The 144179-nt window shown below is 36.1% G+C and overlaps 2 protein-coding genes across 2 annotated transcripts; one reads left to right on the top strand and one right to left on the bottom strand.

The window, feature by feature from the left end:
- The first annotated feature begins 27109 nt into the window (after window positions 1-27109).
- Window positions 27110-86914, top strand: LOC140153126 (putative FERM domain-containing protein FRMD8P1). Its single transcript, XM_072175767.1, has 14 exons — window positions 27110-27233; window positions 29453-29621; window positions 45263-45430; window positions 57570-57671; window positions 64385-64443; window positions 70965-71128; window positions 74750-74941; window positions 78904-79030; window positions 80198-80353; window positions 81559-81662; window positions 81934-82005; window positions 84953-84978; window positions 85630-85719; window positions 86776-86914. The coding sequence occupies exons 1-14, from the start codon at window positions 27141-27143 to the stop codon at window positions 86835-86837; spliced, it is 1584 nt and encodes a 527-aa protein (XP_072031868.1). The 5' UTR covers window positions 27110-27140; the 3' UTR covers window positions 86838-86914.
- Window positions 86915-98251: 11337 nt separating this feature from the next.
- LOC140152198 (uncharacterized) lies at window positions 98252-139719 on the bottom strand. Its single transcript, XM_072174496.1, has 28 exons — window positions 134490-139719; window positions 129873-129986; window positions 128371-128547; window positions 127382-127552; window positions 126157-126310; window positions 125622-125724; window positions 124887-125028; window positions 123562-123636; window positions 122855-123025; window positions 121740-121940; window positions 120426-120596; window positions 119606-119878; window positions 117141-117351; window positions 115999-116150; window positions 114526-114758; window positions 113730-113942; window positions 112847-112973; window positions 111252-111359; window positions 110539-110687; window positions 108447-108629; window positions 107514-107601; window positions 106822-107073; window positions 105525-105681; window positions 104079-104261; window positions 103141-103304; window positions 100158-100415; window positions 99686-99724; window positions 98252-98808 (listed from the first exon to the last, which is right to left on the bottom strand). Exons 1-28 carry the CDS (start codon window positions 138694-138696, stop codon window positions 98267-98269), a joined length of 9018 nt encoding a protein of 3005 aa, XP_072030597.1. The 5' UTR covers window positions 138697-139719; the 3' UTR covers window positions 98252-98266.
- Between the last annotated feature and the right edge of the window lie 4460 nt (window positions 139720-144179).

The raw sequence follows: 144179 nt of genomic DNA, 5'->3' as shown, positions 1-144179 counted from the left end.
CTTGGCCATATGTATGGAATTTCTTTCTTGTTGGAGTTTTGTTGTCTTTATTCCTTTGATGGCAGCCACATGCAACCAAAGACACTCTTTATCTAAATTGCCTAAATAAACCAGCTTTACAAAGCTTGTTTACCAACTGATTGATACCTTGTTTCATGTCACTGACTCGCACAAAGTGAACAACTTCACCTGTTGATGATTTCACTGTACCACACTCATAATCAAATTTCCTTAAGTTCTTTCTGTACTTTGTCAACACTGCCGAAAACGTCTCAGCCAATCTCAGCATGAAACACTCATTTCAAAACCCTCTACATGCGTAATGTCATGTTTGCACACAGTGGCAATGCAGTTTTTCCATCAAACTGGCCTGCAATTTTGAGGCCGGCTTCCTCTGTTGCAGCAGCGGCATAGCTTACCCTGTCCCGTTGTATATTATTTACATGTTGCTGATGCAAACCAATGTTTTCCTGATGGCATGATGTTGATTTTGGTGTTGAGTCTGATGACACTAACTTCTCAATTTTTTCAATGATGTGTGGTAAGCTTTTCTACATCTGGTATCTCATTATCATGAGAATGTGTAATCGTACGCCTTGTTGTCACGATGGAAATAGTCATGGTCAGGATTACTTTTTCGATTTTACTGTCTAAAATGCATGCAAATGAAAGATCCCTATTCTTCCTATACCTTTGAGACACAATGTTCTTACACTGTTGACATACATGTAAATCTCCAGATCTATCTTCAGCAGCAGGACCAAAACAACACTTTGAAGCCTTTTTCTTATGTCGTGCCTTTTCTCCATGTTGAGAGTTGTGCCTTCAATTCTTTACCATGAATGCCATGGTATCCAATGTGACAGAATCCAATCTCTCATTTCTGCATTACCCTCTTGTCTCTCTTCTTGTGACATACCTTTACCATCTGATGACTCATGTCACCTTACAACAGTCCTAACAAATTGAAAAAGTCTGCCATAGCAAATGAAAGCGGCTTTTCAGCATCACCCAGTGATTGTTTACGGTAACTGTACAAGGCTGCTTTAGTCAAATCACTCTCAATGTCCAATAATGCTTCCAGAAATCTTTTAAAGCTTACGCCTGTGATTTCATCATTTCCCAGATGTTTTGCGATACGTTTGAGAACATGGTTGTGGTCTTCCCTCTCATGGTGAATTTCTCCAGTGACCGGGTCTACGGCTGGCATGTAAAAGAAATCATTTAAGTTAATCCCATCTTTCACATATAAATGAAAAAATATATGTGGCCAGTACAGCCTCATCATTTCTTCCTCACTCTCTGGGATGTTTTGCCTCCATGTAAGAGAGGTGTAGCCTGTTGGCACCAGGTCATTGCGTACTACTTGCAAAGCATCTCCCCAGTCCATTGTTTTCTGAAGTGAGTGCAACTTGTTTATTACATCTACTGGCACACTGGTAGGCTTTTCTGTTGTGGGGGCTCCATCATCCATCTCTACAAAACACAATTCACTGCAATATGTAGGTAAAGGCACTTTATCAAGTGTTGGTTATTGTACAATAAATGCAACAACAATGCAGGTTATGATTCTGGGATTTTATTTAACCTAGTACACAGAATGAAAACGGCATTTCGTGATCCACAGCCTCGTCCCTCACTTTTCTCAAAAATAATTATTATGTCACTGGAAACCTCTGGCTACATAATGTGTATAAAACAAACAAACCTGTTAAGACAGTAGGCGTGAAGCTTGCATGCGTTGTCATATACAACCACCTTAGGCGCTTTTTTGAATCTGGTTTTGATGATGTCAAAGGGAACTTCTGGTGATTCATACTTCTTCATCACCTCAAACCCATAACAAACCATGTGTCTACAGTAGAGGGTGAATACACCAGGAGACAAGGTTGGATGACCTCTGGCAAATTTTTTGCAGGTTTGTGTTCGACATTCAGTGGTCTCCACTTTTCCCATGGCATAGCTTGCTTTCCTGCATACAATGATGAGAAGATATATCGATTTGAATTCACTTTTTAGCTGACATTTAAAATAAATAATTTCAAATACTTTGAAACAATTTTTCACAAAGGCTAACAAAAGTTGATGTTGAGTTTCCTGTCACCTAATTATTTTTTTGCCCAAAGATTGGGTGACTCTTTTGCAGAATGAAAACTGTTTTTGATCAAATGCATAGAAAGTTACTGCTGTATCAACAGTTATAGTTGGGCAGAAATGAATCCTTTGGAACAGAAAATAATTACCTCATATTTGTCTTGGCCTCTTGTCTCTCATCTTGGGACAGTGGTCTAAATTAACAGTTGGTTTGTTGTGAAAACATCTCCCGTCGTTGTCCTATTCATTGCCAGTGTTCACCAGGTAACGTGCGAGACCCAACTTCCTGAGATTTTCATCATCCAAGTCAATTCCTACTTTAAAGAAGTCATGCGGAGAGTCTATGAAAGTACTCTTTACACCTTCCTTGTCATACACTACTATTTTCCAATTTATGGAATGCACACCCTTGAATTGTTCTTTTACCATCTAATGCCTCATGCCACCTTGCAACAGTCCTCACAAGTTTCTCTTCTGCTGTGACACCAGGTCATTGCACACTTCTCTCAAAGAAATATCTCTCCAGTCCATACCATTGGTCTGTTCTATTTTTGTTACGTACAATGTTCGGATTAATTTTTTGCTGCCAAATTTTCCACTTTGTCCACATGTCTTCTTTATACTGAGTGTAACAAGCTGTCATATTTTATAGCACATGTTAGGCAAATCATAGTCCAACTCTTCACCCATAATATTTTTCATTTTGTGCTTCTCACAAGGTGATACCAGCAGCCTCACATTGCGTATTTCGCATTGAAACATAGTTTCCTCATGGTCGTGTTTCTTGGGAACGTTCTTACCACTTGCTGAGGATACCTGCAATATTCAAACATTCAGTTAAGAATTCAGTATCTTCTTCAAAGTTGTAGCAAGCACTTTAGTATCCAGCTGCAGTTCCTGCTACTGTTTCTTTCGTTTCTCATACTGATTCCTCAGTTCTTCGAGGTGGCCATACAGAAGGTTGTAATCCCTGCCCATTCCTCCTTAACACTTTCCTGTAGTGTATGTCTGAGGTCTGTTGCATCCAATTTAATCCAGAAGTGCCCTTCACTGTGTGAATCCTTTAACTGTTTATATAATAAGAGACAAGAAGAAAATGTCAAGATATTTTGAAAGGGGTATTTTTTAATTCTAACATATATGCCTATAAAACAGGTCGATTTCTTCTTCTGTGTGTTGCCCTTCAACATCGGCAAAATCCAAACTCTTTTTATGCCTCATTTTTGTTGCTGTCAGGAGCTTTGGATACTGAAATCCTTTGATTGATCTAACAAGATGCTCAATGTCTCTGTGTATCCTGTAACTGTTCTATAATAAGAGACAAGAAGAAAATGTCAAGATATTTTGAAAGCGGTATTTTTTAATTCTAACATATATGCCTATAAAACAGGTCAATTTCTCTTTCTGTATGTTGCCCTTCAACATCAGCAAAATCCGAACTCTTTTTATGCCTCATTTTTGTTGCTGTCAGGAGCTGAAGATGCTCAATGTCTTTTGAGCCCTGAGCGAATCCCTCTCCACCCGTACCTGTCACAAAAAGGTAGGGATTTTCATGCCTGACACCAGCATGATAAATTGTTTAATTTTTGTAACCCTAAAATTAGGCCCAACCCTTCAACTTTTTTTTTTTTCCTTTCTTTCTTTTTTTTTTTTTTTTTTTTGCCAAAAAATAAGAAAATTAAAATAAATAAAAATAAATAAGTTTTAAAACAAAATAAGAAAGAAAGTTCCAAAGCCTTTATGAAACGAAATTTACAGCTTAAAGAGTAAAAATAAAAAAATAAAAACCTACCGTCCCTAATTTTTTTATGTTACGCCAATCAAACAATTTTTTTTAGGCCTAAGCTAATTCTACTACTCTGCTGTCGTCCTTCAAGAAAAAATAATAATGTTTCCTTCTATGTACTCCTCTCTCTCTCTCTCTCTCTCTCTCTAATGCTGATGTTAACACAGGCTTTGCTTTTGCGCTTACTACGTACGACTCTCCTTCGCTTCCTCTTCGCCCGTCTCCACCCTATATACTGTCCTGGCCTAACCCAGTTGTTGACACTTCCCTTATACAAATGGCCATTGTTCCAAAAGATGATATGATCATTGCAGTCGCTTGTATTGGCTAGGGCTCCTCTTGTCGGTTTATACATTTTATACACTCCTTGTTTCCCTTTCGATTTCATGCACCGGTTTGATGGGGGGTTGCAGGAGGTGGTCCATGGGGAGCAGGGAGATCACTTGTTGTTTCATCCATGGTGTTAACAATATGGGAACTAAATATGAAATAGCAAAATAGGTCTCAAAAGGCTGCTAACAATTTAACAATAAAAAACATACAATAACTTTTTTTTAATTTGAATCAGATAAGTAACCATCTCTGACCTGATCTGTTAGTTAATAATGAAATGGAATTTAAATGACAAATCACATTGTGACACATAATTTAAAACATTGATATACATAATGTCAAAATTGTCTTAGTAACTTTAAGTGACAAATTTTCTGAAAATTTCAAAACTTTTGGCTAAAGTAAGACAAAATTGGCTATTTTCATAATTAAACTGAATACAGCAGCAGTGATTGAAATTAGTATCATATGCTGCCTATACTTCCATAAGAAAATCATAATGCCGTTACCTTCATCAGACTCCAGCTCCCCGGGGTCTTGATATGCCACAAAGCACATATACAACCTCAGCACTGGTACAACCTCCCCAACCCTTATCACAATTGCATTCCTGGGATCTGGTGTCTCTTTTACCACATCCTACTTCCTCCTTCTTTTTGAGGTGTGGAAGTATAAGGCATGTTGTAGAGAAGTTTTCACCTAAATAAATAATTCATTTTGAGAGGCAGTTCCAAGTTTGAAGCCCCTTGGTTGATACCATCCACTCCATGTGACCTATTCAAGTATTGACAACTGATACAACGTATTAGTAGTTAACTCATTTAAGATTAGAATTGGTGCGTAAAAGCAAAGCGACTTGCCAAATCCTGAAAAAAGGAAAACAATAGCAACATCATTACAATTAACACCAGTGACACCACAAATAAAATCATTCGTGTAAAAACAGTATTAACTTGTAAGTTGTAAACAATTTCCTAAACACTCAATTGCAGCAAGCATAAGTTAGTTGACATCAACAGGCATTTGATTTGATGGGTTGTGTTCAGGAATTATGAAATGTTTGAGGTTGACATTGGTGATTAGGAATGAAACATGTTTATAAAGGTGTTACAATTTAGTGTTTAGAAACATGTAGGAAGTCTAAACAATGTTTTGACAGTGTACAACATGATTTCAGCCATTTTGGTTTCCCTTACCATAAATGAAGGATACCAATGTATCAAATGATCCCTGAAACCCACATCATCTGTTTTGAACTCCCAGTCGTCTTTCTTGATACTTAGTTGACCTTCCCGCTCACATCTACAGAATTTATACTGAATGTTGAACCTTCGTTGTTGGCCCAAAGTTGGGTATATTAAGAAAGAGAGTGGTTTTTGAAAATTTTCTCGAAAAAATATTAGGAAAATGTGTATCATTAGATTCATTTCGAGTCTCTAATTGTCATCAAATTTAGTTTAAACTCAGTTAGTTTTTCGGAATCCTAACTCCAAATTCCAAAACCAAAGTTGAGAACCCCAGGAGTTATTGAAATGGTACAACAATGAGCATACGCTCGTTTACTCTTCACATTACTATAGTCAATACCCCGACGACATCATTTTCATTCAATATGTAGTGTATGATTGCTTCCTGATGGGGTTTTAACTGAAAATCAAAATCATAACGTTTACAAACTTCACCAAAACCAGAATGAACAGAATCTTCAGCAAAACCAGAATGAACAGAATCTATGGTGAAAACAGACGCCATGTGCTGTTTATCAAGGAGGTTTGAAAGAATGTACAAATAACCTGTAGGCAATACCCCGACAACATCATTTTCATTCATATGTGGTGTATGATTACAATTGCTGATGGGGTTTTAACTGAAAATCAAAATCATAACGTTTACAAACTTCAGCAAAACCAGAATGAACAGAATCTATGGTGAAAACGAACGCCATGGTGCCGTTTATCAAGGAGGTTTGAAAGAATGTAAAAATAACCTGTAGGCAATATCCCGACGACAGCATTTTCATTGAATATGTGGTGTATGATTACTTCCTGATGGGGTTTTAACTGAAAATCAAAATCATAACGTTTACAAACTTCAGCAAAACCAGAATGAACAGAATCTATGGTGAAAACGGACGCCATGGTGCTGTTTATCAAGGAGGTTTGAAAGAATGTACAAATAACCTGTAGGCAATACCCCGACGACATCATTTTCATTGAATATGTGGTGTATGATTACTTCCTGATGGGGTTATAACTGAAAATCAAAATCATAACGTTTACAAACTTCAGCAAAACCAGAATGAACAGAATCTATGGTGAAAACGGACGCCATGGTGCTGTTTATCAAGGAGGTTTGAAAGAATGTACAAATAACCTGTAGGCAATACCCTGACGACATCATTTTCATTCAATATGTGGTGTATGATTACTTCCTGATGGGGTTTTAACTGAAAATCTAAATCATAACATTTACAAACTTCAGCAAAACCAGAATGAACAGAATATATGGTGAAAACGAACGCCATGGTGCCGTTTATCAAGGAGGTTTGAAAGAATGTAAAAATAACCTGTAGGCAATACCCCGACGACATCATTTTCATTGAATATGTGGTGTATGATTACTTCCTGATGGGGTTTTAACTGAAAATCAAAATCATAACGTTTACAAACTTCAGCAAAACCAGAATGAACAGAATCTGGTGAAAACGAACGCCATGGTGCCGTTTATCAAGGAGGTTTGAAAGAATGTAAAAATAACCTGTAGGCAATACCCCGACGCATTATTTTCATTCTATATGTGGTATATAATTACTTCCTGATGGGAGTTTTAACTGAAAATCAAACTTATAACGTTTACAAACTTCAGCAAAACCAGAATGAACAGAATCTACGGTGAAAACAGATGTCATGGTGCTGTTTATCAAGGAGGTTTAAATAAAAAGAAAATGGAGAGAACCCTATTGCGTATTACGTAACACAATGATCCTTTGATGCGGATTTCATTTGGCAAAAATCTATTTATACAACGGTATACAAAATCAGATTCTTCATCCATCTCATTTGAGCTCTTTAAGAAAGTCTTTGGTAACATCAACTTGGTATTTGTATCTCCTGATATAGTTTTCTCAGTACCACAAACAAACTCTCATCTCCAGTTGATATTTGGATGCTGACAAAATGGCGTTGTTTTTTATTTGTAGCGTCCATATGTAATGTTGCGTTGGGCTTTTCATGAAGGCATTTGCCACTTGTTTCTTGGAGAGGATATTGGCCTCTTTAGCCATCAATGTGACCAGTGTTTCTTTAGGCAATCCTCCATACTCAACTCCTGCTAGATTTTTCTAACACGCAACTTATAAGAGAAGTTACATGCTTTGTTCCAACATTTCTGGACAAAAAATCATAAACAACTAATCTAATTGCATTGCCATCTGCAAATGTTGTCACACTGGGGCGATTTAAAATCTCTTCTAACTGACACTTCTTTCACTGTTCTGGGAAACTTTATGTAATCGTTTTGTAAGCGGCACAGGAGTGGAATAACGGAATGCTTACACCATGAGGCTCAGCTCCATTATCATCAAGATAAGATCCCTTTCCGTAGAAGCAAAGTGCTATGAAGAATTGCAGGCTAGGCAGTAAACCATGATTCCGATTCGTAGGATGTTGCAAATCGTCTTTCAGAAGGTCGATGATCTTGATACATGCCAGTCGTGTGAAGCGATATTTCTGGTACATTTCATGATCATTCCATTTATCCAGAGGATGCGATCTATCTCTAAATATTCTCTCCTGTCGTAGAACTCGTTGATTTATAACAACATGCAGCTGATTAGCCAAAAAAATTTGCCATAAGTGATAAAATTTAAGCTTAACAGCTTAACAAATGTCTATGGATACTCTCTCGCTTCGATTCTTACCAAGAATTTGCAGCTGATTTATAGCCAATCTCAGCTAAATTAAATTAAGCAGCCACATTTTTATTTTTTTATTTTTTTGGTTCTGCCTCTGATGCAAATCCCAAGTTAGAGGGACATTGCCATCCATGCCCACTTGTTGCCACAACTGTTAATACTAACCATGAGCATAACTAATTTCAAAAAGTATGACCTGTAAAACATTACCGTAACCACTCGGGTATAAGCCCACCCTCCTAGATGGGTGATTTTACTTCCAAAATTGGGGGGATGTCTGCGCATTAACATGTACCTTCTTTGACTGACCTTCTATGTCACCTGCACGGTGTTGAGATAGCTCTAGTGCTCTGGCTTTCTCAATTACCTCCGATAAGGTATGATCCTTTTCTAATAGGCTCTGGCGAAACATGCCTGACTTACAGCCTACAGTTATCTGGGTATGGATTTCTCTGTCAGTATCATGAAAGTCACACTTAGCTGCTTGTTGCCTAAGGCGTGAACAGAACTCATCTATCGTCTCATGTGATTCCTGCATAAGCTTTCTGAACAAAATTGTCTCAAAATCTGCATTGACTTTAGGCGTGAAATGAGCTGTCAATTTTTCAACTGCTTTTTATAGTCTTTATCTTCCCCTGTTTCTGTGAGGGTGTCAAATTCATCTTGCATATCTTGACCACCATAAAACAATAGCAGAGCTTGTTTTCTTGTACTGTCAGTAATGTTAAACCCAACCATCGCACTTTCAAAACGCTTTAGCCACTTCGCCCAGCGAGTACCTCTCGTCGCTAAGTCTGTGTGCACCTCAAAATTCGGAACAGTTGGCATTGCCATCATTGCTTCTGCCATGCTTGCTCAACTTCCGTGACCAATTTTATAACTTTACCACAATTCTTTGGTAAGCTTACGCGTCTGATGCGATGGACTAGGGCAGGGGTTCTCAATAGGCAACCCGCGGGCCACATCCGGCCCACCAAGCACTGCCAAGTGGCTCTTGACCATCCTCACAAAACAAAGGAAAAACAAAAGCAAAAGTATGTCTTTCAAGTGGTTGCGGCCTTCGGTGGCCCGCGATCAAAAATGTTTGAGAACCCCTGGACTAGGGTTTCCTTACTTTATCCTCGTCCCCAAAATGTTGCATCGGAGGCTTATTACTGCACAGAAAGAGTATCTTAACGCCGGTAGTTAAATCAGTTCACTTGTTTATTTACGTTATTGCGTCAACTACGAAGAGCATGATGGGAAGGTTGATTAACTACATGGTTGACATCCTATGAACACATTAAGGGCGCATAACACTATACTACAATAACCAGGGAAGGGCTAGTACTTCGAATTAAAAACATCTACTTTGTATGACATTCATGCCCAATATACCGGTAATTTCTATAATCTATATCAATGGTTATGTATTGAATGTCAATTTTTAACTGATTTTTTTTTTGTTCTTAATATTGAGAGCAAAGCATTTATTTGATTGCTGCTGGACTTATAGCCGAGTGCACCCTTGTTTCCAGAATGTTTTAAAAAATAGGGGATGGGCTTATACCTGTGTGGTTGCAGTAATTCCCACAAATAAAAAACTTACCAGCAAACAGCAAATATCTTAAAACGTTTATTTCAAATGTTTTAATAACATTTAAATGTTGGATTATATAAAGATCATGAATTTGTACGTTTTTAAAACGTTCTTGTAAAAATTAATATTTTGAGCAGACATTTTTGCAAAATATTTTGTCAACTGTTAGAATGTTTTACCTCACCTTCTCAAAAATGTTTTATGAATGTTATTAAAACGTTTTTATACCCTTTATATAACCAGACATTTAAACCTTTTTTGTAAAACATTGTGTGTTTGCTAGGTTATCAGCTTCACTCACTCATCACATGTTATTTTGCTGTAACCGACATGTATGTACAAGTGCATGTAATTAGTCACAATATCTGTACTCTTGATTTGATGAACTTATTTTATGTATTTATGTAATTTTATTGTGCAACTGTATTTATGTCATGTATGATTATGTGAATAAAATGCATTCAACAGCATAAACCTTTTGCATTGAACTGACTTTGTAATGTCTGACTAGTTTGTTTTCTTTAATGAGAAATAAAGGGATACATTTAGATGGCATTGCATACTTCGTCAGTGCTGAATGATGACAATGATTGCCCTGCAATGCTTCAGAGAGAGAGGGAGTTGCTATACCATTAAAATTAATTTTGTTGGTTTAATGCAATTAGGTCATAACTGCTACGTTACCACCATACACTTGCATTCAAGCAGCAAATAAATAGGGTTCAGAGCTCCAAACTTTTAAAGCCAAAAAGCAAAATACAGGCTGATCATACTATGCATGCTGATGATACCCTGCCTATGATTATAAGGTATCATAAATCGTGTTAGACTTGTGGGGTGAAAACAAGGGGGTAACTTAAGTTTGGTTTGGGTAGAGGTGTGCCACTGAATATTTAAAAGTGGACCCATCAATATACCAATTTTTCAAGAAATTTTGACCCATGGATATACCTAAAGTCAACATTTTTGGCCAAATTGAACACAAATGTTCTTTATCATGTTTATAGTTTTTTAATTTTTTCCCCAAATTTCTGGGAAATTTCAAAATTATTAGCTACAGTGAGTCAAAAATGGGATATTTTCAGGGCAGAGTCCCCCCTCGACATAAAAATGAAAGAGAAAAGTGCCTCGCTGACAAAAAATGAAAGATAAAAACAAAGGCCTGTTTCCCACCAATATTTGCCCCGATCATTGGCCAAAATTGTGTAAAATACACAATTTTTGCGCACTTGTTCACATTGTCCGAATAAACCCCTTTTTGAAGCTCAAATAATTCACATGTACTGTCTCTCCAAGAAAATATGTAGGGCACTAGAGGGGCATTAAGTACCATGTGGCATTAAGTAGTATAAGTACCACCTAATAAACAAGTAATTATGCATATAGGGAGTCCTGACTCCTGATCATTATTTTAAATATGCCTTGCAAGAGAGGTTTTTAATAGTTAAAGATCAGTGCTTATGTAACACTCATGTTAGTTGGTCATCGACCCAAACATCATCTTGTCAGTACACTCTGAACTTTTTAATATCTCGGACTAGATAAAATACATCATTTAACATCCTTTTTTTCCACATGAGGTATAGATCAACAAGTTTTGATAGTTTCATCTGAAAGAGGACACTAGCAAGCATATATCAAAGATTTATTTGTCTCATTAAATGATTTGAAGAGAAAAAATGTCATGTTGAAAGTGGACTTCCGACTAATGTCACCACTTTTGCTAGGCCTCTTAGTAAATTACAGATTGTGATGTGCTTGTTTAAAGATTGCAATAGGACCACAATTGTATGATAATTTGCTTATTAGTAGTGTAAAAATAGATAATTAACAGAAAATATACCGCTCATTCTACAAAATCCGGTGCCAATCCACTATAAAAATTGAAAAAATAAAAGTTGTTCAAAAAGATCTGCTTTTTGCGTTTTTTAAGAGTAAATGTATCACTACTTTCAGATGTAAAAAATTGCCAACACCACTTGCATATTTTTCTTTCAGGAAGTCATGATGTTTTTTTAACACTAAAACTCAATGTAATGTGAGCTACGTTACCGACTACAAAATGGGCTGGTTTTACTCAATCCAAGGTCATAAAAAGCAAACTAAAGATCACTTCAGTGAAATGTAAAACCGATTTCACCATTTCATAGAAGTTTTGAAGATGCGTAAATGAGTGTGTAACGTAGCTCACAGTAACGTAGTTCACGGGTTTTTAATGTGATTTGTGAACGTTAGAACGTTATGTCGGTTAATTCTAATATTAATGGGGTTCGACCACTGGTAGCTTTCACATATTATTAGGAAGTACATGTAATACAAGTGCATACAATAGAATTCTGGTAACGTAGCTCACCAATCTTAACATGGTCGGTCGAAATTTCAATGTTTACAACATTTCTATGCCAAAAATGCTACAGCATCACAATTTTTACTGTGATTTTTAAAAACCTATGAGTGTTTCCTTTCAAAAACCGCAAATTACATTGATACCTCTGTTTTACTTCTTTCCAATAACGTGTATTAAAAAGGGGTAACGTAGCTCACGGCGTTTTGGTGGAAAGTGCAATTCATTTTAGAATTACACAAAGACGTTTTAATCACTACAAAAAAAGTGATTATGGACCAAAGAATGGAAAAAAGGCTATTGGCACCGGATTTTGTAGAATGAGCGATACCCTATATGTAATTTTAAAGAAAATGTAAGCAATTTTATGATTTTAGCAATGGTGGTCCCTAATGCCCCCGAACTAAGTTTTCAGTGAAATAACGGTGATTTCCCATGTATAAATCGTTTGTTCAACAACAAGTTTTAAAATGTGTGCTTATTATGTCATAATGGGTTTGAAGTAAGTTAAATTACCCAACTATGACATTTTAGGGTAAAATACAGCCTGTCTCAAAAAAAATTGTGCAAGTGAAAAGCGCCCTCTTTGGCGATTAGAAAATACCGTTGTGACATGATGCTTACATCAACGTCAAGGGCACAGTCATAGCTCTCAAATACCGTTTGTTCTGTTCAATTTGCTCTTTTAATCTCGAGATATGTTTAGTTAAGAACGAAAGGGTAAAATCACAATTGTGCCACTTTTACTAGGAAATAGGGCTGTACATGTAAATCAATGATAGCTGATGTTGATGCGTCTAATGCACTCCCCCTCCGGGGATCGTGCATTAGACGCATCAACACCTGCGCGACTGCATTATGTTGTCTAATTTCATTAATTTGTCAAATTTCATGAACTTGTCAAAGTTCTTTACCCATAAGTGTGTAATATTTGTTTGTCTTTTAACATGTCTTGAATGACAAAAAGAACAGTATTTACCATGGTAAAATCATTGACATGCACATGTATTTAATCTTACAGCAGAATGTGAAATATTTATTTATCGTTTAATTTGTCGTAAGAGGAAAAAGAGAATCATTATACCTTTATCATGATAAAACATTAAAAACAATTTTGTATTGTTGTGTAATTGATGCATTCTTTTGATTTCACGAAGGAACTCTTGATAAACTTGATGCTATCATTGATTTAAATGTACAGTTCTCTTCCCTAGTAAAAGTGGCACAATTGTGATTTTACCCTTTCGTTGTTAAGTAAGCATATCTCGAGATTAAAACAAGCAAATTGAACAGACTAAACGGCATTTGAGAGCTAAGACTATGCCCTTGACGTCGATGTAAGCACAACGGTATTTTCTAATTGTCACAGAGGGCGCTTTTCGCTTGCACAATTTTTTTTGAGACAGGCTGTAAATAGCCATATAATGAAGTTAGAAGTAGTCTTAATGCCCTGCATGTACAATATGCTGCTGCACTCCAGAAGAAGCAGCAACTGGACACTAGTCAAAACCAACCAACAAAAATAACAAGAACCCTAAAACCAAGCCAGTAAAAGAAGCAAAAAGTGGACAATGAAGATGATCCTGACAAAATATATCCTAATTGTGGACTGGAGGACATTGGTCATGTTGGTTGTGTGGTTGACTCCAGTGCATGTTTTGTAAACTTTTCTGACATTTTGCATAATTATGGAGAAGGGGCTCAGAAAAGGACTGGAAAGACAAGAACTGCATTGTGTCAGTTGTTCCAAACATAAAATAAATACCATACTGATAAAAGACTGTTAAAAAGAAACTCTTAAGAACTATTAAAGGTTTCAAAATGGTCAACAAACATGGTACTAGTTGGTGGTACCTAATGCCCCACCATTCGGGCAATAAGAACCACTTGACGTCACTGTAAATATTAATAAAATGCATGGTATTTGAAAATGAACACATTTTTGGCAGTTTTTTTTCCTGTGGTACACAGCTGAATAACCATGATAACAGGTCTATCAAGTGAAACCATTACAGAAACAAGTATTAAATACAAGTCAAGATGAAAACTAAAAATGGTTGTAATGCTCCACTTTGCCCTGTATCCCACCAATAATACCAAGTCAAAATGATGTACTATGGATTTTTTTTAATGCTACTTGAGCAAGTACAAAATAATTAAAAAGTGATGAGGGAAATGGGCTAAAGTCCAAACAAAAAAAGTCTTATACCTAGTGGTCATGAAACAAAAGTGCTATTTGTCCTAAACCTAATTATGACCTTGATTCTAATCATTCAGGGTGATATTCTGAATTTTTGCTCAACAATTGAACCTTTTCCAAGATAGGCCTATTTGTTCCATGCTTTAAGCATTCACTGCAAGTTCTGTTTCCATCAATATTCTCAAAATGGCAAATCCTCCCAAATGACTTTATACTTTACTGGGTTGGGCATTCAAATATCAAAAAATGGCAATCAGTGGCATAGATTTCTTTTTGACATTGGGGGATAGAGTTGGAAAAAAATTCTTTATATTGAATCCATCCTTTTGGTGACAGAATAAGTTCGAATATTTTTGCCATATTGAAGCTGAACTGGTGAAATATGGTGCAAAAGTGAAATAAATGCGTGCGAAGAGCGAACGAATTCGCACTTTGGGGGCTAAAATGGCCAAATATGAGGTTAATTTGGTTAGAATCCCACATACAGATCGTCAACATTGGGGGATGATTGTATGGACCACCCCTGACAAAATATTGGGGATTTACCCAGCGGATCTAAGATATGGAAAACTTTGGTGCATCTGCTCAAGCCACTTTCAAAAGGTCTTTTTAACACAGGAAATTCGAGTAAAATTTTGACTTTTCTACCTATCTTCAACCACTACAGGAAAATGAAAAATGTTTTTAAATATCTTCGCTCGGTATTTAAAACTTTGCTATATCTACTTTCAAATGATATAAATTATAAATCCATTGAGTTTTGGGAAAAGGTGGCACTTTTTACTTAGAAAGTTGTACGTTTTTCAATTTTCAATGAGAAATGAGACATTTTTCTTTCTTTTTCAAGTTTTTTGAGCAAATTATTTGATAAATAATTTCAGAACATTTCATTGGAACATGCTAACATTTTTCTTCGCGTTGCAATAAACACTTGAGAGACTTATCTTTCTAATGATATAAAATTCATGTTTATTAGTGGACAGCAAATGGTGGCACTTTTTGATCTAAAATAATAATAAATATCACCAAAACTCATTTTTTTCGATGTGCACGGGGATTCCTAAAAATGGAAATCAATCAGCCATAACGAGTGAACAATGGGGAGCACAATGGGTTTTCCCATGCTTGCCTAATACAAGGCCGTGCAGTAAAAAATGTTGCTCTTCATGCTACCACTTTTCTGCTCATATTGTGGCCAAACTTTTTCATGCCTATGATGGCAATGTTTACACTAATTACTCCCCATTCCAGAAAAATACTGCACTAAATTTTTGGAATTAAAAAAATATTATCCTGTTTTGCCAAATGAAACATAACTATAACAATATTTGGTCAATTTGAGGTAAAATGGTCCAAAAACATGCAATTTTGCATGTTTTCTTACAATTGTAGTGACAAAATTGTAAGACTTGGCACAAGTCTAAGCATTCAAAATCTTGAGTAGAGGCCAAGAGTTAGCTTATAACTCTAATATCACATTTTATATTTACTAATTTGTAATGAAAAAGATTGAAAGTGTGTTTTCCAAATATTAGAATGCATTAACTTGAAATTAGTCTTTGTTCAAGTTTTTGGGCCTGATTGTCACAGAATACGAAAAAGGTCGAAAAGCACCATAAAAACGCATGTTTTTGGCCCTTATTTCAAAAATTGACCAAATATTAAAATTGGACTTTTATTGCCAGTTAGGACTACCTAAAGGATTAGGATTAAGCTATGTTTCATTTGGCAAAACTGGATAATATTTTTTGAATCCCAAAAAATTAGTTCTGTATTTTTCTGGAGAATTTTTGGTGAATTTGGACTAAAATAGACCTGAAGAGAGTGGCACACATTTTTGGTAAATTTTTGCGTACAATTTTGACTAAACTGAATTCCAGGCCCTGTCACTCCCAGGTAGGCCTACTAGTTTCATTCTGCACTGCTTCTGCTATCTTCAGTAGATAGCAATTGGTAGGCCTACAAATTCAATTTCTCATGAAATGAAACAAATATATTATAATAAATCTTTTAGTATATAATATTTGTTTTCCTATTTTTTTTTCAATTTTAGTGAAGAAAATATTTGGCTCTGCGACTCTTTAGTGATTGAAAGAGATCCTTTTCATCATCCAGCTACATTCTGGATAGCTAACTGATGATGAAATTTCTATTCTGTGAAATGAAGCTGAAACAGACCAGAACAGGTGCACAGCGACCTCTTTTGACTTAATTGATTGGATTGGCAGTGTTTTTTATGTTGAAAACAAAAACCTAAAGTAGTTGATGTGGTACAGTATTTACAACAAATCTCGGTAACTATTCACCTTAATTTACCCGCAATGATTTAAAAACAAATTTAACCCAGTCATGTAAGTAATTAATATTGCATTATTCGATAAGATGAAAAAGTATTTTATGTGTAGGAAAACAACATATTCAAAATCTAGTAACTCCGTGTAAACAAAACGAGATCCGCCTCACGCACGAATTATGATGATGATAACGCTAAAACAGGATTTTTATGAATCAGTTACATATGCTTGGACGTCATGAATGAACGTAAATTTAGCTAGAAATTCCCACGCACACAACTTATTACTCGGTGGAGTTGGACTGATTATCAATTTTGAGCTGAAAAACGTCAAAACGTATCATATCATTGCTTGCATTCTCATACAGATTACACTGGACCGGTAGTACTGCACACAGCACTGCACTGCAAGGACTGTCAATTCGGAATCACCCTTTTTCATCAAAGGCATTAAGCCTTGTTGTACTTGACTTTGGGATTTGAGCTGTGTCAAGGAGTCTTAAATTTGAACCCAAGTCAGTGCTGAAGTCCCAAGACCAGCCAGAGGTAAGTAGTGATCTTAATTCACCAATCGCATTCACAGGTTATATCTGGTTCCATACAGCAATACGCAGTATTGCTGTCTGGTAAGCAGGTACGAATTGAGACGTTGTGAATTGAGACGTCGGAGCCGGTCAAACACAGAGGACTAGCCTACATCCCGTATCCTACTATCACTCAAACAAGCAAATCTCTTCACGAATTCACTCACCTTGCGATCCTACATCATCAGTTGAAACAAACATCTAAGTTTCCAAAAACAACTTTGTCATTCCTCAAAACTACAAGTAACTTCATTAATAAAAATTGAAATCATACTATTACCCGTTATTGAAAATTTTGTTCGATTTATGTGAACCAAAAAGAACGCATGCGAGTCGAGTTCAGTTTACCAAAATGGTAGCTCCTGCCTCCTGGTCACCTCAGATATGACGTCAGTATCAAGCTGCTTATTAAACGGTGGATCGGATTGGTTGAAATCAACGCCACGTTTTTGACCTTACAGGGGTCAGAGATATGCATATTCATGTATGAAAACAGCGATGCGGATATAGTATCATCACCGAGAACTGATAATTGCGACATTTTCGATGTTTGTACCGGGGAATTTCAGACACGGAGACTCATGAGATTTCAAAAATTCGTCCAAAAGGTAACCAAAGGGTTGGGGATCGCATTTTAACTATCACTAAATGTTTCGGAATTGAGGTCGGCTAAAAAGTAGACAGTTTCGGGGACTGTAATTGGTGTAGATGTCACATTTTGAACAGTGAGCGATAAGTGACCAATTTCATGCTCAGCACAAGTGACTATCTTTACACAGGGTATTCACAGGTGTACATTTATCGTTTTGACCAAAAAATTGACAACAAATTTCGCGTTCCTCCTCACATCCACTCAAATCAAAGTTGTCGGCTTCATCCCTTTGTTTTCCCCTGTTTCTTTGATTCAAAACTATTTCCCTATTCCCTATTACGAATGGTTCAAGTAAAAAAAATGATTCCCTCCCCCTGAAGAAAAACAATTGGAAATCTTCCCTCTTCAAAACTCCCACTCACCCCGTCAAAAAGCTAGCTGTTGCCTTACTATAGGTATCCCAGGCAAACCTTAGTTAACACATTTGCTAGTCAGCGAAATTCGCCGAGACCGGGGCCCAAACACAATGCATATTTACATAGAAATTTGATTTTTTTTTTTTTTGAGAATAGGCCGGTGAAGGAAACCTACATAAATATGTTTTCTATACTTCACTTGACCCAAATATATGATTTTTATGGTGATAATCAAGTCGCACATGGAATTTTAGAGGATTTTGATAGCAGTTCCATTAAAAAAGCTGCTATCGCCATGAGACTAAGTTCTAGAAACACCCCTAAATGCCGTTTTGGAGAATTTTACTAGCTGAATCTTTTTGATGAAAGTCAATCTTTGACAAGATGTAACTTTGCTACGGAAAGTGCTATGAAAAAAAGGTTTTCAGTTTTGGCTTTGTTTACTCCAGAGCTTTAATTTGATATATAAAATGATGCAGTTTGATGGCAAATTTGAATTCACCTAGCATACCTACTTACTAGCTGTTGCCTACTAGCTGTTGGCAACTAGCTGTTGCCTTACGCAACAGCTAGTCGACATAAAAGAAACAGCTCAATTTAAAGATATAGGTCACCACGGTCGTCGGTCATCCCGGTAAGTTGCTAACATCTGGGTTATACATGTATGCGGCCGTTGACAACAAACAAAACGTAAATGCCGATGTTGTGTTGTTGTCTGGGTTTTGCGCCGCTGATGTGCTTTGTTTTCAGCGCCTCCTGACCAGAAGTGACGTAGCTCCGGGGTCACCTATAAAGCAAACTGGAAGCACCCCTCATCATCGTCTCGTATGACCGTCACATGTAACGGGGGTGAGAGCTTCTAACCAAACAGAATTTTCCTGCATGGCCCAATTTTGCCCAACTGAACCCACTGTCACACACAATGCAATACATTGTAGGTGTGCACAGTTGGGAAGTTAGAACCATCGTTAATTAATAAGCATTTTTCAAAAACATTCAGTGCATTTTGTCATTTACAACACTGACACTTCCAAGTTAGGTTCAAACAATCTTTGTTTGTTTTAGTTCTGTGGGGACAATCAGACCCAACAGTTGACCAGTAACAATTTTTTCTTTTAAATTTTTTTAAAAGTGCAAAGTTTGTCGTCATTGGAATACTGTGTGAGCCCAATCGCGATAACCCCCAGATTTTTCCCATATTATGCACTCAGTTCTGAATTATCGAAAAAACTTAATGTATGTTTTAACAATTTCTTATAATCTTGATTTGGAACATCAGATTTTAGGTTGCTAATTAAGCATGCAGGTAATTTTATTACTTGTGTAGGATTACCATAAAGGCCTGCAGTGTATAACCCAGAAGATACCGTGACAGTGCTACAACCTGTTATTCATAACAACATGGATGCTAGATATTGCTCTTGAAAGCTAACAAGAAATGGAAAAACCAGCTGGCATGCACTACCATCTCAATTTGCAATCGCATGCTTGCACACCAATGCATTGATAGTCTGCATCACACCACATGCTTGTGATCAAAACCGTCATCAAGATACATTTGTTCAAAATAAAATCTTGAAGCAACGCTAAAAGACTAAACAATAAAATATGTTATCCTTTTAACCTCATAATTTGCTGTGGATCCTATCCTAAAAATAATTTCTGTCATTAAATGAACTTTAACAATTGTCTTGCACCATATACATGTACAGTAAGCCAAAAAATTAATGTGTAGTTGTGTTCACCCCTGTATATCCTATAAGAAAAATGTGTCAAAATTAAAATAAGCAGCCGATGCCTGTATTCTTTAGCTCTGATTTAAGACCTCATTTGTTGAAATTGGTTGAAAATTAAAGAAACGGTGGTCTAAAACCCAATAAAGAAACAAAATCAAAAGTTGCACTTTTGTGTTCTACATGTACATTGTAATCAATGAAAACACGAACTCTGATTTTAACGTGTTAATCAATGGAAGCATGGCGCTGGTTCTCGTGTTCGTAAACGCATTGTGTGCAAATCAATAGGGCACGTGCAATGGAGCAAACTGCAACTTTTACATTGGCATCTTCCTTGGGTTTTTACCGTTTTACAATTTCAACAAATGAGGTCTTAACCCCTGCCCAATTTTGTGCCTATTTTTGCATTTTTCTCAAAAATTATAGCGCATGCGCATTGGTGACAAGTAAGATATGTATATTATAGGGGCAAGGACTACAACTACTGCACTGGAAATTTTATTTCAGCACAGACAACAGTTGTGGAGTTACAGTCAAAATGAGGGAAAACCAATTTTGATCAAATAAATCAATAACTACCGGTACTTGCCTTGAGTTGCTGAATTTTCAGTGCAGTAGTTGTAGTATTTGCCCCTATAATATCTTACCTGTAACCAATGCGCTATAATTTTTGAGAAAAATGCAAAAATAGGCACAAAATTGGCCAGGGGTGTAGTGCCCCCTTAAATTCAAGCTAAATGATGCAGCTGTTGGCTGCTTGTTCCAATTATGACAAATTTGTCTTTGTTTAGAATATATACAAGGGGTGAACATAACAGGTCCCTTAATTTTTTGGCTTACTGTATGTACATGTATGTACTACATACCGTACCACTAACACATTGTATCATGTTTTGTTTGATAATTAGATGGTTGTTTAGTGTGTGATTCAATTTTGATTTCAGAGGTCTGCTTAAAAATGGTTGAGCATCAAGAAAATACCCTAAAACAATTGTCTTTTCAGAATCCGAGAATCAATTTTTTCTAGTTTCTTGAAAATGAGTGAATCAAACTTGATACTCGTAAACTTTTTATCAGTGGCGTAACTAGGGTTGGTAGCACCCAGGGCAAGAAATTAAATTGGCGCCCCCACCCATTCTTGAAACAATTGCGCGCGGACTGCACAAAATTTTGGACAAATAAGGCCTACCACTAATTAATTTTGGTTACTAGAAGTTGAATATGTTACTGTCTTAAAATGTTCTTTCAATTAATTTTTTGTGCTGAAATGCGCGCGAAGCGTGCAAAAATTTTGACTTTCATCGCTTGGAGGGGCACAGAATCGATGCTAAATTGGTCAATTTGGCACCCCCTAAGGGTGGTGCCCGGGGCATGTTGCCCCCCTCTGCCCCTCATGCATTGAAAATGATCTATGCATTTAAAAAGAAAATGTTCTCAAAAAGTAACCAGATACATTTTGTACACATGTTTTCAAACATCACAACACAAAAAATAGAAATCACTTTCATCATGTTCATTATGTCATCATTAGGCAGCCTGTGTTGTTTTATATGGTAGTTTGATTGACATTTTTCATTAATTAATATTTTAGCGCAATCACCAAAGTGCTGCCTCAACATGCAATATGCACTGTTGTGTTTTTACATAATGTTGCACAGGGCTGGTTTGTAATATAATGTCCAAATTTGAATCCAACAGGTACATAAAACAAAAAATAATCTTTGGTATCTGCAATTATTCTACATGATCTGACAGAGTCATCTGGAACTCAAAGCTTCCATATAGTTGATATATGGCAGCATCACCAGGCCCATACAGAGGAAAGACTAATCATCTGAGGCCACCAGAACTCATGTCTCGATGGGATGCTCACGTACTCAATCAGGCTCATCAACGCGAACGTCAAAGACAGGCATGATTCAGCTCATCAAAATCATAACTGTTGCATACAGCATACATAATTATCAGTGTCCATATTGGAGAAGTGTCTGTTGGACAAGAAATAATTGGGATTATAAGAAACTGAATTAGTGTGCAACATGTAACCTACATGTACAATGTAAATGGTAATGTACAATATTAATGTACATATTTAATAAATTTATTAGTACATGTAGTAGCAGAGAAGTTCTGGTGATAATTTTATTTTCATATTTTCTTGGTTTGATTTCAGAACCACAAAACAATGCTAAATTGTTCAGGACTGTATCTTGAAAATGAATATCACTCGCTACTACAAAATGTATAAAATATCCCTTTGTTTATGCAGTGACTACTCCAGAGTCACTTTAGAGATGTTAAAAATTCCAAAATGGACACTGATACTATGTTTTATGTTTGCTTGGCTTTTTTTGCAATATTGGTCAGTTATTGGGTTTAATTACAAAATTATGCATGCTACTTATTCTTGGGACCCCTTGTTACACCTTTTACTGCGTTTAATACCTATTTTGCTTTGAACTATCTGTCAGTGACAATGAGTTTTCCTGCACCTGGCACTGCATGCAAATATTTTTCATTGAATGCATCTGGATGGTAGTATGTGGTACATAAAGTAGGTTCATGGTGTAAAAATTTTTTACAGAGTTGTGAAGAGAGAGAAGAAACATTTTATTGGTGTCCCAATTCAAGGTACTACTTATTAAGCTAAAGTAATTTTTTTTTTGTCATCCATATTATATATGTAAACAAACCCTGATCTAAATAATACTGTACTGTCACTACTGCAGTACTTCAGTTCAGTGACCTGGCCAGAACTTTATATTTGCGACAACGTGCCTGGTGATAGGCCTATGCCTAATAAGTGCATATTCTTATCAAGCTTTATATACTACGTGTAATAGTTTCCTGAACAGCATACTGGGCAATAAGGATGTGCATGAATCTAGACTGATGTGGATTTGATGAAGACTATACTCCTCAATCTTGAAGAGCACTTAAAGGTGAAACGTTACAACCGGCAATGATTTTTGATATAGTTTAAAAAGTTTAAACATGTATACACAAACAGCAACCAACACCCTCAACCCACACACCCCACACCCTACCTGCGCACCGGATGGATATACATATTGTAGGTGTAGAGTTGGCATTTTCACAGTAAGGGCCATTCGTGAGAGCAAAAAATTAAAATATGGATTCATTGGGTGAGAGCATGATTTCATTGGACATTGCAGATAGACGCAGAATGTTGTGTATCCCTATATTGCATTATGCCACAGAAGAGAAGATATCATCCACGTCCAACAATGCATTTCTTCCATGCAATTTTCTGCACTGATTTGCTAGTGCAGCATGGGTCGGCAGTGACAAAAAGTTCTTCAATGAGCAGAGCACATCTAGATCTTAAAAAATGTTTACTTAGAACTTGGACTATCAACCCATGTTTAGCCAGTCTATTCTCAATATGAAAACAAAGGGAACCTGTACAGAGGAGTGTCATTTTATGCACAGTGTTTTATGTAATGTGTCATATTGCAAAGGATTTTGGGAAGGGTGAGATATCTTCTCTGTATAGATGCACACTTAGGGAGACTTTGTCTCTTATTAAGCGTAATTGACATTGGCATCTGGTAATGAAACACTACTTTATCGAAACCCGTCCTCAATTTAAACATGGCTGAGAGGTAAAAGCAATATCAGTGAAACCAAAACTTGGATAGACTACCCACCAGTAGGCAATCAGCTTCTGGATACAATGGTATTGGTGAGGAAGGGGATATATTCCAATGCCTGAAAACTAGAACTATCTACATGTAACATGTGTCCACTTTCAGGGCATACAAAATGTATAGATTTGATCCCCCCATATTAACATGATCATGGTCACTGGGGGTCATTGTAATATCCCACTGACGAAAACTAGAACTATCTACATGTAACATGTGTCCACTTTCAGGGCATACAAAATGTATATAGATTTGATCCCCCGTATTAACAATGGTCATGGTCACTGGGGTTGTAATGTCCCACTGACGTATCATTCAATGTGATTTTAAGCATTTTTAGGATCATTTCCAACAATGTACCTTTAAAATTCATTCCTTTTCACCTTTAACAAGAGAGCGCATTTCTATATGACACATGATCCCAGTCTATGTATGTTTTAAGGCAGATGAAACTGGATTTACACTGTACAATGTAGTATGAATATCCCCATTTATATGCCATATCCCCTTCCTGTCTTATTGGTTTCCTTGGTGGCACAAACCAAAACAATATCATCTCAATTGGATGGTAACTGGTGCTATAGTCTATATCTACCTCCAGTCACTGGCACTAGCTTTGAAGTTCAGTGTGTTTCGCGTTAGCTTAGCGTTACTTGGTGCATGGACATCCTTTTATGCGTGCAATCAACATGTCGCATACACGCAAGAAACCACGCTCAGCCAACGCAGCACACGCTGAACTTCAAAGCTGGTGCCCGAGACTGAAGGTAGATAGACTAAAGCACCAGTTACTTTCCAATTGAGATGATATTGTTGTTGGTTTTGTTTGTTTTTTTGTTTTTTTGAGTAAGAAAATGTTTTTCCGCATTCAAGATACCAAAAAGTTGTTGTTAACATTGCAAAAAAATATTTAAAATAAACTATTTTTGCTTCTGCTTCTGATATGAATGCAATTCAGTTTTAATTCAATTCACCTTTATTTCAGTAATCAAAACCAGACAATGATTTGAAATTACTTGGTACTCTAGGTCAGTAAACCAGACAATATATAAATCAAAATAACAAAAGGATAAATTGAAATATAACAATATAGAAGGATTGTTCAAAGGGCAAAATGAGTATGATAAGGCTAGCATAATTTGACTATTTCCCTTCATCAAGACAACAATTCAACCAAAAGAAGGCTATCAGGCTAAGACAAAATAGGAATATGTGTCTTGTATAATACTCCAAATGCACTTCAAAACTTTTTATGTTCTTTGTCTAGACGTTTTATACTCAAATTATTTGATTTGACTCTCTTTCTCAGCTGAAGCACTTACAGAAAAATAGCGAGTGCTTAACGCATTACATTCGCCTTTAATATTCAAGTACCAATCCATTTTGAACATACTCATTTCTGAATTCAACCTTAAATGCTGAAAGAGCATCGATAATGAATCAGTGGTCATAATTTCTGCAAAGAAAGCATGGCTCTGTTTTATCAATGATACTAGAGGTACTTGAAGTACAATAACTATAAACTGTACAATCTTATCAGCCAACAATTGTCAATAGAGCTGAATGTAAGCTGAAGTGTTTCACAGGTAAACTGAAAATGGACCACCACAGAGCATTTTTATCAATTTGTAAACTCTTTGGTTTGTTATCAAGAGTCTTTGAGTATGAGTGACACTTTCAAGAAACCTGTAGATTTTTTTTGTCTCATCAGAATTGCCATTTTTCTCAATTTCTTTCAAATTCCTTAAGAAGTTGAAAAATTATGCATGATAGGTTATCAAATTTGTTGTTACAAGAGTATCAAGATGGAAGAGGGAACATCCCAGTAAAGGTATCCAAACATCCTAGAAATGGTACTACTAGGAAATCAGTTCTTTTATATCATCTTCTTCATGCCTTGTAATGGGGTCATTTTCACCATGAGAACCCTAAGGTATGGTCCCCTGAGCCTGTACTATTCGGAGGTTCTGGAAGATTTTGAATGGGGGGGGCAATAGTGCCTGGCGAAATTATTAGGGGGCCAATGGTACTTTTCTATAGCCTCCAAAATGATTGCCTCTCCCGTTATTCAGAAGTTTGAGGGCCCCACCACATTTGAAAACTTAGCTAAGCCACTGCTGATTATTACAAGGAATGACTAATCCAACAGATGTGTCTGTTAATCCGGTTTTAAGCAATTATTTGGTCAAGGCGTGGACAAGTGTTTACCGTATCTTTGCAAGGTGGATTTCACCTGTCCGAAATATCGTAGCAACTGCAACAAAGCTCTTAAAACAGGCTATGATTAAGAATGGTATCTTATGACAAATGTTTGCGTGTTGTGATATAACTTAGCTGGGAAAGGAAGTCTCTGGATTGGGTTAATTACCTTTTGTTAATGAACTGTTAGGTCAGTTTATGTGGTCATTAAGTCACAAGAGTCAACAGTAAAGGAATCGATACGGTCTTATGGTTTGCATGTACACGACAGTCAAGTGTGGACTAGATATAGAGTGAATAGAATTTGCTTCAAGCTTTTGGAATAATAAGGGACAGTTCCTTGAAGGATGACGAGAAAAATGAGAAGAATGAGTCAAAGTCGGATTAGAGCCATAAGAAGCAGGGTAAGACGTCAATGTTTTATCATTTTATAATATTTGGTTTTTTTACCAGTCGGTCTGATCGGACAAACGTATGGGTCCTGATGGGACCAGGCTCAAGCAAATTGCCCAAGCCAAGCATTGAAGTCCCGGGATTGAAGTATGATGGACTATGGAGAGAAAAGGAAGACACAAAATTGAAGAGTTCTCACTTTGTCAGCAATTGTCTTTTAGGGTGTAATTTCACTGTGGACATCACATAGTGTGTTTATATTGGCTGTATATGGAAAATTTATACTGCAATAACAATCGATTTTGCAGTACGCTTACACGCTTATATACGCTAAATATTATACCAGATAATCTGGCTCACTATAAACACGCTTACAGATGTAACATATTGAAGTGAACATTATGTTGTCATAGTTTTCTGTGTGAAATGTTCATTTGTTGTTCTAGGATAATTAAATTAATCAGCTATGTTCTTAACTTTTTTAATACAGATCTTTCCGAAAAAATTCAATACTAAAACAAATTTGAGTCATTGTATTTTTGGAAAATGTAAATGATCAAAATTAATAGCCTGATTTGATCAAACAAATTTGACCCACTTTGAAGCATGATAGACTTTTAATGGTGGCAATGATTTGCATCATATATATCGCAGATTAGAGCATATGTTCAACTACATGTAGTTGAGCATATGTTCAACTACATGTAGTTTTTACATACATTTGAACAACTGGTTTACAAATTTAGTTATTAGCTTGTACATGTTGAACCATACGGTACTACGACCGGTCAACCAATACATTTTATGCAATATTAGTTTTCCCCCTCGATGTGTATGTTGTAGGCTGTGTATAATAAATTAAATTTCCGTTCAAGTTGATGAAATTTCATGTTGTTATCCAGCATACATTAAGCAAGTTGATCGAACGCAAAAGTGAATGTGAATTTCTGGTGCTAGTATTAATAATAGTGGTGCGTTATGTCTGGGGAGAGGAGTTCTCGACGAAGGCAATGACAGATTCTGAGACGCCTGTACACAAAAGGATGCGACAGAAATCACGCCACGTCACATTTAACGCCGACTTATTCATTTATCCGATACCGGTAGGGATTTGTCCTGTCATCATTGTATAGGATTAAGCTTTTTGTACCACAGTATCATATGAGCATGTACGGTGCAGTGTGTCTATTATATATGTATCGGTACTCGTGACACTATGAGTCGTGTTCTTATATCACCAGCAGTGCATTTTGGCTATGTAACAACACAAATAACAGATGGGAGTAAAGCTGCAAATTTGGCTGACTGCATTTATTGATCATCACATGTTCTGTGTGTCTGTGGATTCAGCATTTGTAACAAATGTAATCGGATTTTTTTACCCCCTCCCTCCCTAACGAAAGGACTTTCGTTTATAGGGCTTCATCAAACTTTTGGGTTGTTCCCTTATAACATTGTAATGTAATGTACAACATGTATATTATAATTAAGGCAGGGGGGTACGTGTACACTGGACAGGCAAATATTGCTGAAAAACAGTCAGCGCCCCTCAATCAGACTTGTTGTCCCCCCCCCCTCCAATGATTCACACTTCGTTTGTGTATCTTGCATGTTTGTTCACAAATAAATCCATCACAACAATGCATGCATGAAGTTGTGAATGTAGGTATATAAATTTGATTTTCTCTCATTATTTTGCTCTGTCTATATTGTTTAATACTATTTTTTCCACAGTTTCAATGTCTTATCCCTGGGTCTTATCTTACTATGAGATTTTTACCCCGGGTTTTTACCGTACATGTATTGGAATAATCTTGAATTCAAATTGCATGTACACCATCCTACATGTAGGCATGGCATAAATTTTAAGGTACTTGTCTGCCCCTTTCTTACAAAATGTGATATGGTTTCTGTACGCTTTATTGGTGGATGAAAATGATCCCCGTGATGAATGAATGCATGACTGGTTTATAAAATGTTACCAGACATCACAAATGAGCTGTTAAGTCTCGCGAAGCAATAATTCAGTGGATGAACAACATCGCAAATTACTGTAACCATGAATAGATGATAATGAGTTGTATATCAAGGGTACTGTAACCATGTATTGATAATGAATTGTATGTATATCAAGGTGAAAGAAATGGCAGCATGTTTGTGATGTTTGGAAACTAATTTGTAAAAACTCAGTGGTGGAAAGTTGAATAAATACACCTGATCCATGAACTTTGTCTTTTTTAAAGACAATTCTTGTTTTTGTAATTTTAAATTCAGTGCATTGGTTTATCCACAGATCCTTTCCCATGATCCTCTCTCCAGGATCTGTGGTATATCCTTGAATAATTATGTTAAATTTAGGGAAAAAATGAATCAGGATTTGAAATCAACTATGTTTTCTTTTGATGCATCAAGTTAGTCTTTCAAGGGGCTGTGCAATAATTATGAGCCCTGGGGAGGGTAAAATTGGGGGGGCAAGAAATTTTTGGCGAGTCGAAGGGGGGGGCAAGCAATTTTGGCAAGCGATTTTTGTACGCATTCATGGGGCGCCTTTTAAATAAAACACGCTAAAAAGGCTTAGGAAAACGTTACGGAAACGCTTAAATATGTAAATTTTCCTGCTCGTGCAGTATATAGACCATTTAAGGTTTGGAAATTGGGATCCCAAAAATTTGGCATGTGTAAGGGGGGGCAAAGAATTTTTGGCGGGCCGAGAGGAGGGGCAAGCAATTTTTGGCGGGCCGAGAGGGGGGGGCAAGCAATTTTGGCCGGGCCGTTTGGAAATTTTACCCCCCTCCCACCCCCAACCCCCACAGGGGGGCTCATAATTATTGCACAGCCCCTAAAAAAATCATTTGCTTGATTTTGGCAAAACTTCAGGATTTGATATTGTCACTAAAACCACAGATAAAGAAACTTCCAGGATCTGTACTAAAATTCAATAGTTGATGACACCCAATGATTAAACACGGACTGTGAGCCTGTTTTCATTAATAAATTAAGGAAACAGTTTGATATGTAAATAGAATGCTTTGGTGATATAAACTGCACTCAAAAAGTGTACGATCACTTAAATCAAGAGCTGTTTCCTAAAGACACTAAAACTAAAAGCACTTGGTCAGTAGATCATAGTGGAAAATTTTGTTCTGCGTATGTTGATACACTTTTACAAATTTGAAAATGTAATTGAACATATATTCTGTTTCATGCCATCGTAGTCCTGGTTAGAGTATAGAGATACGGAATTACTCTCTTGGAAGTACTAACATCATTTCCTTCCTGTTTCTCTTCCTGCCTCATTCTATACTGTGTGTGGTAACAACAGATGGCATCGGCACAAATGGAAAATCATTCTCGCAATGACTATGTGCAACTACGACTGATTACTGGAAGAAGCAAAATGCATCCAGCGGCAGCTGTGGCGCCCTCACCACTTGGAACCCTACCAGGGATGCGAAGGCTTGGAAGTACTTCATCCAGTAGATCTTGTAAACGTAAGTGGAATATGTTTTATTTTAAATCTCCTAAAATTAGTAGGAGTCAAATAGGAAAAGTTGCCCATACCATGAAGAGTGAGCCCGGCACTACTTGAGTTACTCAGCAAACATAAAATGTTTAAATGTTGGGTTATGTAAAGGGTATAAAACGTTTTAATAACATTCAAATACATTTTTGAAAACTTGCTGCAAAAAATATTTTAACATAAGTTAAGTGTTGATAAAATGTTTCACAAAAACGCCTGCTAAAACACATTTTACAATAACATGAACATGTTTAAAACATTGTAGTGGTTTTTCATAACCTTGAATTGTAACCCAACATTTAAATGCTATTAAAAACGTCTTGACCAAAACCAAAAATATGTTTATAACACTTTTATAACATTTAAATTAATAAATTACAAAATATTGTGTTTCTCAATTCTTGATTTTAACTTTATATTTATTTTTTATGAAATAAATTTAAGAAAATAATTTGATATTATTTCTCACCACTTATGGAGAGTTATGAAATCAGATTTTGGGTTTAGTGTGATGTGAACTTGTATCACAGCTATTATCCTCTTATCAGGCGATCTTATTCCAAAATACCAACATCATAGGCAATTTATGATTGCGTAAAACACAAGATTATGGTCATGATGGTAGCATTCTCATCGTAATACCGGCTAGGATGAGGTAACTAATCTATTCCAAGAAGCAGTGGTATAAATGACACCAATGACGTCCACACACACTATGAAACCTTAGAACATAAGACTCAGCATCTGACTTGACGTGACACTCCTTATGTGACGGAATCTCCGTAGGGATAGTTATACTATAATACTCACTGTGCTTTAGGGCGTCTGAAGAGAATCATGTTATTGTGACTTCTCAATTGTTACAGTATAGACTAGGATTATTTGTACTTGTACAATAGCCTACATGCTAAATGAAAACTGGTATTTATCTGTGAAATAATCTGTAATTAATAGACCATATTTTGGTGAATCAACTTCATTTGAAGCATTTGCATGCAAATTGTTAAACCTACTTAAGGTGAAAGAATAGCTATTGCAATATTGCTGGGGTTTCCTTTTTTCAGTAATTGAAGTGATGTTAGCCCTGTGAGAATAAAAAGCTGATCTGTTACAATGATACTCTCAGTATCAGTATGTGCTGTATGTGCATTGATTTGCTATTACCAGGGAATTCTATTACATTATTTTTATAGTACTATCGCTTGTATTGGGCGATTGTTTTATTGTAAAAAATACGGATTGCACTTTGCCTATAATATTAAATTCAACCTCACTTTTTATTATAGTGATATTGTTTGGTTCATTGATCAGGACGTAATTGATTTCAATAAATGTTTTAAATGTTTAGGTTTGTTGTTTTAAGGTTTGTTGTTTTAGTTAAAAGGTTTGTTGCTTTAGTTATTTCAATATTTTGCAATGTTAACATCATAATAGAAAATCATAGATTTTATTTTTGATATTTATATTGAGGTTGTCCCATCTTTAAAAAACATGATACGGATGACATATTCAATGTGAAATATTGTTCATATGGGTATGCCACTCTGGGATGACACTGCATGCTGTTCATGAAAAGGCATACCATTGCACAGAAGAAGAAGAAAAGATCCACTCAAAACATCACACATTAATAACAGCAAAATAGTATTAACACTCATAACATGCTCCTCCGCAGTTTGTCAACATTAAAAATGTCTTCGTATCATAACAATAATAACAACATGACACTCAGCAAATTGGGTTCAAATGAGAGGAGGGCATATCCAATTTCGTACATTGCAATGATATGCAGTGGTAATGTAGAACTGTGCCTTCCAGTTGTATGCTCCTTCAGGAGTCATCCTGAGAGACACGCTGTTATTGCAGCTGCGTTCCTCAGATGTGTCACGTTTATCATTACTACGCTTGCACACCTAGTTAACGTTAAGGCAAAATGGATTTAGGGTATCTGACAGCGAGCTGGGATGGTTATTAGGTGGTACGTGTGTGTGATTATTGACAGTATAGTATGGTAGTACTAGTATAACTGGTAAAGAGCACACCAACTCAATAAGGTCTACTATAAGTATAAGTACCTGTATTATTCAAAGAGAGCATCACATTTTGATGCATCACATTCTCCACATCTGTTAAATTTTCAATACAATAAATTAAACCAGATCTTTAGCGATTTTACAATACAAATGTATTTAGGGCTCATATTGAAATTCCCTTACACAGGAAGGTGTGCGCCATCCTGCAGCTTTCCTGTGCTAGCCTTCTTTTGTTAATATCCTGGGCAGGGTGTATCACTGATGCATATAATCCATCCGTTTTATGACCAAGCTTTCCTGAGGCGCACGCTTAGCAAGGGGAATCCTGCCTTCTTTCTGTGTGAAAACGTGGTAGGGTATTTCAATATGAGACCTTAGTTCAATAGATGGTCAGACATGTAGGTTAACCTCATTCTTCCATCAGTGATTAGATTTACATATAGCACTTTTTTCCTCCAAGAGTTTTTGACTTGTAGCTCAAGAACCACAAAATAAAGATTGGAATTTTGTGGAACATCTTCTTTTACTATAAGATATGTTTCCATTTTTTTAAACAAAGATGATTAGAAATGAAGAAAAATACAGTAATTATGAAGCCTTCATTTAAATATTCCGTTGATTTTTAAGGGCACATTTTACTCGATTTGAAAGCAAATGCGTCAAAACAAAGCCTAGAGAAAATAGGAATTTGGGAACCCTCATTTTTAAGTTTGAAAGCTTATTTAAAATGAGTTGGAGTCCTGTCTTCTTGATAGTAAATTTTGAGATTTATATAATTCAAATTTCTCCATCTCTGATGAAAATCTCATTTATTGCCTATTTTCTGTTACATTACCCTGACTAAACAGACAAGTATGTGTACTTTGTTCTGCTATAACTACAACATAAAACATGGGTTTGCTTTAATAAGAGACAGTGGGCTGAACTCTGATATTTCACACATTCTCTATAAGTGCCATTTACAAAGTGATTTTCAAAGTAGAGTATGTTTTTGAAGTCAGGTACTCAGTCTTATGCAATCACAGGTATTCCGTTCCAATATTGGGCTATTCCACTTGAAATCCATACACCCCATACGGAAGACATTACCTGAATCTCCCACACAGGGAGTGTAGATTTCAAATGGAGTCACCCATTTGGGTAATCTCCTTTGGAATTCACACTCTGTATGTGGAAGACTGAGGTCATGTCTTCCATAGGGGGTGTGCGGATTTCAACTAGAATTGCCCAGGCATTACTACTTCAAACATGTCAAGATGAAGGCAGATCTAGTCGCTGTGTGAGCGATGCTCTCATGATCTATGCTTTTTAAAAGTAACTTTTCATTCACATTTTATTGAATGTTGCTCCTAGCTCATGCAGTAGTTTGAGTAACTGTTTTCTGATCAGGTGTGTTTTGGATTTTGGGATTAGGGTAGTATTTGAACATTATAATTGCAATATTTTAATATTTAGAGAAAGATGTTTTCTGAGGAAAATTAAACAAAAATGCGGATTACGATGAGCATCATATTAGATTATAGCAAAGACTGGCAGAAATTAGGTTATTTATATCCAATTTTGTGAAATTGAGAACAAGTAAACCCAACAGGTGTAACAGGCAGAAGGGGGACAGTAAGACAAAAATATTGAAATTTGTTTGTAAAATTGATTTTGTAATGAGCAGGGCCGTAGCAAGGTTGAAAAATATGGGGCGGCCATCACCAATGTGGGGCAGCCATCACCAATGTGGGGCGGCCAAATTACAAATAGATGCCCTAATTAAAATATAGATATAAAGAAAAACGTAACAAATTTCTCAAAGTGCAGCTGCCATGACATCCCCGGCCGCCCGCTTGCTACGGCCCTGGTAATGAGCTACATTGGCTTTGGTTCATGTTGCAAATCAAAAGAGAATTGCAAAATTGGAGCAATTTCAAGAACAAATTTTTCAGCATGATGCAGACAAGTTAATTTTGAGTACCATGCTCTTTGCATGCACTTTATCAAAAGCTCTATGCTGTAAGGAGATGTGCAAATTTGCAAATTTATTAGAAAGCATCATTTTTTAAAGCAGAATATTATTTTGTTTAAAACTGATATATCAGAAGTCTAAGTAATGATATCTAGACCATTATGTTCCTTTATTTTGGCAGTGCATGTGACCCAATTTGTTTTCTGTCAATTCAAGACATGATTGTGAATAAAATTCTATTGATTTTATAGGAAAACCATGCTTGTTCTCACATAACTTTTGCACAACCCAAAATTGTACGGTTCAATATACTTTGATTTACTTAACACTCTGCACGTTCCAAAAGGTTCATCCGAGTTCAAACTAACTTTCATATACATTATGCATTATTCTGAGAAAACATACTTGCAAATTTACCAAAAGTTTCAGTGTCAAATCTCTGGTGTAAAATGTGTGAGTATTGGAAAGGAAACTTGAGCTCTCAGAAGCTTCATGTTACCCCAGAGTGCTTCAATCTTGAAAATGGGATATTCCAGTTGATTTCCTTTCACCCCTATGGCAGACATGACCTTTAAACCTCTCACACACAGGGTGTAAATTTCAAATTGAGTCACCCATTCAGGCAACCCCATTTGAAATGTATGCTCCATGTGTGGAAGAAAGTTATGTCTGCCATAGGTGATGTATGATTTCAATTAGAATAGCCCATTTATTATATGCGATGTGATCAAGCAAAGTGAGCCGTTGTCGAGGAAAATGAAAATTCTGTTTTCAATTTCATTTCATGTGCCATTGTCACAAGTTTTAGTTTGTTGAAAACTCCATCATAATTGGACTTGCGGTTCCAGAGATATGGACATTTTAGTGTTGCTCAGTATAATAAAATACATAGGAATTTAAATACTATTATTGGCTGTATCTCAAAATAAATATTAGTGACAACCACTCATTTAGCTTGATCACGTCACATATATTCAATCTCTGAGAAGTGTACTACAGAACGACATTTGATACCATCATGTTAGCAGCATTCAGAGTTGATATACAAACATATCAATAAACATGATAAACAAAATGCATTGTCAAGTGCATTAACTCAGGATTAAATAGGGAATCACATTGTACCAGGCAGGATAAGGATTTATTGTACTCATTACACAATCAACATACAGTGCGCAAAAGAATTAAGGTACCAGTTATGTTCAGCCCTGCATGTCCTAAACAAAGACAAAAATATGTTAAAATTAACACAAGCATCCATTTACCTGTACTCTTTAGCTCTGATTTAAGACCTCAATTGTTGAAATTGGTTCAGAATTAAAGAAACAGTGATCTAAAACCTAAAAAAGAAACAAAATCAAAATTTGCACTATTGTGTTCTAATCAATGAAAGCCCGATGCTAGTTTTAACTTGCGTATCAATGGAAGCACAACGCTAGTTCTCTTGTTTGACAACGCTTTGTGTACAAATCAATAGAGTAAACTGCAACTTTTGAATTTGCATCTTCTTGGGTTTTTTGGATTGTCGTGTCTTTATTTCTTCAATGATTTCAAATATGCATGAGGTCTTAAATTCAAGCTAAAAGATGGTACCTGAATTCTTTTGCACACTGTATATCTTATTTGAGGCTGATTGGCTGTGCATCTAGACAAATGTATTATGTTGGTTGAATTTGTTATTTTGTAATTTCATTATTTAAAAGATATTTCTAAATTTATTTCTGTACAATATAATTCAAATAGTATTCGCTAGAATTTTCTCATATCATCAAGCTTACATGTATGAAGGAGAACAATTGTATTGCATGATCAACAATGCAAGCTATGTATGAAACAATGATCATTGTATGAGCAATAGAGCACCTGTACATGCTGCATACATGTAGTAGGGTTCACTTGTAGTTTCAGAACAATGACAATATCTAACCCATCGCATCAAAACAGCAGTTAATTGCCGGAAAACCACATTTAATTAAAGATGTAAAGAATAAGAAAATAATAAGGAAATTGTACTGAATTTGTCACATAACAATTAAAATCACGATTCTACATCTGTATGATGTCATTTTGAAACAAAAAAAGCAGTGCTTTAATTTGGCGAAGAGTACATATATGTAAGAAATACATTTGTGAAATTTTTTCCTCACAATGCATTTCTTCCCAGTATTGATCTGCTATTCAATGCAAAATGGGTCAAGGTGACAAAAAATACCTCAATTGCAAGATCTGGATCCCGGATCTGGATGAACTCTGTTAATTGAGGTATTTATTGTCAATATCGATACTGTTGACACTGAATAGCAGATAAGTGCAAGGAAGAAATGCATTATGGGAAGTACAAGATACCTTTTCTTGCAAATTAACCTAAACTGGTCCCAAAAAGTAACTTACCAGGTAAGAAATTCGTCTGTCAAGTTCAAACGACAAATCGTATTATACTGAATAGCATATGAGTGGAAGCGGTGTACATTTACTGCGGAGTTTGACACCTCATTTGTCGCCATAAACAGATCAAAACTTTTGAAGTTATGCTCATTTGAACAAGCCTACTATCAAATTTGAAAGTTGCAGATGATTGAATAAGGACAATTGTCATTGAACTTTGATCATTCTTCATCCTCACAAGAAGCAATAGGAAAGTTAGTCATGCAAAGAAGAAGAGGAGAGCACTGATTACACCTGTATACTGCCAACCATCTCAAGTGGTATGAGTGCAACTTTCATTCCAGTGGATAGGTTCGGTTAAATAAGCATAACTTCAAAAATACTCATCCGTTTGCAACAAATGAGGTGTAAATATTCGCGTCAATTAACACTGCTTCCACTCATATCCCATTTAGTGTAACACAATTTGTCGTTTGAATTTGACAGACAAATTTACCTGGTAAGTTTCTTTTTTGGAGCAGTTTACATGTAACTTCATGCTGCATTGCTTAAAATTGTGCTATTATGAGGACATGGTGGCTCAGTGGTTACGGCCTTGGACTCATAATCTGAGAGCTTGCTCGACGTGCATGGGTTCGAGTCCCCGTCCCACCATCATGTTGCGCCCTTGGGCAAGGCGCTTTACCTCGCTTGCCTCACCCCATCCAGGTGCAATGGGAAGCTGTTAGGGTTAGTCACAGTCGTTGTACTGATGAACCCTGCTCCATTTGTAGGCTGCAAGCGTGGTTCCAGCATAATCTAATGACGCGGAATAAATGTAAAGCGCTTTGAGGCTGTTTACGGCATAAAGCGCTATATAAATATCTACATTTATTTGGAAAAATAACTGTGTTATAAATGTTGGAACTGTGTGTGTTGTGAGTTAAAGTTTAATTCAAAATGGTTTAGAAAGTTACATTCAATGAAGACTACATTGTACAAAGTACTAAGTGATAAATTTGGTTGTTGCACAAGTTGTCATTGTTCATTGTTGTGACAATAACTTTGAAATCTTATTATTTGAAATTTTCATATCAAACCCACATGCACCTTTCAATTCTATGCAAATTGTACAGACCTGTTTAATGTTTGTGTGTTCACAATGAAAAGATGGTCACGTTCTATGTAAAGAAAACAAATATTATTCAGAATATTTTCTATTGGTAGTGTGACAAACAGCATCAAGGTGATTACTCAGCCACACCACAGGAACCACATGCAATTCACAACACCCTGCACCATCCAGGCCTCAACGTGGCCGGCTCAGGTGTGCAAATTCAATGGTCACTAGTGATACAATACCTGGCGAAATCAAATCAATTTTTCAAGAAATTTAATTTTGCAAACTTTGCTGTAGGTGTATTTTAAATGTTGATTGGAAAAAATGTCAAAATGTCACATCAGGGCCAGTAGTGTGTTGATTTGCAGTGATATTTGACTATAAAGGTCAGGCATGTTTAAATGCACCTCACATATATAAATTTGCAAAAAATATTTGATTTGAAAGTAAATCAATATGTTGTTGACATAGCCTATAGGGGTTTGGGAATGAAATCATCACCATTGCATTGTGGATAGGTTTCCAGGAGTTTACATTACCAATTAGATTCGTCATTGTCTGCACCAAGTTTGTTTAGCTTCTTAATTGTTTCTTTGAATGGTCTGTCCTTTTTCAATGACTGCCATTGGCTGGTTTAACATGTCAAACAATATAAGGGTATTGTCCGTCAAAATGCCAATCAAGAATTGTGCGGGTTTTGAATGTAAATATATGGTTAATGGTTCGGTCATACCTGGTTGGTGGGTCAATCTGTCTAGGGTCTGTGGTCAATCCTTCAACTTTACAAATTATAATGTGAACATTATTGATTCAATTAATTAATGATTGTTTCTGTAATTTGCCTAATATAAATTTAATAGTCTATTAAACTTACATTTTGTAAAAATAGTGCACCAAATGGCCTAAGTTGGGGTTTCATTTTGAACAAATTTCCCAATTCTGAGTTCTGACTTCCTCCTGCACCATGCAAGTGCACCATGGAGTACTGCACCAAAGTTCGCTTTATTTCAAAAAAATATGCGTCCATATATAATTCCTGGCTCAAGGCCAGAAGGAAAATGTATTCATTCCTGTAAATCAAGAATAGCAACTATTTGTCATTTATTGGCCAGGTTCAGTAGCGAAAAGGTTAGTTTTGTTGTTTTAACCACAAACCGAACTCTTGATTTTGTGTGACACAATCCTGCTCTTGCGTAAATTGAATTCATTAAATCTAAAATGTCACAATTCCTGTGATGTTGGACACAAATTTACCCAGCAAGCTATTTTGCATGTGCGGAGAGTGAAGTTTCGTGCGAATTCTTTTTTTCTTAGAAAAAAAGTCGCAATATGATCAATTATATTACCTTTTTCACATCAACAAGCCTGTGTACAGAGATGCCACTTTTAGGTTTTAGCCTGATTTCAGGTTTTTGTGAGTCCAAATTCCCGCATTTTTATTAATTTCAGCCCGTTTTGGGGCTTTTTAGCCTGCATTCACATGCTTCAGGTTTTTCTCACCAGTTGCAGGTTTTTTTGAGTGAAACTGAGTGGCATCTCTGCTGTGTAGTAATTTGTTTGGAGGGTGACGGACTGGGGTTTAAGGTATCCATCCGGGGTACCCATATGCTGATGTAGTGTAAGAATATGAGATATTTATGCACAACACAAAGGTCATTGTACATTACATACATGTATATCTAAACAGAGACTACAACAAAATCTATTCTGAAGTATTAGCAATATAGGTGGGAAGCCATCTCTTTATATACAGTATAAATCCATTCCTATTAGGCAAGACTCATCTAAAGCTACATCCAAAAGCGTTATAATAAATCACGGACAAATTCTGAGCAGGAAAATGCCTCCAAGCGAGATATTATTGGAAGCCGTGTCTCTACGGGCACAATCTCAAAATTTCATTTCAGTATCGTCGTCTGCTGTCTTTGTAACTGTTATGTCTATCGAAGAGTAGGAGTGCATGTTCCATGTAGTGTGAATTAAAATGGGCTATTCCAATTAAAATCCACACTTACACTGGAAGATTTTGGAAATATCTTTCCCAGAGGGAGAGTATGAATTTCAAGTGGAATTAACACATAGGCAGTTCCATTTGAATTTCATACACCCTCTGAGAAAGCTTCAACCTGAACCACTGAGGGAGGGTGAGTTACAAATGGAGCAGCTAATGTGTTCATTCCATTTGAAATATTTCCAAAATCTTCCACAGGGGGGGTGTAGATTTTAAATGGAATAGCCCGATGAACCCTCTCGCAAGGATTACGTTATGTTTGTGTGGGAGGATTTCATTCTAGTACTATTCAGACTTAAGATTTTATATAAAAACACAATGGTTTAGAGTGTGATTCTATGTTGATAAGCATTAATGAACATTAAAGGCATACTAAAGGATGCAAATTAATGTATTTTATTTATTTTATGAAAATGGTTAAAGGTAGAGTACTCTAAAACTTATCCCAACAGAAATTTAATGAGTTTTCATGGTTCTCAGTAAAGTGGCTCATAAAAAAACTTGTCCTTTGGTTAAAATATAAAAAGTTTGTTACATGTATAGATGGCCCAAAAACCTTAATACGAAATGCTTAATGCTTTTAAAAATTACTCTGTTCTTTTAAAAATCATTATGTATGGTAACATACATGTGTATACCTCAACTTACTGTCAAATCAGTGCAGAGTATGTTACATGGGAAAATTGATAGTGATGATTTTCATAGGATTTTTGTATTGCTTGTCATCATCATCGGCTGCCAGGCTCGTACGCAGGGAGGTGCAGGGGGTGCGACGCAACCCTCCCAGGCCCCCCATTTGGAAAAGTATACAAAAAGACCCAAAATTTTAGAATTTGCAAGCGTAGCGATAAAAAAAAAAGGGTTTTTTACGCTTTTTGGAAGAAAAAGTCCACATTTTGTCGCCCTCCCCCCTTGGAAAAAAGTCCACTTTTTCAAAATCAGCACCCCCGAAATGAAATCCTGCATACAGGCCTGTCGGCTGCCCATCATTAAGAATAGTATGAGAAATATATCTTTAAAAAATATTAAAATGCCATTTTTTCTTAAATAAAAAAAAGAAATGCTGCGAAATTGCTCCCAAAAATGAAATGTACACAGCCTGCAGGAAACCAATTTGTTATTAGCCTTTATTTTCTGATTCATATTGTCTACAAGTCTGTGGTGGTATTATGCTCTGTTTAGTAAGTATGCTAATAGGTGAAATTGGCATGTTTCAATCCATGCGTCAGTAAGATAAAGTCCCAACATAACGCTCACGTAAATCCACACGAGGGTGTTCCCATCACAAAATACGCAAATAAAAACGCACTTGGTGAAAGGTGATGTGCCCTACTGCGTGCATGCCATTTATATCACTCCACAATGTTGTGTCTTTACCTACCCGTATTACGTGCTGAACAAAATATAGGACAGGATAGATCCTGTGTATTTACTTCTAAAGATCTAGATAAATATTCATTATATTAAATATTAATTATAAAAATGAATATTAATTAGCAGGCAATCCATGTTAAGTTATCAAGCGCAAGTTACAAAGTATGATGTGCATGTCTCCTGCAGATGACAAAATTTTCCAAAAGGTCTTTGATTTATGCCTTGGGCTTCAATGCAATATTTCCTATGATGCAAAGATCTCATTATGCAAGGCAAGCTTAAGTTGATGAGGATGTTAGTATTGTAATGTATGTAGATCTAGAAGTTCGCCTTTAACTGAATCAGATGTCATAACATAGGTCATGCACACATAATCCTTGTCATGGAGTTGGAGAAACTACTTCAGTTCTGTTTTTCCGTGAACAAAGTCTTCTCAATAGTCCAGTCAAGTTGATGTTGATAACAAGCTAAAGGCAATGCTGGTTTCATTTTGCCATGGATTGAATAATAAAACACAAGATAGCATCAAAAATTTACATTAGCGGACGATAATTTCAGGGTGACTGTTAAGGATGATGTCCTAAGGGTAGTGGATGGATTTCATATCTAGCTGGTCTACCGTATTGTGTATAGAATGTTTTCTTTTATAAGCAGGATGATACGGACAAAGATTGTAATCCTGGGGGATTGGTGGGTATGGCTCCCCGCAAAACTGGAAATGGTATGGACATGGTATTGGTAAAAGGGGGTCTTTAGGAACTGTCAAAATCAAGGATCTTTCCTGGCTTTCTGGTTGAAAATCAAATGGGAGAAACCTCTCCACAGCATTAGTGCCAATCTATCTTGAAATACGGGGATAACCAGCCAAAACATTAAAAAGTGGCTGAAAAGAACAAAAAATCAGTCATTTTGTCAAAAGGTGAGGGGACATGTCCCCCCCCCCCTGGATTCAGACACCCATGATGCAAGGTATACATATAATTTAGAAATGTCATTCAAAGGAAGGTGATGTACATAGGCCTATAATTTTAGTTCTCTTATGCAGAACAGATATAACATAGAAGCAAATGTGTAGAATTCGTTTTGAAAAGCAAAGATACATTTTAGTAGTCAGAATTAGTTTCTTTTCTAAATAGAGTAGAATATTATTTAGACCATTCATAAGCCTCTACTGAAATGATTTAAGCTCAAGTTGACTTCTACTGTCATTGTACTGCACACAAGAGGAACAAGAATTTCAAAATTTTCAATCCTAAATATCTATAAACTAATAATGTTCTGGCTCGGTGAACCTTTTCACAAATTCTTATCAATGGCTCACGCTTCATGCACTTGAATGGATAGGTCCGTGTCACTTGGAATAGAACCAAAATTTAGCATTAGGATTTAAACCCAGGTGTGTTAACCCTTCACATACAGTCACGTTAGAAATCACATGGCCTGCTGGGATGTCGTGATCTCTTGCTCGAAAATTCCTAAATAATATGGAGATGCCTCGTGTGATGTTACACCTGGCTGTGGTTACCATGGTTACCTAAAGGGAAATGGAATTATGATATTATTTGATTTTTTTTTTAGGATTCCAACAAGGAACATGCTCAACTTTCAAAATTTGAAAACATTTTCAAGGAAATAATATAACCTCATAAGTATTAAATGGTACAATAAAGCTTTTTAAAAAAATATACAATTGTGTTCAAGTTTGACCCACAAAAAGGTGAGAATAACACAAAAAGTTTTATGGTTCAAACCAAGTTAGTCCCTTATAAAATTATATATTCAGGTAACAACATCTATATTTTCAAAAGTGTAGTATACGTGTAGCACAGAAATGGCTGGTACATCTTGTGACCTGAAAAGTTTGTCAGCATATATTGGCACGCGAGATTTTCTTTACCAATCGTCCTGATTTAGATAATGATATTGAATATGGGTGAACTTTGCTCTGGACTTACTTCAGTCGTGTACCATTTTGACACATATTTTTTTGCAATAATGATTTTTTTCCCCTCATACTTGAATAAACCTGTTGCATGTTATGTTCATGTTTTAGATTTGTTCCAGTGCCCAAAAATACTATCAAAAACTTTGGCAGTATCTCATTTTTGTGTGTGGAAACTTCACATGAAATTATAGAAGTGGCAAAAATTAAAATGCTTTAAAGAATTAGGTGGAATACTACCAGTATTATTATTAGTGATAGGCTGTGTAAGGGTGTAGTTGCAAACAGCTTAGGGTACCAGCTTATTTGATGTAGCTTGTTGTTCTGAGTAATTTGACACCAATTTCATTGAAATCGGCCAAAAATTGAGACAGTGCCGGCCCAATAACGACACACAAGGGGGGGGGGGGCAGATTTGTCCCTTATTTTCTAGTTTTAAGGGAATTTTATCACATTAAGGATTATGTAATGCATTTTTGGTATCTACTTACATAGTTTTAGGTCCAGGAAGGTCATTTATGCACTTTGTGTCAAATGAAATCTTTTAGTGTCCTTAAAATTAACGGTTTTGGGTAAAATTAGGCCGTGAGGGCGCTTTACCTTTAGCGACCCATTTCGAACCATTTTTGATTTTTAAGTTAATCATACTAGAGATAATCATCAATCATCCATATTCTGAAATTTTCAGCCATTTATCACATTTGGTGTGGCCGTGGCACTAATTTTTAATACAGGGGTACCCTGCCCATAGCAATATACAGGGGTCAATGAACTTTGTATCATATGTAAGTCAATGGAAGCGTCTCTACACATATTCAAATGGGTACCACGCACAAGTGAAATAAGGTTGAGAGTTCAAATTTGGACAGAAGATGTTATTTATCAGTAACTTTGATTTGGTAATTAGAAATGATAAAATTTTAGTAGGGGGGATACGTAACAGCTATTAGGCTGAACAGCGCCCTCACATCCTAAATTGGCTCTTAAACGTGCATCAAAACATACGATTTGTGTAAAAATTGCATAAATATATCCAGGGGAAAATGCCCATAATTGTCAAAATAGTGAAAAATAGGGGGTCCCAAGAAATCCCCCCTTATGCGTGTTTTTGGCGGCACTGTCTCATTTTTCAACCGATTTTTTTTAAAAGGTGTCAAAATGCTCAGGAGGATTAGCTGCTTCAATTCGGCTGGTACCCTAAGCTTTTTGAAACATCACCCTTTTTTTTGGCTGTACAGCCTATCACTATTATTATGATATTTTGTTTGTATGTACTTTGAACAGAGTAGTGGGCAAAAGTAAACAAAAGTAAATATTGTGTGTCAATACATTTGTGCAAGGTAAAGATCCATTATTAATCCCTGACATAAATCATATCATTTTCGAATTTAATATTGAACAAAATAACAGTTTTCACCCATATCAAACAAGTGCATTGGTTGATATTTAAACAGTGGCATTCAGTACATTTTTGGTAGGATAAAATCATAGAAAATAATAAATTTGCAGAATTTTGAATTTTAATGCTATCTTCTGAAGACAGAAACAATTTATAAATAAAATGTATTTCTATTCCGGTATATATTCAAAAGTCAGGTGAAAACTAATGGCACATTCACAATACTAATAATGATAATGCATGTCAGAATGTTACATATGAATTTTGTTGATAAAAAAAGATCTACTGTATTATGTGACATGATCTGGTCCATCTGGTTTCATTTTTGAAAATTCAGTTAACTGTTATTATTACATTATACATACAATAGGCTATCATTTACTGAAAATACCAAACATCTAGCATACTTGCTTCTAAAGTTATGAAGTTTTTTGATGTCTATTTTCTTATGTATTTTATTGTTTTTTACTCCATATTTGTACCTTTATTTGAGTTTCAAATTTGCCGCCTTTGGCCCCCATGGACCAGGTCGTGTCACATATTGTGATCAATAAGGTTTTAAAAATAAATGTTTCGAAAACCAATTGCTTTTTTTATTGTTATTATTTTGAACCTGCGGCACCTATCATTGTGACAGGAATAGTACAGCCATGTCAGCCATGATACTAGCTAGGAGTTTGTACAGGAACTGATAAGTGTTGGACATTTTATAATTAGTTTAGCTTGAGTGGCGAGCATACGTCCAAGATGGGTCAACAAGGACTGTCGGTCAGATCATGGTTAGATATGCCAGTCAGGTTGCATATATGTGGATGCGTGTTCACAATGATATGAAGCACTGGGCTATATCAGTTATTTACCAAAGAAACATTTGGTACATTAGTCAATAATAAATGTAAATACATGCATCATCATCATTATCTTCATCATCATCATCATCATAATCATCATCATTATCATCATTGATCTGCTACTACACATTTAATTTTAAAATGTATTCAAGGTTTATTTCAGGATAGCTAGCTGGTAAATTATTGATAGTGAAATTGATGTACATGTGAATGGATGGAATAACAGATTAGATACTGAAGGGGAAAACCAAGGACCGCCAAACACACAAAAATTAAAGACATTTTGGAGTAAAAATTGTAGTGTATCAAATGAAATAATGCATTTTAGCTTTCAGGCCACTGTTTTAAGCCTAATTGTGTTTTGTTGATAATGGTGAGTAATTCACATTGCATAATGTGATAATCCCAGTTAAGCAAAAGGTCATTGACATGATTACATTTTATGTATCACCAGTCTTAATTGGAGGCATTTATTGACTTGTTTAAGCCAAATTGTTTTACTAATAGTTTTCTTGATAAGGCAATCAAACTTATCAGCCCTGTTTTTATTGTCTCTCATTACAGCAACCGATGTGTGTGTTTTCCTGAAAGATGGCAGCGGTCATGAGTTCTTCTTAGATAATGCCCTCGTTGAGACTGCGCATGATCTGCAACAGCGGATGATGGAATCACTAGGAATGCCAGAATCTGCAACTGAAGTATTTAATATTTGGATAGTATCACCTTTATTGCGTAAGTATAAGAATGTTCTATTTCCAAAATTCTGGTGGAGAAAATAAATCAAGGTTTTTTCCCATGCAGAATAAGGCCTAAAAATGAAGGTCTGTTGAACCATAGACCATGGTCTATGGTTGAACCAAGCCTTATTGAAACTATCTAACAGACCCATAGTAATAATTTGAGACCTTATTTCATATTTTCAAATAGGGTGGTTTTTTTTCTAGAGAAATGCACCTGAATTAAGGAACCTGATGGCAATATTTGGACAGTATTTTTGTGGAACCGTGGAATGTTCTTTTGATATCAAATAATTTCGTTTTCAAAATGCAATTCGATGTGTCTGATGTGCTCCCACAAAAAAAAGAAGTGAAAACATCGATATCCGAGCCCTTAAGCAAACATTTAATGAAAGTTTAAGCTCGGAGGTCTGAACCAATTTAAATGGGTTATCTACAGTAGACAGCAAAAGCCAGCTACAACTTGCCAAACAAATTGATGGAATTCACACATTGTTAGATAATTTCATGATGACTTGTTGTACCATGTGCTAAATGCCATGGCCCATGGGTCATCTACAGTAGACAGCAATTGCCCTATTTTTAACAAACTATTGACATTTTCCATATGTGCAAAAATAAGTCGATAGTTTTGTATCAGAAGCAATTCTACATGATCAGACTTAATTATGCACATGGATGGATACATACAGACATAAGTAAATCAGGGAAAATTTGTCAGGGAACAAATTTAAGAGCTCTAATGCAAAGAACAACAAAAAACCATTTCCAAACTTTTTGAGTTAAGGCCAACAACATGCTAGCTTTAAATTGACACCATACTTCAAAAATTGCCAGGTGAAACTTTGAAACTGATCAAAAGTAGCACATGTTAACTTATTATTTTCTTTATTTTTGACCAATTATATTTGCGTCTATCTCAAAATTGGAAAAAAATGGATATATTGGTTTTTGCCTCTTTATTACTCCTCTTGACTATGCACAACTAAACACATCACAAAGTTGTACACAGTTTCTTACGGAAGATAGCACCAAGTTCAAGAAAATTGTAGTGTACTGGAATTGATTTGTGTGCTGATTTGCCTGGACCATATTCCCTCCATAGCATCAGCATCTCCCAGGCTTCATCTTGTTACAAGCTGCATACCCTGGTATATTGATGGTTTCATCATATTGCAAAATTTGGTCGCTAAGATAACATGTACTTGTACAATGTGAAGGTCAAGTCCATCTGAGTGCCTGGATATTATTGATGCAGATGACTACTATCAGTGTAAATTCACTGGTATGGTAATTTCATGAGAGGCTTCTCTTGTCAAAATTGGTTCGATGCATATTGTTATTCTAAACAGAGCTTTTTCTCTCATAAAAATGAAGAACTGAAAGTATTTTATTGTATAGGATTCCAGGTAAACCGGGAATCTTGTTGCCTGGAGAGTACAATAACATGAGCATAAGTGATTGATCAATGGAGGCACCATGTTTGATTACATTGGGATGTAGATATTCAATCAAATTTATCAACCTATGCAGTGTGCACTGTGATTTACCTGATTTTATGGATAAGTCCAGAGTGGGTTTATTATATTTTTTGATATTATGGACCAGTATTTGTAATCCAAACTTTATTACTTCATTTTTTTCTTGCTCTTTCTTTTTTACTCCCCCATTTCAAGGTCAGTTGCTTTACATATACTGTACACATGTACAAAATAATATGCTGAGCATTCACAAAATATATATATAAAAATTATAATACTAGTCAAATTATTCTGACCATCATCTAATAAGCATAAATAGCTTAAATGTAACACCCCCGGAAGTGTGTTAACATCAAAAAACAAAAAGAAAATAAATATAAGTCAAAATCTTTGATTTGGTTTTAAGTAACATACTTATAAAATGTGTTATAAAACTTTGCATTTTAATACAGAAAATAGGATTTTGGAATGAAACAAGCTTAGATTTACCAAATTATTAATATTTTGAGTTTTATCATCTTGTTAAAATACGGATCTACTAAACAAATATTTGTTTGTTTATGGCCGTGTGAATGGTTCAAATGTTAGAATCATTTAAAGAGATAACGGCTTGTCTCTTTAGTTTGCCAGCGTACGTGTTGCTAATCGCTGATTTGGAAACAAATATTGGCTCAGCTCCAAACGACAATTCTTTCAAGGAAGGTCAGGCTAGAGATGTGGAGTGACTGAACATTATCTTTTAGCGTGGCATTAAAATACAAAATTAGTGTAGAGTTTCTGTGTGTGTGATCACCTGACTACCAGTGTGTTTTGTTGTGGTTTGAAATGAATGAAATGAACTTGAAATCGAAATTCTTCAGGGAACATAAAAATGAAACATAAAATGTTAAGAATGTCAATAAATAAAGAAAAAGCAACATTAGGGTGAAACTATGAAAAGGTTATCAGGATTTCCTTAGATTCATTAATAAAAATTCTCATACAAAATCAAAAATTTGCTATTTTTATAGCAGTGACGTTTTACATTCTTTCAGGATGTTTTCTTAAACTGATCTGTCAGCTGGTCTGTGGTCTTGACTGAGACATTCTTGCCGAAGACAATGAGAGAGGTACTACATTAGAGAATCTGAATATAAACAAAAGGAGGCAAAAACACCACACAGACACTCATGAATGCAGATGAGGGGACCTATCAACTCAGTCACCTGTATGATCACCTGGTCCAGAGGGTGTCATCAGGTGATGATGACGTCACTCAGTCAAGACCATAGATCAGCTGTCAGTTTGACTGAACATTGATCAGTTTGAGAACATATCCTGAAGGATGTAAAATGTCACTGCTATAAAAATATTACCTGTAATAGTATACATGTACCTTGTTCTACCAGGAATTGGTAACATTAATAACATCTACTGATTGCACCCTTTTACTTGAGTGAAAGTGAACCATAGCAAACATCCACTCTTTTAGCCCTTTTTAGCCTAATTCAATTTATTTTCAAATTCAGCTAGGTGAAGAAATTGTTGTTGTAGTTCATCGTTGGTCTTGTTTTAAAACAGTAATAAAGGCAAACATAACACCATGGATTCAGGTAAACAGGAAGTCAAGTGGCCAATGGCCGCCGGCCAGCCAGGCGATCAATATATTGAGTTCCTAATGTCCCTGCTCTAAGTAACATGACCATGAATATAGATGATGATGTTTAGATGCTTGGACACGTTTCGTTAAAACAATCAAGGGCAAATATGCTCATTAGTCAGATAAACTGCATTAATTAGGATTAAAGATGATGTTATGTCATTAGATGAGTCCCTATTTTGGTATAGCTCTTGGACACGCACATACATACAATGATTTAATAAATGAAATAGTATTATGCCCAAGCATGTTTCATTAATTGAAACAAATGGGTTTAATTAATGTGATTATTAGATAACAAAAGTAAATAGTGTCAAATAATGATGTTATGTCATTTTGGCCATATGAATGATGATGTTATCAGGCTACATGCAAAACCTATAGGGTTGAAAGTATTTATATATCAAAATCTTCTTGATTTTTTTTTTTATTTTAAAATTTTTTTTTGATCTGTTAAAAATATATTTGTGCATTCATTACAATTAAGGTAGGTACACTCTGCAGCCCTCACAAATGAATATACTGTACCAATATTAAGTATAAAACTATGTTACATGTACATAGAATTCCTTAAACTTATTTTGGATGTAGAAATGGTGTGATTTTACATGTACATGCATGAATCATAGGAATTGAAGCATAAGTAAGCTTATAAGTACTATTAATTTTTAAATTATAATCAGATCTACTGGACTTATTTTCTTAAAGCCCAATATAGATCTGATTATACTTTTTAAATTCATAGTATTTACTACATGGATGAATGATAATCTTCAGAAACAAAAGCTTACGAGAAAAGGCTAGCTAGCTGAAATATGGGTTAACGATAACTCAATTGATATTGATTTAATTCTGATTTGCCTTTTACTGGACGGTACATGTATGTTGTTAAAGGTGGACACCCCCGGGGTGGACATACATGCAGTGTGTCATTTGGTGCATATGTCACTTCTACAGAACATTGGCAGTTACTTGCCTACAGGTACCATCATGTTAAACAAAATTGCTCAGAGATGTCAATTTGTATTCACACTAAAGGCATCTTCACACTCATATAACACATTCTCAAAATCTGATGACATTTTGTGATGATGTATTACATGATGTGCTTAACCATCCTGGGCATTAAGCAATACATTTTTTGTCTCACTTACAGGGGGATAGATATTTAAAGCTCACAAAAAAGAGGCTAGCTAACTATAGTAAAATATAGGTTAACCGGTATAACTCAATTTATATTGATTTGATTCTGATTTACCTTTTACTGTATTTTGTTTAGGTGGACATGCAGTGTGTCATTTGGTGCATATGTCACTTCTACAGAACATTGGCAGTTACTTGCCTATAGGTACCATCAGGGTAAACTAATTGCCCAGAGATGTCAATTTGTATTCACTCTTAAGGCATCTGCACACTCATATAACACATTCTCAAAATCTGATGACATTTTGTAATGATGTATTACATGATGGGATAACCAGCCTGGGCATCATAGAGGGCAAAAGCATTAAGCAATACATTTTTTGTCTCGCCATAGAGGAATGGGTATTTTAAAATTCTTTCTATCTCAATTCCAAATTCATAGTATTAGTAAGCAAGAGCTTACTATAAACGGAGGCTAGCTAGCTCTAGTAAAATATAGGTTTAACGATAACTCAATTGATATTTATTTAATTCTGATTTGCCTTTTACTGTATGTTGTTAAAGGCAGGTATACATGTATTGGGTGTCATTTGGTGCATGTGTCATTTCTACAGAACATTGGCAGTTACTTGCCTATAGGTACCATCAGGGTAAACTAAATTGCCCAGAGATGTCAATCTGTATTCACACATTCATATACCACATTCTCAAAATCTGATGACATTTTGAGGGCAAAAACAGACACTTCCAGGAGGCTACTATCTAAAAAGGTCTAAATAACAGAATTATCATTTTTTCCATCTCAATTCCACCTGCAAATATTGTTCCGGAGTCCGTCACCCCTTGCTTATGCCCCTGCAGTGATATATCACAGATATTTTGTTCTGATATCTGTGGTGTATATACAATACTATCTTATTATTTCAAATGGTAAAAGATTGTTTATTTTACAAACATAAGTACATGTAAAATGTATATTTTTTTAAGCAATTTGTAACCAACTTGGAGCATTTTATTTTCGGAATTTAAAAGTTTTAGACAAGCTATAGAAAGCCTGACACAGTAAAGAAACTGCTCCAGTTATCATATAATGTGTTCCTTGCATCTCTATACAGATTACCTATGTATTTGGATCAAGTTAGATACGGCAGTATTGAAATATCAATATTTGAGAGCATTCATGTAGCAACAACTCAATTTTGCTTACAATACTTTCAACTGCAAAATTAATAAAGCAGACAGTAATGATTTCTGAAATCACAATTTCAATCGGGAATGATATTAAAATATTATTCATATCGGCATCTTCCAACAGTCCCCATTGAATAGGAATTCCAAGACACACCACAAAAGATAGTATGCGTCATATTATACCGTGGGCACCTGATAGCCTGTATACACGTCTGTATTAATATTTGTAATAATCGCCCTGTCATCACATAGGATCATGATGTATTCTTAGATCTTAGCGAAGCGCAATTAATTATGTATTGACCTATTTGAAGGGAGGAATTCTAGCAAGAAATTTTGACAACTTAATTCTGATGAAGATGATTTCACTTTTATTTTTTGCAGGTGTTTGTAAAAGTAAGTGCATCAATGTGAAATGTAGCATTGCCATGTGATATGGACTAAATTAAAGTATGAAGAGCATAACTATCTTCTATTCAGGCTTCAGAACAGCTTTTTAAATATTCCTTCACGACTCGTCCCCCCTCCATCATGACTTGCAACTCTTCCCCCCCCCCTCCTCCATAGCGGGTAATCTTTGACATAGACTGCATGCAGGGAGCTTTACATCTTGGACACTGTTTACCATGGGTGTCAATCCCATTTTTTGTTCTTTTCAGCCACTTTTTGACAATTCAGGGCGATCCCCCCACACACGCACACATTTCAAGCTGGATTGGCGCTAATGCCGTTTACACTATTAAAGGTTGCAATTTGATCTTGACCTCATTTCAATTCGCAGCAACGAATAACACCATAAATTAATTTGATTCATTGGTTGTTTGCAATATCAGTAAATTGAAACTGTTGTCTTGAGGGAAATCTGATCAAAATTGTAGTGTTTATTCAGCGAACACGCGCATGTCAATTCAAATGAGGTTGATTAAATATCAAAAGTTGCAATTCGATAGCGACTAAGTCAAATTAAATTTGACTATATATGATGCTCCTCAGCCGCATTCGATAGCAACTTTTGAAGTCACAATCGAATGAGTTGGAGGAGAGACAATAAAACAAGTAGGTCTGTAGATAAATTGAGTTATCGTCAACACACAGTGCTCCAAGAGCAAATTAAATTTGTTTAAATGATGCTCCTGAACCACATTTGATAGCAACTTTTGAAGTCACAATTGAATAGCGACTGCACCTGGTAATCCTTTACTTGGCACTAAATTCAAAATTGAATTGTGACTTCTCTAAGTATAACTTACCCACTAAGTACCAGATACTGAAGAAAATTGGGCTATTCCATTTAAAATCCACACTACCCCTGTTGAAGATTTAGCTAAAGTCTTCCACAGAGGGAGTATGAGTTTTGAATGGAAAAGACAATTAGGTAACTTCCATTTGAAATACTCACTCCAGTTGTGGGAATTATAAGTAATGCCATAATACAGGGGGAGAATGATTAACTATAACCAATTATATTTGAAAAACATTCTCCCCTTGTGGAAGAGTGTGGATTTCAACTGGAATTGCCCAAATTTGCTAGAGCAACACTTTTCGTATTTAGTTTGTACATGAAGTTGCAGCCATTATGGCGTTATTTTCACAGACACAGAGTACTAAGCAGGAAAACCTGAAGGCACAGGTAAACAAATACCAATTAATTCGCACCTACTTGCTGCCGTTGAAGTGCGTCAGGGCAAAATGCATTTTATGTCACTTGTGGTTTGGTTTTCTTTCCATGAATTAAAGGAGCTTTTAAAACCTTTATCGGGTAAAAGATGTTTTGAGATGTTGCACTGAAGACGTATTAACCAAAGTATCTGTGCTCTTCCCAACTGTCTCTGTAACTTATTTGGTTTTGAGCATCTACCTAGAGATCTGTAGGTTCTTAATTTGTTTCCTTGATGTCATGGTTTTTGTCTTGCTATTATTGACATATATGTTATGACTTACATTTGTTTGTTTGTTTGTTTACCAGGGTTGGTCCATAAGAGATACACGCTTATGTAGACCTCTGGACTTACTTAAATGTTTTTTGGGACACCCTGTATCAGAATGGTTACAGTATGATTTTCCCAAAGTCCATTATTTTTCAATCTTATCTCAAACCTGTCAGAAATAAAATCAGGCCTCAAAATATTAAAACAGTCAAAAAGATTGTATGCAGATGTCGTAATAATTATACAATGTATGAATTAAAACATGAAGAGTTCTAATTTATTTCCAACTCATACCAGTCAAATAATGCTAGCTTTATATAGCGCCAATATTCCATGGCAGTTTTCAACAGTTCTGTTTTTCATCATACCATGTAGCCAGTAAATTCTCAGCCCATCAATATTTAATGAGTTAACGCTTCATTTGTAAGGCAAGTTTAAAGCTAGATCCAGACAAGAATCCCGTCAACTTATTCAATATGGTGCAGGGGGAACAGTTGGGAAATTGTAAAGATATTGTCATGGTTTGAGGTTTGTCATTGTTAGGGTTTAGAAGCTTTTTAGGAACAATGAAAAAACAATTTGTAAGCTTTTGTACATTCACATTGCAAAGATGTAACCCCTTTCCCTTTTTCTATAATGATGGTCAAAATCTTGACATATGTGTTAAGTACCACCTCATTTAAGGACATGGGATGGGCCCTGACAAAGGGATTTATGGTGATTTTAATGTGGCAACAGGCAATGTTGTAAGTAAAACAGACAATGTGACAGCAACACTGCCTGGACGTTGGACACAATATTTTTGCCCAAGCCTAGGTGCGTTATTAGCACTATTGGTCCTGTTATAGAATAAATGTGCATAAAATATATTTTCCAGTGCAATGTATACATTTTCACATGAAAATAAGCAATTTTAGATTAAAAATGAATGGGGAAAAATTTGCCTACCCCGAGTATTGACCTCGGGACGCACTGTCCTAAGGACGAGAGCCCTAACAGTTACACCAGCTAACCAATGTTACACACATGCAAATTTTTAAGTCTATATCATAAATAAAAACCCTTTTTTTTAAAACATATCGTAGCTTTTTTCTTGGATATCTACTGAAAAATGTCATAAAAAGAGGATGCTCCACTACAAAATTAGCATCTACAATCAAGGAAATAAATAGTTGGCACACTCTGACAATATGTTGGAATTCTTCATTGCCGCTCGGAGAGTTCAGTGAAATTAGTAAAATAATGTTTGATGAGAAACCTTCCCCTTACCCCTTCCCTCCCCCATTCCCCCTTAACCAATGTTGGTCAGACTGGAGAGCCTAATGGGAAAAGTACTTTCATCAACATTGAACTGGGGGAGAGAGGTGGCAATTTACATTTAGTATGCCAGAGTGTGCCAACATTAATATCCTTGATTGTAGAACATTATGAATTATAAACACTGCACTGATCTAAATTGTGGTAAAGAGAGAATGTGTCAAATGTTACCCATCCAACAGTGAAACTACCCACTACTAGCATCCATATTGTCACTATTATAAGTGTCAATCAAGAATGAATACATCTTCACACAAGCATGGCATTATCTATTCATGTCATATGTGTGAGAATCGACAGAAGAGAATGATCATGAATATCAGAATATATGTGAAATATAGCCACAGAAGTTATCATATTCATATCATATGTGATTCAAACAAAAAATGATCATGAATATCAGAACAGAATATTGCCACAGAAATACTAGCCTTGCTGGATTTGCAAAGGTACATGCAAGCAGGGATATGAGACATGGAAGGTAGCAATAAATATTTCATACCATAATTAAGACTAAGATGTTTCTTCTGCATGTGATTCTTGTGACAGATTAGGTGCTAAGATTCAGTAGATGTATGCCCCTTAGTTAAACTTGAATGATGGATTCCGATTAATATTTCAAATGCCTATGAAAAATCAATGAGTGCTGAACAGAATTGCAGATTTCATTGCTGGTACATACAGGTACATGTATGGTAGACAGGCAGAAAGAAAGAAAGAGGCAGACTTTTAACTTCTCAATGAAAATATATTTAAGTTAACAGCAAAGTTTTAATATTTTAGATCTACATTGTATTACTCTGCATGAAGCAATTATGAGAAGTCCACTGCAAGTGTAGATCACAATCATATTGAACATGCGAACAGTCTTATGACGACGGAAAGCTTGGCCGGGCAATTAGCTACAACCCCGTGGCAAAAGGTAGGCCCGTGCACGGGCTTGGCTCCCGAGGGGTCGGGGGTTCAAGACCGCACCAGAGTTGTTCTTCTTTCTTCCTTCCTTCCTTCTTTCCTTCCCCTTGCCAAAAAGCAACTGGGGCGTTAGGGCTAATAACACTTTAATTTTTCTCCTATATGTTTACCTTAATGGACAAATCAGATTCTAACTTTCTTCGTAAAATAAAGGTATAATTTTTAATTCTTTTTTAACTTAAAGTTGGAATATCTTTATTCAAGTTGTATTCAATTAAGAAAATTTAGTGAAGAAATGTTGTCAAAAGCAAGATTCAGAGCACGTACTCTCACTGCTTGGCATGTTTAAAAAGCAATTCTTAATGTTTAAAATATAAATATTTCAAATGTTTCTAAACAAAATATCCTTCAGCTAAGGAGCTCAAAGACAGGAGAAAGGGTTTGTTAGAAACATAGCATAACACCTTATTAAAATTCTAGACATGTAGTTATAAGTTTCAATACTTCTGAAAGATTTTGAAAGAAGTTTATCATGTGAGTAAAAGTTGATACAATTTAGAGTATGCTTGGGTGCATATATTCTACCAAATACGAAATACTAGAAAAGAAGCTATTAATATTTCAAATACAAAATAAAAACTCTTCAGTAAGTAAGATCAACTCAAAGTTTTGTAAGAAGCCAAAAAGGTTGGTAAGATTCAGAGCATGTATACGTAGCACGCTGCCATGAATCAGAAATGAGGTGCAACGACTAGGATAACAAAGCGAGTTGGCACACGGGTGCCACGAGATACGCACATGAAAACAAGATGGGACAGCGCTAGTGTGAAATGTGCCTTAAATAGACACCATAACGATGCATACTGGTAATGAAATAGAACAGCACAGTAAACAAACAACATGCTAGTCTTGGTTCAATCTTGTCAAATTGCTTGCGGGAGGCTGCACTCGGGGATGATGTCATTTTTTGTTGCGATGTGATTGGCATGTGAGATGGGGGAAATTTGACTTGAATATTGTGTAGTTGACAGGGGCAGTGTGGATTTTAGACATGGATTGGACGAGTTAAAATATATCCAAGCGATAATCAGTTTGTTAGTTTAGTTTGAATATATCCAATTTAGACTTTTATCTTTGTTATTCTAGTGTTGAAAGTGTCAAATTATTCAGAATTATAAAGCTGGTAATTCATTTACTATAGGTAAAAATATGTACTGTGAAGGAAAACTGTTAAATATGTCTGTTCAATTTTGAAGTGTCATATTAGGGATTACTAAAAATAAGTCACTTTCAGCAATCGGAAGTAGCATGACAATTTGTTAAGGATTTGCTTGTTTGTTTATTTGCTTGCTCTTGTATTTGTTTGTTTGGCTGTGAGGAACAAACATTGATGAAAAGAAGATGGGACAACAAGACTTTGAAACATGGAGAAGATGGGACAGCAGTAGTGTTGAATGTACTTTAATGAAATAAGACATAGCGATAAACAATGTACTGTAAGGAAATAAAGCTGGGCGGTAAACAAACAACATGTACCTCCTAATTCAATATTGTCAAATTGCTTGGAGGTAGGGATGTATGATGAGCAAGAAAGACTGGGGCAATGATGTGATGTGAATTGCTTGGAGCCTCAGGGATGTGTGTGATGAGTAATAAAGACTGGGGAAATGATGTGAATTTGACATCATAATTTGTCAGATTCGGGGTGCAGAGTTTCATTGAATTTGAATGGTAGAATCAAACCCATCAGTAGCAATTTAATTAGTAAATTTTACTTTTTGGATTAGTCTGTTTATGACCACGTCAATATAAAAAAGAAAATCAACTATTGTAAAGTGGTGTGATTTAAATTAGACACTGTCTTAAGAGGAGCAAGAGCAAATGCATGCTCTTCTATAGTACCTCTTTAAAAGTTGCAGGTGCAAGAGCAATGCTCGATCTTCTACAGCTCCTGTTAGGTTGCATCTGTAAGGCTCCAACTAGCCATTTATAGCTCCTCTTGATCACTCACTAACTCTTTACACTTTATGTCCATGGGTGCAAACAGCTCTTCTGAAGCTTTTCCCGAGGAGACCTTTTACAGCTCTTTTCTTATGCAATTATGTATGATGTCAAACTTTTGTAAGGCAAAATCGGTAGTATTGAAAGACAATGCACAGTCAGTTTGTGCATAAATGTATCTACTGCTGGAACAAACCAAAGTAAAATACTGGGTATGAAAACAAATGTCAAAACCTCAAGACTAGAGATAATAATTATCTAGTTATAAACTATAAACAAAGAGATAGTGTGTTTTGTCACATGTCTCATAGACTTCCTTAAAATTTCTTTTTTTACTTGAGCACTTGTACTAATGTATTTACAGTCTGTGAAGTCTCTTACATATCGTACACAGAATAAAGTGTAGCTTGTACAATGTAGGTGTCATACCTGATTGTAAAACCAAACTTCTTTCCTTTTTCTTAATTTTTATTTGTGTGACGTAAATGTTTTAATGTTGATATATTTTCTTGTTTCTTACAGAATTACAGTTAAAACCTTACCACATTCCATTCAAGTTGTGCAGACAGTGGCCAGACTTGCTGGACAAGTTTACGATAGCAACTGAACAGCAAAAAGCCAATGGTAGGTGGAATATCACAGAAGATGTCTTGCCCTTCCCAGAATCCTGTACAACATGATACATCACATCAATTTTAACACTCCCATTACCTTTGCACAGGCTCCCTTTGTTTTCATTTTGTGAATAGACTGGCTAAACATGGGTCTATACTCGATAGTCAAGAAATAGACATATTTTGCAAGATCTGGATGTGCTTATGTTCATTGAGGTACATTTTGGCACTATTGACCCATGTTACACAATAGGTAGCAAATCAGTGCAGAAAATTGAAATGGGAGAAATGCATTATGGGAAGAGCAAGATATCTTCTCCGGGATATAACCATCAAAAATAAGGGACAACTGCTGAATGCAACATACAATAGATCGATCTACACAGAATCAACTGTGATTCAATGTGATTCCAAAGCCAAAAATTATATAAAAATGACTTTCACATAAATTTAATTTCTCTATAACATAGCAGTGTAGAAAATATTTGTTGATTGCTTGTGGTGTCAATTGTGTCTGTAAACAGAAGCAATGTTTTGATAAGCTTAATTACATATTCAAGATGGAGCTTTAATTTATGCAACAGAGTTTGGTTAATCATTTAGCGCAGTCATCATATTAGATGATGTCATAGTTTAAACCACATCCTTATTGGATGTACCATATTGTTTAAGGGTGCATATTTTTTTTTATTTACAGAGTGTGCCTTGATTCTTCTAATTACAGTATTTGTCTTTGCTTTATGACTCATAAATTGAAAGTATTTTAAAATCCATTATCAAAGAGCAGGTTGACAGGGGACCTTGGTATGATTATTATTTGTGCTTATTGATACATGTATACCCATTGCTAATACCAGAAACAATACCATCTATGAAGGATCTTTCAATGTGCAACTCATGTTATTGCAATGCATCATGTATTAATTACCAATCAGTCGTTCACTTGCTGTATGCATCTGTACAGACAATTCATTAAAACAGGGGCAAAAGCACAATCAATTGCACAATTACATTTCATTAAAATTTCAAAACAAAATTATCACACATGGTGTGAAGCAAAATCAGTCTAAAGACGGGTATATTCGATTTTCAGGTTTTTACATGATTGTATTAAGCATTTGCAAAGCTACATTTTGCAGAAAACCCCATTGAAATTGAACATTTAGTTCCATAGATATGAGCCGTTGAAGTGTTTCCAAAACAATATGCAACAAAAGAAATTATTGTCTTTGTTTGGCTATATCTGAAAATCAATATATTCGACTTCCGACTGATTTTGCTTGATCGCATCACATATAAAGATGTATCCTTCAAAACCACTTGACTCGATTCCCATTGATGATGTTACCGGTGATGTTGTTTTGCTAACCTCTGCATCCTCCCACGGACTTGCTCGCTGAGAGTGTTGCCGATTAACGTCACAAAATGATTGCAGTCATTAGGAAGCAATTATCTGTAAATCAGTTCCTAGTATTCGTACATCAATTAAGAGATGCCATCATTATCATGGTCAACGCAGGTCAAAGACACGGTATGGAGTTTGCAACCCGGGGGGGTACTCAAGTTTGGTTTTGGTAGGGACGTGCCGCTGAGATTTTGGAAGTGGACCCATAAATATACCAATTTTTCAAGAAATTTGGACCCATTGATATACCAAAAGTCAAAATTTGCGGCTGAATTTAACCAAAATTGTCTTAGTGTTTACAAATTTTCCCAAAATTTTGGGAAACTTTTGAAAATTTTGTCTAGATTAAGGAAAAATTGAGTTGTTTTCCTAAAAAATTGAGAAAATTTTGAAAAAGGACCCATTCATATACCAAAATAGGCTTTGAAAAAGGGGTCATTGATATACCAGAAGGCCGGAAATGCTACCCATGTTTGTGGCACATCCCCGTATGGCCATTTGTACTGAGTACCCCCCCATGGGTTTGCAAGCTCCTTATTGTTTCAAAATGTGCAGGCTCTCCTATGAATGCGTATGAAACTGTTCCAATTTATTTATATCAAATAAAATACCATCAGTTCTTATTTAAGGAAGATGGAGAAATTTCATCTGTTAGGCCAATATAGCTTAATTTTGTTCATCACAAATAAAAAATGATCATTGCAATGTCGTGAATCAAAACAGGATAATTTCATAGGACAAGTACTAGATTGTGACAAATGCAATCGTTGATGACTTTGCTGAAGCAAAATTTTCAATTCAGAGGAACAATTTACTTTTCAAGCCAAGATCATTGACAAATTCAGTGTATGTTGCATCACATAGCCCGGGCACGTAGCCACAATCAATAGAGAAACAAGCTTTGTTCCTATGTTAGTCTGAGATTGCTCAGACTGATATTCTCCAAATTAGGATGTCGAATATATCTATATTGTCTGAACAATTGTGGCATAAAGAATTTCTGACGCTGTAATTCCTGGCTCTCTACTACTCATTGAAAACACTTGAAGGAAAGTGAGTTCTATGCTCGTTTAATATACACTTGTCAAACATGATTTAACTGCATCCTACTGTTCTACAGATTTCATGAGGAAATGTTTAATATTGAAAGAATACATGTACAAGAGAATCACCCCTAGGAGATGGGTGATGTATCTCCCAATATGAGGGATGACCAATGTAATCATCTCCTCTATGTTGCGCAAATATGTAAACATACCGTATTTCGTCAAATAGTCGCCCCCTCAAATAAACGCCCCCACCACTTTTTTCAACCTAGATGTTTAACAAATTCCGATATTTCCATGCTATCTTGTGTAGTAAGCTTACCAAGTTCCCCACATGGTCAATAATAGCGTCAAGAATTGGCGAAAATCTGCATCGTAACACCGGAAGTGAACCAAAAGTCAGTGTCAAAAGTTCATAGTTCGTCATTTTAGCGTGACTTTTAAGCTTACCTAATGATTTTAACGGGAATTGTCGTGCTACAAATGACCTCTAATAAACGCCCCTCCTTGGGAAAATGTAACGCCCCCGGGGGCGTTTATCCGGGGGCGTTTATTCGACGAAATACGGTAGTATAATGATCAATGGGCTATTCCATTTGAAATCCACATTCCCCTGTGGGAGATTTTGGACATATCTTCCACAGGGGGGTATGAATTTCAAGTGGAACGAACATATTAGGCAGTTCCATTTAAAACTCATCCACTCTCTGTAGAAGATTCAGTTTGAATCTATTGCAGAGGGTGTATGAAATTCAAATGGAACTGCTCATGTATTCATTCCCTTTGCAATTCATACTCCCCAATGGAAGATACTTTTCCCAAATCTTCCACAGGGGGAATGTGGATTTTAAATGGAATAGCCCAATGCCAGCCGATTGCTTTTGCTAAGTATATTATTTGTAATTAGTCAGAAAGTGACTTTAAGTTTTTGTGATGGCCTTAAGGGGTGGGGTATGAACGTTTGGACAGTATTTATTGTGGGACATTAGAGCACATCAGACATATCAATTGCATTCTGAATACGAAGAATGTCATTCTGATATCAAATAATTTTGATTTTTGAAATTAGCAATTTAATACATTTTTATGGCAAATCATTAAAATTGATATTTTTGATATTTAACAGTACTTGAAGTAAACTTTATAAATCTGATGATTTATATAAAGTGTATGTAGGTGGGATGAAAAGCCGATGATCAATTGAAAATTTTGACCTTTTGTATTAAGATATGGATTTTTTTCCCCAAAACACCAAAAAAAAGGTCTTTTGGGAAAAAAAATCCATATCTTCAATATGAAAGGTCAAAATTTTCAATTGACCGTCGGCTTTTCCTCCTGCTACATACACTTTAAGAATATGTCATTAGATTTATATAATTTACTTTGAGGACTGTTATATATCAAAATTTGAAAAATATCAATTTTTATAATTTGTCATAAAATTTGTATTATATTGTGATTTTCAAAAATGAAAATTATTTGATATCAGAAAGACATGCTTCAGATTCAGAATGCAATTGATAGGTCTGAGGTGCTCTCATGTCCCACAAAAAATATTGTCGAAATGCAATAAACGCTCATTTTAGATCCCTTAAGTATTTGTTGTCAATACTTTGGGAGGGGGCAATGCATTTGGTTCCTAGTCATGATGATGATAGTGTTTTCATTTTGCCTTCAAAATAAATCCAAGATATTAGTGTTCTTTGTAATGATATTTTGCCCATCCTCTAATTTGCATGTTTGTACTGAATTATGAAATCAGTAAAATAACTGATAGAGATTTTAATGCGCAGAAATGTTGTCTAAATACTGATCTGAGAGTGGTGCTTAAGCCAAAGTTGTTAGGACATTTAAAGTTGAATTTGCCAAAGTTACGACAAATATTATATAATGCCTTTCTTGAAGCCTGCAAATCGCTTTATACACTCCAGGTCTTGGGTTTCATGGGCTTTAATATCTAGCTGAGGTTTGCATAATAGTCAAGCCAGACACAGTTGACACATTCTCTGACCATAATCTAGCGGCAAAATTAGGCTCTTGTTTAGTCTTAGACCAATGTTCAGGTTGATGTATTGTTGTATACCATGTGAAAGAGACTGTGGCATATCATGTATCAGAAATGCTAGAAGGATTGATAATCTCATCAAGAGACTATGTGAAAAGCATGAGTAGCACATAGTAGACGTAACACGTAACCGTCAGTCCTATGGAAGGTTCAAAGCAGTAGCGTAGCCAGTGGGGGGGGGGGCAGAGTGCCCCCCTGACAAAAAAAAAAAAAAAAAAGTGCCCTCTGACAAAAAATGAAAGAGAAAATCAGGAGGGCAAAGGAAAAGAAAAAGGGAAAGAAGCCCCTTTACAAGCAAAGTTAAAGCCCGTGTTAAGCCAGATAATGAGAAAAAATAGTGTAAAATACCATTTTTTTCAAGGCTACACGCACTTCATCCCAATAACGCCTTTTCGGAAGCTCAAGACATACAGTCTCTATGTATTGTATGATGCAACTGCAATATTTTTCGTCTGTGCCCCCAAAATTTTATTTTGCCCCCCTGACCAAGAAAGCTGGCTACACCCCTGGTTCAAAGTTATGTTTCATGACAGGATTTCATCAAACAAAGGTTGTAGTTCCGGGGGAGGGGGATACTCGACCACTTTGGAGGTGACACTTTTCAGCATTGCTGTTGCCTAAAGACCCCATATTTGTTAACAAACACATGCTCTGTCATCAAAGACCCTTTATTTTTCATGTGATCTGTCACCCAAAGACCCTTATTTTTCATTTTGAACAGCAGCTTTCATTTTTTCTGATTTAGTTACTTATTTTAACAAAGCCATTTTAGAACTAGAAATTCAATGTTTGAGGTTTCTGTGGGACTCTTTCGGCTCACACCCAAAGATTCCATTTTTTAAAAGGTTATGTTCTTACCCAATAACCCCATATTTTTTACATTTTGCTCTCACCGAATAACCCTTACTGTAAAAGTGTCAGCCCTACACCTATATCCATTTCATATTGAAATTGAAGTACCTCCCCCAGTTATAGTCTACTATCAATGATGTATTTTGTCTCAAATTATACATGAAATGATCAAAAGGAATGAGTTTAAGGGAACTGGAATGAGCGTTTTGAGCGTTTCAACAGCAATTTTTGTGGGACATGAGAGCACACCAGACCTATCGAATTGCATTCTGAATACGAAGAATGTCTTTCTGATATCAAATGATTTTCATTTTATGAAATTCACGATATAATACAAATTTGATGACAAATGATTAAAATTTGATATTTTTCACATTTTGGAGATATAACAATCCTCGAAGTAAATTTTATAAATTTAATGATATAGTCTTAAGTGTATGTAGCTGGGAGGAAAAAGTTTACGATCAATTGAAAATTTTGACCTTTCATATTGAAGATATGGATTTTTTCCCAAAAAGACCTAATTTTTTTAGGTGTTTTGGTAAAAAAATCCATATCTTCAATACGAAAGGTCAAAATTTTCAATTGATTGTCTGCTTTTCATCCCACCTACATACACTTTAGGTAGAAATCATCAGATTTATAAAGTTTACTTGAGTACTGTTAAATATCAAAATATCAATTTTAATGATTTGCCATAAAATGTGTATTACATTGTGAATTTCAAAAAATCAAAATTATTTGATATCAGAAAGACATTTCTCGTATTCAGAATGCAATTCGATATGTCTGATGTGCTCTAATGTCGCACAATAAATACTGTCCAAACGTTCATACCCCATCCCTTAATGTCAACAATTTTCAATTTTATGATAAAGTATGGTCCCACAACCCCATTCAAATTGGACTTCTGGTTGTAAAGTAATGAGTGAAATAATTATTATTAAAATGTATCATCTGTTTTTGTCAATAACACAAAATCAATATTAGCAACATTAGACTCATTCCTATTGATCATGTCACATATTTGAAATGCATTAAAAAGACTAAGAATATAGAAATAAATTATATAACTACAAATTAAACTAGGTGTGATATTGCCTCATTAGTACTCGTCAAAGTCATGAGAAATTTATCCTTTCAGTGCATTCCAGGTGTATAGTATGGCATGGACTGTTATGTGGAAGGAGGAAATGACGCAAAGTTCAATTGTCAGCAAACAATCAGTGACCTGTTCTTGTTATCAATTAGTCAGTTAAAAGAGGCTAAAAATACAAGTTTAATCAGTCAGTAGATAAACTATCGTACATACTTGTCATACTAATGAATATTTATTTGCTTTTTGTTTATTGCAGATGAACCAGTGCTAACCTTCCAAAGAAATGCATTCTTTCCTAAATCCAAAGAAAAGACGGTAAGATAAATGGCTGGGTACACAGTCACACCCACACCTACCTGCATTTACCCTCAACTGGGGATATCCCCAGTTGGCTCAATTTCATGTGTGTGTGTGTTAAAATATCCCCAGTTGATGGGCAGAATTTCACAAAATTCACTAAAAGATGAGACCATTTATAGGCCAACTGGGGAGAGTACCCCCTATACCCTTTCTAACTGTTTTAACATGCACACACAGACGCTGTTGCATAGCTTTAAAGCATTAAATGGAACTGGGAATATCCCCATTTAACTTTGTGTCCCTGATTACAGGCAAATAGGTCTCATTCATGTCCCCGGTTGAAAAGGAAAAAAAAGTGGACCCCTCACACACACCTAACTCCATCACACATGCTCCCAACTAATATGTGTAACACACATGTGATAATTTTAGTATCACAGTCATATTACACACACCACCTTACTGCGCTATTTCATTGGAAACAACTCACAAAGTACACAAGACAAGATTAATCCTTTTATTTTGTATGTTTGATTTGGCATGCCTGGTGATTTTCTGTGTTTATGAATTACTAAAGTCAATTAGTGAAATAGGTTAATTGCTTTAAGTATAATGGTTTGACCATTATGTGACCTGTGACATTATGTGTTGTACTAGCTGTGAGATGATACTGCATACAAATTACCTGGTTATTTTTTTCAAATTCAAGAAACATAGAACTGGCCATCCCTCCAACGGCGATTTCCAAATCTCGGGCACGCAGCCTTGACTTGTTGAGGTTTTGCTGTGGCTCTAACTAGAGCTAGATCTATATATTTTTGATACAAGTTGGAGATCAGACAAATAAAAAACTGAATAGCTAGCTTTCTTAAGAATGTAGACTACCCCCTGTTTTCAAATTATTTACAGTGGATACCATCTGTCCACTAATCTTCCATGGCTCTGAAAAGAGCTGGTCCAAGTGAATTGTCCATTATCTACCAATGAAATGTGGCACTGGCTAAAATTCAAAGTAAATAATAAACAAGAGAAAAGACAGCTCATTGCTGTAGACAAGGGGTAGTGTACATATTTGTACTTTAGTTTTGTACTGAAGAAGATACAGCTAATCCTGATAAAAGCATTGGTTTTATTCTTGTCACACTATGAACCTGTTGTCGTGTTGACACTGCCAATAAGCGATATTGGCATTACAAATTCTTAATGCAGTGACCTATCTAGAAAATTGCTTTATTGAACTTAACAAATATTGATAAAAATGTTTTACTAAAATTAGAAACAAAATAATATATAATCTTTCAAATTTAAAATCATTTAAAATATTTGAATGATAACATTGTTACAGTAATAAATAAATAATGAAAGTCAGAATTTAACTGTACGAAAACTGTCCCACAATGCATTGTAAATTATTTGTATTTATGATTATTAGTAGAATCTGTGCAGTATGTCTTCAATGTACACTGATGACTACAATATTTAAAAGAATATTGTATGCGCAGATGATGTGCGTGTGCTTACAGTTTAGCTGATCGGCACCGAGTCAAATCAGTCAAAAGTTATTTTAATTTTATGAAGTCAGTCTGATAATAATAATAATAAAAATGATATTGATTGGCTTATTTTATTGTGATAAAAGAATATATTGCACTCGATAGAAAAATGTTACACTCGTCTTCGACTCTTGCAATAGTTTTTTTTATCTCATGCAATATATTCTTGTATCACACTCAAAGCCACTTAAAACCATCCAATATTATATAAATATAATATATCAAGCAAGCTATTTGCATGCAAACAAGAAAAGTTGTCAACAGCATGTCTTATTTCATTATAATCAGCGGCGGCGCCAGGAATTTTTTTCGGGAGGGGGCATTAGGGGGACAGTGAATTGGGGGGGAATCAACAAATTTTGCGAAAAATTGCAGCAAAAAGTGGAAATTTTCGTAATTTTGGGGTTTTACTAGGGGGACAAGAGTCCTGACTGACTTTCCCCCTGTGGCACTGCCACTGATTATAATAATGTATTAAAATACCTAGATATTCCAGATTTTAGAGAATGTTAAGAGCTTCCTATATAAAACTGACTGTACCCATATCACCTGCCTGTCCCAGTGCAGGAATACAGTGGCTACGGTGACTTGATTTGACTTCAGCTAATAATAGTTTGAAATGAAACGAAACTAATTGATTGAATCCTCTGGGACTCATGTAGAGTAAAGCCAGTGATTTCAAAAGACATTATCACAAGTTGTGTTCCTTTATGTAGCGCAGAAGCAGGAAATGCATGTACGATATAGTATGCACATAGGAATTCATAGCAAAAAGGAAATATTTTTTATGAAAATTTTAGGTATTCATAGCAAAAAGGAATTATTTTTAATGAAATTTTTCACACACCTGATATACCTTTATTTAAAAATTCAATAGAATATGGGACTTTGTAATAAGAAGTGGCCAATCAGTGTAAAAAGGTTGAAACGTTTAAGTGTATAAATTGGAAAAACTGGGGAAAACTATTATTATAATTTTACTGGATAGATATTGAAACCTTAACACACAGGTTAAATGTAATTACCTATGAGATCTTTTTATTTTTATTTGGTTAGTGAAAAGAATCTGGCAAGATGTTAATATTTAGTGTATGCTCTAGTCTCACAGATAAGTTCAAAACAACAAACAAAAACAACAATTTAGGCAAATAAATTCAGTTATCTGATAAGAAAATGTATCATTTTCAAAGAAATCATTAAACTGATGTGATGTCAAATTGAAAGTACAAATAGTTTGAATCATATGTAATGTAAATGATCAGGCTTTTATTTGGGTGAATAAATAAAAATAAGTTAACTAACTAAATTGAGTTTAGGGTTTACAGTATGATATGTTTGCAGGATTAAGCTATAACCAGAATATTAAAATGTTACTAATGCAAATGTTTGATGTGCTGCTAAAATCGGGTACTAGAAACACTCTTAAACTATTTCATAAAAGGAATAGAAAAAATGCACCAAAGCCAAGTCTGTGTCACCAGTGGCAAATTGCTTGTGTGCCTTCGGTTACTTTGATCCCTACATACAGGTGCATAACTCTTTTTTCCTCAAATTTAAAACAGGATACAAATAACAAACAATAAAACAATGGTTACACAAAACATGTATTCTTTTGGAAATGCCATGAAATTTGAAGAAAAAGCAATAGCAACAAAAGTGCATTTCTTTCTGGGATATCTTGATCTGGAAATAACATGCAGTTAGAAATCAAAATAGCCCAATTCCTGCTATGTGTTATGGATATAATATTTATGAGAAGAGATTCAGTCCCATTACAAGAACTCTTATTCATCACAGTGAAACTAATCGGGATTACGCATTTCTAGAAGAGCATATTAAGTAGTGGTGTTGCCTCTGTGGCTGCTTTAAAAAAAAAAAAATTTTGGAATTCGAGTATAATCCCATCCCCCGATTTTGAAAATATTTCACTTAAAAAACGGGTGGGACTATACTTGGACGAATACGGTAGTTAGGAATCAAAATAACCCAATTCCTGCTATGTGTTATGGATATAATATTTATGAGAAGAGATTCAGTCCCATTACAAGAACTCTTATTCATCACAGTGAAACTAATCGGGATTACGCATTTCTAGAAGAGCATATTAAGTAGTGGTGTTGCCGCTGTGGCTGCTTTTTAACAAATTTAATGTTGACCTACTTTGTGCTTTACTTAATGTTTAAACTTCGTCTTCATGCTATTTTACCAGATATTCCCCAGTATGTCTTAATAATGGGGCTACGCATCCTGCACAAGAACAAATAAACACAATGGGGAACAATTGCTCGCTACAAGAGGAAAAATAATATGATTACCTTATTGGTCCAAGTATAGTCCCACCCGTTTTTTAGGTGAACATTTTTCACAATTGGGGGGTGGGATTATACTCGTATTTCATACTCTATTAATGATTTCAAAATGCATTGAATTTGAATGCATTTTGAAATCATTAATACTAATAGAGTATGACATGAATACAAATTATCAATTTTCATATTAAAAATACAAAACATCATGGAATTTTTTTATTTATTTAAAAAAAAAAATTTTTTTTTAGGTCAACCATGAATGATCCTAGCATCTAGGTCTAGGTCCAGGGACACTCCAAAAACCTAAAAAATGGGGGGTGGGACTATACTCGAACGTGGGACTATACTCGGACGAATACGGTAATAAGAAAGAAAGAACAGTTTATCAACCCATCCATCCGTCTGGTAAACAGAAGGTCATGGGTTTGAATCCCATGCCAGCACATTCCCTTGCTTTTTTTTTCAAGTTGGGTTGTGTGCCGGTAGGGATTTGTGTTTATTTGTTGTCTAGTTTAATTGTAACACTTTGGGTTGATAAACTGTTCTTTCTTTCTTATTTCCTAGTATTTCCCACCTAATAGGGAAATATTTGCCTGCAAATTGCAATCACTAAATCGTACTTCACAAAATGAATATATTACAATAAATACGGCAGCCATGTGATTACCACAAGGCAGCTATGATAATACACCTATATCCATACATTCATGGTTCGTCTGCAAAACCAACTGAAAAGGATATGCCTATTCCACTAGGAAATCACCCCTGATTGAAATTGGTTTTCAATCATGCAGACTTGGGCATCGCTATCAGCCATTTTGTGATAACATTCCCGCTGATGAGTTTCTTGATAATACCAACCAGTGTCTATTTTTACCCTGTATTCGTATAATCCGTTGCATATAACCTCTGTATATGTAAGTCTGAGATTTATCGCAAAATAAGATTATAGATAATGGACCCAGACTGAAAATAAAGCTGCTATTATATGTTTAGGACACTTCTTTACCATACAGTGTTGTAAACACATTTTAGACAACATAAACAGAACAATATTGCAGTGATTTTTATTACAGTGTTATATGACAAAATGTGATTTTGAACATTTTGCTGTGGGCTTCCAGATGATTTTGGTTAATATGAACACTCGGAGAACATGCCATAGCAGAAAATGTTGCAAGGATTATATTGTTTGGTGGATAGCCACTAGATATATATGAATATGTTTGAATTTAAAAAAAAAGTAAAAACATTTGGAAGAAGGGTCACATTCCAAATTGCTGCAATTGTTGCTGATAGAATATTTTGATGTAACATATCTATGTTATTAAATCTATTCCCAATTTATTTCCAGTAATGTTTAAGTTCTAACGAATGTTTGAGGACGTCAAAATCAGTAATATGTTACGTAGAATATCTAGTAGAAATATATTATTGATTTTATGTCATCAAACTGGAAATAGAATGGAAATAGATTAAATAACATAGATATGTTACATCAAATATTATACATCCACTAAAAAGGCTGTAGGGTCCTTTATGAATTGTATAAATGCTTTTTTTTTCCATTGTTTGACAAGCTATTATTTTATGTCAGCGATTTCTTCTCCATGAGGATGATTACAAGTTACAGTTTCTGTCTCTCAAAATTGATGAAATAACAACAGAATTTACATCCAGGATTCTTGTCTAGGAAGCTCTTATATTATATAGAAATAGCATAAATATTGTTCCACAGTATTTCATGGTAATCGTATGCATTACATTTACAAACCAAAAATGGATTTCTCAGTAGAGCAACAATTTCATTACTTGAAAAGGGCACCATTTTCATTCATTTGGCATAATTGACATGTTTCATATATGACAAACTAGGGTCATATTACCCACCAAACTACCGTAAGAGATGTGATTTGGACATGGGGATATCAGAGCAATGGGCACAGGGCATATGAATCCATACTAACTCAGATCCAGGGCTTCCAGGCAGATTTGGGTACAGATTTGTGCCATTCAGGGAGAATATGTTCAAATTTAGAACTCAATACAAATGACCAAACAGGATTGTACCCCAAGCATGAGTGGCATTTTTGGCCTTTTGGTACATATCAATGACCCGTTTTTCTAGGCCAATCTACCCAAATTTACCAAAAAAATTAGGAAAAGTTGTAAAAACTCTTGACAATTTGTGTTAAATTTGGCTGAAAATATTGACTTTTGGTATATCAATGGATTAAAATTTCTGGTAAAACTGTTATATGATGGGTCCACTTTTAGATTCTCAGTGGAACCTTCCTACTGAAACCAGACTTTAGCACCTCCCCCCCCCCCCAATTTATTACACAGTGTAAATGGCCTGAAATCAAAATCAAAATATGTGCAAATGGATTTGAACCGAATCTGACTGTAGCTTATAATGTGTGATCTACGCATCAAGACACATCGTACACTACCAAGCACTTGATTAAGATAGAACTGGATTGGATAATGCTGTGTTGGTAGCCCCAATGGAGACACTGTGGCAACTGCTCTTTCTAATTTGTGTCAAATGAATTACTTTCATATGCATCCATAGTCTGCCATAACCCATCACATTAAATCATTTTCATCATTTTGAAGAAAGGAAATACTAAAAGATGATTAATCAGTCTCTGTATTTAATATTTGATTACAGATCACAGACTCCAAGACACTTGTGAGATTATTTGAAGAAGCTAGATATAATGTACTAGAGGGAAACTACCCGTGTGAGCCTGAAGACTATGAGTATTTGGCGGCCATCTTGGCTTGGATACAACATGGCACATATCCTGCCAGGAGAGAGTATGGTTTATTTAAGTAAGTATGATGTTCTAGGTGTGTGTCAGGGTGGGTGGGGTTTATGATGTTCTAGGTTTGTGCCAGCGTGGGTGGGGGTTAGTGGGCATCGGACACTATATTTGTATAATGTAAGGGTTAATTATGCTGGGTCCAGTCAGCAAAAGGACATTCACATCTTCGCACCTGTTTAAATGTTACAAATGTTAATTTCAGAGCAGCAAATGCTTTTAACAATGTTTTCTTTTCTTTTTTATTTGAATGAATTGAAGTGAAATGCTCGCAACAATTGCACCAAATTGTATTAAAGTATGAAGATTTTCAATAACAAATTGCAGTGAAGAAAAAAGAGAAAAAAGGAAAAACAAGTGCTAATCTATACACTGGAAGAGTCAACATGTTCATTAATATTCATTAATAGAGTTTAGCTAAAACCTGTTTAGAATTCATCCTATCGTAATTTGGCCTCCTTAAGATGAGACTCTTTGGTTTTCTCATCACGTCTTAAACGATAACTAGGCTCAGATCAATGTGCATGTTGTCTTTTTTATGCATCAGTGGAAATTGGCTTAGATACCTCAGGTGGGTTGTAAGCCGTCAAAAGTTTCAGCACTCACTGACGCATCCCGTAATTAGCATATAAACCAAGTCAGAATATGTGATGTAAGGTAGTGAAATCAGCCAGTGAGATACTTACATATCAGACAATCATGATTGCACACCTACATTTACATCATTATGTCCTACAGGCTAATTGAATGCTCAGTGCCAGAAGTGGGTAAGTGCAAAAGCTGCCCTGTGAAGATTTGGCAATTTTCACACAGTATATTGTACTCATCTAGACATCTACATAAAGCAGATACCAGTGTGGCAGCTATTGCACTTACCCACTTCTGGCACTGAGCAGTCATAATGTGATGAAACGCAAAAACCCTGTTCCGGGGGTAAAGGGACTTTCTTTCAAGTTGGGTTGGTTGTGATTATTTTGATATAAAATTAGATAAATTCAGCCCATATTTATTGGTCGAGCTATGAGTTTTAAAATATTGGACGAGACATAGTCGAGTATTTTTAAACTAACAGCGAGACCAATAAATATTTGACGTAAATCATCTAATTTGATCATTATTATGTTTTGGATCCAATATTTTCACACAGTTGGATCCATCAAAACATTATAATGGATATTATTGCTTAGTTTATGTTTTTGTCATAACACATTCACAAACTCTATAATAAAATCAAATATAAGTGAAATGTAGGTGCTTTTTGGAGTAAATTTTGCTATTGAAGTTTTGTGACTGTCCCATTACTTGATGAGAATGCCAGTTTTCTTATTTACAAAATGTCTGCTTAAAGTTTGGCTGCAGAGTCTGAATGTCTTTGAATTTAGTTTCACAACAATTTCATTTTAGGTTTAGCACAATATCATTTTGAAATGCAGGAAATATACAGTATGTTGTGATACCATCAAAAGATACCCCAGTCTGAAAATGTATATTTGTCTTCAGCAAACAAGCAGAGTCATGTCTGGAATAGAACAGAATATTTTCATAAGGTTACAGTGAAACTTGAACCACCCTCATTGTTTGCGGTGTCATTGTATACTTTCTAGTGTATTTCCTTCCCTTAAGAGAGATCAATGCTTCTGAATTATTTTTCTTAGAAAACATGCAGAGTTGTGTCTGGAGTAGAACAATGGCGTATTGATTACAGTGAAACTTGAACCGGGAACCTCTGGAGATTTCATTATGTAGAATAGAATCAGATACGAGTATCTGGAGGCAGATACATGAAAGTGCCTCCCACAATCATAAGTGAATATGTTACTTGCCTCCCACACTCCCCTTCAACAATGTTGAGTGTTGACTCGAGTAGGTTGCAGATGATTATAGTTTGCTCAACTCGTAATTAGCAGGAATTGTTGGGCTTTTACCACTACGCCAAAAAGTAGACCCAAGTTAAGAGTGTTATATTGACCTGTCTGGTTTATATTGTGTTTGTTAAAGAAAGAAGACAACATATTGGGCTTACATTAATAATTTGTGATGTTCTGGGGAGATGTCACAAGACAATGCTCAAAATAAAATATATTGATATTAATCCGTGATGTCATAAGGCCCACCGATTATGAGCTGATCAAACTATATGCTATAATGTCTATCCCATCATTGCTTGGAGAGGGATAGAGGAAATAACATACAACTATTTCCCATTTTCTACCAAATATAAATGCATTTGACGAAAAAAGCAGTGTCCCAACAAATTTCTTCACATGATTCCGGATCTAATAACATAGTGTATACTTGGTATTTTGATGTTGTTCAGTCACTGCAAGTTCATATAAGGTTGATTATCGATATAGGCCACCAGTTCACTATCATGGTTGGAGTATAATGAGTAATGAGTATGCCATGTACATACTGAGCTGATGCTTGTAACCTAATTGATGTTGGGTTTTCTGTGACTATATTGCGGACGTTTCATCATGCCTATTTTGTATTCTGTGTCTCCTGTTTCATTAGATGGTTGGTGATTTAATGACTGTCAATGCAAATTTTGATTAGTGGAGCAAGACTAACAGAGAATTTTTATATTGGCCTGAGTCACTCACTCATAGTGATAGAACACACACTATCACTATGGGACACTAAAGGATTTTATTAAGGCCCCTTTTTTCCTGTATTTTTGATTACATTATCTGTAATAGTGTTAGTGATGTGTGGATGGTTTCTCGTAACTAGAATACTCGTACTGCTTGAATTGAGTAGAACCACATCGAGAGTTTCCATTGCCAGGGATTATTATCAGGGATACACGCTCATCCCTGCGGTGACATATCAGAGGATCTTATGTCAAGAAGCACTTTAAGGGCAGACATTTTGTACGAATCATTCCTGGGTTTTGTTCTCCTCAGTGTATCCAAGGAGGCTGCTAATGGGCTATTCCATTTAAAATCCACACTACCCCTGTGGAAGTTTTTGGAAATATCTTCCACAGAGGGAGTATGTTTTTCGAATGTAATTGGTTAGAGTTAATTATTTTGAAACCCATACTCCCCCTGTATTATTGCTTTACCTACATGTATATCTTCCACAACTGGAGTGAGTATTTCAAATGGAAGTTTCCCAATTGTCTATTCTATTGGAGACATATACTCGCTCTGTTAAAGAAATATGAAATCTCTTCATTTACTCTGTTAAAGACTTTAGCTAAATCTTCCACAGGGGTAATCTTCATAGTTACTATAGATCTCCAATGCTTACATTGCTAAGACAAGAAACACATTGATCAAAGCACCTACTTTTAAGTCCTTTTGGTTTATCACAATAATGCTATTTATAAGGGCTACTCCAGTTGAAATCCATACACCCGCTATGGAAGACATGACCTTAATCTTCCACTTGGGGGGGTGTGTAGATTTTCAATGGAGCCACCCATTCAGGTAACTCCATTAGAAGTTCACACTCCTGTGTGAAAGACTAAGGTCATGTCTTCCATAAGGGGGTGTAATATATTCTAACTGGTTTGCCCAAAGTTTGTGTTCCTTGTCTTTTAAAAGCTAAGTGACAATGATATATGCCTACTTCTTCAATTCATTCTAATAAAAGATTTGGTTGTTACGTTATTGTATATTTTCAGGGACAGGTTACAAGAATATGTGCCTCTCTGTATGTGCAAAGGTGGAAGTAGATGGCTTAAAAACAAACAAGGATTTTCCAACATTGAGTCAAGGATATTCCGGCAATGGGAAGACATATCAAAGAAAGTCAAAAGCAAAGCAGATTGCTATAGACTCTACTTACAGTTCTGTTGGAAACTTCCATTTTACGGGTAAGTTATGTGCGCAGGTGGACCTAATAATGGTCTCTAAGGCCAAAAAAAAAAGTTTGTCTCAAAGCTTGCGCGCGCATTTGTAAATTCGTGTGATTTGGAAAAAAAGAAATGCAGAATTTTTTTTTATTTCAAAATATTTTATTTTTTTTAGTTTTTCCGGAAAAATTCTGCGAAAATCTTGATTTTTTTCTCCAAATACCATGAAAAACGTCGGGAATAAAAAAAAAATTGCATTTCGCATTTGTTTTCAAACCACTCGTGAGCTTTGAGACAAACCATTATTTTTTTTGGGCCAGAATTGTCACCCAACTGTATTGTGATGGGGTGATGAGAAGTTGCTCAAATCATCATACACAGAGCTATAAGTTTAATACCATTTAAACAAAATTGTTTCACATACAGAGCTATAACTTTAATACCATGTTACACAATGATACTCTAAAGATTGGCATGTAATTCACCAAAATTAAAACTTTCAAGTGTCTTCTGCATAAAAATACCCTTTGGGGAAAATTAATTTAGCAATAAGTAAGTTTGAGGCTAAATCTAAGACCAGTATTGTATAGCTCTGTATGAGAAACATTTTTGTCTGTTTTCGAATAGATCAGTGTGTGATGTGACTGACGAAATGTTACATATTTTAAAGACTTGTTGTTCCGAAAGCACACTATTTTATAGTCTGTTCAATGTGTGTGGACTACCTTGTGAGCACTGAATGTGATCCATTTTAGTATCTCAATTATGGAGCAATATACATCAGTGTCTCATGTCAGCATGGAACCCGCTTTATATCATGTTGCGCTCAAATAAATTTCACTAAATGCTGCTAAAAGGATACTACAAGAATTGACAACATGCGCCTCACACAGTAATTAATTGTTTGACGTTATGTAATGAGCAAATCCCATTAAGTTAAATTGTAACTCAATTTCCTGTCTGCGTGTGCAATTATTGGAGAACAGGTAGGTGTAGTGATGCTGAAGGGGATTTCCACATTGCAAGTTCAGATCCAAATTGATCTGGATTTGATCATGCTCAAAATATTACTCAATTTTCTGTCAGCATGTGCAATTATTGGAGAACAGGTAGGTGCTGAAGAAATGGCCATAGGGAATATCCACACTGCAAGTTGATCTAGATTTGATCATGCTCAAGATGTGATACTGAAGAAATGGCCATAGGGACTATCCACATTGCAAGATTAGGTCCAAATTGATCTAGATTTGATTATGCTCAAGGTGTGGTGATGCGGAATAAGTGACCATAGGGACTATCCACATTGCAAGATTAGGTCCAAATTGATCTGGATTTGATCATGCTCAAGGTGTGATGCAGAAGAAATTACCATAGGGACTATCCACATTGCACGTTTAAGTCCAAATTGATCTGGATTTGATCATGTTCAAGGTGTGGTGATGATGAAGAAATGACCATAGGGACTATCCACATTGCACGTTTAGGTCCAAATTGATCTGGATTTGATCATGCTCAAGGTGTGGTGATGCTGAAGAAGTGACCATAGGGACTATCCACATTGCAAGTTTAGGTCCAAATTGATCTGGATTTGATCATGCTCAAGGTGTGGTGATGCTGAAGAAATGACCATAGGGACTATCCACATTGCAAGTTTAGGTCCAAATTGATCTGGATTTGATCATGCTCAAGGTTTGGTGATGCTGAAGAAGTGACCATAGGGACTGTTCACATTGCAAGTTTAGGTCCAAATTGATCTGGATTTGATCATGCTCAAGGTGTGGTGATGCTGAAGAAATGTCTATAGGGACTATCCACATTGCAAGTTTAGGTCTAAATTAATCTAGATTATAGTTCGTTTGGTTTATAAGTGGGAGAAAATATTTGGCTTTTGTTACTACGCGCAAAAAGTTCCAACTCGCATAAATTCACATATACAAGCGCCGGTCTTGCATTACGCAATGCACTACTAGTATAAGTGCTGTGCCCAACTGCATGCACACTATTCTTTATTTTTATACACAATGTTGTGAGTTTCATATTTTTTTGGTCAATTATAACCTGAACAAACTGTAGACTTGAAGTGAAATGTAAAATATTAGATATAGTGACCATGAGGACAAATCTGGATTTGAACAAACTTGAGATTTTTATTTAGGAAGAGTGCATTTCATATGCACATGTAGAGTAATTTAGTGATATACAGTAAACCAAAAAATTAAGGTACCAGTTATGTTCACCCCTTGCATATCCTAAACAAAGACAGATATGTCATAATTGGAACCAGCAGCCAATAGCTGCATCTTGTAGCTCGAATTTAAGACCTCGTTTGTTGAAATTGTTCAAGAAATAAAGATATGACGATCCAAAAACCCAAGGAAGATGCCAATGTAAAAGTTGCAGTTTGCTACATTGCGTGCCCTATTGATTTGCACACAATGCGTTCACGAACAAGAGAACCAGCGCCGTGCTTCCATTGATTAACACGTTAAAATTAGCGTTGTGCTTTCATTGATTAGAACACGAAAGTGCAACTTTTGATTTTGTTTCTATATTACGTTTTAGACCACCGTTTCTTTAATTTTCAACCAATTTCAACAAATGAGGTCTTAAATCAGAGCTAAAGAGTACAGGTATTAACTGCTTGTTTTAATTTTGACACATTTCTCTTTATATAGGATATACAGGGGTGAACACAACTGGTACCTTAATTTTTTGGCTTACTGTATATTGTGAATATCATATTACCAATAAAAATTTAAGCAATTTTTGACAAGTATACTCTGAAAACAAAGTTTAACAGACACATGCAAACATAATGCAGAGATGAACATCCCCTCTCGTCCTACCCAATTTAACATTTTCCTGCTTATACAAAAACAATGCCGCAAAATATGTAGGTGTGGATTTAATATGCCATAGAGTTAATTATCTGCATAACTCCTGGCAAATCCTGTTAACAGATATATTAGTTGAGGAAGTAATTGGGATTTCAAGAATTTTGACAGTTGCTCATATCTGTCTGATCTTCACACTCAAGGATTAACAAATATAATTGCAGTTTTGTGGAAAATCATATTATGTAAGAAACTTAATAAGTTACAAGCCTAGCTGTGAGCTATTTCTGGGATTGTCATTATTGGTTTAGTATCCTGAGACAGGAATAGAAAATAACTTTTTCACTTTTATCTATTTATTTTTAAATATTTGGCAAATGCCAGGCAAAATCCAATATTGACAAGCAGTAACTGACGGGACATCAAAATTACAAATTTTAGAGCAAGAAAAAAAAAGTTACAAAAACATGCTAATCACAGACGAAAGAATAAAAATAAATAAAAGAGGAAGAAAATATTTAGGAACATGAAGAAACAGACTTAATTAACCTAGTATTTAACTTAAGGAAAGTATATAGCATTTAAAATGTGTCATCTCTGCCAAAACAGTTGATCTGAACGGGAAAAGTTGTAAACCTTCATTGCTGGTGAATACAGGGCCGTAGCAAGCGGGGCGGCCGGGGATGCCATGGCAGCCCCACTTTTTGAGAAATTTGTTATGTTTTTCTTTGTATCTTTATTTTAATATGGGCATAGATTAGTAATTTGGCCGCCCCACATTTTTCGACCTTGCTACGGCCCTGGGTGAAAATAGCTGTAAATGAGATTGTGTGTGGGGTGGAGGGGTGTGTATGTGTGGGGAGGGGTGTTCACACCTGTAAGTGCCCCCAAATGAGGACATTAAAACAAGAATTTATTCACAGCCATGGACACAGCAAAATGTTGGCATCAGCCATCTCCTGATAAAGTGCAAGAGGCAGCGAATAGTGTATTATTGCTATTATAAAGGGTCACCTCATTTGGGGGTACAGGACATGCCATTGTGCGAAGTATGTCCATGATATTGCAAGTTACCTTCAAACCTCTTCTTGCTTTAGAATCATTGAAACTAATCATACCATTTTTCTGTTTTTCTTTTTCTGTGAACAGGTCTGTTTTATTTACGGGACAAATAGAGAGGAGTAATACAGGTATAGGATTATTAGACTGTCCTGATAGACCAGTACATATAGCAATCAACAGGGATGGGGTATTTGTAATGGACATCATTAAACAGGTGAGTACCATAGCATAGCAGTGTCATAGCTAGCCACCTGTCATTTTGGACAGGTAGTTTGCTCAAGAGGAGTAATACAGGTATAGGATTATTAGACTGCCCTGATAGACCAGTACATATAGCAATCAACAGGGATGGGGTATTTGTAATGGACATCATTAAACAGGTGAGTACCTTAGCATAGCAGTGTCTCAGCAAGCCACCTGTCATTTTGGACAGGTACTTTGCTCCTAGGACAGGTACAATTAAGGCCTTTGACACATGCTTAATGCCTTTGACACATGCTTAATGATAATTAAACTTTGCTCCTAGGACAGGTACAATTAAGGCCTTTGACACATGCTTAATGATAGCTAGACTAAAGATAAAGTTTATTTGGAAGTAGATGAGGTTCACAAAACAATGCATATTTGATCTCATTTAGTGTCCAGTAGACTGCGGGAGTTTGGCTTACACTTAATATTCAATTTAGGACAGGCCATTTTAGCCAAGCAACTACCAAAATAACATCAATTTATCACTTAAGATGTACAATGTACATTGGTTTGCTTCAAGTTGCAGTTGCCCGGCAAGCATGCCAACAATCAACCCTTGTACACATGCGTATACACTCTGCGCAATTAACTCTTCGTGATTAACTTGTGCGATTCCATACTGCGACCAGCGAAATATCATCGTATGTCACCAACTTAGGTGAACTTTACAAACTTTAGGTGAACCAAAGAGTAGTCAAATTAGGGAAAGAATGACATGAGATTGGATTGGATTTGGGTATGGTAATAAGATTCAAACAATAAAAAACATTGTGTAAATTAAATAGCTAGACACATTTATCACTTATCTAACCTAATCAAAACATTTCAGCTTAAAAATATTTCACTTAGTTTAAAATGAAAAACAGAAGGTTTCTTCTGGTACCAAAGTGAGGATTTGGTTTGCCAATTGGATCATCCTCTACTCAGTGGTGCACCAGGAATTTTGGGTTTTTACTGGGGGAAACTAGGGGGAAAAAGTTCTGACTGGGGGGCGTTCCCCTTGTAGCACCGCCACTGCCTCTACCTACAGTTAATACAAAATGTTAGGAAGAGATTTTGAATTCTGAGTATTCAATGATGTCATATTGTGTGTGTACTGTATGTATTCAATCTTTGTAATGTCTATCAACAGGAACTCTTACTAGGCCTTATGTATGATGAGTTATCATGGGAGTACACAGAACCAGAGAAGAACAGTGAGACTTGTCTATCGTGCCTGTGGTTACAATTTGATATGGACCAAGGAAGGAGGAAAATCAGCCATGTACTGCAGATTTTCTCCAAACAAGTAAGAATTGACCCTAATAAATTATCAGATTAGTTGAAATATTTTGAAAGTCCAGTATTGTTTGCCTGTGGTTATAGAATTAAGTATATAAGGCATCAGAATTTATGCTAGCATGTATCTCTCTTCTTTAAGAAAGAGATTCAGAATGAAGACTGAAATAACTAATTTTAAGAAACTTCCTGTGCACAATCTGTGCTCCCTTACTAGAGGAATACAGCCTTATTTCAACATAATACAACTAGAGGAATACAACTTATTTCAACCCTAACCCTAACCCTAATCCTAACCCTAATCCAAACCTTAAACTAACCCTAACCCTAATTTTGTGTATAATTACATGAAGGAGTAACCAAATCTTGCACGGACACGCCACCTGAGAGAATTTTAAAGCTGATCCTATGAGCTTGTTCTTGAATTGCTTGCCTCTTCTGTGGCCCGGGTTCTGTGGACTTATAGGTATTGTTCATGTTAGCAAGAAGCAAGTATACTGCGCCAATAAAGTATCCTTACACTTGGAAAAATAATCACAATTTCAAAACTGAACAATATTGGGGTAAATTTGTTTTTTAATAGATGCACTATCTAATTCTGCACATTATGACACCACATTGAATCCAATGTGTCCTCAAGAAGTAAAGTTACAAGCAATTGAATAGACGAAGGTCCAGTTTTAAAAGTGACAAACTGGCCTATACAAGGAACAAAAAGATTACAACAAGCGAAACAAAGAGACAACACAGTTTCTTCAATGAAGCATTATTTAAAGCAGTTTTTATTTCAGTTTTTACTTCTCTGTACTTTCATAACTTTCATTTTATTTGTCAGTTCTTATGTTTCAGTTTTCTTTTGCTCCTTTTGTTTTAAATTAAAGCCAAACGCATAAATTAGCCATTCACCACTCTCAAACCAGATGTCCAGTCTGTGGAGTTTTGAATAGGCCAGTTTGTCACTTTTAAACTGGACCTCCGTCTAATCAAATGCTTGTAACTTTGCTTCTTGAAGTCACATTGGATTCAATGTGATGTCATAATGTGCAGGATTAGATAGTGCATCCATTAAAAAAACAAATTTACCCCAATATTGTTCAGTTTGGAAATTGTGATTATTTTTCCAAGGCGCAGTATAGTTGTTCACAGTGCTATCTTAAATCAGTTAAATATCATCAGCCAACTAACTATTTAAATCATATTTTATCATATTTGCAGTCTGTTATGATGAATGCAATGATAGAAGCCTGTGTAGATGAACTCAACAAGCAAGATATACAACTAATACACCATGAGAGGACTGTCATGGATGGATTATTAAGGTAAGCTTATGCTTAGAAATCAAAATCAAATGATTCCCATACACACACTAATATTTAATACTTTGATATTAGTATTGAGGTGTTGCAAACTCATTTCATGAGCATGATATTGATTCAAAATTTCACTTTATTAAACTTTTTTCAAATTACCCAAGTTGATAATGTAGAAATGAATGCAAGGCTAAGGGTCTGTCCTTATTATCATCAAGAAATTTTGTTTTAACACTGCCCTTCATCTTCGATTTGTTACCATGCTACCCTATTGGAGTAGCAGTGGAGATAACACACCATCAACATCTAATGATGACCAGGATATGGTGGATCCCAGTGTTAATCCATTGAGGTATATACAATTCACTAAAGAAGTTGATGTTATGTGGTGTCTAGCATAAAATGTTGTACTCGTAGTTATTTTTAGTGTGGTCATTCAGAACTTTTATTGTTACTGTCCAAAAAGAGTGAGATAAAAAAATATTATAATCACAGAAAAAATGTTGGTATAAATATTCATGACATAGAAATCCTTACTGCTACTCAGCTTATTAAATGAAAAAATATTGGCACAAATTTAAATTTTCCATTCCTTTCCTTTCCTCACTAATTTGCCATTCCTTTCCTCACTAGTTGACTGGATGCTTTTTAGTTTAAAAGCATCCAAGATTATGCTTGTATGTTTTAAAACAGCACCAGACTCAGCAATGAAAAACGAATTGACAATTTATACAATCCTGTTTTTAAATACTCCAAAAAATGTATCAACATTGTTTCCTTGATTGCAGTCTTCACTGTATAGCTGTGTTGATATTGACTTCAAGCTTTGCCACATGGCCTCAATGTAAATGAATGAAATGGTTCTTGTCCCATGGTACAACATTCGGTTCTGACTTGGCTGGTATGAGCTTGAGGTCAGTGTTAACCAAAATGATCTGAATGACCACAATGATAATATTTCTGTAGCATTATCTGTGTAGAAAACATACTTTTCTTGCATGGAGGGTACTGTTTCATTTTGCATATTAGTTAGACCCCTATGTTGCTATGGTATTATTTGTTGATATACCTAGGGCATGTGTATTTAAGACTGTGATTTTATTTGCATGTTAGTATATATTGATATGATATGAATAAGTTATTGGGTCTGTACATTTAAGATTTTGTTTTATTTTGCATGTTAATGTTTATATCAAGGGACCGTGCAGTTAGTAGGTGCTTTGCATTGGTGGGAAAACCAAAGAGGAGGTAAAGATGAGGTGGTAAAAGAAATGGAAATTAACAAATTCCTAACCCATGCACAATCACCATTTTAAGCACAAGAAAATAGAGAAATGTTTTCTTTGAATAGTCTGTAAGGAATAAGTTTAAAGTGTTAATATCAGAAATATTTTTACAGCACTTGGTAATTTTTGACCAGTGGCATATTAGGCACAATTTCCTAAGGGGTTCAGTTGTGGAGTTATCTTGCTGATGAGCCATAGAGGATGACTTTACAGGTCAACCATGTGCAAAAATATGCAATTTTATATTATTTTGATCCATGATGAAGGTTCAGTTTTGTCTTCAAACCTAAAAGAAGATGTACATTGTGGTGCGTGGTCTATTGTGATGCAATACATTGAGCTATTTCAATGATGCACACATGTTAGCAATGATGTTTAAAGAGAACTGGAATATTGCACTCACAGTTCACAAGCACATATGGGTCAGAGTGGACAAGTTATTTTATGACCCTCACAGAAAAGTACCAAATGTACTAAGATTATTTTCAAAGTTACTCGCACAATTTATGTAAAATACACCTAACATGTTATGATTAAAGAGTTTAAAACCTAACATGTTACTGTTAACATTGTTCGTTTTATGCAAATCCAAGAAAAATGGAGATGTTAAACTCACATTTTTAGTGATGTTTCACCACTACACTAGTGGTTTCATCAGACTGGCAACTCATCATGCTTTCTATAGCGGTTTCTGTGGACTATAAAAGGAAGCAGTCAGATGTGATGAGTTGCCAGTCTGATGAAACCACAAGTGTAGTAGTGAAACGTCACTAAAAATGTGAGTTTAACATCTTCATTTTTCTTGGATTTGCATAAAACGAACAATGTTAACAGTTAAATCTAACAATCCAAATGAACTTGTTCAAAGACCTAACAGGTTAGTTTTTATTAATACGAAAGTCTGTTAAACTGCACAGAATGGTTTGGTCTGTATCAGTATAGCCTCTCTTCAGCATCTCTTTAGTAACTGCACCACCACAGCACTACTGTATCAGTGGTAAATTTCACAATCTGAACTCTATTCACAAAAATAAAACCCTTGCAAAAATACAGTTTAATGATGAAGCATTGACAGCTATGTGATTTGATAATCAAGTTTTAGTAATGTATATCTGATATTTTTCACAACTTTTTTCAAACTTTACAAGGTTTAAATCAGCACATCACACTTACCTTCAGTATCATTCTAAAATATCACAATCTTTTGTTTCTATATACCGTTATAAATTGTGTAGTAATTTGTGTAGTTGTATAGGATCTGACCCAACCATGCCAAAGGTGGCGTTTGTGAAATTGTGAGATACAGACAAAAATAGGGAGCAAATAAAATGAAATAACTTTGCAACCAAATATGGTAGTAATGTGGATTTCAGCAGTAGCGAGTTGATGATGATAACTAAGTTCTCACAATTGCCTACTTTGTCTTGGCTGGATGAAATCTTTACAAAGAGTAATGATAGTGATGTGTGTATTTGCTGTCTTGGTGTTTTCTATATAATGTCTTCTCTTATTAATGAATAGATTATTGTAGACCAAATGGTTGCACATTTTCACATACTAGGGGTAAAAAATGGGAGAATGACAGCAAGAAAATAGGAATTCATAAGATGGAGTATTTATTTGACGTGAAGCATCTTTGGCATATTTTTATTCTTATTTGGGAGGATTGAGTACTCATCAAACACAAGAGCCTGGCACCGTAGTGTATTTAGCAGGGGAAATATGTTAACACCAAAACAATAAGACAAAGTACCAAGCATATCCTTCTATACATTATACTGTCTTTTATAACACAAACTGCTGTTTAATAGCACAAAATAGATTTCAAGGTACTGATGATTTTGTTGTTGATGGGGTTACACTGTATTTGGTTACACTTAATTTATACCTATCAACTATCAATCCTGGGTACTATATCAACTTTGAGATGTTGTAAACCTAATGATAAGAGTCAGTTATGTATCAATCATCATTCTTAATAATTGTGTATATTTTTGTCTTGTTTGTTTGCAGAGTTGCAAGAGAAGCAGCAGCACCAGGTCAGTAATGTCCATATATTTTTTTTAGGGAAACCCAAAAATGTTGACAGTGTCCTATAATGGAAACTAGTCTTTGTTACAGGGGTAAAATTCTTGATTACATTTGTGAAAAAAGGTAATTTTCAACATTTCAGGATTATGGTTCTGGCAGGGAGTGAGGGGTCATTTGAGGGAGGGATCAGTACACGATAACTGGGTTTTTTTAAAGGACATCATTGATCTTTCGGGTTGTTCCCTTATTCTAATCTGGGGGAATCATTCTGTGCAGGGCGTATAAATCAAACTTGCATGATCGGAACTGGTTCTAAAGCAAGCCTCTAACATCTATTGTATCTGTCCCACAATTCAAGTGCAATGATGGGGATAGAACAGGGGACCTCTTGCATGAGAACCAGAGACTTCTTCCACTCTCTAATTCTACTATCTCCATTTATGCATTGCCTGTGTCAGAGGCTTTATTTAAGAACTTGCAAAGATATTTAGAAAATACGATCTTATCTAAAAAGTAATACTTTAGTGGTCCTGAAATAATATGATATCAGTACAATATACATTCATTATCCAGTATTCATATCTAAAATGAGATCAACCATGCATTTGTTTCACACCTGTATATTATTATTTAAATGTTATATCTATATTTTCACACAGCCATGTCCGAGTCACTACCAGTCAAAGAACCAAAGACGTGCATTAGTAATCAAGTAGATAGACTGTGCCTAGCAACCTTCTCAGAAGAAGGTAAGTTTGCTTCCTGGGCTATTCCATTTAAAATCCTCACTACCCCTGGGGAAGATTTAGCTAAAGTCTTCCACAGGGGGAGTATGAGTATTGAATAGAATAGACAATTTGGGTTACTTCCATTTGAAATACTCACTCCAGGTATGGAAGATATAGGTAAAGCCATTATACAGAGTGTGTATGAGTTTAAAAATGATTAATCCTGACCAATTACATTTGAATAACATACTCCCCCTGTAGAAGATATTTCCCAAATCTTCCACAGGGGTGGTGTGGATTTCAACTAGAATAGCCAATTTAACTGCAGTGTACGGACTCTTTCATGCAGTAAAAAGTGAAATGTTTCAAACATTTTACTTACAGTCTCATTTGAAGTGGTTCATCCTCCTGAGCATTTTGACTCCTTTTTTTAATGAAAATTGATTAAAAAACAATTACAAAGTAAGGGGTATTTACCCCCCCCCCCCCCTTTTCCACATTTACAATCATTCTAAGCAAGTATTAGTCTTTTAAATGACCCCATGTATTTATTTACTTGGTCTAGAGATCTGGCAGTTCATTTAGACATTTCTTTACTAGATTCCAATTTTTAATGGGGATTTTAGATCAAATTTACGATATGAGTCCCTCCCCCTAATCTGCCTTCCACATCCACCCTTGGCACGTTTCATTTCAAACATCATAAAAATATAATTTAAAATTATTTTAAAACAGGATATTACATGAATAATATAGAATAAATTAGCCTCAATTTAAGACCTAAGTGAAGGAATACTCAAGAGACAGTGTTTTAAAATCCATGCTGCACATCAAAATGTAACAAAATCACCTTTTTGGGTACCCTAGTATATAATGCAGGACCATTCTCAAATGCTTTTTGATACCAAAATCTGCATTTGGATGGGTGGGGGGATGAGGGTATGGGTCGGGTCACACACCTAAGACTGAATCCTATAACTGAATACTTCATTGTAGGTTCTTAAAATATACCTTAAGTATCATTGAATGTTTTGTATTCATATTTTGTGTAACCGTGTACCTTCTTTATTTCTGCAGGAACTCTTATCAAGACAAAAGCAAAGAGACCTTTTTCATTTGCTGGAATATTCGGCAAGTGATAGCGGACAATGAAATCAAAGAACCTTGCTATGGACTGATAATGTAATGGGAAATACAACAATATCACCTATTTGGAGTGAAGAAATGACATGAACATTGCACTTGCCATACTGTTACATGAAGTGAATCAAATTTCAAGCTTCTACCAACCCTACCATATCAGGTACCCAGCATCGACTCTTATGTGCATTAACTGACCGGTTCAGCTTGTACCAATGCATTGAGGTTTAGCAACTGCAAGAATCCAGATTCCTGAAGCTGTATTACTTGGTTTAGAAATGGTTGTGTACTGGAAGATTTTGGAAGGAAGTTCATTTGGCTTCCTCAAGTTGATGATGTCAAAGCTGTGGCACAATTGATGGTACAGAAGTGATGGATGACAAACATAATGTCAACTAAGAAGTTATAGTCCTTCGTACTTGATCATGTTTGAATTCAGTATTGCTATTTTTCAAAATTAGAATTAAAATGGGTGTTTTTGCAGTAAACAATTACGAATTTATGCATTTTTTTACTAGCCATGCAATCTGCATTTGCATTACGTAAATTCTTCAATTCTTCAATACATAAGCTGACTAAAGACTTTGTTTCATTCCACATTTTGACTGATAATAAAAATTGGGAAACTAACAAGAAAGTTACTGCATTTGAAAAAATGTGATGGAAAACTCATCAAGTGCAAAGGGCTTCACAATGATCTGTGTAATTAAGAATGTTATGTGATATCAGTTATTGACACAGCTGTATGTATCCCATCATGCTGTGTTGTATGCATGTACATTCATTCGCCAGCATTTTGACATTGCTTACAAAGCCAATATTTTTACATTGCTAAATTTCAACATTGACTCGCAGAGAGTAAAAATAAAATACTTTAGTTGCCCTACCCAATCTTTGCATTATGACCAATAAGTGTCAAAGGGCAAACAAATTGGACATTGTTCCAGGTAGACTAAATTTCCACATTGACCCAATCAGAAACTGGGTTAAGGGATGGGGTATGAACGTTTGGACAGTATTTATTGTGGGACATTAGAGCACATCAGACATATCGAATTGCATTCTGAATACGAAGAATGTCCTTCTGATATCAAATAATTTTGATTTTTGAAATTTGCAATGTAATACACATTTTATGGCAAATGAATAAAAATTGATATTTTTGATATTTAACAGTACTCGAGTAAACTTTATAAATCTGATGATTTATACTTAAAGTGTATGTAGGTGGGATGAAAAGCCGACGATCAATTAAAAATTTTGACCTTTTGTATTGAAGATATGGATTTTTTCCCAAAAACAAACAAAAAAAATAGGTCTTTTTGGGAAAAAATCCATATCTTCAATATAAAAGGTCCAAATTTTCAATTGATCGTCGGCTTTTCCTCCCAGCTACATACACTTTAAGAATATATCATTAGATTTATAAAATTTATTTTGAGGACTGTTATATATCAAAAATTTGAAAAATATCAAATTTTAATCATTTGTCATAAAATTTGTATTATATCGTGAATTTCAAAAATGAAAAATTATTTGATATCAGAAAGACATGCTTCGTATTCAGAATGCAATTTGATACGTCTGAGGTGCTCTCATGTCCCACAAAAAATACTGTCGCAACGCCATAAACGCTCATTCTAGATCCCTTAAGGCAATTGTATTAGAAATAAGCACATTCACAACTTGTATGCCAGAAGCAGCATCGTTTGTATGTAATAAACATATATTTGTGATATCATCAAGCAAAATGCATAATCTGATGAGCAAATTCAATGGTCGCAGCACTTAATTTGCTTCTTCAAGTTTAACTAGCTGCAATATGCTGAAAATCGCTAAATCAATTTTAGTTCTTTTTATTTTGCTTGATTATGTCACATTTACCAAAGAGAATTTGAATCGGATGATATGAGTACACTTACAGTAGAAATTTCAATTGAATGAACACAGGTTTCAACAGCTGTATGCGATCGATATCTCGCATTTCAAACTACAACACCAACGCATGACCTTGGATACAATAATTAAAATACTAACCAATCATGAGTGAGTTAGCATGGTTAGATTAACTTTCATGTTACAGACGCACAGTCACATACACTGGCATACATTGCACAGTGTACACAAAAAATCGTCACGCTATGTCAGGCTGTGTTCCCCGGTACCCCAGGTCAACATAAAAAGTGGTAACCATGTGTGTTCTAAATTTCGCGGAAAAGGGGTATTTTGTTGACTGAAATCGCGGACCGCGAAATCGCGAAAAAAGGGGGTATTCTGAGCATTGTCTCCGCGAAATTTTAAAAAAAAGGGGTATTTCACAGGTTCGCTCGATCGATGTCTTCAGCCCGAGTCTTCAGCCTCCATCCTCTGGCATTTCATTGATTCCGCCCTCAATCGTCACAGCGAGAGCGTCAGAAGGCAGCTTTTTTACTATTGGCACGGCGGTTTCCCGATATAGTTGTCTAGTGGGTGTTGCACGCATATGCTCCCGCACGCTTTGAAGAGAGCTGAATGAGCGACGCTGCCGTATACACTTTTCCATGTGGTGAATTGAAAACATTGCGGGAAACATTGGCAGTGATTGGAGCGAATTCTACGACCGACCGAGTGATATTTTTCCTTGGTTTTTAATTCTGTTCAATTCTGATGCATGTAAGTTTTATTTTGTATCGTTGTTTCTCTTCCCTGTTGCACTTGAAGTTTGGCGTGCGCCGGTTCGTTCGTGAAGTAAATAAATCAAAGTAAGCTTTTGACATGTGTCAAACTAACAAAGCTGCCGAATTTGGAACCTATCATGCAATCCGTGAGTTTTTTTCGAAAATTTCAAGCTCAGTTTTAAAGAAACACTCCACCCACGACACTCGATCACAAAACTTCGAGGGATTGTTCCTCTTTGGTTCATTTTCAATTAAAATCAGTATACAGGCATTGTAATTACCCCAGTTAATAACACAGGATCATCTGGGAGTACAACAGACACAAAGTAATGTTCATACTTGCACATTTTGTACTTAATATATTAAAATATTTGGAGTCATTGAAAAGGGGTGTCTGGAAATCTTCTCATTGAAAACCTTGAAAAAGGGGTATTTTTTACCCTGATTTTGTCAGTGATTTGGCAAAAAAGGGGGTAAAATCAATGAAAAATCAGTGAAAAGGGGGGTTTTGAAAAAGGAAGAACACACATGGTTACCACTTTTTATGTTGACCTGGGGTACCGGGCTGTGTTCATTCAATTGAAATTTCTACTCTAGTGTTAAAGAAAGACCTATGAAATCAGTACGTAAAAAAAGGCAGCTATAATTGTAAGTAGGATAAGTTAATAGGTATAAGAATGGTCCAAAGATGTTACGGTATAAAAGGATTTGCAAATTAATCTGTTCAAGATAGGTTCACATAGACCTTTTCGGAAAATCTTGAAAGCCTCTGCAGCTGTACCACAGACAAGATATCATTGATGTGCTCATCCTCACTGCACAATATTGCGAAATTTAAGTTGGTTAGAGAAGATGTGGGCATAGATAATACATCATTAACCCTAACACCTGAAATTACCACAAAATACCATGAGGATAACCACTGTGCATGCATGGATCCCATGTGATGCGATGATGCAATCACCCAAAGTGCTATATGCTCAGGGAATCACTGGCTGGGCCAGTGAAACCCCTGTGGCTACTGGTCGAGTGGTCGACGATCGTGTGCTTGGCATGCAAGGGGTCTAAGTTTAAAATCCCCGAAGTACCAAGTGATTTGTTTGTTTATCTACTCTCCTTTTTCGTTTCTTTTTTAACTTCCGATAGCAAAAAGCAGTGTTCGGTGTGAGGGTTAAGGGTCCAATCACAAAAGGCTTATGAGATTATCTGAAAGGTGAATTATAGAGACCAGGTGCAGTTAACACACAAATAACATAATATAATGGCCAGTTGAAATCCACACACCCCTGTGGAAGACGTGACCTTAATCTCCCATCCAGAGGGTGTGGATTTCAAATGGGGTCCCTGATTCCAGTAACCGCATTTGAAATTCACACTTCCTGTGTGAAAGATTAAGGTCATCTTTTCCACAGGGAGTGTATAGATTTCAACCGAAACAGCCCAATTTGGATGCATGGAGACTTGTGTTTTTGTGCAGTGATGATATTCTTGATGCCTATTGTTTAATTAATTAATTAATTATGGCCTTGTTGATTACAATCATGTTTTTCACTATGTCTTTGTAATTCAATCATAATCTTGGACAATTTTGATTACCTATATTATATTTAAAAATTGGTACGGTTAAATTACTTTGTATGCATAGTAAAAGATGTTACAAAAGTGCTATTTTTTGACAATCAAATTTTCAATGTGACCAGTAAGGTATATTCTCTATTCTATGTGTTAAATATGCTTAAATTTGTGATATTGTACAATTCTTCTATCATTGGTACTTGAATATTAACTTTATATTATTGTATTATGTAAATGGGTCATATCTGGAATATGATCAATGAGCTATACCATTTAAAATCCACACTACCCCTGTGGAAGATTTTGGAAATATGTACCACAGGGGGAGTACGAATTTCAAATGGAATTAACACATTAACCAGCTCTTTTTGAAACTCATCCTCTCTCTGTGGAAGATTCAGGTTGAATCTTCCTCAGAGGGTTTATGAAATTTGAAGCTGCCCAATGTGTTTATTCCGTTTGAAATTAATACTCCCCTATGGAAGATATTTCCAAAATCTTCCACGGGGTAGTGTGGATTTTAAATGGAATAGCCCTTGGGAACAAACTATAAGTTTGATGATGATCTATTTTCCTAGAGGGGAGGGGTCAAAAAGTTGTTCAAATATTGTTCAATCTGTTTAGAGGATTTTTCAACATGTCACACTTGCATTTCAGAAAGGGGAGGGGTCATTGTACTTTTATAGGCCATATCAAACTTTTGGTTTGTCCCCTTACTGAGGTACTATTTGAGGTTTATTGGTAACATGCAGCTGTGATGCTAATCTTTCTTGATTTTTAAGACTACAAACTGTCACTCAAAAACAAGTTTTATTTCACGTTCATATGTGCTGGTAATAAAGAAAGGCTAGCTATTGTTTTGAAACTGAATTACAAAGCATGATTGGTGCTTCTCATAAGTCATTTAATTGTTACATCTGCAGCACTGTACAACTGTTACTATTAAGGTTACAACTCATTATTTCTATAATTGTTGTTAGGTAGATAGTAAATAGTAAGAAACTGGATTTGATGAAATTGTCAGGGGTATCATATCAATTCAAGTTTGAGTCAACAGCAAGGTTTGCACATATTATGTGCACAATTGATTCCAACGAGTAGGATTTAATTGATACCAAATTTGACAAATTGGTGATTTTTATAATCAAAACTCCTATGAAAATGACTGTACCTAGTTTTAACAGTTAAAGTTCATTTGTTGGATGATATTTTTACATTTATCATTTAGGCTTTATGCCCATTCATACTATCAGTTGCAGCAGGTGCTAGAAAAATTGGTTGTGATCAAAAACCACTGGCATTTGTGAAAACGTTACCAGCATTTCAGTCAACCATTTTTCACTCTGGTGTGGCAGTGACGTCAGTGCGCATTTCATTGGGTGCATCATCAAATCGCTGGCGTTCAGTCAGAGTGCTGGTGTGCACTGCACATGCTTAAAGACTCCGCATAGATGGGCGAGCGAAACAGCTGCTTCAACACATTGACGTCACTGCCACATCGGGGTGAAAAGTGGTATAGTGACTGTATTTGTATCACTAGAAAAGTTTCCTTGAAGTCATCTAGGTGGCAATTATATGGCTAATGACTACTGATCAATATAGCTTAGTCACTTTTCCGATCACACAACAGATATAGATGGGGAAAATCTTTTAAAATGTGACTGCTTAGTATGCTACGGACATTATTTGGACAGTTGGTGAAAAGAAATTCAGTTATTTTTTTGAAAAATTACTCATTCTTATACCAAAATTGGTCTAGAAAAGAGAGCCATTGTTATACCATGAGCCTCATCTTTGAGCCCCGTATGGTCATTTGTGCTGTGTACAAACTCAGTAATGAAAAGAAATCAAAATCACTGAACTAAACACCACCACGTTCTTGTTATGTATAGTTTTCAACTCACACCCCACTGCCAACTCTTAACCGATGGCGCTTCAGTGTAAAAAAGCATTTCTGTTTATATAAGATTTTATTTTTTCATTCAGTGCAATTTGTCATTGTAAATTTTGTTAAACTCTCTATCTATTAGGAGGTCTTGCTCCTAGTAGCACTAAGTTTTCTATGTTGTATATTTTTGTTTTTTGAATTAATTTGTGTTGTACGTTTAATCGGTGGTCATAGATTGCAGTATGCATAATGATTTCCACCATTTGTAAATATTTGAAATATTACTACTATCAATCATGGTGCAAATGAAATTTATAAATTTTTGATTCCCTCTTTGTGGTCAACATATATTGTGATTATCAAGGTTACTGATGATGAAATAAACTATTATGCTCATTGGATGAGAAGAATGTATTATATTACGCTTTGATTTTATGTGTGGCATCTGTTATCCAGTATTTACGCACATGTGACCTAAATGAAAGTACATGATGCTAAGGATTGTTATTATCAATTTTGATTTATGATTAGGCCAAAAAAAATAGTCCGTTTGCCCTTTCAGTCCAACATTTATTTGAGTTGGTAAGTCAATTTTTTTTTTCGTGGTATATACAGCTTGCCATGGACCATTTGGTCAATGAGAAACACTTACAGTTATTAATTCTATCTAATTTGCAGGCACAGGCTGTTGTGTAAGACTTTCAGCAAACAGCTAGTTCTTGGTCTTGGTCAGTAACACAGAGGCAGGATCTACACAAACTGTACAACTAAAAGTTCTTGCAGTTCAAGAAATATAGCATAATATAATTTTAACTATACAGTATAACTCCATTAAAATGTTTAAGAATCTACATTTCCAATTTGAAAAAAAAGCGACTGCTTTTCTATTTTTTTGGTCGGTCGGAAAAGGGCAAACAAACCTCTTTTTTTTGCCTAATGAAGTGCTGAAGCATCATAATTAGTCAAAATTATGATGTACTATGAACTTCTTTAGAATACCCTACCAATGTAGGTTTTCAATGAGGGTCTTTTTAAGAACAGTACATGCACATGCACAGTAAACAGAATAAATGGTTGGGTATTCTAAAGGATAACAGCACTTTGTTACTTATTTTATCAGACCCATTACTATTTTTGTTGAGTGGAAGGATTCACTTTTGAGTAAGTGTTTGTGTGTGAAATTTTTCTCTTGATAAAAAGTGAAAACTCGTGAATTTTTTGTATACTGGGGAAAAAACAAACACTTCATACCCAAAATGTTTTGATTGGAAGTCAATTTCTGCATAAAATGATTCAATGCTTGAAATTAAGTCAAAGGCAGGGCATGTGTAGTGTGTGATGTGGTACAAAGTGACTGCACCCTACAGATATACTGCCTATGATCGCGGATGTATCACATGCGAACACTACTGTCGGGAGGAAGCCAAATGGATAGACATGCACTATGAATGTGTTTTCGACAATAAACAGGCCTGAAGAGGTGTTGGGTCTGAAACAGCACATGGCTCAGTACATACCTGTTACAAGTCGAAACCTTGGATAAGTAAAATATACAACAAGTACATTGTACCATCTACAGAACTGTGTGTGTGCAATATATGAATTACTGGACAGATTCCTCCCCCCCCCCCATGCACATTAGGTAACAAAAACACAACACTATTCTATGGGCAGGCTGACAGACTTGCCATGCCAAGTAGAGTCAGTGGGGGTTTTGTCAGGAAGAGGCTAAAAACCTTTAAATATCACTGAAAGCTTGACAAATTTCATAGCTCTAGTTCAATTAAAACTGCACTTACTGTTTAAGAAAGAAATCTTAAAATATTTAGCAAACATATTTTGAAAATGTTTTTAATTTCTTTCAAAAACTTTAAGTCAAAAATCAATTCACGTCGGTCAACAAATGGCCCTTAGAATGTTTTTTTTTGTTTGTTTTTGCCTAACCATTTTTATAACAAATCTGTTTGTAAAATGTCAAGAAGAGGGCTATTAAGGTTAAGTGTCGCCTTAGTTATTGGCCTTGACTTTCTTTGGAATATTAACCCACTGAGCACTACCTGCCGATCTAAACATTGCCTCTGATTGGTCAATTACATGCAACATGATATCTTCACTTTAATCACCAATCAGAATGGAGCTTTGCAAATAATTCACCTAAATTTTTTTGTATGGTGAAAAAAAAATATTATTCTAACAATGGTGCTGATTGGTCTAATTGATAATGAACACTTATTTTTGGCCAATCACCAGGTAGTTCTCATGGGGTTAATGTGATTTAAAGCTTGCCTTTATCTTTGCCAATTCATGTTCTTCACATATCATGAACATTTTGAATCAACTTTTTGTGTCTGTCCAGTGTAAAGATGGTACTGCATTAAAATCATTGGAATAAATAAAATGCCGTCTTTGAAATTACAAATTTTATTGACTGTCTTTGTGTCATTTATTGCATTTTGTATGTGTGGATGTAGCAGGTTTTGATCGTGTGTTACAGTCTGCTCTATTCATGATACACTTCAATCTCTCTTTAGCTTCACACGTCATTGCATTCTGTCAGAATGGTTCATTATGTAAAAAAAAAAAAGATACTGTTTTTAACATTGTTAAAAGTGGCATCTGAGGCCATAGAGTTAACTCTCAAACAATACAGTAGGTCAGGTCTATATTCATGTGTTTGTTTTAAAGGAAAACCTGACTGCTATGGACTCGGGTGCAACTTTTAAAACTTTTTACACAATTAACCATTGTGACTGAACGCAATGACTTGTGACATTATAAATGGGTCCACATGTGTAAAACAAATAAGGCTACACGTAACTGTTTACATTTTTACATTTTGTAAAAATTTTTGATTAAAAAATTATTAGTGGAACTTAGTTGTGGACCCAAAAGAATTAACACATGAAATGACAATCCCCACTTCTTGCCATTGTTTGCTTCAGTCTGAGGTGCTGGTTTGGGTAAGGACTCATAAGTAAAATAAACAAGCTATTAAACAAAAATTTGTATTCTACAATTTATTGAAATCTACTTAAAAAATTTATTACTATACAGAAAGTTACTCTTCATAATAAAAAATATAAAATAATTATCAGGCTTGCATCAAAGTTAGATATATTTCTTACCTCCATAGATCTTGCATTTTATAATTATATTATGGCACTGCTGCTTTACTTGATACTACACTAAGCCAAAAAAGAAACTTATAATTTTTTACAAGGTCATATCTTAAAATCCTGTCTATCAAAATTAACCAAAATTACACACAGGATTGCCTCAATACTCTACTCTAAACACATGTCACTAACTATGCAGTTGTGCAACTGACACAACAGCAAAATGCACTGACATGCAACACCTTCCTGGACCACATTCACAGCGCAACAGATTTCTTTGGCTGAGATCCAATTATTACGCCTGTGAATGTGATCCCGAAGCTGTTCCGTGTCAGTGCATTTTACTGTTGTGTCAGTTGGACAACTGCTTGGTTACTGACATGTGTTTAGAGTAGAGTATTGAAGTAATCCTGTGTGTAATTTGTGTCATGTACAGGCGAATAATTGGAACCCAGCCAAAGAAATATGTTGCGCTGTGAATGTGGTCCAGGAAGGTGTTGCATGTCAGTGCATTTTGCTGTTGTGTCAGTTGGACAACTGTTTGGTTACTGACCAGTGTTTAGAGTAGAGTATTGAAGTAATCCTGTGTGCAATTTTGTTCATTTTTATGGAGAGGATTTTAAGATATGACCTTGTGAAAAATTATAAGTTTCTTTTTTGGCTTAGTGTATAACAGGATATTTTTGTGGTTTAATTTTTGCACTTTTCAATGTTGAACAACTAACGCTGTTATTTTAAACACCACAAAATATTTTTAACCTACATGCTTGAAGGCTGTTTCAAAGAACGAATAAACAATATAGCAAAACTTTTTAAAATTGTTAAAAAATTAACCCTGCGAAAATACCCTGTTATATGGTATAAGTTCACTTCCTTCATAATTTCATGTATTATTTTACTGAGAGTATCACGTGGAGCAAACTGAGTGATCTCAAATTTTATGAATGTTAACCATTATCTAGATAGATTAAAAGTACATCACTGCAGTTCAAAATTTTCACACAATCTTGTGCTACTTAGAGATAAAAATACCCGAAATAAAATAAATATGTTACAAATGAAATGTTTGCCTCCCCCCACCCTCATAGATGCTAATCATTACTGACTCTTTAAATTCCAAATTTTAAAAGTCAGTAAAAGACCATTATCTATAAAGTGTCAGGCTGTACAATACATGTATACCAAAATAGCTTGCCTAAAATTATTGATGTTTTTGATCAAATTAAAAGCCGCATGTTAAAAAAATACACTGTTTAAGCTATTCACATTATACACAGTTTAAGCCATTCACTCGTTTTAAGCTATTCACTCATTTTGTAGTTCTATTCACATTGTTTAAGAAATTATATTTAAAGCCGTAATGTACAATTTTCTTCCAATTTAAAATTTATTATTATATACTCGAAAGTGCTGAAATAATGCTAGTAATAATTATCGGGAAGGTTTCTGTCCATTTTGAGCTTAAATAACAAGGTAAATTGAAAAAAAAACCTGCTGGTTATTTTGGCCATTTAACACACAGTTCTATAGGAGGACATAATGTCATAATGCTTTGAACTTGTCGAACTTTGCTCTGTTGACCGACAAACACAATAAATTTGGCTGATTCCATTTAGGTGCAAGTTGGGACATGTGTAAACATTACAAATATGCCAACAAATCAGGTTTGAGCACATTTCATATTATAAGATCGTACATTATGGCTTTAAAATGCTCCCAAAAAGATGAACACAGTATTGCGTACCACTTTCCTTTAAACAAGTCGGTGATGTCAAAGTGTTGGTGTCTCTAATCTTGCATTCATACTGACATTACAACTTGGCAAGTGCACTAATATACAGCGTCATGCTTTATCAATGCCAAAGGCATTTAGGGCATAGATGTCAAATCACTGACCTGTAGCAGGTAAACAACGTGCTATACGTCATTAGGTTTTACTGCCTGAACAGAATTGATCATGTCTCACCTCCTTTTTCAACCAAATCGACGGTAATAACTCTTGTAGTGAGGGATCAACATTTAACCACAAATTGCCTCGGGGAAAAACTCACTTCCTGGGAACTAAATACCACACAAGGTCATTTTTATGTAACTCATTGACCCATTTGTGTCATATACTGCCTCTAGCTATAATGACAGCCTGGTGATCTGGTCAACTCATTGACAGATGAGTAGTGAAACATAATGTGCTATTAAACACCAACATTTGGTAGGGCGTCTTTCTTAGGTGGAAGAGCACCATGGGGGCTGTATGCAGGTGGGGGTCCTGGAGCAGGAGGGTTGTACATTGGAGCTGCTGGAACTGCTCCAGACTGACCATAGCCTAGTTGACCATACCCGGGGGCTGCAGGCATTGACTGCATTGGTATCATGCCAGGCTGACCATACCCTGGTTGCATTGCCGGTTGGCCATACCCTGGTTGCATAGCAGGTTGACCATACCCCGGTTGCATTGCCGGTTGGCCATATCCCGGTTGCATTGCCGGTTGGCCATATCCCGGTTGCATGCTAGGTTGACCATAGCCTGGCTGCATAACAGGTTGAACACCACCAGGTTGTTGTTGTTGCTGGTTGTTCACCCCTCGCTCGACCCGCTCATCATCACGGTCAGGGGTGGGGCTTGGGCTTACACGTTTTTTATCTCCCATCTTACAGCATATGCAGCATAATAGGATGATGATAATTAGTAAGATGAGAAGGAGAGATCCACCAATGATGATCCACAGTAAATAACCTGAAACAATAAACAACATGAAGAAACACAATTGAAAACAATTCTGTATTGTTTCTACGTCACAAGCCGACAATCACAACTAATAGCAGCAATTGCCTATGAGAACTTACTTCTGAAGTGATGGGTGCCTACCAGCTCCAGGGAGGGGGTTCTTGGTACAAATGACCATACAGGGACATGCTGCAAACATGGGTAGCATTTTCAGCCTTTTGGTATGATATTAATGACCCATTTTACTAGGTCAATTTTGCTATATGGATGGATCCTTTTATTAAGGTTTCTCAATTTTTTCGGAAAATAGCCCAATTTTGCCTTGCTCTTGCCAAAATTTTGAAATTTGCTTGAAAGAAAGTGGTAAACATTGAATTTTGGTATATCAATGGGTCTAAATTTCTTGTAAAATTGGTATATTTATGGGTCCACTTTCAAATTCTCAGCAGCACACCCCAACCCAAACTTGAGTACCCCCCCCCACCCCATTCCAGTGCCTACCAGCAACTCAAAGTATGACCTTTTGGTAGTAAATGTTGTAAAAAACAGGTCGTCATTTGGTAGAAATTATCCGAAAAAATGAATCAAATTTCACTGTGTCTTTTTTTAATTTTCCTAAATTTTCAATAAAAATTGTGCTGAAATAAGAGAATTTGACAGTTTTAGATCTGTTTTGTAGTATTTTGATAATAGTATCACATCCCAGAAGTCCCTGGAAAAGTATGATTATGTGTAGTCTATGCTAAAAAAGCCCTCTCCCAAGCAATTGCCTTCTAAAGAATTTATGTTTATAGAACTTGTGTATCCCATCAAGTTGTGAAAACCCCTAGTCAAACAGGCAGGCCTGTTATATACCCTACTATCTCTATAGTTTGCATGTACTTACCATCAAATGTAAAGATTCCACCTTTCTTTGCTTCAACTCCTAAAAAACAGAAAACAATATAAAAATGAATATTATAGTCTTACTTTGCAAGTTGCTTTATGATATTTTCTCCTTTAATTCTACACAATGCTCTCAGAATTACTTTATCTGGACAAATGTGTGTGAAAAGGAAAAATGCACAGTGCAAGTTTCATCAATTTTTTGTGACATTTTATAGGCCCCTGCAAATGATCTCTGCCAAAAGTAGAAATAAGAATTGCTTAAAAGTGAAGATAATGCAACAAAATAGTCATGTGGGGTTTTTTCAGGGGCAGGGGAAAAAAACAAAAACAAAAATGAACAAATTAGCAAACTACCGTAAAAATTCATTCTTGTCTGAGCAACTTGTTTATAGGCACATATGCTTCTATATAATCTTGTACGGTATATGCATGTTATATACAAGTTATACTAATTCAGCAAAAAATTTTACCTTCTGTAGAAGACATAGCTGGCATCTCAGTGGTAGTCACAGGAATAGGTATACCAAGGACTGTAAACACAGTCAGATGAGTAGTGCCGCAGACAATATTGCCATCTCCAGAATCAGTGGTAGTAAGACCACTTGTAGACCATTCTTCATTGGTTGTGTCCCAGTAGACACAGGAGTATTCCACATTGGTCAGCCCAACAGTCAGAGGGAATTCAAGCTCCACAGCAGTAGCCAGGTCAGTGATGTTAAGTTGTTCATCTGTATTATATTGAAATACAAACAATTTGCTCAAAAATTTTATAGAAAATCCCAGACAAAATTCTTTCAAGACAGATGGTTACCAATTACCATGGTTACTCATGAAAAATAACAAGGTATACATATTGAATTTAAAGTTGACTCAGAGCTCTTTTGGGTAACTTCATCAAGATTTGCTTTTCAATATGAATAAGTATATTAAACTATCAGCTACATCAGTACATGTGTAGCCCTGACCAGTTTATCAATAAAAAATCCCTTTAAAAGGGAGTGGTCGCTAACATGTCAAATTCTTTTGAAAGATATTATTAACGATATACAATATTCTTATTTGATTAATAATTTCTTTATGCATTTTCAAATGAGTTGTATTTCATCATGTCTTTCTTTCTCTCTCTCTCTCTCTCTCTCGTTTTTTTTATAGTGTCCTCTACATTCAGATTAGTCATCCATTGGACTGTTCCATCCATTTAAAATCCTCATTACCCCTGTGGAAGATTTAGCTAGAGTCTCCCACAGATGGAGTATAAGTTTTGATTAGAATAGACAATTGGGTAACTTCTATTTGAAATACTTACTCCAGTTGTGGAAGATATAGGTAATCTATATAAATAAAAGGAAGTCGCTAAATCTTGTGCACGAATAGACTCAGAGATGATTTCACTTTCAGCTCTGATTTATTCGTACATTGATCGGGTACATATTGCCATTAAACCATCTGAGGTTCATTTTTGCAAAAATTAATGGTAACTAAGAGAATAACATAAAAAACTGTCGTGTTGCTATGCAAAATCGCATGCAGTGGCATTGTGGGTAATAAGGACAGTGTGAACCGCGTAATAATATTTCCATTAAAAAACCATACGCAGAGCAACATTGCCCTGTTTTCTGCCAACTGCGAGGTGGCCAAGAAATGATTCAGGCTATCTAGATGCACAACATCGCGCGTGCTTTAAGAATGATCTTACGAGCTTTTAAGCCCCTACGAGAGCTACGCACCCCATTTTCCGCCACTGCACCGAAGTTGGCAGCCAAGAGATTAAGGCTACGTCGCGTGAATTTTATTATTTATTCTATGCCTATGAATCGTCGTTTAGTTTTACAGCCACATTCATAGGGGAGATTGAGGAATATCTGGGGACGCATTGCACTTTATTTGGTTGAAAGCGGTCAAGACCAAGAATTGGCCTCAAAATCAGTGAAAATATGGTTAAAACCGGGGTTTTTCCGGGATTTTTGTTGTCAAAACTCAGTGGTAGCGCCAGTACCGTAACTAACTGGCAGCAGGGGTTGGCATACTGAGCAATGTGACGCGCACGTACGGGGTGCATAATGCACATACCAACTTTCCGTGCCAGAGAAATAGAAAAGAAAAGAAAGGAAGACAAAACTGAAAAGGTAGGCCTATGGATGGGTCGGATTGTGGATTATATGCATGGTACTGGATTCGGTTAAGAGATTACCCGCCAAGATGATAAAAATCGTGAGGATACGAGAGGAAAGAAGGAAGCTAAAAATGAAAGAATAAATAAATAAATAAATAAATAAATAAATAAATAAATAAATAAATAAATAAATAAATAAATAAATAAATAAATAAATAAATAAATAAATAAATAAATAAATAAATAAATAAATAAATAAATAAATAAATAAATAAATAAATAAATAAATAAATAAATAAATAAATAAATAAATAAATAAATAAATAAATAAATAAATAAATAAATAAATAAATAAATAAATAAATAAATAACGAAAAAAAAACTAAAATAATGAGAACAGAATTAAATAGATAAAATTGAAACGGAAATCACAAGCTAAGCAGGAAATATGAAAAATGGGAACAAAATGTAGAAAAAAAGCCAAAACTAAAAGGAGAAATGTAAGAAATGGTAGATTTATAAAATAATGCATGGGAGCAGGGCTCAATAAATGAATAACATGGAAGCGAAATCACGAGCTAAGCAGCATGGGAACAAAATAGACCTATGCAAAAGAAACTGAAGAGAAAGAAAGGAGCTAAATGAATAGAAAAAAAAAGAAGAAGACAAAAAAGGTAGGCCTAAAGGTAGGCCTATTATACAGGTTATGAGTACAGTAACTAAATGAAATGGGAGCAAACTAAAGAGGGAAAGAAAGAAACTAATCAGGAAAATTAAGGGAAAAAAGAAGTTAAAATTAGAAACTAATCACGAAAAATAAGAAAAATAAATAACAACTGAAGGAAACGGGAAATCACAAGCTAAGCAGCTGATAAAAATGAAGCTATAAAGGAAAACGTATAAGAAAGGATAGATTTAGAAAATAATGGGAATGGGGTTAGGCCTAGATAGATAAATAACATGGAATAGCATTTTGTTTTAATGGAAACAAACTAGGCCCGTGCAGAATAAACTGAAAAGAAAATGGAAATGCAAGAAGGGACCGGTTTAGAAAAATAAAATTTACCTTTCAATGATTCTACCTTTTCAGTAATTCCTCCTGTTTTAGTGATCGCTCCCATTTACTCATCTAGCGGGGACCCGCGCGAAGCGCGGGTATCCCGCTAGTATCATAATACAAGGGAAGTATGGGCTTCAAAATGATTAACCCTGGCCAATTACAGTTGAAAAACATACTCCCCATGTGGAAAATATTTCCAAAATCTTCCACATAGGTAGTGTGGATTTTAAATGGAATAGCCTATTTTGTGTTCAAATTCCAGGGGTCATATTCCACCTACCAGAATCAGGGTCAGCCAACGAGATGTCAATGATATCAGCTGCTCTGTTGTTTTTATCATCAGTAGTCTTGGAGTATGTATCCACATCTGTGTTATAATGAGAAATCTTGAGTGTGACTCCAGAACATGCATCTCCTGAACTACATGACCAAGCTGCTCCAAACCTAGTGATTGAAAATGATAATGTTAAATGAGTATTTTGTAATTCTAGCATCTTCTTTCACGGTAGACTATGTTACGGATATCCCAGAATAAAGCGTATTCCCAAAATTCCAATTGATTTCAATTTTGTTTGTTTCCTAATAAAGCAAATACTTTAAAACCAAGATGGAGATGTAACTGTGCGCTTTGTTTTATTTTTGTATCAAGATTTGTTGTAAAATATCTAGTTCAGTTGTTTTTCTTATGGCCAATTGAGTTGCAAAGTAGGCTATGTGTGATAAATAGAACTCTTTGGAAAGCCCAAGAACAATTTTAAACTCTTACACTCCATGAGAAAAATATTAATCTTGGGTATTTTTTTGTATGAAAATGTACTTTTTTCTGGATTTTTCAAATAAAAAATGGTATGCATTAAAATTGCTCCCCAAATGAATGCACACTGACACAGCAAACATTTTGTCAGTCGCAACAAATAGTGGTCTAGAGTGATGTTTCAAAAATTTCTGTTTCACATAGTGACATATAAGTTTAGAGAAAGCTATATCCTATAATACTTATTTGTTTTTAACTATTAAAGATACAGTTTAATAGTTTGAACCTTAAATTTCAAATTAAAATGGAATCTGGCCACTGAGAGATAACAGTGGTGGACTTTTGACTCCGTTCTTAGTAACATATCCTTCAAACATGTTTTTCTCTGAAACTTATTTTGTCCTTCACATACGCCACTATGTGTTGAGACCAACTATTTGTCCAGGAAAACCTGGTTTACTTACATTCCACTAAGTTCAGAACCAAAGTTAATTCCGATGACATCACCACTTGTCTTTGAATTGATGTCATTATCAAGAAGAGTTTTCTGAATTCCAAGAGTCACATCATTATCAACAACTTCTGATACTCCACCGCCAAGAACCAATTCTGATGTTAAACTGCCTAGGAGTTTTTCTTGAACAGATCTGAAAAGAAAAGAATTTGCAGACAAGAATATAAGAGGCAGAGCAACTTTACACAATGTGCTGTTCCATTTAAAATCCACACCACCCCGGCCCTGTGGAAGATTTTTGAAATATCTTCCTAAGGGAAGTATGTTTTTCAAATTGTAATTGGTCAGGGTTAATCATTTTGAAACTCATACTCCCTTTGTATTGTAGCTTTACCTATATTGTCTACAACTGGAGTGAGTATTTCAAATATAAGTTACCCACCTTGAAACTCATACTCCCTCTAAAGACTTTATCTAAATCTTCCACAGGGGTAGTGTGGACTTCAAATGGAATAGCCCAAAACTCACCTTCAATATGGCTTGACTGGGGGACTTTGGGCTAAGAGTCATACCAATGGCAGATCTAGGTCCCCTCCCGCCCCCCTTCTAAAAAAAAGGACAAATAATTATTTTCTGTCATATCACGTATGTTTACGCTCTGAAACTTGAGTGCCTCCCCTCCCTCCCCTGGACCCCTGGAATAAGCATGAGTAATTGACCTTTTTGTTAAATCCCATAAGCCTTCGCGAGTAGACCTGAGATGGTCATTTGGTCATGCTGATGCGCACATCATTAATGCGCACTTCATGGCTTTGAAATGCGCAGTAGCGATGTTCACTAAATGATGTGCGCATCGGCATGACGTCAAATGATGTCGTCTCATATCTACTCGCAAAAGCTTATGGGATTTACCGAAAAGGTCAATCCAGATCAAAATGATTGACCTATTTATTGTTACTGTTCAAGCTTGTTCAGTTCGGTTCAGTTCAGTTCATTGGGCAGGTAGGCAACATATTGTGTACACAAATCCTTTGTATCACCCTTGAGCCAGGTTGCACTATTTTGTATTTTCAAAGTCAGCATAATTGATAAGATTACACCTTGTTTTATTATCATGCTTGATAAGGCAGAAAAAAAAAAGTTGTTTGATTGTCCTTATCTGACCGACCCTAATCTGGATTGTTTTTTTGTTTTTTTGGTTTTTTTTGGTTTTACTGTAGAAAATGTTTCTTCACACTTCTAAACTGTTTTAAAAACATAAATAAAGTAGTATATAGTAGAGAAATATCCCAATTCACAGCCATTTGGGCTATTTGTTAAGCTGATTCGGCAGACATGTTTTGGATATGACCTTTATAAAATATTTTTAATCTGACCGACCAACTCAATGTTTGGAAGGGATCTATGGTCAACAAAATAATTTTTTTTTGGCCGAAGCAGTATCAACAACACTTACTTGCACTTATCCAGAATAGGTCCAAAATGAGTTGGATCCAGATCACTTGAGATTTCACTGACTTTCTCTAAGATGAGATCAGAAGAACTATCTGGAACAGTTTCTTCTGCAGCATCAAAGACTTCGATCATTTCCATATAAGAATCAAGTAAAGAAGCTGAAAATAGAATAAACAAAATAGATTTAAAGGCCGATAGACTCATAAGCCAAAGGCTCATATATGAAATGTAGCATCATTTGCTTATGACTGAAAAGTTTTTTTTCATGAAGAATACTTTTCAAATATATCCAAACACTCTTTATAATGATGAGTTTTTACTGGGGACAAGTGGGGGAAGAGTTCTGGCTTTTCCCCATGACCCCCCCCATGGTGCTGGACAATCAGTCGGACTGGACTGATTACAATATTACAAATGTTCATTGTCCCAGTCAATTAAAGCCTTAATGTACGATCTTTTTTCAGAATTTACCTTTATTTTTTTCAAACCCGATTTTTTGGCATATTTGTAATACTTACACATGTTCTAGATTATGATTTGTTTTTAGATTATGATTTTATGTCGGCCACGATCGCAATCCGTAGTCTCCTACTAAACTAGTTTGGTTCCGCTCCCTCCGCATGTGGAGGTAGCGTACCCATACTGGCCGCGTAGGAGCCTAACTCTGAGGCCGCACTCGCTGTCCTAATCCAAATAGTGCGAGATGTTTGAGTGATAGAGGTGAAGTTTATGATGTTGTTTCTTTGCAAATTTCCAATGTTTTTCGCGTCCAAATGTATTGGGAACTTTCATAATGATTGCATATTATCATTTTGGAAGAAAAAAAGAAAAATCTAAAAATTTAAAAAGATCGTACATTAAGGCTTTAAGTCAGCAATTTCCACCTGGAAATTTTGTCCAGTATGCCACTGTGCACAGCAATGGGTCTCTGTCCATTGAGATATTCCATTTATAATCCACACTACTCCTGTGGAAGATTTTGGAAATATCTTCCACAGCTGGGTAGTATGAATTTCTAATGGAATGAACACTTAAACAGCTCCATTTGCAACTCATCCTCCCTCAGTGGACGATTAAATTGAATCTTTCTCAGTATGAATTTCAAATGGAGCTACTTAATGTGTGTTCATTCCATTAGAAATTCATACTCCCCCTGTGGAAGATATTCCCAAAATCTACCACACGGGTGTTTGGATTTTAAATGGAATAGCCCATTCAGTGCATCTTCTAGCTCTGTAAGTAGCCTTAGCCTTGAAATCATAATTTACCTTAATACCAATTATTCTTAATGAACTTACTTTGATCTTCAATTGTCATATCACTAATTTGCATAGAAGCTGTGTTGTCAATCAACAACTGAGCACTACTAGTAGATAAAACTGTCTCGGACAACGTCAACTCAATCAGTTCAAGTTGGTCTGTTGCTGTTTGTGTTGTCACTTCTGCTGCTGCTCTGCGCTTTCTTGTAGCACCACGACGGCGACGACTGGATTCACTGTTTTCAACATCCGCAAGCAGTCCAAGATTACCAAATGCAGAGAGGTAGTCACCTGTGATTTAAGAGTAAACAGTTGGTGTTGTTTTCCAGAGGGAAGCGCTTCAAGGAATGGTATCAGGAACATTCATGTGGGCATTAGCGCCAATCCGGCTTGAAATGGGGGGATAGGGGGACAATCGGCCTGAATTGTCAAAAAGTGGCTGAAAAGAACAAAAAATTAGAAATTTTTCCCGCCGTCCTTCTCCCCCGAATGACGCCCATGCATGTGGGTTCCGCAGCACAGCCATATTATGACATTTCCATAAGAAATAGAATTGGGTTTTTTTCACAAAATGTATAGATGATAGATGAATAGATGAGGCAATGCAAGCCACTCCTTTGAACGTGAATCAGGAACTTGAATTCTTCAAGTCCTTTCATTGTAAGAGTCAAATTTTGGCATATATACATACCTTTGTATTTTGGTTCCAAGACTTGTGCCGCCTTATGCACGCCGTCTTTTCTTCCTCGCTGAAAGAGGTTTTGCCGTCACAACAGCAGTTGCATCATATAAGGAGCAGATCTTGAACTTGTTGCAGACCTGGAATAGAGTGCATGCGCAAAAATTAGATTTATTCAAAAATTATAGGTCTTTTGATTTGCTCATTTGTAGTATTTTGGTGGGTTTTTTTTTTTTTAAATAATTGCCCTTTGGTTAGAAAGAAGAATCACACATCGCACACTAGCACAATTAAACATGAAATTACAAGTGGAAACATAATATGCATAGACAGATATACCAGAGTAAAAACTCCGGACATTCCTGCCTGTGCAGGGACTTGAACCCCAGACCTCTAGCTGAGCTACACAGACTGTCCCTTTGGTTATTGTCAAACACATATAATTCCATACATAAGGTGTAGCTGAACTTGGAATCCTCTTTTAAATATGTATTAGCTTATATCATACTAGCACTCACAGCACACGAATCAAAGATTGCTAGTGACCAAACGCTGGTAGTTACCATCATTCTGTCATCATGGTCATGGTTAGCAACAGAGCAACAAAGTTGTCTTCAAGTCATCTGGTTGCCAACACTAGGGCATGCTAATGACTTATCAATGAGATATAAAACCTATGTTCCTTGTGATTGCTTATTATGATATGGACAATATCAAACAGTATTTGCAGGCCTGTAGCGAGGGGGTGTGGCACCCCACCCCCCATAAATCTGCTTTTTCTGTAAGAAATAGCAAAATATGTCAAAAAAATTTATAAATATACCCAAATCATGTAAAATTTGTTAAAAAATAGAATCTAAAAATCAATTGCAGAGGAGATAAAGGTTTGCTTTTGGCCAGAATGAAGATTTCTTTTGAAAAGATCTGCATTTGGCAATTCCGCACCCACAAAAAATTTTGGCTACGGGCCCGACTTAATTCTTACCTCCATGATAAATATCCGGGTGTTATTCGCTAACACACTTGGTTTACCAACAAAACTGAATTCTGGTTCTGAGACTGCGTCGGAGACTGATTTTTTCACTAAGTCTGCGTCCAATGTGAACAGTTGGTATTTCAGTGGTTGTGCATCGGAATCTGTTGCACAATTTTCTACCAGTACATTAGCCTACAGGAGAGAAAAAATCACCAAATTACATCAAAATTAGCAGAATAACTTGTTTGTTAACAGACAAGTCTAGGAGCTGAACTGAGAGGCTGATGAGCTGATGATTGTCCAAAATAGTTGAATAGATAGATGTGTTTAGATACAAATTCAAAGTCTGGTAACTTGTTATCCACTTTACTAAATTTGCGACTTCTAACAAAAGGCGCTGGTTCCCGTAGTATTCCTCATTCAAAACCGACCTTGGCGTTACCTACATGACTTTGGCAGTCATGGTTGCACATGCAGGTACTTCTTTTGAAAGTCCTAATCAAGGTATAGCAGTCGCTGATATGATATGCAGCTTATAGAACACAGATAACCTCTATAGGTTCCAAAATATGAAACATTTCTTCTGTACATGTAGATAATAATAACAAATTGGCTAAAGCCTAACATGTTTAAAAAGTATTACAGCTAGGGATTTACAGTGTATACAAACTTTACAACATAGCTTGAGCATTTTGCTTAAGCCTGGTCCCATCAGGATCCAAGTGTGTCTCAGCATGGAACAACAGTTTAAAGCCATATTATAACATTTTCATACAAAATAGATCAATCAATCAATCAATCAATCAGATTTATTTTATGTGATTGGTATTTCTTTGCCCTAAAATGTTAGCTTTTACTGTCTGATATATCCCCTTTTAATTTTGAACCGAACAACTACGGCAAAGCAAAGAAAATTGGAATTTACTACCAGCGCACATGTCGCCAATGCGTATCACTCTTTCGGTCATGTTACGGTACGATCCTTTGTTGTGTATACCACCGTCCCACACGCCATGTACGTACTCTGTTATGAACATTGCGTATGCCTTCAACTAATATTTCCATCATAAAAATAAGATGGTTCCTGCGTTTTATTCAAAATCTCGGATTTTCGCAAAAGTACAGGTAGACTACCCCGTAGTCCACTTGCCCATTGTGCATACTCTGGATATTGTATTTAAGCTTAAAACTCTGATTTAATTAATGTGTGCACAATTGATAGATTTTCACATCTGATCTTTTCAGTCACCCTACTCCCTCTGTTTGTTAGCTTCCCAAGTGGACTACTGACATTGGATTGCGGTTTACATGCTTAACACGGCTGTCTATGAGCTTCTATGGATGAGATTGTCGAAATCTGGCCTACTAAAATTGGCGATGATGTAATGCATCTTTAAATGGATCTGGCTTGTGATTGGTCGCCCAGATCTCGTTATGGTTTAAATCCTCCGGTACCTGTCATTACCATTAATAACTACATGGTACACAAGTATGTGGCCTCACGCCGCCTTTGTGTTGTGTAATTGCATGAACGCGTCAGTAAGTCAATGAGCGCGTCTTGTATTTGCTTGCGGTTAACTTTGATTGGTAAACAAGTATGATTGACAGTGTGAGTGTTAGGGACTTTGCCTGTTCAAAATCACGTTTTTAATTGAATGTCCATAGTCTATTTTAACCTGGAATTTCGCGATTAATAAACTGGCAGATTCTAAAATCAGAATTGTTCAGTACTGAAGTGCCAATACAATTATGACATTATGATATGTTGCATTCAATAATATAAGCCACTTTACTTTTACTGTCACTAATATAATTATATTAACTTTTTCATAACAATTTTATACTAGTATTTTGATGTATTAAATATCAGTATCATTTCGAGTTCAACTGAATGCTTTCATCATGATTAACATGCTTTTATTTATCAAAAATAGACTATGGCATAGTCTAAAGTACAGGCAGCACAGGGTCTTGATTTTTGCAGGGTATGTTGAAACAATATAATCATGTAAAAAATAGAATTTTGAAAAATATTGGGGGCGTCCTCCTCAGTAATTGTTATAATATGGCTTTAAATAAAGATACAAAAAAACACACTTACCTCAGAGAGAGCTTCATAGTCATCCACAGAGAATTCACAGGATGTCGGCCCTGAGCGTACAGTAATATATGCTTTAGCAGTTCCTGATTGGCCTTCCACATTTGTTGCTGTGATGAGGAATGCATAGTCTGTACCACGCTCAGCAATACCTGAAATTTGTTGATTGAAAGCAATATTTACATACATGATGTTCATGATAAATGACGGTCCTCGGTAAATGGCTTTTTACCTTAGTGTCTTTTGGCTCTGGTTCCCCTTAGAGGATAGCACTAGCTCTAGAAGATATATAAAAGCTGCCCAATAAAACCTTTGTATCTGCTAAGGTCTGTAGAGCTGGTATAGTACAGCATTGTGGGCAGCTTAGCTCAAACCCCACTGCCATATGGTCCTGAATAGATACCCCAGTCTTTTATTAGCCTGGGTGGGTGAACGAATTTTGGTGGGTTTTTTTTGGGGGGTGGGCATTGGCATTAGGGGGGAAAGTGAATTTCAGGAGGCAAAATCAACCAATTTTGTGCACAATTGCCGCCAAAAGTGGAAATGTTCTTAATTTTGGGTTTTTACTGAGGGGAAAGAGTTCTGACACATAATGAAAAAAAAAAGTTTTTTGAAAGTATGTGCTACATCATGTAACATTGATAATCCATTGATGATTTTGTTATATTTGCTTTGTTTTGAAGACATGTTTTGTATTTCTAGTTATTTTTTCTTACCTCCTTCTATTCCAACCATAGCAATCAAGAACCCAGCTCCTGTATCAAGAACTCTTGGGAATCCATACAGCAAATTAGTAGAATCAGTCAGATCAATAAAACCATAGCCTGAAATTGTAATAAAACATACAGAATAATCAGAGAAATTGAAAATTGAAAGCAAATAGGTAACATAACATAAAAACAATACGGCAGATAGGAGTCTCTTATGTCAAGTTATTTTGAAGAGAGAACCTTGTTATTTTTTGTAGAGAAAACCGGTTTATTATTTTGAAAAAACTGGTTTTTTTTCTTTCAAATCAAGAGAGCAGATTTCCCAAGCTGAATTGGCTTTTCAAATTTGATACTCAAAGTTTGATAGAGAAACAGAGAGTCTAATTTAAAAAGACAAGTTTTGGAAAACTTGTACTTTTTTAAAGTTTAAAGAGACTGTAAAGTCTTCCTGCCTTCAGAAAAGGGCATTATTGGGCAAAACATTTGGAATTTTACACTATATTGGCCCAGGGCCGGATTTACCATAGGGCCAGATGGGCCCAGGCCCAGGGCCCCCAAATTTTGGGGGGCCCCAAAATTGCCCTGTGCAGTATGCATCTTCCATTTTAGCCAAAAAACACCATGTTTTGGGCCAAAATAGGGTACAAGAATTGCACAATTTTGAGCGCTTCGCACGCACTGGCCTGGCCTGTTATATAGCAAAATTCAGCTTCAATTTGGGCTAAAATAGTCTAAAATTGATTTTTTTTTTTTTGCGCTTCGCGCGCAAATCTCCTAGTAGAAACTAAAAACTTGGCCACTTGAGTGCACATGCCTTCCTCAAGGTGCGTTTTGGGGGCCTCCAAATTTTGGCCTGGCCCAGGGCCCCCAAAAAGGTAAATCCGGCCCTGTTTGGCCCATGATCAAAGTAAATTTAGTTGTGAAATGGTCCACACAGAAGATGAAACATGCAATATCTGTGTGCTTCTTTCCTTTTATATTTTTGTACTTTCCTCTTTTCTTTTTCTTTGCCATCCCAATTTCCTCTTTTGCTTTTTGTAGTACCCCCCTGCTGGATATGCCACAGCCTATAACTTTTCAAACTAACACTGCAAAATCTTATAAATATCCTATACTATATCTAACTACCATATGCGCACACTGACAGATACACCCAATATTATATTATATTATCTTTTTTTATTTTTCTGGATACATGTCAAAATGGTTCACTATGATGTGACACATTAATATGTGTATCAGGACACATGTTATCACACCTGGAGACTTGTCAGGGATGCACCATTTGTTTTTTCAAGGAAGGCATGGGAGTTCGGATTGTGCAGAATTTTTTTTTTTCTGCCGAAGTAATACGTAGATATAAACATTTTTTTAAGGTTTGAAATAAACATTTTGCGAGTGCAGTTGATTTGTGATATTTTCATGCACACAAATATTTGTACTTCTTATAGGCCTTTTAGGAAATGTACAAATTCGTAAATAAATTCATGTCACAGAAACATGGGTCCTCTCCAAAATACCGTGAAAATATCATATTTACAGTATACCTATGATATGATGGGCTAATGCTCTTATGGCATATCTCCCTAGCTGACACTTACCTTCTTCAGTGCCTACGGTTGTCCATGTGATGTCATCATCAGCATCTGCTCCATACACAAATGCAGTCAAGAAAATCACGTCTGTGTCTTTAACTTTTCCGTCATCTTGAAGTTCTTCAAACTCAATCTTTTAAATAAAAAGTGAAATCAGCTTAGTCTAACATTATTGACACTGGTATGTGTATATTAATTTTGCCATCATTCCACATCCATGCTTTTGAAGAGTGAGGGCTTAACGGCCTTAACCAAACAGATCTGTAAAGCCTAGTACAAGTCCAAATTTTATGTTTTGATATATATTTAACTGCCCCACAATTTGATTCATGCAAATAGTTATTTTGAGTTTTGACTCCTTCTGTTTCAAGTTGTTCCTCTGTAAGCCAATATTTCTCTGTCACAGTGGTGCTGCCAAGACTTTTTCAGATGGGGCGAAAAAAGGAGGAAATGCAACTTTCAAGGGGGCAAAATTTTCTAAAATGGTCCAAAAGTATAAAAAAAAAAAGGCAAAAAAATGAAATATTAGGTGTGGGGGGTAAGAGGGCATCACTTCTCACATGGTACACGTGTGCCCCCCTCATTGCCCTCTTACCTATGCCACTGGTCTATCTGAAATCTGACTACTGTACAGTGGCTTAGGAAGATTTTCAAGATGGGGGGGGGGGAGCTGAAAAAATAAACATTTGATGATGACCCATTCTGGGGGTGCCCAAGGGGATTCCCCTTCAGAATCAGAACATTTTGTGAAAAAATATGTCAAAAACACCAATTTTTCCTGGTTTATGATGACATCTTTTCTCTCACCTGGAATTATGAGGGGGCTGAAGGGTATTCAAGCCCCCCCCCCGTTCCTACCCGGTTCCTAAGCCTATGCAGTATATCTCACCTTGGGTGGGTTTCCATTGACAGCATCTATATAAATACTGGCTGATGCAGACCTCTCCTGTTTGGTAGCTACTAGAGTGATTTCATAACTCTTATCTGCTTCAAAAGCCAACGCATCAAAGGTCAAAACAGCGCCATCAATGTTGGTTTCATTGATGATTAATTCACCGATACGATCTGGATTGAATGACCAGCAGGCACTGTTGTCTGTTGTCTGTAAGAAGAATCAAACAATTAATAGAAAGTTTCATCCAAGCTAAATGTAAGTACGTAGCATTAGATTAAAAAGTCTTACTTTGAGGACTGTTAAATGTCCATTTTTGTCAGTTTTTAATAAAATTTGTATTATATTGCAAATTTTTAAAAAAATTATTTGATATCAGGACATTCCTCGTATTCAAAATGCAATTTAGTGTGTCTGATGTGCTCTCCAAAAAATACTGTGCAAAGGTGGATGACTAAGGTAAAGGAGACGATCCTGTAAAAACAGTGCTCAGAGTGCCCATCTCTCTTTCAATGGCGACTTGGGCCATGTAAGGGGATCGCTACATCTCCTCCACAGCAAGTCTGTTACCTTTCCAGCATTTAAGAATGCCGGTACCCATTTTTACACCTGGGTGGAGAGGAGTAGTCGAGATTAAGTGCCTTATTCAAGCGCACAACACGATGGCGCCACCGGGGCTCAAACCCGCAACCTTCCGATTATGGTTTGGGTGATTAAGCCCTTGAAAACATCCTGGCTGAAACAGATTGCATATGAACAAGAACATCACATTCACATAACAAGATGCGCTCACCTGAGTGCATTCCCACGAATAATCCCATGGTCTAGCCTCTGCATCAGGGTCATAGGTCAGGGAGCCATCTATTACTATTTCTCCACTACTACGACCTACGGTGAACTCCCTGGCACCTTTAATGATTGCCACTATTTCAGATTTGATGGTTGTCACAACTATAGACTGCTCTACATAGGCATCTGCATCGCTTGATTTGTAAACTTTAACAGTGAATTGAACGGCTTCTCCACCTGTTGAAAGAATATTACATGTAAAGAAGTCAATTGAATATGAAAATATTATCCATGTTCATTAATCAACCCTCAAAAACCTTCAAGAGGAAGCTCTGTCAGAACAGTTCTTCTGGGGTGAACCAGCCCTGCCTGGTTATGAAATTAATCAGTGACAAGGTCATCTCTAATTGATGTTTGAATGTTATTGCACCTGTCAAATTCAAAGATAAAAAATTCCTTGTTACTGATTAATTTGATAACCAGGCAGGTTGGGTTCACCCCAGAAGAACTGCTATGGCGGGGCTTCCTTGGTACCTTAACTGATGTTAGCAAATTTACGACCCTAAATGGCATAACTGTAAACATTTCATATGCTAAAATTGCATAATCATTTCCTCTAAATGGTGTAACCCGGGGGTGTAACATCACTATTTTGATACATTGATGGCAAACAAGAGACCATAAATGTTGCTATGGCTGAAAAAGAACGAGTAATTGGCACAAATGTTCAAAGATGAAGTTACTCATCCTGGTGCCCATCACATAATGGTACTTTGTATAATGTAATTATTGGAGACCCATTATTGAATACAATTTGTTGGCAAGTTTGATCCAATGATTTCTAATGGCTCAAATTAAGTTGGATGGTTTAAGGTGATTCCTTGCGTTTAAAGCCATTATTGTAACATTTGCTGAGGATGATGCCCTCAATATTTTTCAATATTCTGGGTTTAAGAAAAATATATAATAATGTATTTTATTAAACTAACATACCCTGCAAAATTCAAGACTTTAGGAACTGTATAGTTTTGTTAAAATCCGAGATTTTAAATATGTACTGGAACCATTTAATCATTACGATGGAAATATTAGTCTACATGTACACAATGTTCATAACACAGTATGTACAATGGCATGCTGGATGGTCATACACACATCAAAGGACCATGCTGTATCACGACCGGCAGAGTGGCATGCATTGACGACATCGGTGCTGGTAGTAAATTTTCTTTGCTTTACCTCAGTTATTCGGCTCAAAATTAAAAGGGGCATTATCTGACAGTAAAAGAATCTATATTTTAGGGGAAATGTTACAATATGGCTTTAAGTTGTGAAGTATAAGCATTAGTCACATGTTGAATTGAGTTCCCAGTATTGAATCATCAGAGAAATCTAATAAAGTTGAGTCAAAATCATCAAGTAACTTGTTGTTAGTCTAAAATTGTTTCGGACAATTATTTTGTTTTACTGTACATACCAGGCAGTGAGTTAGCATCCACAAACAAAGTCCTGCTGTATTGAGTCTTCAGATTGAGAGCTATGTCTGTGTCATTAACTGACCATTCAAAGACAGTATCTCCTGCTGGTACACACTCGGAATAAAATTTCACTTCAGCAGTCAGCGAGAAACTTAATTAAAAAGGAAGCAGAGAATTAGGGTATGGTAAGTTACAGCATGATATTCCAACTAGTGAGAATTATTATTCTTATTATAAAAACATTTCTTATGGCACTCTACAAAGCACAGAGCACCTTACAAGAAAGCATATAGAGAATCAATCAAGCAAATACTTATAAAATAAATGTAGATATTTATATAGCCTCAAAGCGCTTTACATTTATTCCGCCGTCATTAGAATATGTCGAAACCACGTTTGCAGCCTACAAGTGGCGCAGGGTCCATCAGTACAACGACTGTGACTACCCCTAACAGCTTCCCATTGCACCTGGGTGGGGTGAGGCAAGCGAGGTAAAGTGCCTTGCCCAAGGGTGCAACACGGTGGTGGGACGGAGAATCGAACCCACGCACGTCGAGCAAGCTCTCGGATTATGAGTCCAAGGCCGTAACCACTGAGCCACCGTGCCACTTATCAACAATTAAAGCAAAAATAAAAAACAAGCAGCAATACTAAGCAAGATAAAGATGAGTTTTGAGCATGCAGCTTGAACCCAGACACTGACTCCACTTCTCTGACCTCAGTAAGGAGCTCATTTCATAGTTGGGAGCACCTATGGCAAATGAAGCATCCCCAAGCTTTCTAAAAGAGCGAGGAACCCTAAGGCGGGTAAGATCAGATGAGGAGCAAAGCCGAGATCCGAGACCAAGCTTAGAACAACTATTCAGCAGATGAAATAAATCAATCAGGTAAGCTTGGGCATTAATGCAGTTCAAAATGTACATAATTAATTTAAAATGAATCATTTGGTTTACTAGAAGCCAGTGAAGCTCATCAAGCATGCTGGCAGAGGGCTATTCTCATCCACAAATGAAGACAAGCCACACAGCTTTGGGAGGTGCTGCAGTTGCAATTGGATTAAGAATTTCCTCTCTCTTGACCCAAAGGCTGACAGTAAAATTGTTCACATATTTTATTTCCTTGTACAAACAAACACACTTACCTATCTGCCACCTTGACACTGTCTGGATCAATACCCTGAGGCAGGACTTTGACTTCTGGTGCTGCAGTTCCAGAACGTTCCACAGAGAAAGTGGCTGTATCACTGCCACCCAAGAAATTGGACAGCGTCAAGGTAAATGTATATGGTGTGTCTGCATCTAAGGCATCTCCATTAATTTCTACTGTAGCAGATCCATCACCACTGTTAAGAGCTGAAAATATAAAAAGGAACACCAAATAAGTAAAAAGCAAACAATTTAACAAACAAGTGACAAAGTCATCTTATTCAATAAGGCCAAGTAAAATAAATTAAAAATATATAAAAAAATAATATAATGAAGACAACTTTATCAATGGCTGCTATCTACCTAAGATGACTTTATCAATGGCTGCTATCTACCTAAGATGACTTTATCAATGGCTGCTATCTACCTAAGATGACTTCATCAATGGCTGCCATCTATCTAAGATGACTTTATCAATGGCTGCTATCTACCTAAGATGACTTCACCAATGGCTGCTATCTACCTAAGATGACTTTATCAATGGCTGCTATCTACCAAAGATGACTTTATCAACAGCTGCTATCTACCAAAGATGACTTTATCAATGGCTGCTATCTACCAAAGATGACTTTATCAATGGGTGCTATCTACCATTGATGACTTTATCAACGGTGTTTTCTACCAAAGATAACGTCATCAATTGGTGCTATCAACCAAAGGTGACTTTATCAATGGGCGATATCTGCCTAAGATGACTTTATCAATGGGTGCTATCTACCTAAGATGACTTTATCAATGGCTGCTATCTACCTAAGATGACTTTATCAATGGCTGCTATCTACCTAAGATGACTTTATCAATGGGTGCTATCTACCTAAAATGACTTTATCAATGGGTGCTATCTATATAAGATGACTTTATCAATGGGTGATATCTACCTAAGATGACTTTATCAATGGGTGCTATCTACCTAAGATGACTTTATCAATGGCTACTATCTCTCAAGATGACTTTATCAATGGCTGCTATCTACCTAAGATGACTTTATCAATGGCTGCTATCTACCTAAGATGATTTTATCAATGGCTGCTATCTACCTAAGATGACTTTATCAATGGGTGATATCTACCTAAGATGACTTTATCAATGGCTGCTATCTACCTAAGATGACTTTATCAATGGCTGCTATCTACCTAAGATGACTTTATCAATGGCTGCTATCTACCTAAGATGACTTTATCAATGGCTGCTATCTACCTAAGATGACTTTATCAATGGCTGCTATCTACCTAAGATGACTTTATCAATGGCTGCTATCTACCTAAGATGACTTTATCAATGGCTGCTATATCTACCAAGATGACTTTATTAATTGTGCTATCTACCTAAGATGTTGGAGTGCTAATTATCAAAGATGACTTAATCAATTGCTGCTATTTTTATAAGATGAATTCATCAATGAGTGCTAAATACCTTCAATGACTTTATCAATGGGTGCTATCTACCTAAGATGACTTTATCAATGGGTGCTATCTACCTAAGATGACTTTATCAATGGGTGCTATCTACCTAAGATGACTTTATCAATGGCTGCTATCTACCTAAGATGACTTTATCAATGGGTGCTATCTACCTAAGATGACTTTATCAATGGGCGATATCTGCCTAAGATGACTTTATCAATGGGTGCTATCTACCTAAGATGACTTTATCAATGGCTGCTATCTACCTAAGATGACTTTATCAATGGCTGCTATCTACCAAAGATGACTTTATCAATGGGTGCTATCTACCTAAAATGACTTTATCAATGGGTGCTATCTATATAAGATGACTTTATCAATGGGTGATATCTACCTAAGATGACTTTATCAATGGGTGCTATCTACCTAAGATGACTTTATCAATGGCTACTATCTCTCAAGATGACTTTATCAAATGGCTGCTATCTACCTAAGATGACTTTATCAATGGCTGCTATCTACCTAAGATGACTTTATCAATGGCTGCTATCTACCTAAGATGACTTTATCAATGGGTGATATCTACCTAAGATGACTTTATCAATGGCTGCTATCTACCTAAGATGACTTTATCAATGGGTGCTATCTACCTAAGATGACTTTATCAATGGCTGCTATCTACCTAAGATGACTTTATCAATGGCTGTTTTCTACCTAAGATGACTTTATCAATGACTTCTATCTACCTAAGATGACTTTATCAATGACTGCTATCTATATAAGATGACTTTATCAATGGCTGCTATCTACCTAAGATGACTTTATCAATGACTGCCACCTACCAAAGATGACTTTATCAATGGGTTATATCTTCCAAAGATGACTTCTTCAATGAGTGATATCTTCCGACGATGCCTTTATTCATGGTGCTATATACCAAAAGTAATTTCTCAATTAACATTTTCAGTGAAACAAAGACATTTTGTTCATACACTTACCATTAAGATTATCAAGAGCTGCAGTAACATTAGTTGTATCTCCTGAGCTAGACACAGACCACTGGAATGTCATACTCCTGCCTCCTCCACCAATAGACTTCCTGGCATTCAGTTCAACATCACCACAGCTAGGCAGTCTAGGAGAACCAGTGATGAAAGCCACTACTTCCAAAGATACATCAGGTCCACCAATGGTCACACTTCCGCTGGCTGGAAGACCAAAGTCTTGACGGAAAGCGTAGATAGCATAATCTTGAAAGTCAAGTGCTTCTCCTGTAGAATAATGTATACATTTTGTGTTGTATTATCAGTGGCGCGGTGGTGCCACAGGGGGGCATGGGGGAAATTCTACCAGACAGAACTCTAGCCCCCCTTTTTCCCCCAGTAAAAACCCAAAAATTGGCTCCAGTAAAAGCCCTAATTTTTGCAACAATTTTGCACATTATTATGCTTTTATGAGTCCAAGTGTGTGAAAATATTGGATCCAAAACATAATAATGATAAAATTGATGCTTTTACGCCAATATTTATTGGTCTCGCTATGAGTTTTAAAATATTGGACTCGACTTTGTCTCGCTTCAATATTTTAAAACTCATAGCTCGACCAATAAATATGGGCTCAATGTTTATTTGCCCCCCCCCCCTGGAAAAATTCCTGGTGCCTCCACTGTGTATTATTAAAGCTTGTGATGAAAAAAATATGGGATGATTGAAAGGCATTTCTACTCATTGGTAGTCAATGTAAATATTAATGTGCTCTAGAAATACAATATCATATTCTCAAAGATTAATCTTTAATCATTGACAAATGTAATCTTACCTATTTCAATCAAGTCATCGCTTTTACCAATCACGATATACAGATCTCTTGGGCTCCTCCATTTACATGCAGCACCATCACCGAGCACCTCAGCATTTGAGAACACATCATCACAGCGCCTAAAATTCTCATAGTCCACTCCAAGATCAAAGGCCATTATCAAACCAGCACCTTTATGATCAAGAAGAGAAAAAAGTTATATAAAAACCAAGTTTTGAGGTTAGTAAATAGGATTATGTCATTTTGATGACTGTTACTTAAACGGGAATTAAATGAATATAATAAGATAAAGGATAAAGATCATAAATACTACATACATACTATATTTCTACCAATTGCTGGCTATAGAAAAAAAACATTTTATTTAAACCAAGTTATATTCATGGAGGATAGAAATCACCTTAAACTAACCAAAGACCCTTAGGTCCATATGCAAAATGCAAGTTAAACCAGGTCTAAGGTTAGGCCTGGATATATGTCATGATATAGGGGCAGATTTTTATCCTATTTTATCAAAGAAATAAGGAAAACGTTTTTATTTAATTTTACAAAAAAAACTTTTGCAAAAGCTTTTTTTTTTTTTTCCTTATCAATACAAATTATTTTCGAAAATTGTTTTTTTTAATGTTTTTAAGAAATATTTTGCACAAACATTTTCTTTGTTTTTTCGGACAATATTTTTGGAAAATTGTTTCTTACGTTTTCAAAAATATTTTCGCACAAGAATTTACTTTCTTTATTAATAAATATTTTTGAAAAATTGTTTTTTACGTTTTTCCAAAAAATATTTTCGCACAAGAATTTTCTTTGTTTATTAATAAATATTTTTGGAAAATTGTTTTTACGTTTTTCAAAAAATATTTTCACAAGAATTTTCTTCGCTTTTTAGGAAAATATATTTGTAGGCCTGGTCTAACCATGGAGGTTGGACTCAGGAGGAATCCCTTTACTCTTTTCTTCAGTCCAAAAGTTAAACTGGAGCCGTCTAATATCAAGATACATGTAGTTTCCCTTTAGCAGGATCTAAAATTATATAGAATATGGTATGTAAATACCTAAGAGTTCCTTCTCCCTAAGTCTAATCTCCATGGTTAGATCAGGTCTAAAGTTAGACTTGGTCTAATTTGTTTTGTGCATATGGACCTTAGTCCCTGTTGAGAAGCTTGTGGGGGTGTGTGTGTGCCGTGTGTGTATGTGAGATGTGAGATTTTTGGATGAATTTATAGCAATATTGCACAATAGGGTCAAGCAATGGAGACACTAATCTATCTGGGCTATCTTGCAGTATACTTTTTCCCATCAGTTTAAACCTACCGTCTGGTGAAAATTTAGCATATTCCACTTGAGGTGCCTGGAAATATGCAGTCAAATAGGATGGATCCACAGTAAGGTTACATGGTGATATGCCATTGATTGTCGGTCTAGCATTAAACTGCCCTGAAGCCGCTGGGTATTCAAAGCTATAACCTATTTCATAGTCACTCAGAAACTCTCCGTCAATTTCCATTGTGAAGTCTGAAAAGGTAAATAAGGTCATGTAATTCATTAGATTAGAATAAAAAAAATTTATTGTTTTCACTTATTTAAAATCTATTGGTTTATACACAAATCCGAGAAGCATTTACTGTATTTGGCCCTCTACTGACGGAAACACAGATGTACTAGAGCGGGAGATTTAATTCGTAATTCAATACAATCATGATTGTGTATTGAAAATCACTGTTGTGTACAATTCCCAGGTACAATTCTGTATAACACACATCATGTAATGGATCAAACCCTGACCTCGGGACGCCACAGTTTTACATTGGGGACACCACAGAAATGGCGAAATCGGATCGGGTGTATAATATGGATGTTCTTCAAACTTATGTACAATATCAAATATTATCCCTTTATTATATGATACCAAATTCTCATCAACAATGAGGTAAATTGGAATTTTTTTCGGGAGGGCATTGGGGTGGCAAAGTGCATTTCAGGGGGTAAAATCAACAAATTTTGCGCAAAATAGCTGCAAAAAGTGGACATTTATGTAATTTTGGGGGGTTTGTCTCAAAAGTGAGGAGGGGGCAAGAACAATATTTGGGGGAAAATGCCCCCCTTGCCCACTCCCCGTAGCACCGCCACTGAATTGGGGAGGGGGAAGATGATGTCAATCATGTCACTGACCCCTTCCCTAATAAGTGCCTATTTGAATGCACCTGTAAAACTAATCTCCCCTAATATATTCAAATGCCATCTTAAAATTTTGGCTTAGATCATTATGTATTTGCCATCATGCACTGTATTTTTATTGATTAAATGTGCGTAAATTCCAAATTTGACTTGCATTTGATCATTTTTATCAGCCCCATCCTCTCAATTTGAATTACTTTTCATTGTATTAATCGGCTATAATTCATCAAAAGGATGAATGTACTACTTACCTTCATTTGTGATATCGGCCAATAAAACTGGTTGCACATCCCAATCAGTTGTATCCAATGCACGGAATTCAGCGAGGCTCTCTAGAGCTGTAGCAACAATTTGTAGTTCTGTGCCGACTAAGGAACTATTTACTATCATACTGTTAGGCGTGAAAGATTCAATCTGAACACCTGTAAAAAGCAAAAATAAAATAAATAAATAAATAAACAAACAAACAAACAAACAAACAAACAAACAAACAAACAAACAAACAAATAAATAAATCATTATATAAAATATAAAATGGTATGAACTTTTTCGGCAGTATTTTTTGTGGGACACAAGAGCACATCAGACATATCAAATTGAATTCTGAATGTCCTTCTGATATCAAATAATTTTGATATTTTGAAATTTGTGATATAATACAAATTTTATGACAAATTATTAAAATTTGATATTTTTTAAGTTTTTGATATTTAACAGTCCTCGAAGTAAACTTTCTAAATCTAATGATATGTACTTAAAGTGTATGTAGCTGGGATGAAAAGCCGACATTTCATATTGAAGATATAAATTTTTTCCCCAAAAGACCTATCTTTTGTGGTGTTTTTTGGGGGAAAAAATCCATACGAAAGGTCAAAATTTTCAATTGAGCATCATTTATACTAAGTACCCCCCCCCCCCACCCCCGGAATATCCCCTGTACCCATTATTGCAGACTTACTTTCGTGCACTTTGAGGTTTCCAATAATGTCCGAGACCAAGTCAGAATCACGTTGAACTGCAACATCATAATCACCTGGATAAAAAACAAATTTATATGATGATAAAAAAAAAAAAAGGCAGGAACTTCCCTTTTGACATGCCTAATGCCATAATATGCATTCCGTGGTAAAATTAGTTAAAGCCATATTGTAACACAGGCGGTGGGGAAGCGATATCTCCAATTTTGACGCCGCCATTGGATTAACACATAATCATGAAATCTTCACAAACAATTCTAAATTTGTTATGTGGTGTCAAAGCAAAATTATCTTACTCTAAAACCGTTGGGGTTCGACAAAGTACCCCACTGCAAGTATGTTAATTTTCCATTTGTAATTGCTAACCGTGTATTTGGAATGGGGCTGTCAGCCCTGTATCTTCGCCAGCCTCGTACGTCACGTGTTGCGTGTCCTATGCCGCCTGTTGTAACGCTTTGCTGAGGAGGATGCCCTCAATATTTTTTAATTCTGTTTTTGACACAATTGTAATGTACTTTAGTAAACAAAGAAAACCTTGCAAAATCAAGACTTTAGGTGCCATAGTTTTGTCAAAATCAAAGATTTTGAAGAAACCGTCTTAATAAGACGATGGAATATTAGTCAAACACATGTTCATAACACAGTACGTGACGCCAAAGGATCATACTGTATTTAATGTCCGCCGGAGTGGAGCTGGTAGTAAATTCCAATTTTCTTTGCTTTACCTCACTTGTTCAGCTCAAAATTAAAAGGGGACATATCTGACAGTAAAAGCTAACATTTTATGGAAAAGAAATATTAATCTATTTTTATAGAAATGTTACAATATGGCTTTACTTTTAGCTCCTACTTATTTCAAAGCTGAATCTGTAGCGAATATAATTATGTTTCGCTCCTTTAGAGCTTCTAGAATCAAGCTGATTGCTTGGGTGCAGGTCTATATTCCAAAGTGTTTGTTTTCCTAATGGTTTTGGCTCCAAAGAAGTTTATTCCAAACAGTCTTTGTTCCCAGCAGTTATTTCACTGAATGGTCTTTCTTCTGCCTGAGTTTTACTCTGAAAAGTTATTATTCTGAAGGGTCATTGCGCTAAGAAAAGTTTTTTGCTCCAAAGGGTTGTTTCTCCTTTGGGCTGGCATCACACTCTCTTGTGTGTACGCCTGTGAGGGCCACAGACTGTAATTCCCAAGTAAAACCATGTATTGAAGCAAGTTGACTTTTTAAAATCAAAACTGGCAAATTCTGAATTTCTGTCACCTTTTAACCCCCCCCCCCCATCTCCCCTGAGCACAACATTGCAGCACATACCTGGTCCAAGATCGGCTGCACAAATCATATATTGGTTACTGTATCGCTCAATCATTTCACCTTCAAACTCTGAGCCATCAGATGAAGTGTACAAACATTTAAGACTGGAACCAGAAGAGAATCCAGCACCAAGGATTCCAAGCTGAAATTAGGAAACAAAACAATTTTAGGATGGTATAAGTGACGTCCCCATGTGACTTGTTTTGTCTGGAGTGGGAACAGGGAGTGGGAACAGGGAGTGGGACATGGCTTTTGATGCCACTCCAGGTATAGTGGAACTAGGCAGTGAAACCACAGGTAGATGGTACAAATGTTGATATTACAGAACAAGAATTAACCCTAACACTGAACCCTGCTTTTTGCTATCGGAAGTTTGAGAAGAAACGAAAAAGGAAACGAAAAAGGAAATAAGATGAACAAAGAAGTCACTTGGCACCCCCGGGATTCGAAGTTTAGACCCCCTACATGCCAAACACACAATCACCGACTGGTAGCCACATGGGTTACGCTGCCCTGGTCAGCGATTCCATGAGCATATAGCACTTGGGGTGATTGCATCATCGCAGACCCTGGGATTCATGCATGCACAGTGGTTTTCATCGTGGGTGTTAGGTTAATGGATGAATGTATGATGAAATGATGATGATGATGATGATGATGATGATGATGATGATGATGATGATGATGATTACCACCACAATAATGATGAAACAATAAATCTTATAAACAACCTACCTCGATAGGTTCATTTGGAATAAGATTTGGAAGAACTCTCATGACACCGACACAATCAGTACCATCCCCTCCACATACGCCACAAGCATCAAACTCAAGACCACTGTATAACAAAGAAAGACAGGAATTACAAGGATTGATTGGCATATTCATATTATATAATTACATCCACGGACAAATATGATTTGCACAGAAATAAATAGCAAATTATGGATATGTAAAACATATAAAACACAAGATGAAGGAAAAAACATGTAAAAATATAAAATTATACATTATAGCATGCAGGGGACGAAATCAAAACTCGACTGGCGGTTGACCGCCGGTTCCATCCAGTTCCATCCGGTTGCTATTGTTCTAAATAATGGTAACTGGACGGAACCGGCAGTCAACCGCCAGTCGAGTTTTGATTTCATCCCTAGGATATATTTTTTAGCATTATGATAATTATAAATCACACAATTTGTGGCAATTTTTGACCATTTTTAGGCATTTTGGCGGACATATTTAAACTAAAAAGGCAATCAAGTCTTACCTGTTTGCTACACCATCACATCCTTGACATGAGGTTTCATCTGCATAGGAAGCACTCTCACACTGACCACAGACATTTAGTCCTGTAGCTACATCATTACCACTACTTCCACCAACGCATTCACCGCAGTCATTCTCATAAGCACGAGGGCGTCCTGTATATACGATAACACATTAATATTTGTGGCGCCATGCATAATGGTTCCCCCTACACCCCCATTCTTGAAATGATTGCATGCAGAGTGCGCAAAAATTTGCACAAACACCAATTTAAATAATTTTGGTTATATAAAGTTGAAACTTAGTCTTAAATTGATCTTTCAAAATGACTATTTGTGCTGAAATGAAAATTGTGACTTTTACTGCTTGGAGGGAGCGCAGAATCGATTTTTTTTTCTTTATCACCATCATTTCGGTGCCCCCCCATTAATGTGGTGTTGCCCCCTCCCACACCCTTGCTATGCCACTGACTGGAGTAACATGATATTAGAAACAGCACACAGTGCTTATAATTGAACAGCTAAAATGGGTCGATCCATTTGAAGTCCACACTCTCCCTGTGGAAGATCTTGGAAATATATTCCACTGTGGGGAGTATGAATTTCAAATTAAATGACTAATAGGCAGCTCCAATTGAATTTCACACACCTTCTGAGAAAGATTCAACCTGAATCTTTCACAAAAGGTGGGCACGTTTCAAATAGAGTTGGTTAATGCACTAATGCCATTTGAAATTCATACTCCTCCTGTGGAAGATATTTCCAAAATCTTCCACAGGTACAGATTGGTCCAATGGGGTGAGTGTTTACATTACTGGAGTAATATGATTATAATACCAACACACAGTGCCAAAGTTATTCAGACATTTGAAGAATTTATATTAATTTCAAGAAATTCAATCGCAATTTCTGTTATTGGACAAAACAACCATAAAGGTGTAATTCCCAGGGGTGGGGATAACCCCCTAGTATCTTGATAAGGGGATGTGACCCGATGGCCATACAATCATCCCCCAATTAGGCTTGTATGTGGGTTTCTGACCAATTTTATCTCAAAATTTGGCTATTTTCATCATTTTAGTTTTAATATGGCAAAAGTTTTCACATGCTTCACACGCATTTTGTACCATAAACTTATAGGCCTGTGTCACCAAAAGGTGCTGGATTCACCTACTTAAAGAAAAAGAAATCTTATGCCACTGAGAACAACAAAAATTATGTATGTACCTGGATTGATGCAGGTGGTAGTACAATCCTTGTACTTGCTGCCAAGTGCATACGATACATCAGAGGGAGGTTCACAGTAATCACAAGAGTCGGCTACCCATCCTCCGTCACATTTACCGCGGCAATCCAATCGTCCATCGTTAGCGTCCGATGCCTGACCAGTTTCACCACCTGAAAAATAAATAATTGTGATTGCAATTACAATGGCGAAATGATAATGAAGCTGTAAAGATGATTGGATTTGATAATGAGAGTCATTGGGCAAGTGAAAAACTAAAAGGGGGGTGTTTATTCTCATCCAACTGAGAGCTGCATAGTATTGGAAGGAAGGAAGGAAAGAAGGAATGAAGAAAGGAAGGAAGGAAGGAAGGAATGAAGAAGGAAGGAAAGAAGGAAGGAAGGAAGGATAGAAGGAAGGCAGGAAGGAAGAAAGGAATGGAGGTAGGAAGGAAGGAAGGATGGAAGGAAGGGAGGAAGGAGGGAAGGTAGGAAGGAAGAAGGAAGGAAGGATGGAAGGAAGGAAGGAAGGAAGGGAAGGAAGAAAGGAAAGAAGGAAGGAAGGATGGAAGGAAGGCAGGAAGGAAGAAAGGAATGGAGGTAGGAAGGATGGAAGGGAGGAAGGAAGGTAGGAAGGAAGGAAGGATGGAAGGAAGGAAGGAAGAATGGAATGGAGGAAGGGTGGAAGGAAGGAAAGAAGGCAGGAAGGAAGGAACGAGTGGAGGGAGGAAGGAAGGATGGAAGGGAGGAAGGAGACAATTAAGGAAGGGAGGAAGGAAGGAAGCTGGGCCATTGATTGATAAGATCCTGGGATAAGATTTCAAAAAGTGGTTGCTCCTGATATGTTCTCGAATATGAGATGACCATCAAAAGTTTGCCAGGAAAGCTTGCGAAGGCTGCTCTACTGTGAAATTGAAATAATAAGAGAAAATCTGTGACAGAATATTTGTAATCAAAATTGGTCCAAACAAGCTGTCTTTGTTGAAACTTACCGACACATTCTCCACATTTATCAAATGTTGCATTTCCATAGCAGGTTCCAAAGCAATCCCACAATTCTAAATATCCTGCTTCTCTGCGACAGTTGCCACATTTATCAGCTCCAAAGTTATCAGGTCTTCTGGTGTTTCCGCCCACACATTCATCGCATTCATTAATGAAGGCATCACCTATAAGAGGTTGATTGTGATCAATTATTATATTATATTATATTATATTATATTATATTATATTATATTATATTATATTATATTATATTATATTGTGTTATGTTATGTTATGTTATGTTATGTTATGTTATGTTATGTTATGTTATGTTATGTTATGTTATATAATATTATATCATATCATATCATATCATATCATATCATATCATATCATATCATATCATATATCATATCATATTATATTATATTTATATTATATCATAAGACTTGAGATGGACAGGAAATCAAGATGACAGACAGGTGGCCAACGGTGACACCACGGGTGGGGGTGGTGGTGGTGGTGGACAAATTCCCCTCCCCAGTCAGACCTCTTTCCCCCGATGCCCAGTAAAAACCCAAACTTAAGAAAATTTCCATTTCTTGTGTGGTTTTGCTCCCTCCCCCTGAAATTCACGTTGCACCGCCCCCATGCCCCCTCAAAAACATTTCTGGTGCCGCAACTGCTGACAGCTGGACTAGACAAACATGACAATATAAAAAGAACGAGCAAACTGACCAAGACATTTCCATTAATCTGTCATTTATTACTGACAGTATATAAATTAGCTTCATGTATTTGAATGGGCCTCAATTTTGTCAAAACTGCGGTTTTCTTTGTTTTGGGTCAAAACTTTTTTATTTCAAAAATAGCAAATGACAATTTGAATGACTTATCTTCCACTTTAACAATTTTTTTAAAATCCCCTAATTTAAATTTTTTTACACTTTCGCTGGGATCACTGAATATGGGATTTTGATTATATTATGTCGTTTCATGTATCTGTAATAGTAAAATAAAAACCGAAATTGAAACACTGAGTGCAAAACACGTTTCAATGATCTGTTTTTGAGTGCCAAATAGGCCTAGGCCCTACACCTCGTTATATGCATTTCAGAGTTGTTCTAGGACCAACCACAATTGCACAGGCTCAACATTATGCATTATTTTCTCTTCTGAGATCCAACATTCTTAGAAGATATGTTTACGAGCCTGAGAACATCAGCCAGTGTGACCCCCCTCCCTACCCCACCCCCATGCGGTGCTGATATTTACATCGGTGCATGTGTGAGCCTTTTCATCTAGTTGCCTTGCCTTTAGTTATTAGATAAGGGACGCATGCAACAGTGCAGTAAATCAGTAAATATGTAAATCTGTGATTAGAAATCTATGAAAAATAAAATAAAATCAATCGAATACGTCAGTAGCCTTTCTTTCGTGCACTCTCCCATGCCCCCTACCAGAATCAAAATCAATAAAGTCGATATGAATTTATCTACTCGAAGCCTACCTGCACAAATGCCAGCACAATCTTCTTCAGCTCTGCCATTGCATACTCCTGAACAGTCTTCCCTGGCATTGCCATTACACTCTCCAGCACAATCGATAAAACCGATGCATTCCACTGGTAAAAACAAAACAATAATCATAAAACATCTTGAAATATGTCTAAAATAATAGTATAGTAATATAAAATAGCTACTATCAATTTAAACATGGCCTCAACGACGCGGAGCCTGGAGAAAAACTGCCCTCGCTGGCGCATATGGGATGTATCCAACAAACACAAAACGTTTCACAGAAAACGTTTAAATGTCAGGTTATATAAAATTAAGGTATAAAAACGTTTTAATAACATTCAAAAAACATTTTTGTAAACTTGAGGCATAACATTCTAAACAGAATTTTATTTAAGTGTTGACAAAATATTTTACAATAGCCTAACATTTTCATGACCGAAGGCTTTGCATAAACCTACATTTAAATGTTTTGAATAAACGTTTTAAGAACATTTTTGTGTTTGCTGGGCAGTTACTTTTAGGGAACACTTTTAAAACTATGGATAGAATTTCAAAGAAAGCATTAAAAACAAGTTTTCCCCGACCTCTAAAAAAGTGATTTCCGAGGTGCGTTTTTTGCTCTTTTTCACACCCATCATAACCGTTTCAAAAAAAGGACACAAAATATAATTATTTCCTATTGGATTTTCTTTTGCAATTTAGGTAAAAATTAAATGGTTAATTTTAAGTTTATATTCCAATCAATCATGTCATAAAAGGATAAATGAAATTGTGTGTTTTTTAGTTTTTACTCCAAATAAAAACAGATAGGGAAATGAACTAGCGGTTGGACTTTTGTTAAAAATCTCCCACTTTTGAACCTTTTGATTGGAACAAATAGCAAAAAGTGGACATTTGCATTTCTTGTTGGCGGCCATGCCCAAAAGTGAGAGAAAATTGACAAAAGTTCTCCTTTTTGGCGGAAGGCGTTCAAACAGTTAATGGGAGGGGGCCGGGGTGAGTTAAGATTTTACAAAAAATCTGCGCAAGAGCACTTTTATTCGAAAAAGGTCCACTTTTTGACGTCCTGCATACCACCAATATGAAACCAGCATTAGGCATTACTTTCCCCCCGAAAGACCCCCATGTCATTAAAACGTTTTATACCCTTTTATACACACAACGTGTCCCATAAAAACGTTACGTGCATGTAGAAAATGAATACAGCGTATAAAAATGTCTTTACCAAACGTAATTAGGGTGGGTATATGACATGTGTTTGGGTCTATACGTCACATTAGTGGGTAAGTATCCCAGGGGTGGGGAAAATCATTAATGTAACCGTACAAAAGATGGTCAATCGGTCCCCTCCTCATTTCTATGAAGGTATAGGGGTCTTACATAGAGTATTCCTCAGATATGTGAGGAGGGGGACGGGAGATCATCTTTTGTGCGGTTATATTAATGGCTTTCCCCACTCCCGGGGATACATTGAGGGCATCTTATACCCACTAATGACCCAAACACATATCATGTACACAAACCCATCTCAATATGTGAATTGACCTTGACCGTGGTGACGTTTCAAAAATAGCTTTAAAATCTAAATTTTAGCCTCCATTTTTCCCCTCCCCTCAAGATGTGGGTGATAGCGGATATTTGTAATGAGTGAATTGTCTACAACTTAGGGAACAAATCATAAGTGATGTAATGAAAGGACAAGCGCAATTATCAATAATATTATCATCATATCCTATGTTTTTCAAAATGCTGATATATTCATCTGATCCTTTAATTCTTTTGAGGAGTGTATTTGTCAATGTTTCTTTTGTGCAATAAGTCCAACCATGAAAAAACAAAAATATTAAATACAGAAAAAATGAGAAAACAGAGCCACGCTTGTGTTCATGTTCAACTGTCGTTGTGAAATATTTTATGGTTATCAATCTTGACACCCCTGTCATCTTGAAGTTAAGTTGTTTTTAAGATATGGAGTTGAAACTTAGCAGACAATTACAAGACATACGAAAAAAATACAGCTCGTTTTCTACGAGTAACCTTTTTATGGGACACCTTGTATAAAGGGGTATAAAACGTTTTAATCACATTAAAACCACTTTTGAAAAATTGCTGCAAAACGTTATAACATAATGTTGTTAAGGGCTCGGATAGCGACGTTTTCACGTATTTCTTGTGGAACCTGAGAGCACATCAGACATATCGAATTGCATTTTGAAAACGAGGAATGTCCTTCTGTGATTTTTTGTAATTCGAGATATAATACACATTTTATAGCAAATGATTAAAAAATTATATTTTTGAAATTTAACAGTCCTCGAAGTAATTTGTATAAATCTAATGATATGTATTTAAAGTGTTTGAAAATATCGACCTTTAGCATTGAAGGTTTTTTTTAATCCAAAAACACCAACAAAAAAAAGGTGTTGGGGGGTGTATATTTTCAATATGAAATGTCTAAATTTTCGGCTTTTCATCGCGGAACTTTACATACACTTTATAGGCCTACCATTCGATTTATAAAGTATACTTCGAGGACTGTTAAATATAAAAAAATATCAAATGTTAGGGAACAAACCAAAAGATCGATGACGTCCTATAAACGTAACTAGTTTCGTTTCTCAGCCAACCCCCTCCCTCCCTACCAGAAACGTAATAATGAAATGTTGAACATTTTGACATAATAATAATAAAGACACATTCTTCTGACCGATGTTTTTGTACAAACGTAATCGAGTATTTTTACCCCCTCCCCCCTAAACGAAACTAGTTTCGTTTATAGGACGTCATCGATCTTTTGGTTTGTTCCCTTAGTAATTTCCAATTTAATTTGTATTTATATCGCGAATTAAAAAAAAAATCAAAATTAGGCCTATTTGATATCAGAAGGCCATTCGTCGTATTCAGAATGCAATTCGATATGTCTGGATGTGCTCTCAGGACCCACAGAAATACTACGTGTTGTTCCTTAAGGGCTGGGGTATGAACGTTTGGACAGTATTTATTTTGGGACATTAGAGCACATCAGACATATCGAATTGCATTCTGAATACGAAGAATGTCATTCTGATATCAAATAATTTTGATTTTTGAAATTCGCAATTTAATACACATTTTATGGCAAATCATTAAAATTGATATTTTTGATATTTAACAGTACTTGAAGTAAACTTTATATATCTGATGATTTATACTTAAAGTGTATGTAGGTGGGATGAAAAGCCGACGATCAATTGAAAATGTTGACCTTTCGTATTGAAGATATGGATTTTTTTCCCAAAACACCAAAAAAAGTAGGTCTTTTTGGGAAAAAAATCCATATCTGCAATATGAAAGGTCAAAATTTTCAATTGACCGTCGGCTTTTCCTCGCTGCTACATACACTTTAAGAATATATAATTAGATTTATATAATTTACTTCGAGGACTGTTATATATCAAAAATTTGAAAAATATCAAATTTTTATAATTTGTCATAAAATTTGTATTATATTGTGATTTAAAAAAATGAAAATTATTTGATATCAGAAAGACATGCTTCGTATTCAGAATGCAATTCGATAGGTCTGAGGTGCTCTCATGTCCCACAAAAAATACTGTCGAAACGCAATAAACGCTCATTTTGGATCCCTTAAGTGTTGACAAAGTATTTTGCCAAAAATATTTTACAGTAATGTATTTGTTGTTGTAGTGGGTACTTTTCATATAAAATGTTTGAAAAACGTGTTCAAGACCCACGGTGTATCATGGCTGTCAACTGGAGTAGCCCATTTAATTCAAATCCTATAATCCATAGTCACCCATTCTATATCTAAATCCTCATCGAAATCCTACATCATATCTTGGTAATAGACTAGCCTTGTCCAATACAAACTCGGGAACACTTGGGGAGTTTTTGCTTTTACGAGTACATGTATGACCAAACAATATATAAGTTTATAAAATGACTCTGTCCTGCAACACGTTTCATCCAAAATCAAAGTGTCAGAGTTATACGAACAAGTAAACCTGTAAATGTGTGCCTCAACCCCATTAACTCAGTTGGTAAAGCGCCGGACTTTGGTACAATTTCATGTTTTCAAAAGCGCTCGATAGTAAGCACATAAGATATCACACCACAAAATAAATCCCCATAGAGATATGTACTAAATTCGCCTCAAGAAAACGTAATTTTTCCTTCGCAAGAGCGACTCAGTTCTTAGCGACAGCTATGATGGTTGAAATTAGCCCTAGCCTGATCCCTCTGACTGGATTAAAATATAGGTTGACCGTCATTATTTTTTACGACTGGCCCTCGAAGTCTATGATGTCCGGGAATTACCTAATTTACCCCCAAAATCATGTCAGTGTTTCTGTACAGAAACGACTGCTTAAAATCATTCAAAAATACTCAATCTCTCCCATCTGTGGTACACTTGCAGGATTTGATAGGCCTATTACTAATCATGACCAATCCGAATTTAGCCAAAGTTATGCAAATTTCAGCTCATTTTAATGCTTACTTTAGGCTATGCATGGCTTTTTCTGAGAAATGCATTCAGGGCGCGCGACCGTATAATACTATTTGGTGGTGTGAAATCATAAGCACAAGTTTGAAATGATTGTACTCACCAACTTCTTCTTGTGTCATGAAGAACACCAAGTTTTCACAAAGTTCACCTCTGTCGTCAAATCCAGTCAAGTCGTAGGCCTCGTAAAGAATTTCCAGCGCTTCATATGATGAGAACCAACCGTTGCGAGTATCAAGGAATTTTTCGCATCTAGCTACATTGGTTAGCAAACTAAAGGCGCTATCTTTGACCGTTTCGAAGAAGTCTTGCATTGAATCCGTTTCGTGTGCGTCTAACAATTCTACGCAGATTGCGTCTATGCTTCCCATGCCAGTTATAAAACCAATTAATTCATCGAATTCATCAAGTCCAAATTCAAATCCACTGTAAAAATCATTAAAAAAGTTCCAGTTCCATGATGCCGACGACGATTCGTAGTCCATGTATTCAAGGAACTCATCGATTTCGTCTTTCGAATTGCAAAATTCAATCAGCCATTCATCAGCTAAGACGTCAATCAATTGTGCTCCTACATCGGATATGATATCCATGAAGCTGCTATCTTCATTTACCAAATTGTCTATAACAGGGCAAATAGCTTCAATGTCCTCATCCTCGTTAAATTCTAATCCCAGAGCATCTTCGAGTGTTGCAAAAAATTCTTCCTCAGGAAAGGGTCTCAGAGCAAGTGGGTACTCTGGTCCGTACAACAAGGGAACCATGGTTTCCTCACACGCGCGCTGACTATCACCATCCCAGTCTGTGAAATCCTCTGACGAGTAGGCATTACAAAGCTGCTCGAAGTTCTCCTCCAAGTCAAATGCCATTCCGATCGGGGTTGCAAGGTGCTCACAGAAAACATTGATACCATCGATAAGTGTAGGTTGGGCCCATGCATTAACCGCCACTGTTAGCAGAGATCTGAAATCTGCGAAATGTGTCACCCAACCGGGAAGATCGGGAAGAGGTCTGTATCCATTATGCCATTCACTCTCGGAGTAGCTTTCGGAATAGCTCTCGGAGAAGCTTGAAGATACGGACGAGGATGAAAACATGGATTCTAAGAAGTTTAAGCCACTCAAGTCGACGGTACCTTCATAAGCTTCCACAATGGCGGTACACATCTGTGCTGCGGACATGAAGCCAGTAGCGTTATAAAAATTGATTGTATCAGCTTGCTCAAGGATCTCAACGACACCGGTACATACGTCAACATCGCTAAGCATACTGAAGAAGGTATCAACGACGGTCTCAAGATGCTGATTGAAACCATTTGAGCTCGAACTTGAACTAGAAGATTCATCAAACTCCTCGTGCCAATTAGGACCCCTCCACATACCATTGTCAAGTGCACTGCAAAGATCCTCTTGACTTTCGTAATCGCCAATAACTTGCAGGATTTCCGCTAGCGTGGCCAAAAAGCTGCCAAATCGTCCATCGTTGAAGAAGTCATCATAGTCATCAGTGTCAAAGTCGATCCACCAATACCATGACGACTCTGACCATGACGACTCTGACCATGATGACTCTGCCCATGATGACTTTAAAGATGATATACCTGAAGACCATGACCGGGAAGACCATGATGAAGCACTACTGCTATCATATTCATCATCATCATCATATTCCCAGGTTCCATTGCACACATCAAAATGTATTGTTTCTGATAGGAATAGGAACGCATGCTCCATAGCAGGTCTGAGGACTTCATTAGTGAGGTTTACCATAGTGTTGTCTAGATTATCAGTAATTGTATCGCATACATCGAATGCATCGTAAACATCAATGTCCAATTCCTCATTGATCCCCCAAAGAGCTGAGTGCACCATGTCGTCTAAAACGATCATTTGCATCTCCGTGAAATAATACTCGTCCCAGTGTTCGTCCCAGTATTCCGCATATTCATCCCAATATTCACCCCAGTATTCGTTATCATAATACCAGCTTGGGCCGTAAGTGTCTTGGCATTCTCGCAGGTACTCGCCGAATGCTTCTTTACTGTCTAAAAGGGTTTCACAGAACTGATCAAAATTTATGTCCAGATGTAATGATGCTATTGGTTCACGGGCAAATTCACAAACCCAAGTAAGACCATATTCGAGTGTGTCACTTGTGTAGACTTCTCCAATAAGGGCGAGAAAAGATTTCAGATCAAAGGCTTGTGTCTCCCACCAGAATACACCATTCTCACCAAACGATGAATACCAGTCGTATTCAGCCCATCCCCAACTGCTGATTGATTGTATGATTATGTCCTCCAAATAGCCGGCGTTTGAGAATGCTTCTTGTAGATAACTGCAAAAATCATCACTTCTTTCGAATCCAGTAATGTTGTAGAATGGGAAAATGATGTCGTTTGCGTCCTCAAGAACTCCCATGATTCGCTCACATTCATCTTGGTCTACAAACATTGACAGGAAGGAATCTGCAATTGAATTCGAGATGTCGAAATGAGGTCCATGATACCAATCAGATTCCCAATCAGATTCCCAATCAGATTCCCGACTAGAATCTGATGATAAACTAGACACTGATGAACTGGACGCTGATGAACTGGACGCTGATGAACTGGATGATGATGAGCTAGACAACGATGAACTGGACGCTGATGAACTAGACCACGATGAACTGGACGCTGATGAACTAGACCACGATGAACTGGACAGCCCTGAATAATCCCACCAATCAAACTCAGATTCGTCCCAATACCACCACGACGATTCATAATCATCAATTGGAAGTACTTCAAGCATTCTGTCACAGAGTCCTTCTTCATCTTCTTCGAGCATTTCTGAGAAAAGGTTAACAATCGTTTTCTGGAACTGAAAGAAAGGACCGTCAAATGTTGATATGTTTGAGCCAAACGATTCGTTGAAATAAAAGCGATCCAAACAATACCAAGTCACTTCCCAACCAAAGATGTCAAACGCTCCTTGTGCACTCTTTCTTAAAATGTGAGTCACGGTTTCATTTGGTGGGTCATCGAAAGTCGTTTCGATGAAATCACAGGTTTCTTGTGGCCAATAGAACCTGGTACGGTAGAGTATATGATCGAACAAGTCCTTAACAACGATCCTTCTATACCACAACCATTCTTCCAATTCGTCTTCAACATCCCACCACCACGATGACCCCCATGACTCATTCCAGGATGATCCCCATTCCTCTGATGAACCTGGAAAACTTGACCATGATGAACTGGACAATGATGAACTCGACGCTGATGAGCTAGACGCTGACGAGCTGGACCATGATGAACTGGACCCTGATGAACTGGACCATGATGAACTCGACGCTGATGAGCTAGACGCTGACGAGCTGGACCATGATGAACTGGACCCTGATGAACTGGACAATGATGAACTCGACGCTGATGAGCTAGACGCTGACGAGCCGGACCATGATGAACTGGACCCTGATGAACTGGACCATGATGAACTGGACCCAGGATCATATGTGTCATTCCAATCACGATAAAATGTATCGTAACATATTTCCACATACCTGTCAAAATCGGATTCCCTGGTAGCGTTACACATTGCTGCAACGTCTTGGTCAAATGATTCCAATGGAAAATTGTCGCAAATGACGAGGAATGCGTCCTTTGAAGAATCTTGATTGAAAGCACGACCTATGACTTGGAGCACATCAGGCAGCGGCAATGGGAAGAGTCCAAAGTTCACCAGACTAAATGTGAGCCAATCATATGTATCGTTAAATGAGGATTGTGAAGACCATGCAGACGACCATCCATCTTCCAACTCACTTGCAGTGATTTCAACATCAAATGATGCATCAGGATCGAATGATTCAACCACAACGGAACATATATAGGACGCGTTCATGGAGTTATTACCGAATCCAAAGATGTACGGTGCCTGTTCATCCACAAGCTCCAATGCATATGTACATACCTCAGCATCCGTCAACAAATAGAAGAAATTATCAGTTGCATTGGAAACAAGCATGTCCAAAGGCGCTGTATTGTTTAAATAGGCCTCATAAGTGACGTTCTTGAATATATCACACATTGCATCAATATCTGACATATTGGTTAGAACGCTCAGGATTGGAGGTAACACTAACATTTCATTGCCAATGTAATCATAATAGTCACTGGAATAGTTCGCGTCAGAAGAGTACATCATATCGTAAGCTGTAAAATTTAGCCCGCAACTCTCGTTTCCAGACAGTATTGCCCACTCGATTATCCCAGATATCAGAGTAGCTGTATAATTTCTTACCGATGTGGAGTTTGTTTCAAGCATATCACGGGTGGTATTACAAACCGATTCGCTGTCAAAGACATAGACTCCTATTGCATCATATATAGTATCAAAAGTTCGACTAGGAAGCCCTCCTCGTCGTAATAACTGTAATCAGATTGCATGGAAGCCGATCTTTTCTTTCTAGCAAATCCATCGGAGACCATTCTTTTCTTCCTGTTCTTCTTAGATTTACCGGAAGACATTCTTTTTTCTCTTCCACGTTCTCTTTCCTCCCTCTCATCATCATCATCATCCCCCCACAGGTCCATCTCCAGAGTCTCGAGTGTTTCAACTACATCTAAACAAGCCTCTTCCACTCCTTCCATTGGCGTTGAATCTGCCTCCTCACATAGAAAATTGAGCTTGTCTATCAACGTATCAGTAAATTCTCCTTCTGGTAAACCGTTTTCCAAGTCATCCAAGGAAGGCCCATCTCGACAAAAAATCTTGATCGATTCTCTGATAGTTGGTGCATTTAGAGCTTTACCGACTACATCCAGAACATCTGTGACGGCTATATCGTCAGTAACATATCCAGTATAGGGAAAGAAGTTATCCCAGAATCCGTACTCGTAGGAACTATACCATGATCCCCATTGCCATGACGACCAGTATGAATCCCAACTATACCAGAAGTCGGACTCCGACGCGGCCCACCAACTTGATGGCCAAAAACTTGAGCCATCTGGCCACCAACTTGAACCTGGCAAGATGTTGTCAAACCAGCTTGAACCTAGACCCCACATCCAGCTTGATCCATCTGGAACACCTTGCGAAAATAAATCATCGAAGATACTCTCCCCAAACAAGTCGGCTATATCGTCAGGATCTAATGCGGATAAATCACCAAGATCTCCAAAGTCCTCCCAGTTGTCAAGGTAGTCTCCCAAGTCAACATCGCCAAAATCTCCGCCGCCAAAACCTCCACCAAAGTCAAATTGGCCATTAATTGCAGGCACATATAGAAATGATACTAACGCAAATACGATATATAATCGTATGCGTTCCATTGTGGTGTGATGCTTTCAAAACGCGTGCTTATTTCATGTTATAAAGTCACCTGACACCAACTACGTTCGTTATATTGTAATCCACTGTCCGCATTCGATGTTAACGCAAAACATAAACCCGTTTCTGACCACGGTTTTGTTGCTCAAGTACTGCAACTTGAACGCATTGGTATGAACTAATAACTTGTAACTTAGCTGTATTGGCAAGCAGCGCAACCTGAAATTTCGTCAAAATGCCAATCGATGTTGCACCATACATGTAGCTCATAACTCTGTATGATTATTATGACAATGATCGATTATCATAAAGTTACAATGAAATTAATCATTAAAAATTCATAAGGCTCTTGTACTATCAGAACGAGTTTTGATGCATAGTATCAGTCATTTTTGACAAGCAGTTTCAAGATTTAAAAGCTCGTCCATCCTCTTCGCGAGATCCCTTGCTTGTCTTTTGTATATCACTTTCCGTCCCTGTGCAAGTTCGGGGATGTGTATAATTTTTGACTCAGTATAATTATCAAGAGAAAATGAGAAGATTCCTCTTCTCATCATCTCTGGTATATCGAACTTTACCTACATTACTTGTTTGGTGTACATATCATTTAGAGAATAAATGATAGGATTTTGTCTTTTGCCTATCAATATCGTGTCATAATGGATGGGCTGGCCAATATTTTGAGTAGTGGATGCCGGCGCAGCCGGTATCCACTACGATAAAAATATTGGCCAGCCCATCCATTATGACACGATATTGATAGGCAAAAGACAAAATCTATCTTTTATTCTCATTCTTATTCAGTTTTAATGTAATTTTTGCGAGAAAAACTGCCTTTTTTCAGACAAAAATAAAGTTACTTTGTGAGGACATCCCCGTTGTTTTAAATGAACGAAACCATCACGAACATCTAAGCCGCCGAATCGCGTTCTTAGTTCTCGCACGTGTATTACGCGAACGCATTATCGCGCGATCATTGAGGAGCAACAAGCGTGCCGCCGTTGCGTGGCGGCGCGCGCCCTGACTAATATCACTATCAACTATTGTGAGATATTATACACCAGAAAACCAATCAAATTACGTGAATTCTTTACAAGACGCACCCATTGAATAAGAATGTTGTTTCCACATTATGAAGTTTGTGTACCTTGCTCTATTTTCAGTCATAATCATTTTGATTTTCAAAATTATTGTGAGATACCACCTTATTTTTGTAAGGTTAGCGAACCTTAGAATGAGGACCATTTCTTTAGGCACAGCGAACCCTTTTCTGTATTTAGATATTTGATTTATTTATTTGAACATACGCTTTGCATAACAGCGGCACACGCATGTAAAACAGCCGTGCGTTCATTATAGCGAAACTTATTGGAATTAGTACCGTAATGTAATATCTAACCTAAAGAACCTTTTTGTAAAAGCATATATGGCGAACCTTATGCGGTCCTTAGATATAGCGAAATGACACCAAAACTCATTTTGAGAATGATATAATGATGGAAGAAATAGATTTCTTCCATGATATAATCATGATAATGATCTGGACACTGACTAATGTGCGATACGTGATTCCTACTTTGTTATTGCTTCATTTACTATTTCAGAATCAATAACCAAACTACTAAAATTTGCAGGATCTGGGTCACATTATGTGATATGCTACAGGAATTACAATGGCTTATGTCCTTCAGTATCAACTAGTTTACCCGTGTCCATGGTTTAATCAATTATTGCTCACTGAAATTTGCTGAATAGATTTTTAAAGTTTTTTGTCAATACCTGAAGTGTTTCATCTTTATTGATTGTCATCTATGTATCATCATGGTCCAGACGTTATCAATACTAATATTTAACCATGGCTAAAATCCTGATGCGAAACATAGGCCAAGTAGTAACATGATTTGAGGATATGGTTATGTAACTCGGTATTGTTGGATGAAATATTGGAATAAAATTTAATCTCTTCGTCATACCAGAGAAGATGTATACTCATTGTTCTGTTTTTACAATTCCCAGCCAACACAGTGTTGTTTTTTTTGTATGAGAGTTAGGCAACAAAATGAACTTTGTAAAATTCACACCCGTTCATGGAGCAGATCGTGCGTTGTGAGTTATGTTCACAAAACGGTCTTTTCACTAAAAAAAAAAAGAACATAGACGCAGTTGCCGTTGAAGCATTTTTAAAATGTTGGTAAACTTCGTCATTTTAGCATTTCTTTATAGCTTTGTATTCGGTCTATTGGGTTTTTCCCCCTAAGCGCTCGGTCAATTAGTATAGCCGCGAAGCGTACTGAATCATCATCTAGAACGGGCAATGTTTTTGGAACATTATTATTTTTCATGTTGTTTGCTTTGCTTGCTATCTTCTGAAGATAGCATTCAGGGCCTACAAAGAAAATAATTAATACCTCCAGCGGAATCTGTTAAAAACACCTTTGCGCATACCTGTTTTTTTCTTTATGTATAATGATTCTTTACCATCTGGTGAAGATAGCAATTACGGAGGGTTTATATAAGACAAAAGATTTTTTTTTTCTTTATGTTTAATGGCTTTTTTTACTATCTACTGAAGATACCAATAACGGCGGGTTTATATAAGACAAAAGATTTTTTTTAAATTACCATAGTTACCCATTATCTATATCCTCATCGAAATCCCAGCATCGCGTATCCCGGTATTAGACTAGACTTGTCCATTACAAACTCCGGGGAAAACTTGAGGAGTTATTATGACCAAATAACTTGTATAAACTCATTAATTGACTGTCCTGCAAAATGTTTCATCCAAAAATAAAGTGACCTATAATGAAGTTTGAAATGATTGTACTCACCAACATCTCTTGTGTCATGAAGAACACCAAAGTTTCACATTATTATGTTTTGATGGATCCAAGCGTGTAAAAATATTGGATCCAAAACATAATAATGATAAAATTGGATGCTTTACGCCCAATATTTATTGGTCTCGCTATGAGTTTTAAAATATTGGACTCGACTATGTATCGTCCAATATTTTAAATCTTATAGCTCGACCAATAAATATGGGCTCAATCGTTCCAATTTGATATCAAAGTTCATTTCTGTCCCAAAATCCAGTCAGGTCGTGGGCCTCATAAACAGATAAAGGATTTCCACTATTTTGTTTAATGATATTTTTACCATTTAGTGAAGATAGCAATTACGGAGGTTGCGTATTAATTTTTTTATTGTTTGTTTGCTAACTTTTTTCCTTGACGTGTCTGTTAATTTCTGCTATATAAGTGCCGTTTTAAATTTGGTCAGCTTCATCAGTACAGCTGTACTGAATCATCATCTAGAACGCGTGTTAGGCATGTTTTTTCAGAACATTATTTTTCATGTGTTTTGCTTTGCTTGCTATCTTCTGAAGATAGCCTTTAGGGCCTACGAAGAAAATAATACCTCCAGCGGAATCTATTAAAAAACATCTTTTTGTATACCTTTTTTCTTTAGGGTTATTGATTTGTTACTATCTACTGAAGATAGCAATTCCGCAGGGTTTATTTAAGACAAAAGATTTTTTTTCTTTATGTTTAATGGCTTTTTTTACTATCTACTGAAGATACCAATAACGGCGGGTTTATATAAGACAAAAGATAATGTCTTGCGTACTGAATCATCATTGTTTTTAAAATATCAGTCATGTTTTGCATTTTTGTTTCTTTCTTTATTCCCCTTCGCGTTCCTGATAATCGCTGCTATATAAGTGCCGTTTTAAATTTTGGTCAGCTTCATCATTTTAACATTTCTTTTATAACTTTGCATTCGGCTTATTGGCTATATTTTTTAAGCGCTCTGTCAATTAGTGTAGCTGTACATACTGAGTCATCATCTAGAACGCGTGTTAGGCAATGTTTTTTGTAAAATTATTATTTTTCATGTTTTTGCTTTGCTTTGCTTGCTATCTTCTGAAGATAGCATTTAGGGTATACGAAGAAAATAATGCCTCCAGCGGAATCTGTTCAAACATCTTTTCGTTTACTTTTTTTCTTTAAGTTTAATGATATTTTTATTATCTACTGAAGATAGCAATTCCGCGGGGTTTATTTAAAACAAAGGATATTCTGCATATAGTATTTAGGGACAATCTACTATTGACTATCTACTGAAAATAGCAATAACGGCGGGTTTATATAAGACAAAAGATTTTTTTGCGTACTGAATCATCATTGATTTTTTAAATATCAGCCATGTTTTGCATTTTTGTCCTTCACGTTCCCGATAATCTCTGCTATATTGTTGTTTTTAATTTTGGTCAGCTTCATCATTTTAGCATTTCTTTTATGACTTTGCTTTCGGCCTATTGGCTATTTTTATATAAGCGCGCGGTCAATTAGTATAATAGCCGTACTGAATAATCATCATCTAGAACGCGTGTCAGGCAATGTTTTTTGGAGCATTATCATTTTTCATGTTTTTTGATTTGGTTGCAGTATTTAGGGCATATGAAGTAAATA

Source organism: Amphiura filiformis, chromosome 5, assembly GCF_039555335.1.
Source record: "Amphiura filiformis chromosome 5, Afil_fr2py, whole genome shotgun sequence".
In the NCBI taxonomy this organism is placed as follows: Eukaryota; Metazoa; Echinodermata; class Ophiuroidea; order Amphilepidida; family Amphiuridae; genus Amphiura; species Amphiura filiformis.
This window is presented reverse-complemented; position numbering and strand designations above follow the sequence as displayed.

Coding starts and splice junctions, on each gene's coding strand:
- LOC140152198 (XM_072174496.1), bottom strand. CDS start 138,696: ATGCTTGAAACAAACTCCACATCGGTAAGAAATTATACAGCTACTCTG. Junction 128,548..129,872: donor TTGTGCTGGCATTTGTGCAG/GTAGGCTTCGAG, acceptor AACCTCTTATAG/GTGATGCCTTCATTAATGAA. Junction 103,305..104,078: donor GGTTCTGAACTTAGTGGAAT/GTAAGTAAACCA, acceptor TTCAATCACTAG/GTTTGGAGCAGCTTGGTCAT.
- LOC140153126 (XM_072175767.1), top strand. CDS start 27,141: ATGACAGATTCTGAGACGCCTGTACACAAAAGGATGCGACAGAAATCA. Junction 57,672..64,384: donor TGAACAGCAAAAAGCCAATG/GTAGGTGGAATA, acceptor TGTTTATTGCAG/ATGAACCAGTGCTAACCTTC. Junction 71,129..74,749: donor AGAGAGTATGGTTTATTTAA/GTAAGTATGATG, acceptor GTATATTTTCAG/GGACAGGTTACAAGAATATG.